This window comes from Platichthys flesus, chromosome 21 (assembly GCF_949316205.1).
Source record: "Platichthys flesus chromosome 21, fPlaFle2.1, whole genome shotgun sequence".
NCBI lineage: Eukaryota > Metazoa > Chordata > Actinopteri > Pleuronectiformes > Pleuronectidae > Platichthys > Platichthys flesus.
This window is the reverse complement of record NC_084965.1, coordinates 13,396,298-13,535,885: the sequence shown is the minus strand read 5'-3', so window position 1 is coordinate 13,535,885 and position 139,588 is coordinate 13,396,298. Positions and strand designations below refer to the sequence as shown.

The following is a 139,588-nucleotide window of genomic DNA, read 5'->3' as shown; positions in this document are numbered from 1 at the left end:
CTCAATATAATGCACTCCAATAAACCATTTTCCACAATTTCCTCAATGATAAACAAAGTATAATAATCACCTTTCTGACAATCTCAACAAAAACTGAAAATGTATGTGTGGCAGAGCTGTTGTATTTGATTGCATTAGATTGCACAGGTGTACCTAATCAAGTGGTTGCTGACTGTACATCCTATTAAAAATAATAATGGAACAGTCTTGCATCCTATTCATCTCAGTATGGACTTAGGTTTTTGCTGAATGACAACAGATGAGTCACCAGTTATTTTTTTTCTTTTCTCATCTCTCTCTTTCAGGTAAGTGCAGAGTTTCAGAGGATCACCACACTGAATCTTGAGCCAAAATTCATGGCAATGTTGGACTTCTATACACCTAAACTGCTGTCCTTGTTTCAAACGAAGAAAGGTGCTGCAGGAGAGATACATCGGGCACAAATGAGTGTTCTACTTAAGGTATTAAACCTGTCTCATTCACGTTTCTCTCCTTTAAGCTTATTACCATCAATAATTACATATTCATTTCCTAATCAGATAACTTATCTTTATCCCCACCAACTCTCCCCCATGCCTCCTCCTATCCTCAAGCCTTCCTTAACAGTTCTTGCTTTTTCTTCCTTAGTTTTCTGTCCCTCAATCTCTCACATCCTCTGCACACCATTTTACATGTTTTGGTTTATTCTTACATCACTTACACTCCAACTCCAGTAAAAATTTTCTAACATAAATTCTATTGAAAGGTTTGACTCAAGTTTCTCCAAGAAATGAAAGCTCTCCTTGAATGTGTAGTTTTGCATTGTATTAGAATTTTGAGACTTTCTGTTCTGCAGAGTGGAATCCCCATTCAACAGACCCGGGAGGTTGTCATCCGATGTCTCATCAATCATTTGGGAGAAGATGCCAGTGCCTTGTTTAAGGACTTTGAGGTTAGTATAATACTGTATTATTTTCATGATTTTTAGCAACGTAATCATGGGTGACCATAGAGTTCCTGCAGTACGTTTGTTTTTTCCTTACCGCACACAAAGAAGAAGCTGCTTTCCACATAGTGTACACCAGCTGTGGACATCAGATACTGTACGAGTCAATTTTATTTGGAGAGAGAAATTAATTATATGGAAGCATTAATTAGTTATTTTGTCTGTCTGTGAGATCAAAAACAAATTTGGGACCACCACAGTAGTATTGTTTAGTTTGTCCACTTTATGTCCTGCTATGCTCTTATGTTGGTAGGTGGTATTTGTCTTGTGACATGCAGGTTGAGAGTGAGTTCTAAACTAAAGTTATCTTTACAATGTCTGCAGAATGCTGCTGATGGATCTGCCAGTGTTCAAGAGGAGTTGGCAGAAGAGGTCTTGAAGATTTACCTGCTGCGGAAACAAGATGGGTCATTGGATGTCGGGATTGTCATTGAGGGCAACACTGTCCTCAGCAGTCTTGGAGATGTTAGCAGGGCCTGCTGCTATCTTTTGGGACTGACGTACGCGTTAGATCTGCAATACCCCAAGAACCTCAAACATAGTTTTGAGGTATTCCAGAAAGTACTGCTGGAGCTGGATTCTGGAAACCTTTCCAACAAGGTTCAGAGACTAAAGAATTACCTCTGTATGTAGTGACTGGCTACTGTTCAGCAAGATGCTCTCTTAGTTAGGGAATTTTTCATTGGCAAGTCTAAAAATTAGCTGATGTACTGTTGTCTTAATGTTTCTAGTACAAGTATATTCATGTTAAAATGCTTTAAAAAGAGATTTGATTGGTTTGGCAATGCACTTTGACTGTTGGAACTTGCAACTCAATTAGCTGAATGTAATTATGCGTTGTAATGCCAGTTGAGATTTCCAGGTTGAGACCCCTTATTAAGAGTTCAACTGTATTTACATGTCATTTGCAAAGATAAGCTGTTGGATTTAAACTTGATTAGATTAGATTCAACTGAGGGGGTCTCAACCTGGAGTTCTCCATCTTCGCTCTGAGATCCCTGTGTCTCTCTGTGTTGATCCTTTCGGCAGAAAGCCCCTATTAAAATACACATAGACTAATTTGGTGTTCCAGCCTCTTGTATTTTCAGATTTCCATCACAAGAGCGACAACAGTGTATCAGGACATTTAAGCCCGATGAAGCAAAACTAGGGCTGAAAGTCACATTCATTTTGGGGTTAATTGCAGAGCTCTGAGATCATTCCTTAAAGATCAAGTGTATCATCTTGTGTGGATAGGATTTTTAAATATAATCGTTGTAATATACAATTACACAAATTAAGTACTCAGTCCCGGTCACAGTCTGCACCCTGTATGTCTTGACTGTGAAAACCTCAAAGCTCCTCTCTGCTTTCTGTTTAACGTGGGACTTCATTACATTACATTACATTACATTACATTTCAATTAGCTGACGCTTTTATCCAAAGCGACTTACAATAAGTGCATTCAACCCAGAGAGTACAAATCCAGAACAACCTGAATCAAGAAAGTACAATTTCTTAAAAAATAAAGCAAAACTACAAAGTGCTATAAGTAAGTGCCATTTAAGTGCTACCAAATTGTTAGTTTTTTTTTTATTCAAGGTATAGACGGAAGAGGTATGTTTTTAGTTTTCGGCGGAAGATGTGTAAACTTTTTTCTCTCTGGATGTCGATTGGGAGCTCATTCCACCATTTAGGAGCCAGGACAGCAAACAGTCATCATTTTGATGAGTGTTTAACTCACAGTGAGGGAGCAACGAGCCGATTGGCCGAAGCAGAGCGGAGTGAACGGACTGGGGTGTGACATTAAACCATGTCCTGGATATATACTGGACCTGATCTGTTCACAGCATGCTACGCAGTACTAATATTTTGAAGCGGATGCGTCAGCAACTGGTAGACAGTGAAGGGAGCGGAGGAGCGGAGTAGTGTGAGTGAATATAGGTTGGTTAAAAACCAGTCGAGCTGCTGCCTTCTGAATGAGCTGCAAAGGACGGATGGCAGTAGCAGGTACATCTGCCTGGAGGGAGTTGCAGTTGTCTAGGCGTGAGATGACCAGAGCCTGGACCAGAACCTGCACCACCTTCTGAGTGAGAAGGGGGCGTATTCTCCTGATGTTGTACAGCATGAATCTACAGGAACGTGTTGTTACCATTTTGTTGGCAGTGAGGCAGAGTTGGCTGTCGAATGTGTCAAATGCAGCAGAGAGGTCTAGAAGAATAAGGACAGAGGAGAGAGAAGCTGCTCTACCAGTGAGAAGCTGCTCAGAGACAGCAAGGAGGGCAGTCTCAGTTGAGTGACCTGCCTTAAAAACCAGACTGGTGAGGGTCAAGAAGGCTATTGTGGTTAAGACAGGAGGAGAGTTGATTAAAGATAACGTGCTCGAGATCATAAAGTTTCAAAAGCATCAAAATGAAAGACAAGCCCTCTGAACTGTGAGGGAATATCTTGTTTTCCACTTACGCTGTCAGAGATCTTCTGGATTTCTCCGTCAGCAGCAGTTTTTGTGGAAAGACGTCCAACAAACATGGTGACACTGCCATGGAGCTCTAAGGAGTCAAGAGATGAACAAGGCATTCTCGTCCCACCACTATATTGTGGGGATGGGGTTGATGAAAAGAACATTCATGAATTTTTAATGGAAGCCCAAAGTCAGTATGTGAGAAACCTCCAAATAATGACTTGTATATCAAATGTAATGATTTCGTTTCTTACTTTGTCATTATTTTCATTTCTAAAGTCTTATTTTAAGTAATGTTTATGAAACTAACTGATTGATGGTTTGGGTTGAATAAATAATAAGTCATTATTTTGAGAATCTACATCCTTATTTGTTATTAGGAAATCACTGCTTATGTGACACCTGAGGTCTTGAGAGGGACCCTGGAACAGAGTCAAAACACAGAGCACGGTGGTGGTGCGTTCAAGGATGTTTATTGATCGTAGGAGAGAACAGAATTACGGGTCCGCTGATGACTCTGTGAGGTCTTCAGCGTGGTGGTAGACAAGACCGCTGAGAGCTCCGTGAGATCTTCAGGGTGGTGGTAGACAAGACCGCTGAGAGCTCCGTGAGATCTTCAGGGTGGTGGTAAACAAGACCGCTGAGAGCTCCGTGAGATCTTCAGGGTGGTGGTAGACGAGACCGCTGAGAGCTCCGTGAGATCTTCAGGGTGGTGGTAGTCAGGACGGCTGAGAGCTCTGTGAGATCTTCAGGGTTAAGGAAGACACGAGGGTCCAAGGGTTAATTCCTGACGCACAGAGGGAAAGACACAGGGGTTAGAATACAGGGTTCTAATCCAGAGATAGTTAACTGAGCTGTGAACAAATAACTACCACTGTAGTAACGAGGACGAACTGGCGATGACTCGCAGCACAGCCAGGGCAGATAAAGCCCGGAGTTGATTGGTGCAGGTGCGCCTGGAGAGCCTGGTCATCACCGGGATGTACAGCACTTGTGGAAAAGGAGAAACGAGATGGGAGGGGCACTGGAGGCACAGAGGAACTGTGACAGCTTATCAGTATCTGCACAGTTCCATGGTGATCAGGATGAGGCAGCACCTCTGACACGCCCACATGGTTTCATTGGAAAAAAATTTCTTCAACAATGAGACAAATCTTCACATGAACATTTTTGCCAACAGACATGCGGGAAGCAGCAGGTCTGAACAGTGAAACTTTTTGGACTGAGAAGAGGAATTCTACACTCCTTGTTCTCGACATTTGGACTTAATGATTGCCTTAGGACTCAATTCGGTATCCTCTCTTGATGGGGTGACGGTTACACAACATTCAACCCTACCATCTTTTCAGATACTGATACTGATACTCAGTTACAGAGTTGCTCTCCATGTCACGGCCTTTAGTCACTTCTTCTTTTTCCAATTTCATGCCCTTAGAGGCATTGCATCGTACTTTACATGTAACATGATTCCCTGGTGTCTAACCTCTTCTGGTCCAGTTCAAAGAGGGCAGCTGCTGTTTCAATCAACCAGCGATGAAATATTCAGAGTGAAATACAATACAAAATACCTCAGGTCTATATTTGGCCATCTGTACTAATTTAACAACACTGTCTGCAGGCTTTTGTGTGGAATTGGTTTCTGTTAACACCAACAGAGACAGAACAATAAATAATTCTCTGGATTCAAAATACATCCAGACATTTGTCAGGGAGCAGAGATATTATTAATATACGGTGGCATTGATTGCAAGTAATAATGGACGACTTGGCAGCTCCCCAAAAATGAAGGGAAGGGAAATTATCTCGATGCCCTCTGGTGGCTGGTAGCAGTATTTGTCTGGCGGAACCTCCTCAATGTAATTGGATGGAGTAGAGACTAGAGAGCAAATAAAAAATAGTTGGTGTAATAAAACAGTATGTTCGTGAAGGGTAGGTGATATTGATGAAAGTCAGAACGTTCATTTGTCGGAACAAGTTTAATTTAATTAGTCATTTGATAAAAATAAAAAATGCAGCGGATCATCATGATTGACAGCTGAGACTGACTTGATTGGCCGAACACGATGCATTGGCAGGGCCTAGATACGATGACTCCATCTCCAAAATCATTAACCGCACTGACTCTGGCTACAGATAACTTCAGAGGCAAAAGATGGAAGCTTCATTTAGCTTTATTTGTGTTCTACAAAGAGATCATGGAAACATGTCGTCCATCTTTATACACAGTCTTTGGTTTTAAATCGCTGGCATATCGAAAACAGTACTGCAGGTAAGTCTGCACAGGCGTGGGGAACATAAATGGTTTTCATGGAACCAGACACCAAAAGAGTTTCAGTAATTCAACAATATGTTGCAGGGATGTGATGCATAAGCAGTGACAGCTTTGAAGATCTTTGATAAGCTTGTAATAATCTTTGTGACATTTAATAAATGTAATGCTTTGAGTAATGCAATTTCAGACAAGTACAAAAAAGTTACAAACCATGTTCTTTATGTCCTGTATGTGTACATGTATTGTGTTCTGTTTTGTGTTTTTTTTTTGTCTCCTCTTCCTGGGTGCCTGGTGATGCCTGCAGGGACCTGAGAGGGGAGCTCTCGGGCAGGACGCATCATTGAAGTGGCACAGAGGAAGAAGCATCATGGCCGATCATCTCACCTGGTTCCAATAACGAAAATCACCACACCTGGTCCCCATCTACAATCAACCCTTCCCCTTTAAATAGTCCTTTGTTTTTGTTTTTTGTTAGTTGGAGAGGAGGGGTTTTTGCAGGGAGCTGTGTCAGAGTGCTGTGGGTTTGTGTTTGTGTTTGGTTTAGCTTAAACATTTACTGGTGCATTGATCAACTTTTTCCTCTATCATTTGAGGTGTCAGCAGCCTACTTTTGTCTTTGTCTTTGTGAATGTTTGTTTGTTGTGCGCACTGGGACAACAAGGACAGGTAAGATACTCCGGGGTCTACATATAACACACATGCAGGTTTACTTCTTGTTATTACCCCAGGTTAGAGTGAGCACCACCCGCTGTACTTTTGGGTGCTACGCACCTGTAAAGGGGGGCTGGGGTTTTTTTGTGTTCTTTTCTTTGGTGCCACTGAGAGTCCTTGTTGATCCCTGTGTTGCTTTGTTTAAATAATTTCTTTGCCTTTTATCTTGTAATGGTTTGTGTGATTGCACCCTCACTTCTGCATACCTGTCGCATTTATGCTATGCCCCACTTCGAGCCAACAGGGGGCGAAACAGTGACATTTAATAAATGTAATGCTTTGAGTATTGCAATTTCAGACTAGTACAAAAAAGTAGCTTCATTCAGCTGATGCGTACTTTGTGAAGAAATGTAAGCGATGTGATGCAAGTAGCTCTCGGCCCGTTTAAAATGTTCAAAGTTGCTCAGAGATGAAGAAAGGTTGGAGACCCCTGTTCTAGAAGAAGTGGATCGATCCTCTGCCTTCTCTTGCTGCATGTCCGTCAGGATAAAGCTGCCTTCTTGACTTGATAAAAGTTAATGTAAAGAACTTCAGGTGTTGGGCAGTAGTGTCTCTGTCTCTCTCTTTCTCTCTCTCTTTCTCTCTCGCTCTCTCACACACATCTCAAAAACTCTTCCCATTTCAGACCACTCATCAACTTATGAATACTGAAAAACACCAAGAGCTCTAAGACCCACTCTGCCAGTGTCTCCAGAGACAGTTCACCTTCTGTTCTGCTGACTGGAAATCAAGCAAGAATGAACCAGATTATCCTGGAGAAATAAACCCTGATTATATTTCATTCATAATTTGTCAATAAATACTTTAATTACATGAACTAATTAATAACAAGTGTTCTCTGGGACCTTGGCATCAATCCTATCCCCCCCCCCACACAGAAACAAGAACAAATCAGATTTGTTCAATTATTTGTAATTAATACACGGCTTACAATTTGTTTTTGACATTCTCCTAACATGAGCTACACTACTAAGACAGTATATAATTAGATGTAGGGTAAAATTGTTTGATAAAGAGCCGGGTTAATATGAGATTAGTTGATTGAACAGCCTGTAAGCACTGATAGGATGCTTTGTTTGGTTTGTGGTCCCTTTAGAAAGGCACAAGGGGGTCATCGAGTCTTTTGTTTTCCTGTATGCCAGTCAGCTGAAGGGTTCCTCCATCACATGGCAGTTTTTGGTAAACGATGAGATGATCATATCCATCTTCTCCCACATGGACCTGCAAGGAAACAAGAGTTAGAGTTTGTGTTCAGCAGATCAATGCGAGTTCATCTTCGTTTTGCCCTCTGACAAAAACACCTGGTTCCACTAAGTGAACTATCAAGTTGTTAAATGTCTCCCTGTAAACAGCAGCCTGCTGCATTTGAAATTGATGCTTCATGAGTCAGACAGTATGTTTACATCCATCTGCTCTCAAAAAATCCTTTGAACTTCAAACCCAATAAAGTAATATCACAGTAGTTTTGGGGCTTAACCAAAGAGGAAGTTTGTGTATCAATAAAAAAAATGAAACAAAGTGAATGGAAACACACTTGGGGAGAATTGATCATGATTTTCATAAAGCCTGTGATTTTCATACACGCATTGAAACCAAATCATCAAATCACCTCAAAATGAGGAAACTAAGATCCTCAAATGAAGACATGAAAAAAGAATAAAGGATACATCCACATTTCCCACGTCATTTATGGAGGTTTGTCGTTTTAAGTATTGTTCTTTTGATATGAAAACGACAACTGTTGCACTTGCTGTTCTCTCTGAGTTTCTCCTCACTGGAGGTTTGATTGGTCCTCTATTATCGAAATATCATTGTGTTATCTTCTTCTATAACAATGGCACCTCAGTGGAGCATTAAACCTTTATCTTGATGATCTCAACACTTAATACACACAAGTATCAGTAAGTAAACAGTGTTGAAGCCAAATCCAATTCCTCTCCCGAACTTGAATGTCTTGCCTTATGGACACTATACATGACACCACAGGAGCAGCATGGAGACTTTTGTGTTTTCTGTAGTTTTCTTTAGCATTGGAAAAAGTAGTCACTGAATAATTCAATTGTATTGGATCATCATAGTTGTAAGTGTACAAAGAGTGAATGTTCATTTTTGGGTGAACTTCCCCTTTAAAGATTATATTTTCTATGATGTGTGTGTCTCATCCTCCAGAGCTTGTTCTTCTTCTACCTTAATCAAGTAGTTGGTCCCGGCCACAACCTGCGTCTTGTACAACTTGGCTGTGAAGACGACGTAGTTCTTCCCTGTCATTACTTCAACCTCGTGCTTCATCTACACCAAGAAGTGACAACAACAACAAAAACACAATGAAACACAAACCCTTTTCATATGTGAATAGATCATAGAGAACAGAGAGGAACAATGGTTTCTCTACTCACAGCGTCAGATCTTCTGGATTTCTGCATCTGCTTTGACAACCTCGGAATATCCACCGCACATCATCTTCACGACTCTTGATCGCAGCTAAAATCACGATAAAGACACAAGAAGCGTCTTTTATTCTTTTTAACAAGGAAGTCACCTTTAGTTTGTGATCACATGATGTTTTGGAGCGTACCATCCACCGGCAGGGGAGAGGGATGGATAGTACGCAACTTATTTTGTCATTATTTTAATCTACAAGGTCATTATTTTGAATAATGCTTTTGAGATTACAATTATCTCTTAAAGAAATAACCAAAAAGTTGTTTGTAACAGGTCATTATCTGGAAATACTACATCATATATTTGTTAAGTAAATCATTGCTTATCATTTCCATGGAAATCAAGATGAGGCAACACCTGATACACCCACATGTGTTCATTGAAAAAAGGGAAGTTCAACCTTAAGAAATCACTAATCATAGTCATTTTGTAATGCTCTCCAGAAACCATCTGGGTGTTGAGCAGCAGGGCTTCCCCTAGATCCTCCGATTTACCTCAGATGACATGTTTGGGAGGACAAAACTCACATTCGTATCTTGTTTTACTTTGAGGAACTAAAGGATCCAAGTACTCCCACTATAGCGTCTGTTCCTGCAGGTCTTTTGTTATCGGAAAACAACTGACACGTGTCACATTGGTGAAAATAAAGGGGTGGAAAAATTTGCAAAACCTGAAGGTGTGTGAACACTTTCTGGAGCAGGTGTGTGTTCCTGCAGCTGTTCCTACTCGTTTATAAATTAAAAATAGTTCAATTTTGACTGTCAGTATGATCTCCAGCACGTATACATGTTGTTTCATGTTGGAATTGGGTAACATTGTTGACATAACGAGCCGCTAGTGTAATGTGATATGAACTGATGAGTTCTGTTTGTGGTTCTAGAACAGGGGTCTCCAACACGTCGCTCACAAGCCTGCTTTCTGTAGCTCGCCAATAGGTTCACTGACTGTGTACATGACACCACAGGAGCAACATGGAGACTTATGTTTTCTGTAGTTTTCTTTAACTTCAACTTTAACCTTATCTTTAACTTTATCTTTAACTTTTGATTGCAGCTAAAATCACGATAAACACATGTAATGCGCATTGTATTCTTTTTAACGAGGAAGTCACCATTAGTAAGTGATCACAAGCACCTGCAGGGGAGAGGGGTGGATGGTACGCAACTTACTTTGTCATTATTTTAATCTACAAGGTCATTATTTTGAGTAATGCTTTTGAACTAACAATTATTTATTAAAGAAGGCGTTACTAAAAGATGGCGCTGCGACTGGCTGCCACGGTGTGTTGGTGCGCACTTCTGTGTTAGTTTTTAGAATTTAATTCTGTTAATTGCGACCCAACTCGGCTTTCACGATGGACGAGCTTCTTAACATCAGGGACACAACACCACCTGATTTATGTCCCAACTTTCTCGCCTCCTCCGTGGATTTAGTGGATTTACTGATTAAAGGTGCGGTGTTCCTCGGACACACAGCGAGACTGAAGCGGAGACGGAGAGGAAAGCGCTCCGGGGGCTCTGGTGCGCTTCAGGGAGAGAGAATTACGCTCACCTCTCCCGAGCATTCTCCTCTCCAATTTTCGCTCGCTGTGTAATAAGATGGTTAACAGCTGAAAGCCGGTCAGCTGTGCAGCAGAGTCCGGTGTGGCTTCGGTCAGCCACGATTCTCTAAAACACAAGACAGAAGAAAGGGAAAAGTCTATTTGTCGCAGTTCGGCCATCTTATTACACAGCGAGCGAAAAGATAAAGAAGAAGATAACACAATGATATTTCGATAATAGAGGACCAATCAAACCTCCAGTGAGGAGAAACTCAGAGAGAACAGCAAGTGCAACAGTTGTCGTTTTCATATCAAAAGAACAATATTTAAAATGACAAACCTCCATAAATGACGTGGGAAATGTGGATGTATGCTTTATTCTTTTTTCATGTCTTCATTTGAGGATCTTAGTTTCCTCATTTTGAGGTGATTTGATGATTTGGTTTCAATGCGTGTATGAAAATCACAGGCTTTATGAAAATCATGATCAATTCTCCCCAAGTGTGTTTCCATTGCACTTTGTTTCATTTTTTTTATTGATACACAAACTTCCTCTTTGGTTAAGCCCCAAAACTACTGTGATATTACTTTATTGGGTTTGAAGTTCAAAGGATTTTTTGAGAGCAGATGGATGTAAACATACTGTCTGACTCATGAAGCATCAATTTCAAATGCAGCAGGCTGCTGTTTACAGGGAGACATTTAACAACTTGATAGTTCACTTAGTGGAACCAGGTGTTTTTGTCAGAGGGCAAAACGAAGATGAACTCGCATTGATCTGCTGAACACAAACTCTAACTCATGTTTCCTTGCATGTCCATGTGGGAGAAGATGGATATGATCATCTCATCGTTTACCAAAAACTGCCATGTGATGGAGGAACCCTTCAGCTGACTGGCATACAGGAAAACAAAAGACTTGATGACCCCCTTGTGCCTTTCTAAAGGGACCACAAACCAAACAAAGCATCCTATCAGTGCTTACAGGCTGTTCAATCAACTAATCTCACATTAACCCGGCTCTTTATCAAACAATTTTACCCTACATCTAATTATATACTGTCTTAGTAGTGTAGCTCATGTTAGGAGAATGTCAAAAACAAATTGTAAGCAGTGTATTAATTAAAAATAATTGAAAATCTGATTTGTTCTTGTTTCTGTGCGGGGGGGGGGGATTAGGATTGATGCCAAGGTCCCAGCACAAACAGGGGCTCTCAGAGAACACTTGTTATTAATTAGTTCATGTAATTAAAGTATTTATTAACAAGTTATGAATGAAATATAATTAGGGTTTATTTCTCCAGGATAATCTGGTTCATTCTTGCTTGATTTCCAGTCAGCAGAACAGAAGGTGAACTGTCTCTGGAGACACTGGCAGAGTGGGTCTTAGAGCTCTTGGTGTTTTTCAGTATTCATAAGTTGATGAGTGGGCTGAAATGGGAAGAGTTTTTGAGATGTGTGTGGGTGCGAGAGTGAAAGAGAGAGACAGAGAGACTACTGCCCAACACCTGAAGTTCTTTACATTAACTTTTATCAAGTCAAGAAGGCAGCTTTATCCTGACGGACATGCAGCAAGAGAAGGCAGAGGATCGATCCGCTTCTTCTAGAACAGGGGTCTCCAACCTTTCTTCATCTCTGAGCAACTTTGAACATTTTAAACGGGCCGAGAGCTACTTGCATCACATCGCTTACATTTCTTCACAAAGTACGCATCAGCTGAATGAAGCTACTTTTTTTGTACTTGTCTTACATTAAATGTCACTGTTTCGCCCCCTGTTGGCTCGAAGTGGGGCATAGCATAAATGCGACAGTTATGCAGAAGTGAGGGTATGCAGAAGTGAGGGTGCAATCACACATAAACCATTACACCATAAAAGGCAAAGAAAGTATTTAAACAAAGCAACATAGGGATCAACAAGGACTCTCAGTGGCACCAAAGAAAAGAACACAAAAAAAACCTAGCCCCCCTTTACAGGTGCGTAGCACCCAAAAGTACAGCGGGTGGTGCTCACTCTAACCTGGGGTAATAACAAGAAGTAAACCTGCATGTGTGTTATATGTAGACCCCGGAGTATCTTACCTGTCCTTGTTGTCCCAGTGCGCACAACAAACAAACATTCACAAAGACAAAAGTAGGCTGCTGACACCTCAAATGATAGAGGAAAAAGTTAATCAATGCACCAGTAAATGTTTAAGCTAAACCAAACACAAACCCACAGCGCTCTGACACAGCTCCCTACAAAAAACCCTCCTCTCCAGCTAACAAAAAACAAAAACAAAGGACTATTTAAAGGGGAAGGGTTGATTGTAGATGGGGACCAGGTGTGGTGATTTTCGTTATTGGAACCAGGTGAGATGATCCGCCATGATGCTTCTTCCTCTGTGCCACTTCAATGATGCGTCCTGCCCGAGAGCTCCCCCTTCAGGTCCCTGCAGGCATCTCCAGGCACCCAGGAGGAGGAGACAAAAAAAAACACTAAACAGAACACAATACATGTACACATACAGGACATAAAGAACATGGTTTGTAACTTTTTTGTACTTGTCTGAAATTGCATTACTCAAAGCATTACATTTATTAAATGTCACAAAGATTATTACAAGCTTATCAAAGATCTTCAAACCTGTCACTGCTGATGCATCACATCCCTGCAACACATTGTTGAATTATTGAAACTCTTTTGGTGTCTGGTTCCATGAAAACCATTTATGTTCCCCACGCCTGTGCAGACTTACCTGACTGTACTGTTTTCGACATGCCAGCGATTTAAAACTAAAGACTGTGTATAAAGATGGAAGTCATGTTTCCATGATCTCTTTGTAGAACACAAATTAAGCTAAATGATGCTTCCATCTTTTGCCTCTGAAGTTATCTGTAGCCAGAGTCAGTGCGGTTAATGATTTGGGAGATGGAGTCATCATATCTAGGCCCTGCCAATGCATCGTGTTCGGCCAGTTGAGTCAGTCTCAGCTGTCAATCATGATGATCCGCTGCATTATTTATTTTTATCAAATGACTAATTAAATTAAACTTGTTCCGACAAATGAACGTTCGGACTTTCATCAATATCACCTACCCTTCACGAACATACTGTTTTATTACACCAACTATTTTTTATTTGCTCTCTAGTCTCTACTCCATCCAATAGCATTGAGGAGGTTCCGCCAGACAAATACTGCTACCAGCCACCAGAGGACATCGAGAAAATTTCCCTTCCCTTCATTTTTGGGGAGCTGCCATGTCGTCCATCATTACTTGCAATCAATGCCAGCGTATATTAATAATATCTCTGCTCCCTGACAAATGTCTGGATGTATTTTGAATCCAGAGAATTATTTATTGTTCTGTCTCTGTTGGTGTTAACAGAAACCAATTCCACACAAAAGCCTGCAGACAGTGTTGTTAAATTAGGACAGATGGCCAAATATAGACCTGAGGTATTTTGTGTTGTATTTCACTCTGAATATTTCATCGCTGGTTGATTCAAGTCAGGATTAAGGATTTCTGTCAAAACTGGGTTTCTCACTGATCCTGGATTTATCGTATGTGTCCACCAGATTCATTCATCTAACAATAACTGGTAAACCTCCTGAGACCAATTTTTGGGCAATTTTGCGCTCCAAATGCCCCTTTTGGTGTATTGGCAGGAGATCGATTCGTTGCTGTAGATAGTAATTTTGATTATTTATCCAATGATTTATATAATTTTCAACCCGTCTATTTTCACCAGTGTTGCACAGCTCAGTTTTCTTTCTATGACCAAAGATCTGCAAGATTGATTTTGACTGGGTCACAGTTTCTGATGAGGCCCACATCGTATTTGTCCTTTGCCCACAGCGTTTCTGGTAAGTCTGTAAGAAGAAGAGAAGTATCTGAGGGATTTGACAACATGATGTGAGAATGGAGATAGTCATCAACCACATATAATGATCGTGTGGCCGAAAAACTTTTAAAACTGAAAGCATTCATGCTAGGTGAATACGTTACATCAGGTGTCGTTGTGGAGTGCCAATCAGCGACAGCCTGAAATGATATGACAAATAGTCCTAGATCCCTCACTGGTCGATTGTGGCTTATGCCTGTCGGTGAGCGAAACAGCAGCTGCCCTCTTGGAACCGGACCAGAAGAGGTTAGACACCAGGGAATCATGTCACATGTAAAGTACGATGCAATGCCTCTAAGGGCATGAAATTGGAAAAAGAAGAAGTGACTAAAGGCCGTGACATGGAGAGCAACTCAGTAACTGAGTATCAGTATCAGTATCTGAAAAGATGGTAGGGTTGAATGTTGTGTAACCGTCACCCCATCAGGAGAGGATACCGAATTGAGTCCTAAGGCAATCATTAAGTCCAAATGTCGAGAACAAGGAGTGTAGAATTCCTCTTCTCAGTCCAAAAAGTTTCACTGTTCAGACCTGCTGCTTCCCGCATGTCTGTTGGCAAAAATGTTCATGTGAAGATTTGTCTCATTGTTGAAGAAATTTTTTTCCAATGAAACCATGTGGGCGTGTCAGAGGTGCTGCCTCATCCTGATCACCATGGAACTGTGCAGATACTGATAAGCTGTCACAGTTCCTCTGTGCCTCCAGTGCCCCTCCCCTCTCGTTTCTCCTTTTCCACAGGTGCTGTACATCCCCGTGATGACCCGGCTCTCCAGGCGCACCTGCACCAATCAACTCAGGGCTTTATCTGCCCTGGCTGTGCTGCCACTTAAAATAAGACTTTCGAAATGAAAATAATGACAAAGTAAGTAACGAAATCATTACATTTGATATACAAGTAATTATTTGGAGGTTTCTCACATACTGACTTTGGGCTTCCATTAAAAATTCATGAATGTTCTTTTCATCAACCCCATCCCCACAATAAAGTGGTGGGACGAGAATGCCTTGTTCATCTCTTGACTCCTTAGAGCTCCATGGCAGTGTTACCATGTTTGTTGGACGTCTTTCCACAAAAACTGCTGCTGACGGAGAAATCCAGAAGATCTCTGACAGCGTAAGTGGAAAACAAGATATTCCCTCACAGTTCAGAGGGCTTGTCTTTCATTTTGATGCTTTTGAAACTTTATGATCTCGAGCACGTTATCTTTAATCAACTCTCCTCCTGTCTTAACCACAATAGCCTTCTTGACCCTCACCAGTCTGGTTTTTAAGGCAGGTCACTCAACTGAGACTGCCCTCCTTGCTGTCTCTGAGCAGCTTCTCACTGGTAGAGCAGCTTCTCTCTCCTCTGTCCTTATTCTTCTAGACCTCTCTGCTGCATTTGACACATTGAACCACCAGATCCTTATTTCCTCCCTTCAGGACCTGGGTGTCTCAGGCTCTGCTCTCTCCCTGTTCTCTCCCGTCCTCAATGACCTCACTTATCTGATAACTTGGAGAGGATCTGTGTCTGACCCTTGTCCTCTCACTACTGGGGTCCCTCAAGGTTCTGTCCTGGGTCCTCTCCTCTTCTCTCTGTACACTAACACTCTCGGCTCTGCCATTCACTCACATGGCTTCTCCTACCATAGCTATGCTGATGACACCCAACTAATCCTCTCCTTTCCCCGATCTGAAAAACGAGTAGCAGCACGAATCTCTGCCTGCCTGAATGACATCTCTCAGTGGATGACCGCACACCATCTGAAAATTAACAACTTTTTCTTCCAGGGAAAGACTCTCCCGACCACAGCCTGACTATTAACTTTGACAACTCCATGTTAACACCCACTCAGTCTTCTAGGAACCTGGGTGTGAAACTCGACAGCCAACTCTCCCTCACATCCAACATGAAGGTAACAACACGTTCCTGTACATTCATGCTGTAAAACATCAGGAGAATACGCCCCCTTCTCACTCAGAAGGTGGTGCAGGTTCTGGTCCAGGCTCTGGTCATCTCACGCCTAGACAACTGCAACTCCCTCCAGGCAGATCTACCTGCTACTGCCATCCGTCCTTTGCAGCTCATTCAGAAGGCAGCAGCTCGACTGGTTTTTAACCAACCTATATTCACTCACACTACTCCGCTCCTCCGCTCCCTTCACTGTCTACCAGTTGCTGACGCATCCGCTTCAAAATATTAGTACTGCGTAGCATGCTGTGAACAGATCAGGTTCAGTCTATATCCAGGACATGGTTTAACGTCACACCCAGTCCGTTCACTCCGCTCTGCTTTGGCCAATCGGCTCGTTGCTCCCTCACTGCGAGTTAAACACTCATCAAAATGATGACTGTTTGCTGTCCTGGCTCCTAAATGGTGGAATGAACTCCCCATCGACATCCAGAGAGAAAAAAGTTAACACATCTTCCGCCAAAAACTAAAAACATACCTCTTCTGTCTATACCTTGAATAAAAAAAAAAACTAACAATTTAGTAGCACTTAAATGGCACTTACTTATAGCACTTTGTAGTTTTGCTTTATTTTTTAAGAAATTGTACTTTCTTGATTCAGGTTGTTCTGGATTTGTACCCTCGGGGTTGAATGCACTTATTGTTAGTCGCTTTGGATAAAAGCGTCAGCTAATTGAAATGTAATGTAATGTAATGTAATGAAGTCCCACGTTAAACAGAAAGCAGAGAGGAGCTTTGAGGTGTTCACAGTCAAGACATACAGGGTGCAGACTGTGACCGGGACTGAGTACTTAATTTGTGTAATTGTATATTACAACAATTATATTTAAAAATCCTGTCCACACAAGATGATACACTTGATCTTTAAGGAATGATCTCAGAGCTCTGCAATTAACCCCAAGATGAATGTGACTTTCAGCCCTAGTTTTGCTTCATCGGGCTTAAATGTCCTGGTACACTGTTGTCGCTCTTGTGATGGAAATCTGAAAATACAAGAGGCTGGAACAACAAATAAGTCTATGTGTATTTTAATAGGGGCTTTCTGCAGAAAGGATCAACACAGAGAGACACAGGGATCTCAGAGCGAAGATGGAAAACAGTCAAATGCAAGGATCTTATATAGGAGAGCAAAGGCTGTTTGTCCTAACCAGGTCAGACTTGTTCTGTATGCGCAGTTTGAGACAGGAATTAAAACACAATAAATGTTTTGCATAATGTAATGTAATGTTTTCATTAGGTTCTTGGACAGTCAAGAAAGGTCATACAGTTCACCAACACTTCAGGTCATAAATGTCTTGGATGCAAAAAGTTACTCCTCAATTACAAAACAAGTTTCAACCACACTTAAGTATTTTCCACTATACACTCTCATGCCAAGTTTCTTCCTACATCTCAAATTTCTTTTTGAGAGTTATGCTCCAATGAGGTGCCAGCCAAGATAACACAATGGCAAGTTATAAAGAGACAACCAAGAATTAAACTCATTGCTTTTTGCTGTATGCTCTGTTCAGCGAAAAAAACAGGTGTTTATCATCAGGAGTTGCACGAGATCAGAAATTTAAAAACAAGCAGACACATGTTCACCAGGTGAATAAAAGCGCTTACTATTGCTTCCTTGGAGGTCCATTAGGCAGGAGAGGAGCATGTTCACATCTGTGTTTTTAAGGCATTATCAAGTCAAGAAGGCAGCTCTGTGCTGACAAACATGCAGCAAGAGTAGAATACAGAGGACCCGATGGACTTCTTTTAAAGGCGCACAAACAAAACTCATCAGTTCAAATCACATTACACCAACATCTCTGTATGTTTAACAGTGTTACCCAATTCCAACATGAAACAACATACTGTATACTTGCTGTAGATCATACTGACAGTCAAAATTTAACTTTTTTGAATAATTAAGCGATAATATAATAAATTTGATTTGTTGTGCGTCTTTCAATGTGTGGCTTTTCTTTCTGTGCTGGTTGATGATTTGTAAAATAGCTGCAGGAACACACACTTGCTCCAGAAAGTCTTCACACACCTTCACATTTTGCACATTTTTTAAACCCCTATGTTTTCACCACTGTGGCACGTCTCAGCTTTCTTCCTATAACACAGGAGCTGCAGGAGCCTAAGCTATAGTGGGAGTGCCACTGCCAGACGGCAGACGTTACCTTTCTGCTTTCTGATATGTTTCCTGTTTAACAAAATGTACAAAAACCCTCCTTTTAAACTATTCGTAGCTGCACTCTGAAGCAAATTTTTCTGACTGTGCAGGGCTTATAATTAAAACTCAAAGACAACTCCGGTCCGAGAAACTCTTTATTTCACAACTCAAGATTAAATTTCCAATACAAAATGTGGGTGTATCAGAGGTGTTGCCTTATCTTAAATCCATGGAGATGATAATAAATAATTTACTAATCAAATATAATGATGTACTATCCCCAATTATAGTCTTTCTTACAAACCAATAATTTATTTATTTTCTAATTTTTATAAATAAATAATTGCCAATTCAAAACCATTACTCAAAATAATGACTTTGTATATCAAAAAAATGATAAATTAAGTTATGAAATTATTACATCTGATACACAATGTGCAATAAGAAGATATCATCACGTAAATGCCATGACAACAAATTCAAATAAGAAGAGTCAATGAAGAGGAGACAACTTTGCACAAGAGCAACAATTTTGTATTAAATCAATATAAGAATAAAAAGATGTCATCAAATGTAAAAATGTGATTTAAAAAAAGTCACTGAATCTGCAAACCATCAGGGACGGACGAAAAGTTACACATGAAAACCTGATTGAGGTTAGTAAACATTTATATGTATTACACTACATTAAATGAAATCAAGAATACATTCCACCTACTTCTACGAATGTTACTTTAAATGGTTTCAAATAGAACCATATTACATTGTATCCTCATGCAGTGTCACTCCCCACCCTTCTCCCCTGCAGGTGGGTGGTACGCTCTATAACATCATGTGATCACTGACTAAAGGTGACTCCCCTGCTAGAAGAATAAAAGACCCTTCTTGTGAGTTCATCGTGATTTAAGCTTCGATCAAGAGACGTGAAGATGTCTGTGGGAGGTGGACTCTCTGAGGTTCTGGAAGCAGATGGAAAAATCCAGTTGATCTGTGACATGGTGAGTAGAGAAACTAGTGTTCCTCTCTCTTCTCTGGGATCAATTCACACATGGACAGGGTTTGTGTTTTATTGTGTTGTTCTTGTCATTGTTGTTTTTGTTGTCACTTATTGGTGTGTAGGTGAGGACCGAGGTTGAAGCAAGGTTACGGAAAAAGTACGACATGTTCAAAGCCGAGACTTACAAGACGCAGGTTGTGGCCGGGACCAAGTACTTCATTAAGGTAGAAAAAGTCCTGGAGGACAAGACACACACATCACAGAAAATATCATCTTTAAAGTGGAAGTTCACCCATAAATCAACATTCACTCTGTATACACACACCACTATGACGATCCAATACAATTGAAGTAAATAGATACTACTTCTTCAAACGTAAAAAAAAAACTACAGAAAACATAAAAGCGTCCATGTTGCTCCTGTGGTGTCATGTATAGTGTCTGTAAGCCAATACATTAAAGTTCGGGAGCGGAATTGGATTTGGCTGCAACGCTGTTTACTTACTGATACTTACTGATATCCAGTGAGGTGCCAGTGTTATAGAAGAAGATGACACAATGCTGCTGTTTACAGGGAGACATTCAACAACTAGATGGTGCACTTAGTGGAACTGTTTTTCTCAGAGGAGCAAAACGAAGATGAACTCGCATTCATCGGGTGAACACAAACTCTAACTCTTGTTTCCTTGCAGGTCCATGTGGGAGGAGATGATCATCTTCATCTCGCAGTTTCCCAAAAACTGCCATGTGATGGAGGGAACTGTCTGCTTACTAACATACGTGAAGGCAAAAGCCACCACGACCGCATCGAGCATTTCTAAAGGAAACACAAACCAGACAAAGCATCCTATCAGTGCCTACAGGCTGTTCAATCAAATAATCTAACATTAACCCGGCTCTGTATCAAACAATTTTACCCTACATCTAATTATATACTGTCTTAGTAGTGTAGCTCATGATGTTAGGAGAATGTCAAAAACAAATTGTAAGCCGTGTATTAATTAAAAATAATTGAAAAAATCTGATTTGTTCTTGTTTTGTTTCTGTGCGGGGGGGGGGGGTATCCAATCACTTGTATAACCTGTAACTGACTGGCGGATTTGTCCGCCAGAAAAAGGCTACGAGGAGCCGCAGTGGCTATGTAAATAAACAATCGACGAAGAAGAAAGAAGGCGTCTCTAAGGTCGTCTCGACAAAAAGCATTACTCCGCCTAGTGTTCTGGCGCGGAATTGCTTTATAAGACGCGCAACGGTTGGGGAAGCATGAATGAAAACGAGTCTTGCACCACAGCGGCGTGAAAAGACGCAGACGCAGTCGCAGAAGCATGCTTCTGCCTGAAACATGCTTCTGCGTTTTCACGGGCCCGTAAGCGCAAGAGCCCTTCCGGGTCCCTTACGTGCTTATGCAATGCTTCTGCGACTACGCTTTTTGTCGAGACGACCTTAGACGCCTTCTTTCTTCTTCGTCGATTGTTTATTTACATAGCCACTGCGGCTCCTCGTAGCCTTTTTCTGGCGGACAAATCCGCCAGTCAGTGACAGGTTATACAAGTGATCAGATATCTTCTGCCAAGTGCTCTTCTATTTGGTCCATATTCGTTCTTCTAAATCTCCCGTGATTTCTGCCGGTATTATGGGGCATGAAACCGGAAATGCAGCTCCAGAAGGGATGTAGAGCAGACCAATCACAGCCTTGCGGGCTGAGTGAGCTTGCGGAGCTTTGCCCTAAATTTTAGAAAAGGGGGTCGACACCCGTCAGCACGTAAGGAGGGATACATAAGCACGTAAGGGACCCGTAAGGGCTCTTGCGCTTACGGGCCCGTGAAAACGCAGAAGCATGTTTCAGGCTTAAGGCACAGTGCGTATCAGCTGTCTCCAGTATTCATGGACATCTTCAACACCTCCCTGGCTGAATGTGTTGAACCCGCCTGCCTTAAAACATCCACCATCATCCCCGTTCCCAAGGAGCAGAGGATCACAGGCCTTAATGACTACACACCAGTCGCCCTGACCTCCGTAGTGATGAAGACCTTTGAGCGCCTCGTGCTGAACCACCTCAAGACCATAACCAACCACCTCCTCAACCCGCTGCAGTTTGCCTACAGAGCCAACAGGTCCGTAGACGATGCAGTCAACATGGGACTCCACTTCATCCTCCAGCACCTCGACTCTGTTTGGATTTCAATATTTTATCTATATTGTGTGTCTGACTCAACTCTAAATGAATAAAGATAGAAGCAGTTTGAGCCAGATATAATGCCTTCTATACAAATGATTAATAAATAACCTTTTCCTTCCTAGCGTGTAATCTTGAAAATTAGAATGTGTCTGCGTTACAGTTCTGTTTCGTTGTTTGGTTAAATTGTTTTGAATATTGTTTTGATATAGCAAGAACACAATAATCTTTTCTCCAATTGTCAACACCATTGGCCCACATGCCATCAGCTGCGTCGAGGCCTTGGGAGTGGCTTCTTGTCACTTCCGTAGTCCAATACCAAGAGGATGGCCTACTCCTGCGCACTTTCGAGGAGGAAGAACCAAGATCTACTGTTATAAAATAGACAGGCGCCGGCTGTTTGATGCGTTCTGATGGGTCTCGTGTTCTGATGCGACTTGTTGGTAGCCCATAGCTTTGCTGATTGTTACCTTTCATTGCTTTCTAAATAAATACTTGATTGAACAAACTGAGTTCGGCTCATCTTCTCATATTAGGATAAACCAACACGCCTGACAACTCCTCTGGCACCTACGCCAGGATCCTGTTTGTGGACTTCAGCTCCGCATTCAACCCCATCTCCCCAGCTCTTCTCCGGGGTAAGCTGACACAGCTGAGCGTGCCTGAGCCCATCTGCAGGTGGATAACTAACTTCCTGACCGACAGGAAGCAGCGTGTGAGGCTGGGGAAGCTTGTCTCTGACACCCGGACCATCAGCACTGGAGCCCCACAGGGTTGTGTGCTCTCTCCTCTCCTCTTCTCCCTCTACACGAACAGCTGCACCTCCAGCCATCCCTCTTTAAAACTTCTGAAGTCTGCTGACGACACAACCCTTATTGGATTAATTTCCAATGGGGACGAGGCCGCATACAGAGAGGGAGTAAACAGCCTGGTTTCCTGGTGCAGCCAGAACCACCTGGAGCTGAACGCTTTAAAAACTGTAGAGATGGTAGCAGATTTCAGGAGGAGCCCAGCTCAAACCATCCCTCTCACCATGTGCAACTCCCCAGTTAAAACCGTTGTGTCTTTCAGATTCCTGGGGACGATCATTGCACAGGACCTGAGATGGGCGGAGAACATCACCTCCATCATCAAGAAGGCCCAGCAAAGGATGTTCTTCCTGCGGCAACTGAGGAAATTCAGCATGTCGTGGAAAGTGATGGTTGACTTCTACACAGCCATCATTGAGTCCATCCTCACATCATCCATCACCGTCTGGTTCGCTGCCTCCACTGCCAAGGACAAGGGCAGACTGCAGCTGATCATCCACTCAGCTGAGAAGGTCATCGGCTGTGACCTGCCGGCTCTCATAGATCTGTTCCACTCCAGGACCAGTAAGAGAGCAGGCAAGATCATTGCTGATCCTTCCCATCCCGCTCACCACCTGTTCCAGAGGCTCCCGTCTGGAAAAGGTTCTGGGCCATCAGGACTAAAACCTCGCGTTTGATTCGTAAATCATTGCTTATCATTTCCATGGAAATCTAGATAAGGCAACACCTCTGATAAACCCAGATATATGCATTAGAAAACAGGTGTTCAACCGAGACTGAACAGGTATTGCAAGTTAACAGACAAAAGACAATTCAAAGCATTTTACAAATGCATGGAGGAGTATTTGGGGCGAAGCTAGACATTTTTGGTCCTACGAAAGAAGATAGTTCTGGCATCATGTTTATAAGTGAGAAAGTATGTTTCCATCCATCTGCTCTCATGTGTTTTCAAGTTGTGTATCAAAAATCCTTTGCAATGGTAATCCAATAAAGTAAAAATATCACAGTAGGTTTTAGACATAGCTTTTTTTTTTGACTTGTGTATCAATAACTAAATGTAAAAAGGTGCACCGGAAACACACTACGATCATGATTTTCATAAAGCCTGTGATTTCCACACATGCATTGAAACCAAAAAATCGAATCAACTAAAAATGAGGAAACAAATGTTCACCTCAAACAGTAGGTTAGGTGAGTAATGGTTTTGAACAAGCAATTATTTATTGTTTCGTAATAAACCAATAAATTCAATTCCTGCAGCTATTTTACAAATCATAAACCAGCACAAGAAGAAAAGCAACACGTTGAAAGACGCAGAACAAATCAAATTAATTCAAAATAGTCTGTATGATCTGCAGCACGTAAACACATGAACATGTGTCTGTTTGTTTTAACATTTTTGGTATCTTGGAACACCTCAGGAAAAACATCAGGTTTTTCGCTGAACAGAGCAGGCAGCCAAAATTAATGCTGAGAGATTAATTCTTGGTTTTCTCTTTATTACTTGCCGTTGTGTAATATTGGCTGGCACCTCATTGAAGCATTCACTCTGAAAGAAACTTGGCATGACTGTGTAGTTGAAAATACCTAAGTGTGGTTGAAACTTGTTTTGTTATTGAAGAGTAACTTTTTGCATACCTGTCCAAGACATTTATGACCTTCCTTGACTGTCCAAGATCTTAATGGAAACGTATGCAAATAATTAAATTTATTTTAATACCTGTCTCAAACTGCGCCTACAGAACCAGTCTGAACTGGTTAGGACAAACAGCCTTAGCTCTCCTATATAAGACCCTTGCATTTGACTGTTCTCCATCTTCACTCTGAGATCCCTGTGTATCTCTGTGTTGATCCTTTCTGCAGAAAGCCCCTATTAAAATACACATAGACTAATTTGGTGTTCCAGCCTCTTGTATTTTCAGATTTCCATCACAAGAGTGACAACAGTGAACCAGGACACTTAAGCCTGATGATGCAAAACAAGGGCTGAAAGTCACAATCATTTCGGGTGAATTGCAGAGCTTTGAGATCCTTCTGCTTATAAAAGCTTCAAATTTCATTTTTGCAAGAGATTAAGAATATTTTCTCCTGGTTTGTAGGACGCCCTAGATGTCCTTAAAGGTCACGTGTATCATCTTGTGTGGACAGGACTTTTAGATAGAGTCTTTGTAATATACAATTACCCTAGTGAAGTACTTGGTCCCGGCCATATTCTGCATCCTGTATGTCTTGGCTGTGAAACCTCAAAGCTCCTCTCTGCTTTCTGTTCAATGTGGGACTTCATATGATCATAAAGTTTCAAAGCATCAAAATGAAAGACAAACCCTGTGAACTGTGAGGGAATATCTTGGTTTCTACTTAAATATTCACATGAACATTTTGGCCAACATACTTGCGGGAAGCAACAGGTCTGAACAGTAAAACTTTTTGGACCGAGATAAGGAATTCTACACTTCTTGTTCCCGACATTTCGACTTGATGATTGCCTTAGGACTCAATTTGGTATACTCTCCTGATGGGGTGACGGTTGCACAACATTCAACCCCACCATCTTTTCAGATGTCCCACATGGCTCCTGAGCCACTGCTTGTGTATCAGGGGCTCCTCCATATGGATGTCATTACTGAGTTGCTCTCCAGGTCACGGCCTGATTTCATGCACTTAGAGGCATTGCATTGTACTTTACATGTGACATGATTCCCTGGTGTCTAACCTTTTCTGGTCCGGTTCCAAGAGGGCAGCTGATGTTTTGCTCACCGACCAGTATAAACCACAATTCTGTGTTCTGAATTTCAGCCGTCAGATCATTTCAGGATGTCGTTGATTGGCAGTCCACCACGACACCTGATGTAATGTATTCACCTAGCATGAATGCTTTCAGTTTCAAAAGTTCTCCCTTAGATACTTCTCCTCTTCTCACAGACTTACCAGAGAGGCTGTCTCCTCCTCTACTTAGTGGGGCTTTCTGAATTGTGCACCTGATAATTTAATTCTGTGCGAGCCGCCGCCTGACTGTTCACACAGGGAGCCATCCAGGAGGATGTTTTAGATGCTGGCTTGCTGTCCACAGAGCCACGGGTGGTGACATCAGCAAATGTCCCTACTATGCTGCCAAAATGAGTAGGTTTTTATACTTCTCTTTGTATGCATCATGCTGCTATGAAGAACTGTTGTGAGGTTGTTGTTATTAAGGTTTGTTCTTCTCTTTTTGTGCATCCAGCGGCGTCGACTGGAAAGGCATATGCCGGTCAACTCGCCATGGCCGTACTCCGACACCCAACGGGACAGGTTCTGTTTGCGACTTGGATGCTGCTCTGGCTGGATTCGCTGCATGGTATCTGATGTGATCCCACCTCCAGCCTGTCATTTTGCTGCTGAGAGAGGGAGAGGGAGAGAGGGAGAGGGAGAAAGAACATTGAGGGAAGGCGAATAAGGAGATTGAGACCATTTCATAGTTTAATACACACATTCTTTAGGGGTCCAAGCTAATTCAACATCTTGTTTGTTTTGAATACACAAGTATCCACCATCGCTACAACTGTGTACCCATCATCCATATTGTGTTGTGTACGACTTTGTAGGAAGTTTTCTCCCGTTAGTACATAACTTTTGTGTCGCTTGTACTGTATGCAGTGTAATTAATTTCAATTTTACAAAACACCCTGACACAGTATGCTTGTTGCACACAGAGTACCAAAGGAGATTTGTTGATAGTAACATTTAAACCAGGATGCTGTGCTTTCAACGCATACTGCATGTGACTATGCAGTATTCTTTCATTAGCAAAGCTCATTCAGGACAACAGCTGGAGTGCAGAGGAAAACAGCAGCCAGCAGGGGGCAGCCTCAGGACATCAGAGCAGACTGAGATTCTTGAAAGGCGTAAGAGGACAAGGTTGACAACTACTGGGTTATCTATAACAATAGGTTTTTAAAGCATGTTAAATCTTCCAGTATCTAAAATCCCAAAAAATAAAGGTAACTTTTAAGTAAGGCTGTCAAATATATGTAGAAAAGTAGAAAATATTTTCTCTGAAGTGTGTATCAAAAGGACATGGACCCACACACATGGGAATTTGTCCATCTTCTGGTTGTGCTTAGTTCCTCACGTGAATCAGCAGGCGGTGTGGCCTAGTCGGATTAAGAGGACAGAAGGTTCCAGGTTCGAATCCCACCCTCTCTCTTCCTCATGGCAGGATGTGCGCAGTTCGGTTCTGCTCAGGATGTGCGTGCGCATTTTTTTTTTTTTTTTTTTTATATTAAATTTCTTTTATTTTATTTTATTTTTTTAAATATATATATATATATATATATTTCTTTTTTGTAAACTGTAAACTGAACTACTTTGTCAGACTGATGTAATTTGAAAATATCCACCGTTATCCTCAGGAAGACAAGACTTTTGAAAAGTGCCTGCAAATTGTTGGGTGATAAATGAATACAAATAAAACAAACTTAAAGACTCGGGAAATGTGTTTGAAGATCGAATAGTGAAAGTAAAGTTACAAAGCTGTTTTTACCGTAATGAGTCAAACAGCGCGGTTCCATTTGAAAAGACGGTCTGAATACAGTCGAGATGGCGAATCTCTCTTTTTAAATGATAAATTAGTCTCTTGTGCCGCCCTCTCGTCATTTTGCACCCTAGGCAACCGCCTATGTCACCTGTACAAGGAGCCGCCCCTGCTCCATCCCCTGCTCATTAACCGCACTGACTCTGGCTACAGATAACTTCAGAGGCAAAAGATGGAAGCTTCATCTTTACTCACAGAATTTGGTTTCAAATTGCTGGCATGTAGAAAACAGTACCGTCTGCACAGTCCCATGGGAACATAAATGGTTTTCATGGAACCAGACACCAAAGATAGATGAGTCTCAGTAATTCAACAATGTGCTGCAGGGATGTGATGCACCAGCAGTGACAGCTTTGAAAGGTGGCTGTATTCAGGCAGTCAGAAATCAAACAGATATCTGTGGGTGAAAACTTTGCAGGTTATCGCTGCAAATCTCGAGGGCTGGCGAAAATATTTTTTAATGAGCACAGAGTAAGACGAGAGTTCAGCAGTGATAATGAGGCTGCAATGAATATATTCGCTCACAATGGCTGAATTATGCCATCAGATGGGGAAGATCTCCCCCTGGGGAGTGATGAGTTAAGCTATATGGAATATTCCTTCATCTGCGGGTGGTGGGGGGCGATGGGAGAGCGGTCTTCACTGACCAATACAGTTCTGGAGACTGGGAGGCTGCCAAAGGGATGAAAGTGTGTAATGATGGTGAAAAAAGGAGGAAACTCACACAGAGACTGTTCACTGATGGGGAAAAACAATTATCTTTTTATTATTTATTCAAAATAGGTCAAAGGAATGGAGTCTAGACGGAGACAAGTAATGAGAAATTAGGAAGCACATGTGTTAGGATTCTTTTTTTTTCCACGAACAAAGTCATGTTAAGAACTTGGGAGATGTTGTGTGAAAGTAGAGTAAAGTTACATAACAAGAGAGCGCTGAATGCTTGAATTGGGGTTCTTCAAAAATCCGGCTAAAATATAATATTACTCATCAAGTGAAAACGGTTTGTGAAGATGAAAAAAATTGCCAAACTTTGGGATTAGAAACTTCGATCAGATCGAATAATATTTGCCTATGCTTCTGTGGGTGGAAAGAGTTAAATCATCGGAGTGACAGTAGTTTTTTTTTCTTTTATAAGAAACTTGGTTGAAAGATTCTACAAGCTCAGGCCTTCAGGGTGATTTGAGAAGTTTGCTGCAGTGCTAGACTCCCAGTTGACGTTTATCTGAAATGCATGAATCAACTGGGGATCTTGATTCTCAAACTGGCTTTAAACTATTAAACAAAACTCCCAGTTTGTCAATATTGTCTTTCAGAAATCCGCAAGCACTCGTCAAATGCAAACATATAGATTTTTTCTCTGTCAGGTGTTTGACAGGTGCCAGCAACTGAATGTGCAATGGACCAGAATAGGGGAAATAATGCGGTTTCAAGTTTGAGGGGCAGCTGTGGCTCAGCATAGATCGGGTTGTCCTCTAACCAGGAGATCAGAGTTTCGATCCCGGTCTCATAGATAAAGACCCAGTCAAAAGGACAATGTCAGAAGATTCAATATAATGTCAAAATCAATTTAAATATTCTAAATAGTGCAAGATGGAGGTGTTTGCTTGACATTCAACAAAGTGACAGGGAGAAAGCGTTCTGATCATAAGGAGAACATTCAGAAAAACGATTGACACTAATACTGAAAAAGACTCTTTCAATAAAGACTGTCGAGGAAAGAATATATCCATTACTACTTTGAGGAATGTGTTTGATATTGTTTACATAAAGAACAAAACTACGAGGAACGTTTTTTTTGTGTATTTTTGCTCTTTCTGATGTCTGTATGTTTGTCGTTTTATTGTATTTAGGAGAGTTGTATGTTGTTTGTGCATTTTATTGTCCCTTCAGGTACAGATATCTTTCGATTCGAAAACAAACTGGGAATAACACACTTATCGTACTATTCACACACCCCCCCCCCCCCCACACACACACACACACACCGAATGAGTAATAGTGACCTTGAGCACACTTCACAAGAACATCACGAATCAGATTATATTCACATTCAAAACAACCTTATCTTTCCCCGCAGGGCGGTTCTAAATTCTATAATCTATATTTTGTCATCAGACCCAGTTCATATACGAACGTTCTGTGTCCGTGATCAAAATGGCGATAATGTGTGAAACGTTTTCTGTTGTTGTGAGGTAATGATGCTTTTGCTAAAGTTTTACTGTTTACCAGCTGAAGACGATGACAAATGCATTATTTGGTCTGAAGCCCTGTGTGCGTGAGCCTGTGAGCCGGTGATCGTCTCCAGTGTCAACACTCCTGAGATATAAAGACTGTCTGTTGTCTGAACTGTGCACCTGTCGTCCTGATGCTGTCTTGAAGTTTCTACCAGGTTGTTGCAGGAGTGAACTGCAGGTCCAGTCCCACCTTTGGTTCAGGTTTACAGACTTTTGCAAGTATGAAATGTGGAGAAGCTTTCAACAAAGGCAAAAAAAAAAAAAAAATGTGCAGGCCGTCAGCTATGTCCAACAGGAACAACTTTAACTATCCAATACTGATCCTGTAGTTCTATGTGTCTGTTTTAAGTTTGTAATATGCTAATATTACTATATATAGATATTGTTTTATATTTGATTTTAAAATGTTCTGTTGCCTAATTAAAGCAACAGGTTGAGCATCTTCTGCCAGTGTCCTCACAGTGAATGGACAGCAGGCGCTTTAGCCAGAGTTTTCCATGTGACTGTCAAAAACGGAGAGTCTGGTAAACTCTGGCATTTTGATTTGTAACGGAGAACAATGGTCTGTCAGGGGCTGAGTTGAGTGAAAGCTTCAGTTTACCCTCACACCTGCTGCAGAAGTGAAATAACCAGGTTTCAACCAATGGACGGTGAGTTGCAGTGGTTCCACGTTTCAGTAAAAAAACGGTTTAAACTTGTAAAAAAGGTGGATTTTGTTGTTGTCTGTCCTGTTTCCAGCTTCAGTGGTGACGCACTTGCAGCTGAAGACCATGTTGTGCGTCCGTGACATTCAGCTGTTCGATGTGAAGAGTCCTGATGAGCACCAGGCTGGACACATCCCAGGCGCCGTCAACATCCCACGTGAGAGATCACACGCGAGCAAAAGTAGGATAACGACGGTTTTCCATGGGTCCTTTTTAACTGCTATGTTCTTTGCGCGTGTGTGTGCATGTCAGTGGGAAACCTGGAAGAATCCCTGAAGCTGTCCCTAGAGGGCTTTAAGGACAAATTTAAAGTGAAGGCTCCTGGGAAAGATGACGACAACATCGTATTTCATTGCAGAAGTGGGAAAAGGAGCGCCAAAGCACTGGACATCAGCCGGCAGCTGGGATTTAGCAGGTAAAACAGCAGAGTCTGTGGAGGAGCCCTGCAGCACAAATTACATTAATTCATTGTAGAATCAAACTAATTAATGAATTAATTAGTAAGTATATTTATCTAGAAATAAAGTACTCTATTTAAAATTGCAAAAAATACATACAGACATTTGTTTTACATTTTATCATTCATGAATGCTTTATTACTAATCTACATGACATGCATACTGTGTATATGCATGGAAATAACATGAAATATGCAGTATCATACAATTCGTTTTTGTTACTAGGATCCTATGAAAGACCAGTTTAAATTAAACTGGATTTGCTGTTTAACTGGGAATTAAATTGCAGACAAACTAATTCAGATTGTGAATGTGTTTCTTCTTCTCAGGGCGAGACATTATGAAGGAGGCTACACTGAGTGGGTCGAGAAAAATGAAGAAAAGTGAACCCAAGCTGAATTCAGCTCTTTGTAATCACACAAACTCCATTATTGAAAAGCTACAATAAAACACAAAAGATGACACATGAGAGTTTCGGTTACTGTTCATATCATATTTACTGTGTGAGTTTCTGTTTGCATTCACATTGACTGTCACTTTATTAGTTATGAATTTCTCTTCATATTGACTGTTAATTAAAGATTAAATAAGAAAAAAGGATTTCACATCATTGACGTGTTACAGTTTATTGACTGATTCAAAGTTTACAGTCGGGTTTGTCAAGTTTGACTTTTAGACTAAATGATGACGAACATCCATAGTGTCCTTGTGTCCTGCCTTTGAACTTTATTACAGATACACACTACACACTTGTTATGGAAGTTACAGTTATATCATCAAGGTGACTGTTGTTGTGTAACAGCCAACATTGAGATGTATTATCTATTTTTAATTTCATTGCATTAGTGTCCAAAAAATACAATTCAGTTGCAAAAATAAAGCCATATCAAGTAAAGGCAAAAAATATAAAGAATAAAAGCCTCAATCTAAAAGTAATCAGGGAAGTCATACATTCATAAAACAAGAAAAAAAACTGGTTTAGCTCAAATATAACAATAATATTGAATGCATTTTAAAAAACACAGCTGCATTATGACATTCCATAAACATTAATTTTTCTGTGTAACTTTGAGTCTTTTGTCTTAATTTCAAACAAGTATTTTTGTGTATACTTTGCTTTCATATACCTCCTTTAGTCGGGAATGTGCCACAGAAGCAGTTTGATCCCTAGTCCAGAAGATGGCGGCAAAATTCCAACCAACACAAAGACAAATGTTCCTCTCCATATTTCCACCACACGTTTCCTTTATCGTTACTGTAGTGATGCGCTCTCAGGCCTGACCTTCACACTGGTATTACTCCAGACAATTACAGGTCCTTTTAAGAAACAGATCTGTGAGCAGCTGTCAAGACCTGGATTGACACAAGGTCTGCACATCACTCAGTCAGAGGGTACTGCCACTGTCCCCTCCACCTTCCCATATATCCACCCCCGAGGAGCTGTTTGCAAAGCATCAATTGTATAGCAGGTGTCTGTGTGTGTGTGCGTGTGTGTGTCCATGTGTGTGTTTGTGCGCGGGGGTGGCTGAAGGGCTAAATGCTCTGTTTATAATCTCGGTCTGGAGGTCATGAGAGGACGGACAAGCAGCTTGGACATGCTTTTAATCCAGAACACATTCCCCTTTCTCTTCTTCTCATACATTATAAATCACCACGCCAGTAAGGCAACAGCAATTTCAGAGCATACAAAAGCATTATACACCTCCAGATGCTTCCATTCATGTAGGAGAGACTGAGATTGATTCTCTGAATGTTGCAGAGTGTGCATAAATGGAGGTGAAGGGAAATCTGTCTTTAGTTGTTGAATGAGTGGAGGAGCAGTTTTTGTGCTGCAACATCATCCCAAGTCAGAATTCAGCAGCACAGCCTCAGTCCTGTCAAGTTACAAATGCACGGATTCCTGCCAGTTTTACAGTGCGATGAATTAGGATTCTCTCCATCTCTGCCCGGCACAGGACACATTTTCCAGAGTGCCGCCATTGAGATGAAGGATGAGTCAAATTTCCAGTGAGCACCAAGGACAGTGTGGCCACTTCCAGATGAGCTGGAACGCAAACTGACTGCGGGTTCATGGTGAAAAACGAACGGTTCAGATTGTCAGGTGTTGTGGTTACAAAGAGCAGTTTATCAATCTCCAGCGTTGTTATCATATCTACAATGTGGCTTTGCTTTTGCTGCCATATCTTAAAGACATTTGGAAACAAGAGACATGTTAATGATAAAACCCTCCATTGTGCATACAATTGGGAGCCAGAGAAAAGTCTTAAACAACATAACAGGAGTACTTGTGCAAGTTGGAAGAAAGAAATAACACCTTCCCTTGGTTCATTGGTTCGGTCTCATTGGCTGGGTCATGTGCTGGAGGAACCCATGCAGGGTTCTTACCTTAAAATGTCATGTGGAGGATGGCAGAACAGAGCAGGTTTGCTGGGAGTGTGGACACCCTATAAGACATTTTTTCATCTGCACTGAGATTTATTTTTCTCACTTCCTTGCAGGAAGGGGGTTTGTAGAGCCATGTAGGACACATCTATACATTTCTTTCAAGCATTGACCCAGAGTGGCCTTATTTACTGGTTTTATTAGGTCAACATTAGACTATTTTTAATGCGAATGACACTTCCAGCCAAGCCCGACCCAGACTGGTTCAGGGTCATACTGAGGAATACAGCCATGGGGCATGATGTCAGCGCAATCCATGCAGCTATAATAACTCCTAACTGAACGAGTGGAAAAAAAAGATCGTATTCATGATGAAGTGATGGATGTGGTTGTAAGGATTGGTGACATTAATTCGCCACTGCATCACTTTTACGCGAAGGAAGGCGCCACCTGACGCCTCCACTCGACCACATACGCGCGCCACCGGTGAGCGCAGGCGGCACAATCAAAGTGTAAAAAGCTCGAGGCGCGTGTGTTAGCGGCTGTCACGTAGCCACTGAGCATTGCGCGTGTTTATCGTTCACCTCTATCGAAGCCGAGATCCATCTGAGAGACGCACACCTCCACATTCACCCGTGTGCAATGGCACCGACCGAGCGCTCCTCCCGCTCCTTCCGCTCGCCTCGCAGCTCCGGACGCGGTGACCGGACAACTTTTAACTCTGCGCGGATGATGCTTTTCCTCTGTGGCATCTGATGAATCCTCCACTGGGAAAAAGAAACAGGTATCTGGTGTTTTTGTTCTGCCTTTACGCACGGTCGAAAGTATGTTTTTATTTGCATTTGGTCCACTGTTTGTTTGTTGAATTGGTCTGTGCTGATTGGTTTCCTATTTGTGCCATCCTGCGTGCGCTCTGGTCGGTCATCACATAGCCAAAGAAAATGCGTTTTATGTGTAATTAGTCCTCAGCGTTTGGCTACTGGACGTTCATTTGAACCCAATCTGTCGATGCATGATTTTGAAGCATGATAACGTGCTCCGATTATCAGTTTTAATTGTATTTTGCGATAAAGGTTTGATTCCCTGGCAGCTGTTAAGCATTTCCAGACTTAAAATTAAAATGGAGGAAAACCAATTACCTCATGTGAGCGTAACCTCAAATTAAATGATACCCAATTATTATTCTTGAGTTCTCTTTAGGTCTCTTTGTGGGTAAATACAGTGAAACACTCTCCTTTCCCTCAATTAAAGGAGCGCACACACTAAGTAAGGGTGTGCACGTGCAAGCAGTTAGTGATGCCCACTTGAAGGTCAGAGAACTTCACATTAGCAGTGACTGCTGGAGGTTAATAGGAGACACAGGTCCAGGCAACAATCGAGTGAAGGGGGAAACAATTTGTATTAGTCCTTCAGCAGACCATTAACTGCAGCTCCATGAAACCTTGTATCACTAAACAAGATACATCAGACTAAAAAGGAGTGTTTGCATATATGTTGTGGGCGTGCATGGATATGGTAACGCTTACATGTTTAATGATTCATCTTCCTCCTGTTCTGTCGCATGTAATGTTGTGCCAAACTCAGGGCTGATCAAGGTGATTGGCGTCTGGTGTATCTTTGCTTCTCCAGATTCTCAATAACATGATACTGCAGCCTTTGCAGGGAAAGAGCGGAATTATAGACTGAGGACATCTTTACAAGGCTCCTGGGTTCGAGCCAAGTCTAAAGATGTCCCTGGTTTCTCCGACTTTTTCTGTCACAGAGAGAGAGGAGCTTGGATAAGATGGATCCGTTTATTTACCATCTATAGACTCAGGGATTGAGCATTGCCTCAGCACTGTTATCTGGACTCGTGCCACATAGGGGGATTGGGAATGAATGAGGGAAGGATGGAGTGCAAGGAGCTGAGGCCGGGACCGGAGCCAAGCGGACTTCTCAGGGCGGCAGCACGGAGTTATTACCCCCTCCCCAATGAGCTAACCTCACTGACAATGCTCAGCGGCACGCAGCCAGCCCCTCATTAAAGTTGCCATCTCTGCGTAGTAGTTTGTGTCTTGGTTAGACGTGTCTGAAACCATTTACGGGAAGGAAAGGGGGCTACATTTTAAAGGCTGACTGGAACCATCATTAATTGATTGCAATGCTGATGAAAGTTTGCCGTTAAGAGCATGGATATCTGCTGAGTCTCATATGAAGTTGATTGACTCCATAAGTATCACAAGGAGGCATCAATATGTGCTTCCGCTTTCCATTCAGAGGGGAAACACTCGTGCCAGGGTGAAGCCGACAGAAGTGATCCACAGGCAAGGAGCATCACTGCCGGGAGGCATCTCAACCATTTTATTTATCAGTTCATCTGCCTGTAGTGCTAGGAGCCAATTTCCCAGAAGGCCTCTGCCACTGTCATCTGATGGCCAATATGCTGCACTTCCATCTGACTAATGAGAAATGATGTCTGTGTCTGCATGTGAATCCCCAAAAAAAGAGGAAGTTATGTGACGTCTGCTCTTTTCCTTTGATAGGTCTGCCAAACATATCACCTCCCATGTCACAGGGGCGTCTCCATGGAGATGTTTAGTAGCGCTGAGCGGCTCTGGAACGAGTCGGAGCGCCTCGGATGGGACGAGCGGAACCAGAGCTCGGAGGGAGCCGAGCAGGACAATGGGGAGCATAACTACTACGCCATGCTGTATTCCCTGCTCATCCTGGCCATCGTGTTCGGGAACGTGCTGGTGTGTATGGCCGTGGTGAGGGAGCGCTCCCTTCAGACCACCACCAACTACCTGGTGGTCAGCCTGGCCGTGGCTGACCTGCTGGTGGCGCTGCTGGTGATGCCCTGGGCCGTGTACCTGGAGGTGAGGAGTGTCTGTGTTCACAACGTCTCAGCAATGATCTGAAGAACTTCTCACACGTTCTTTGCCTAACGTGCCCGCACATCCCGACACCCTCCCACTTGCATGATCCGTCTTGATCCGAATGTGTCTTTTACACATATACAAAGATATTAACATGAAATTATTGTTTTTAAACGGTTCAGATTAGATTGTTCTTGGGCAACTTCCCACACTACCACCCGGCATAAATCCACTAAAACATATATATAATTTATTTGAGCAGCTCCAACCATTTATCCCTTTAGCTAACTACTTGAGCTGTAACACATTACTTTTACCACTAACTATTATAACATAGCCTGGCTGTTTTTTGGGAGCTAAGTACTTTAGCCGTTCATTCTTTTAACTCACCAGATCCACAGTGAATCCATTACAGAGCTTTCAACTGTTACCTACTCACTATTTAATTACGTTATCTTTCAACGCTTGCTCACTATTTCTAACACGTAGCCTCATTATCACTCTCAGTATTTTAGCTCAACGGTTCAGCTGCTCCTTTTAGAACCCTCAAGTGTAATCTGCTCACCAATTACCTTTAACTATTAAGTTCAGCTGTTAATAAATAGCTTATCACAAACTAATTAAAATGATTTCAGATATGTAAATGAGGGGATCCAGTTATTTATTTTTCCTTTTTTATGTGCACTTTAGAAGTGCATTAATTGTGTTCATAATGATACGTTTTTCTGTTGTTTTTGTTAAAACCTTTTTAATTTGAACTATTTATTGATTGATTTGAATTCCGCTCATGAATCCTAATGATTTATCTTTTAATTGAATATGTTTTAATTTATTCATAGATTTCTTAGAAACATTACCATGTTACCTGTGGTCTTCCATAGAGTCGGCTTAACTGGGGGGTTAAAAGAGTTACTCCAGTTTGTAATCCTATTATTCCCCTCAACCAAAAAACATACATTTGGATATCATTTGATCAAATAAGAACTTTGATATTGATTTTCAGTTTTTGAAAGCCCCTGGCACCTGCATACGGTAGTTGGGAGAAACTGATGGAGAATTGCGAAGGAAAACAGCGGTAAGAAAAGCTGAGGGGTTGTATAAGAGTTACAGGGGATGAGGAGGTGATTAAAACCAAGTTACTTGGCAGTAAATGAGGAGCTCACAATAGAGAGGATACGAGAGGAGAAAGGGCCGCGCGCTGCCTGGGAGACAAAGTGGACTTTTGCAATGAAAAAAGAAGCTGGAGTCAGGCAAGAAAAGGACGAAGGTCATTTGGAGCTTATTATGTAGTGACAACTATGTGGGTGATAGGATGACAGTAATGATGATGAAAGGTAGTTTAGCCAGGCCAGGGCTTCACTATTCATGCAGATTATACATAATTACTGAAGGATATATTGAATATGAACAAAATGTGACTTCATCTGCTGGAGATAATTGTTTGAGCTTCAAATTAGAAGGAAGCGACTGGCAACATGTGAGTTTCATTTTGATACCTTTAAGGCAACCAGTACCAACCAGTGCTGCTGACCCTCTTGGATCCACAGAAGAGGTGCCCTGTTTGTAGAAGCACATGCATCCATTTGCTGCTCTCAGACCTGACCTGAGGGACTGTGCATGAGTACAAGACAAACACAAATCAGACTTTTGGGTTTGGTCACGTTGGCTGGGCTATCTATTTAATTTGTATGCTGCACGTGTAATCAGGGAAACAAATTGGGCTTGGGGGGAGTTAAGGCCCGAAAACAGAAAGCCTGTCAGGTTCACTTGGTTAGTTGGTTTTCGTAGATCGTTACGGCAGAAAATTGAAGTCCAAGCAGCACTGTAGTGACAATGCAAATGTCAGAGTCAGTTATCCTGCCAGCCCCATGTGAGATAACAGAAGAAAAACATCCCGGTAATTAATAATAAGCCGGCGAGACGGCTGGTTGATCATGTTTCTAACCCTAACACGTGACGGACGTAAAAAACTGTGATACAAATGTGTCAGGATGAAAATAAGGTGCCATAAACGTAGATGAACCTGACACAGACCTCTCCTCGAAAAGATAATGAGATGGAAGAGCTTTTGTTCAAATAGGTCGACGCTGTTGATGTCCTGCCTCTACCCAGGCACCAGCCCTCACCTGAAAGTTACGGAGATTACCCTATTTTTGTGAATACATCTGACCCGATCAATCCGATGTTGTGTTTTTTATGTGTGAAAGCGGCACTCGAAACATGGAGGAGTCCAAGTGCGTTTCTCACCGGATCTAAAAATCAGCTGCTTGAAGTCGAGTCGTGTTTAAGCAGCCACCCTGCTGCTCCGAGTTTGCACACTATCATCAGAAAGCATCATTTATCACAGCGGGCAGAGGTTCCAACCACAGGTCAACCAGAAAAGAAATGAACACACTCAGAGAGCAGAGTCGGACAAATTAAAGAAGATTATATCCTATTAAAGGTAAATGAAGTAACCCAGGCACCTCGGCGGGATTCAGTCAGGAGTTCAACTTCCCTGCAAGCAGTCATGCTGTTAGACCGTGTGCTCCGTTTCTCATTTCAGGGTGTAACTCTTCACTTGAGTTTCAAAGTCAGATTTACAATCCCATTAGGAAAGGGTCATTGAAAGGTAGTATGACACCAAAGTACAATGCTCATTAATTTAAAAAGAATGCAAAGGTCAGGAAGAAACACACTAGATCAGAGTCAGAGGCAAAGCCATTTAACTCCCAGGACTGGCAGTGCAAGCACCATCACCCTGTGAGCTCTAATCTGAAGGACGGCAGATTAACCTGTTTTGACCGCGGGGTTTCGGGTTTGCCTCTGCCAATGTGTTCTGGCAGGAAAAAATGAGTATCGCTCTTCCCACCCTCAGCAGGTATTGGGTATGCCCTTGAGCAAGCCACCTGATCTCTGCATGGTGCAGGTGATCTATGACTTATATCTGAGGGAAGTAGTTGCATTGGCAGCAGTGACCGAGTCCTGTCCACAATGATGTTGAATGCTGACTGCTCCATTCATGGATTTTTGTCCATGACAAGATTAATCACAGTTTTATTAATGCATTAAATGAAATCCCCCAGAGAGATAATTTTAATACAAATTGTCTCATAAATACACATTAGCCCCCCGACTTGTTATTGTCCTTCAATCACAGAACAGTGCAGTGACATGAAATGCTCCAACTCTCTCCCCCCCACCCCCCCACCCCCCATTTAGCCTTTTTGAAGTTCTAATCCTAGCTCGAGGAATAAATGGGCTCTTTCTCAGGTCATGCTCCACCCCTCCACAAACCTTCATGAAAATATGCTCAGCAAGTTTTGAGTAATGCTGGCGAAAGTCAGACAGACAAACAAACAAGCTAAAAATGTGAGATTTATATTGAACTCGTGTCACCAGGTTTGTAGAAAAGCAAATTGGACTCTTTGTATAAATGATTGGGAGCTGCCAGCCACTGTAAAACTTTTCGAAAATAAATTCTACCTCCCGGCCGTGAAGTTGATGATTGGGGAAGCGATTTATCCAAAAGGTGTAAAACAAATATGAAAATCTGCGGGGGGATGATTGGATTACCGGTTGTAATATTTGTGAAATGATTGTGAAATAAGTTTTCCACTCTCAGACACGACCAAAATATATGAGTGAGACAACATGGAGGCAGGGAACATCTGTCACGAGTGTCAGGCATGTTTGGTTGCAATTTGGCGACCTTAGAATTACCGTTGTTTTGAATTTCATGATTAGACATTTTGCACAAGATTTGATTTCAGATCAATTCCAGGGCCTTATATCATCGTCTATGATTAAGTCACCGTATAGGAAGGAGGTCATATGAAAACTAAACATGCCGCCTTGTAATTTTTGTCGCCAGTAAAAAGTTTGCCGAAGAGGGTTGATCATCTGTAAACAAAGGTGCGTTTGATTTTAAGCGATGCTAAACTTAGAACTTGATGATTACGTATTGAGCTTCCATCATCTGAGAGAGAGAGATCAAGAAGAGAAGAATTCAGATTGATGCACAGGCTGAGATTTCCTGATTATTATCCCTACGCTGCGTCCCAGCTCCACAATTCAAACTGGTGCAGTGCAACATGTATACTGCACTTACTGTCAAAGTGTATTAGTTGCAACTACAATACAAAATAGCATCAATTTGAGCATTTGTAACAACAGGAAAGTCTGCATGTGGTGCACCAGAAGATGTCAATCAACTAGTTCTTTTAAAAAAACATTTCTGACCGGGTTTTATCATCTAAGATCTTTTCAAACCACCTGAAATGTTTTATTTATTTATTTTCCGGCTGTGAGAAGCTTGTTTGTTTTTTCCTTTTTTTGTAGTTTATCATGGATCAATAGTGTGTGTGCACCAAAGAGATAAACACACTCCTTTGAATGTAATGATTCTCGTCTCTTCTCTAGTGAACTCCTGATTAGAAACACCATGTGGTGTGGATTTGGGACACGGTGTGGATTTAGCTCCAATTACTGTACATGCTGGTTCCTGCAGCTCCTATAATGTAACTTGGTTTGGTCATTCCTAGGTCTGTACCCGCTGAACACCCAAATCTCAGGTGAAACAAGAGCTCAGGTTTAGGCCTCATGTCATATGGACACAGTGTCTCCCTGTTTTTGTTCCCAACTGGTCGAATCATTTACTGCAGGTCATCCCCCTCCTCTGTTCCCCACCTTTCCAGGTTCTCTCCACTGACACCACCAAATAAAGGCAAAAAATATATCTTAAGCAATTTTCGGATAACGTCAGCCGGGTCTAACACAGATAGTTTTTTCGAAAAGAAACAGAGGAGAGTTTCACAACAGATGTTTTGGCACCGACCAAGATAAGTTAACACATTTTTTAAGTGTAAAAAGTGCCCAAAAGCCAAATCAGAATGACCACATATGGGTATATAGAATACAGTTATTTTGAGGTGTGTGTTTGTGTGTGTGTGTGTGTGTGTGTGTGTGTGTGCGCGCCTGCAGTCTCTCTCTCTCTCTGTGTGTGTAGGTAGGCGTATATTCCCATTCCACATTTAAGAGACTCAGTTGACAGGCGCTGGAGCTTGGATCCCATTCATCTTAGTCAGACAGTTATTACGAGGCATTACGAAGCCTAAGAGAAAGCCTGTCGATCTGAGCTGGGCTCTTGGGGGGGGGGGGGGGGTTGAGGTGGAGACGTTGGGCGTTTGGCTGTTGTTGGTTTAGCTGGGGGGTTAATGGGATGACTTTCAGTCCCTGTGTTTGACACGGTCTCTATCTCCACTCTCATTACATGCTTACAACATCAAGTATGTCGTCCATCATGGTGCTATCATCACAGTTTACGCTTGACCACTTCAACATATGTGCTTAATCATGCATAAATTATTCTCATTAATACCCCTATTAGCATGAACGCTGAGTTGGGTATATGAAGGAGAACACGGCAGGATATTTATTTTTGATGTAAAATCAGCCAAACCATTTCTCGTGTGCACATTTCTCCTGCTCCCCTGCTTTCCTGCCACATGAGTGCATTGACGTGTGCGCTGGCGAGGTGCTTCACACTTCACGGTTAAGATGGGGAAGAGAAACGTGTGCGTCGTTAATCTGCCCGTGTGTCCTGTGCAGGTGGTCGGCGGTGCCTGGCTTTTCAGCCGGCTCTACTGTAACATCTTTGTCACGCTGGATGTGATGATGTGCACCGCCAGTATCCTCAACCTGTGTGCGATCAGCATTGACAGGTGAGTGTGCCATGTGAGTGTGTGTGTGTGTGTGTGTGTGTGTGTGTGTGTGTGTGGTCCAATGATTGCATATGTTGTGGGGACCTAAAGCTGTTGACACAGTCAAATTATGGGGAGTTGTGTTCCTCATGGGGACAAAAAACAAGTCCTCATAATGTAAATCATTACATTTTAAGGTGAAGACATGTGTAAGGGTTAGGTAAGATTTAGGTTATGTTAGCTTTGGGTTTGTTTAGGTTAAAGTCAAGGGTATAATAAGGTTTATGCTCGGATTAGGCAAGAAGTAACTATATTTAATGTTTGAGTGGGTTATCAATTCAAGTCAATTATAGTCCTCTGACGTCATTGAGACACAAAAGCTTGCTCTGTGTGTGTTGTTTATGTGTGTGTGTGTGTGTGTGTGTGTGTGTGTGTGTGTGTGTGTGTGTGTGTGCGTGTTGTAATCGTGTATCATCCCTGATGCAAATAACATCCTCGTGAGATTTCCATTTCGTACTCTTCTCTTCACCTCGTCTCATAGATATTTCAACACAATATCTTCTCTGCTGAGACAATATTTTCCGATCACTCTCCATAAGGGGCTTCTCCCATCATATCGTCATGATACATGTGTGTCTAAGTGAGGACCTATAAGAAGATTCAATGTCAAGGGTTTACGTAGACTTGAGTGTGTTTACATCTAATTGCCTTGCATCATGTTTGCATTAACGAGGGAGCAACGGCATCAGTTCAAACCTTGACCGTAGATGTGCCTCTTCACCATACATTATTTATTGGCTTAGTTTTTCTTGTTGTGTCACATTTAATATTTAATAGCTCTGCAGGGTCTTTGAACTTACAACCCGCAGTTCAGATCCAGAGAGGGAGAATAAACGATGTGGCGTTGTTTGTATCTGAAGAGCGCGTACGGAGGAGGAGTACTTGTCTGCGCCTGCAGTTAATAAGACTTTCTGTTGTGTGCTTCCAGAAGATGTTATCATGTGTAAAGCTGGATTCCCATCCAGGCAAAGCGTGCAGCTGCCCACAGTCCCAGTTATACTCAGCATCTGTTGGCTTTTGGTGATTTAATTGCACATTTGTAAAGCTATTTGTACCACTGCAGTGGGCCTCTATTAATGCCTAATGTGCACCTGTCAACTAGAGGGCCGACGTCAGTTTTAAAACCTAATTATTCCCGTTTTGTACTGTTCTCACGTGGAACTGTTTCCCAAATAGAACTGTGCTAAATGAAAATGACCCCAAACAAATTAAAGCAAGTTAAAGCTGCAGCCGTAATGAGAGCAGGAGCCCCGGCAGGATTCGGGGTCTTTAAGGACACATATGACGGACTTCTCGTGTGTTAAAGGTGTTTTGTGAATATAAAAGGTTAAAAGTTAAAAAGTCAAAGGTCCACTGTGAAGGGAGCTCCTCTCTCCCGGACAGACAACACTGATCCTGAAGCTGCTGAAACACCTCGTCAGTTGTCCGGTCGTTAATTCAGCCATAGCAGCGTCTGTCCCTAATAAAGCCAGGTCAATCACAACAGAGTAGTTCAGCTGGCCAATCAGAGAAGACTGGAATTTATCGGGAGGGGGACATTAAAGAGACAGGAGCTAAATCCAAGTGTTTCAGACAGAGGCTGAAAAGAGGAGCTGCAGCGATGGACAGTCTGAGGAAAGTGATTAGAGCAGTTCAGGACACGTTCCTTTAATGGGAACTAGGATGTGTCTTCTTAGATACACAATGCTGTTTTTTAACCCCCCCAGGTGAATGCAGCCAAGCCTGAGAATGAACTATAAGCTTTTTACACTCATCACTCACACTCTTATAAAACACTAACAGATGTCAGTGCTCATGCTGGAGGAGGAGACCACACACAGCACAACAGTTTAGAAAAAATTTTCCATCCACTGATTCAGTTTTTTTTTGTTGCTCCTCGCTGGTTTGTAAAAATGAGTACTCCTCTTCTTCAGAACTTTTCAAACTCTTGCAGGGGATGTTTTCGGAAAGACATGACAGTGATATTTCACTCAGCCGCTCAATGTATGACCTCGCAGCAACAATATGTCTGTGTGGGGACTGGTTATCTGCGCTTCATATACACTTTCAGCACATTCTGTTGGACCATTAATTGCCTTTGTTAACACAACTCCTGACTCATATGTTTGTCCTGCAGTGCTTTTGTGCCCAGCCCATAATTTGCTTCTGAGGGATGAAGTTATGCGGAGCCCCTGTGGTTCCCTGAGATTGATTATTAGACGAGTCAACAACGCAGCTGCAGTATCACCGGCTTTGTGTGGTGCTTAATGAGTGCAAAGCCCCGGCGGCATTTTGTGTCTTTGATCGTGTACAACACCGGCATTACCTTTGTCTCTGTGTGGTTTATTTACAAGTTCAGTGCACACGCTGCAGCAAGGATTTGTTGCAGATTTAAATGAAGGGCAGTGTAAGAACATCACAGAGGAAGTTCTGGCGTATAGGACTCGCAGCACAGGTCGTGTTTTGAGTAGCGACCAAGCCGAGGAACCTTGTTTTCATCCCTCAGACGACTCCAAACAATGCTTGATCAATAAACCATGCGCAACACATTCTTTTTCGGCGCTCCGCTTTATTGTCTCAGGGTTTATTTAAGCAGACAGCAGAATGGAAGCAGGGTGAAGACGGAGTATTTTTAGTCGCCGCCTGTGTGTGTTTGGCTCCGGGTTTCGCCCCTGCGTTTTGGCCTGAGAAGAACCAGAGTAATTAGTCCGATGAGGATAAACAGTCATGGCAGTTATTTGGCACTGAACAACATAACATCACATCCATTTTGGGTCGGGGTCCAGTATAATTGCTGCAACTTCTGAGCCAAAGCTGAACCATCCTTTTTTTTTTAACAGGCTCATTATACACTTTTGGTGTGGTGTGCTGATTAACTGTTAAATCAGAGCTCCACTTGTTTTATTGCTGGATAACCATATTATTTCTGAATAGAAATGCCTGGTTTGCTCCTCCATTGTTGGTCTTCGTATTATTCACTGTCTCACAGCGGTGTATTTCTTGGCAATCCCCAAAGCTCAATTCCTTTCAGGGACGCTCTCTTCCTCCCTCTCATTATCCTTCCCTTTTACTGTACTCTACAGTATCATATCAGCACTTTTCTCCTCATTGAAATGTCACCACTGATCTCCTGCGCACATTTTCACAACTGGACTGACACTAATTGGAGTGTGTGTGTGTGTGTGTGTGTGTGTGTGTGTGTGTGTTTTTGTGTGTGTGTGCCTGGCAGGTACACAGCTGTGGTGATGCCCGTCCTGTACAACACTACCCATAACTCCAAGAAAAGGGTCTCTGTGATGATTTCCACTGTGTGGGTCCTGGCCTTCGCTGTGTCCTGTCCCCTGCTGTTTGGCTTCAACACCACAGGTCAGCTCAGACTCTGGCAATCACAACCCGACAAGATCATTATTAATACAAGACAATCAATACACATCAATTCAACTAATTCAGAAAGCTACACACAAGTTGTTTGCATGTCGGTTCACTTGGCATCAAACGGTTGAAAATAAGTTTAATGGCAAAAAGACACTTTCAACCCTGTTCAAATAATGCATTGAACTTCCCAGTTGAAATATTTAACGTCAGCTCTTCGGACAGAAAGGGCCTACACAGCAGATGAAGGCTGAACCGAAATGAAACCGGTCTACGGGGGATTCCCGTGATCCGCGTCAACACCTTCACCCGTCCTTACCGCTGTTGCCTAGCAACGGAGCTGTAGTTGGACAGGGCGATGAAGTTTTAATGTCCCCTTTGGTTTTTTAACATGTGTTAGCTGTCCGGTTGAGCTGTAGATTGATATCTACTTTTTATAAGAGCAAACATCAGATGTTGAACCACTGCGATGAATCCTCGGATATGTTGGCCAGAGAAGGATGCACCCAATGGAGCTATCATTGCTTTTTAGCTGCATTTGGAGGAGCATTCAAAATGGGACGGCCTGGACGTCGCTGTGACACAGTCAGTCTTCAAATGCAGCTGCTGAATCGGGACACAGCTACGATTGAGTTGTAATACAGGATATTTACGCTGCGGATGGATTTCATCGTCGTCTGAGGCGTGTTTTCATTCATGTTCTGCAAAAAAGGAAATTTTGCACAAACTTTTCATTGTGATGCGGGAACAGGGATAATCCACGACTCAACAAAAATAGTGGACATCTACAGTAGCTATTTTCATTTCAATAACCAGTAGCACAGATGCATCACTGCTTGCACACAATTAAGAGCATTAGTCAGAAACAATGTAAAGGGATTCACAGATACTGGCATTTGGTTTAGTCCACTTACGACCAGTGCAAAACAATGGCTGGTGATGAGAGGAATCCCGCTGTTTTGTCAGTATGCAACCACGCATCAGCAGAGGGGGGGGGGAGGGGGGGGGGTCACATTGGGTCGCATAGGGACAGGATGCTTTTACATCCTGTAAATGAAATGAGGAAAAAGAACAACATAAAATACCAAAAAAAAACTAAACATGTGTGAATCTAACAAGGGAACTGGTTCTGTCTGTCCCAGATACCTTCTCAGTGTGTATTGTGGTATGTGAGGTGTGTGGTATTGATCCAGCAGGACATCCAGGCAGAGGTAAATCATTTTTCAGTTTATTCATGCCCCTGACATGCACCATATATTTCCTAGAGCCCATCTCGCTTCCATTTACAGCGCCATCATCTAATAGATATTTAACTCATGAATTGTGATTGAGAAATTGTGCTACAGTCTATAATTATTATGTCAAATAGTCCCTTATCTTGAATTCATGGTGCAATTATGGTCAAATCAATCACACCTCCTTCTCACAGTCATGGCAGTGAGTGTGCAGCACCGTATAGATGTGAACCTACACAGAATTCGAAAAGAGGACAAGTTACCTAGGTCATTTTTAAGATGTAGAACATGCGCCTGGATCGTCGGAGTCTCTTTAATTCAACTGTAATTTGGAGGTTATTCGGTGTAATATTTGTTTGTTTGTTTTCTTTTCCCTCAGATGACCCCATGGTTTGCTCCATCTCCAACCCCGACTTTGTGATCTACTCCTCAGTGGTGTCCTTCTACCTGCCCTTCATCGTCACGCTGCTGGTCTACATCCGCATCTACGTCTTCCTCAGGAGGAGGCGGAAGAGGATCGCCTTCGGCCAAGCCAGCAGAAAGATCCAGCCGGGTTCCACCCTGCCATCTGCCGTGAGAGACACCTTCTATTTCTGATTTATGATAAGACTTTCTAATAACCCATAAATATTTACATGTTCCTTTTAATACCCTTAAACGGTCAATCAATTATTAAGTAATTTCTTTATACGTTATTAGGCATTGATAAGTTGCCTGGTCGTGGCAGGTGTTTATTCCTCTTCATTGTTTCTTCATTTGACAGTTTGACCTCTAAACAATGTTACAAAGAAGTACAAAAATGCTTTAGTAACAGTAGCCCATAGATCCCTAAGGATTGAACATATACAAAACACACTGTAAGCACCCTGGAACACAGAGGGGAGTAATGGGCTCAATTTGGTTTAGGCAGTAATTTTACATATGCTGTTGTTTTATGTATGAAAACTAACTCTTTATTGAAATTTGATATATTTTAAGTTGAAGCAAATTAGAAATGAGAAAACATTTAGAAGCAGATTATTTTTATGCAGTTTTGGGAGAGCGGTGTAGAGAGAAAAGCCATTATCCTCTGTAACAAACCCCATTATAAGAAACTGATGAAAACTCAAGCTTGAAATAACTGCTATGTTGTTTTTTTTTTGGCTCCTAATTGGCTTAGTCTCCTTAAATGCAAGGTTTTCTAGACTCTTATCTTCTTAACTTCTACAGATAGTCTCTCCACCTCATTCACAGATATTATGGAGACTGGTAATTACTGACAAATTACAGCTCACCTTTATATTAGACACTCAAAATGTGCGAGCGCTATCACCTGCCCCGGAGCCGGAGTTAACGTCACAGCACAAAATTTGACACGTAGCTGGGATAAGAGCAGACACTGGGTAAAAAGGGCCTCGCCAAGACGCTGAATTTTAATAAGCGCGATAATAAGTCACTTTTTATCGGAGGAGATGTCAAAGGAACCTCAGGAATATTAGTTTGCTGGAACAGGAGGGAGAAGCAGTGTGATAGTGAATCAGACTCTTCTATAAATGGAGGCTGAGAGCAATAAGCCATTCAGACGAACACAGCCCAAATGTAGAATGTAAATATGCGGCTCGGTTTTAAAGACGACACCACTGTCAGTGTATAAATCTGAAGATGTTGCTAATTAAACCGACATGTCAAGTTAAAAATAGTCCAAATCATCAGGAGGAGTGTGTTCTGTGACGCCTTAGAGATCATTTATACAATATCAGTTTCTGAGGGGGAAAAAGCAGGAGGAAAGAAAGGTGATATCATGCTAATGTCACCCTGCTAAAATCCTTACAATGGCAAAGCTTACAGGCTGTGAGTGTCTGTGTTCACCGGGATGATGAAGTACCCTTCTTAAATAAGCAGGGAAACATTCACTAATTAGCATCTTTATATATAGTAAGTCAGCAGCCTAGCAGAATACAGTTATGTTTTCCATAAATTTCCCTCGGGATCAATAAAGTATCCATTCATCCGACCGATGCTCAGCCCCGATAACGAACGACTGTATATAAAGATGGAGGGAACTTCCTCCCACAGTACAGTGCAGTACACACCCAAGAATAAGCGAGCTAGCAGTTGGTTAACGTGGTGCAATAAAGGCTAACAGCGAGCAAAGATAATACTGTTGGGAAAGTCAGCGAATTAGGTTTCTTGGCTTTTGCGATTTCTGAAAACGTCAGCAATGAAGTTACATTCAATATAATTGGGAAGATCAAGGACTTAAATAGAACATTCAAATGGCCGTTTCTTGTAAACACAGTAAAGACTCTTTTTAAACGTTTGTCTCGTGAATATATAACCGTGTTCGCATTCGGGGTTTGACTAAGCATCGTAGCAAATTAATATTCACCTTAGCACCAAGCAGAAAGTAAAATTTTGGTTTAAGTGATGCTAGCATGGCTAAAGAAAGTGTATTGCTCACAAGTTAAAAAGACAGTGTAAAAAGAAGTCATTGTTTTAATAAGCTTTATAGATTGTCCTTAGAAAAGCAATGTTCTTCCATTTTCTTCTATCAGCAAATTGTGCAAATGTTGGACTTTTCATTAGATGGTTGGTTCTTAGTGAGAATCTGCCCCTTCCTCTCACACGCTGTCATTTCTTTGATCACATCCATCACTCTAATGTTTGTCCCATTAACATCTATCATCCAATGATGGCTCTATCTTAATAAGCACAGGCAAGGATCCATCCAGTCAGCTGTATCTACCTTATTCTTAAAATATGGTGTACGAAAAGACGTAAATAGGTAATGCATTAAAGTAACTCAGGCACCTCATAGTTTTTCTGGCGTAATTTGGTCGAATTCTTTCCACCCCATTTTCCCTCTTTGTCTCACCCTGATGCGCAGTCAAGTGCTCTGTTTTAACAGCAGGTTACAGATAATTGGTTGTGGGATCTCATCCATGAGTTGAGACATCCATCGTAAGATCCAAGTCCTGGAGCTGTTCTGGCTGAGAGAGTTCAGCGTGTTTTGAAATAACATAATGTGACTCGATCTCAGTCGGCTGGAAGAACATTTGAAACAAGGAAGGAGCAGTTCCGTCTTCTCCACGTTTCAAAGGCGACGGGTTTTTATTTTTGCACTGAGGTTTAATTTAGTCGCACAGTGGCTCAACAGCGAGAGCGAATGGCAACATATCAGACATTAATCTTAATTCACTTGATGTATTTTGTCCGTGTCAGGGACACTCTGCCAGATTTGTTTAAAGCGTCCTCTGAGCCAAATGGAGATGAAGCAATGAGGCTCCAAGTAAATGGCACAACGATTGCCTACCTGTAAACTGACTGGGTTGGAGTGTGGGGATGGGGGGGGGGGGGGGGGGGTTGAGGTTTTTTCTGGAATATATTTTCTATCTTTTACTACCATCTGATTCCCCAGGAGACCTGTCTACAAGAAGAGACTCCCAAGGCGAGGCAAGACCTGTCACCTATAAGGATTAAAGTGGTAGGTGTCATTTTAAATTACAGATTCCAAGTCAACTGAGAGATTCATGGATAGATTTGTCAGCGCTCTAGTTTTGATGAACGCACTGTAGCCTAATTCCTGCCGAACTCTCATGCTGACTGTGTTGGCGTATTGTGACACGGTGGGAGGCAAAGCGGTTCTGTTTTTAGCTTTTCATGTGGGTCTGTCTGTGTGTATGCTCATGCACACTTGAGTTGCTTGTTCCGCTGTGTGGTCGCAGCCCAGGGGCCTGAGAGGAGCCAAGAAGCGGGATTCTGAAGCTCGGCTTGTTGCCTTGCGTCACCTGGTCACTCATCAGCTGAGCAAGGTCTGATTTAGAGTTCTGCACCTGCATAATGCCCAGACTGCTGAAAGGCCGAGAGAATAACAATGTAATTTCCCCCTGGAGGAAAGCGCGTGATGAAATGAGTGTGCGGGAAAGAAAAGATTATGAAAATAAAATTCCTGTTTGTGGCCGCACTGGAAATGCATGGAAGTGATTTGTTTCTCCTTCACCAAAGGAAAATGTCTCATTGGAGCTGTAGCTGCTGAATTAAGAAAAGTAAAGAAAGTATGTGCTGCTGCAATAGATCAATGGAAAAAGCAATAGAAAATGAATTATTGCATTAAAGGGTAATGCACAAAGGGTAATGCACGAATACTATACAGTCACATTTTTGGATTTGTGTTGAACATAAACTGTCCAGCTGTGATTTAAAAAAGATGATGGAAGTACCACTCTGCTTCCAAACGTTCCACATAAAGTCAAAGCAGAATAAAACGAAAGCAATCACTGAATAGATTCCACTGTAGAAGACGTACACTTGAAGCTGTAATAATTGATTTGCTGACCAACTTCTAGAAAAAATCGTAATCTCTTTAGCAGCTAATTGATCCAATATGTGTATATAACCTTTTAGCTGGTCACAAAATATTAAAGCTGCAGCACAGACAACCAGAACATTGTGCTGAGAGTCATTTTATTGATTGATAACATACATACATATATAGAGATTAGTGCAGCTAATGACATAACATTTTATTACAATAAAACAAATATCTAACTAATGTAAGTAGACATGTGCATTAATGCATCTCCTGATATTCATGTTCCTTTTGTGTCGACAGCAGACTGTAGAGCCGTTGGCTCCCTCCAAGCCCAACCTGCTCTCACGATGTCTGTGGCGCAACCACCCGAAGACGGGCCCGGTGGAGAACTCAGGGCTGCCCCCGGTGGACACGCAGAACTACTGCAGCATCAGCCACGCCTCCTGCGGCCGCACAGAGCTGGATCTGGAGCAGGAGCGGGGGGAGCGGGAGGCGGAGGAAACCCACCAGGACGAACAGGCCTCGGTCAGGATGAGGTGCGAGGTGAGGGATCTCTCCAACGGGCGAACGCACACGGCACTGCGGCAGCTCCCTCACCTGCACACCAACAATTCACGATTCAGGAGCATGCACGCGCGGGAGAAAAAGGCAACGCAGATGCTGGCCATTGTGCTTGGTGAGTAGAGGCTGTGTGGAGAGAGGAAATGAAATTGTATCTATGACAACTCTCAATTCAGGACATTTTAATGATGTTACATACGGAAAAATTCTTTCTGTTTTTCATACCATATGTTCTCACTCACCCTCCCTGCTCTCGTCTGACTCTGTTGGTATACCAGTCCATTTGCCTACTTCATGTGAATTTGCTGCATTATTTGCAGAAAAAAAATCAAGCGGAAATGTCCAAAAAAGTCCTGGCTGGTTACAGGTTCACAGTGTGTGTCCACACACACTCGGGAGCTCCTGACACAGCTTCCACATGCTCCAATTATCAGCCAGGTTGCTGGAAGCCTAGTCCAGTTAGCCCTGGCACAGCATAGATCCTGCTGACACAAAAACGGAATCAGTGGTGCCTGATGACATCACACTGGTGTCGCTGATAACAAGGCTGCACAGACACACACACAAACATAAACACACACACACATACACACACACACACACACTCACACACACACACACAAACACACACACACACACACACACTCACACTCACACTCACACTCACACTCACACTCACACATACATACGCACGCAAACAAGATGATCTCGACACAGCCTTCTTCCCATCTGATTTTCATCCAGATGATCATTGTTGACCTGTGATGACCCGAATTAAACTCTTTGAATTTAAAAGTTGCAGGATTTATAGTTGATGATACATAACAGCTTCTGTATAAGAAATGTTCTTAATACCACTGAATAGTGCAGGGAATTGAAATAGAGTTTTAACTGAACCTTTGCTAAACCTGTTTTAATTCCTCTTTAGCTTTTTCTAACAAGCGTGACTTCGTTAATAAAAAGGACAGATTTCCCTCTAGAAATAGTTTTCTCTTTGATTACATTACATACAAATTAAATGCCTCATTTCAAGCCCGATTTCCATGGAGACAAATATATTATGCAAGAAAATGGATGTGTTCAGTTTGCGCAGGGATTTTTATGTCAGCTCAAAACCCAACACAATGATTATGTAGTTAGCTAATTATCACTTTAAGATTAGCATATTATCAGCTAATGATGGTTTTCATTTTATTTAATCTCAGTCTCTCTGCAGTATTTGATCAGGATTCAGACATCACCTATCTGCAGGGGTTGCTGTAGTCAGGATGTAGGCGTCAGTAACTAGGTCTTCACTCTGAATTTGAAATTTGAAAGCGTCTGCTAAATGACATGAAAAAATTGTAAAATGTGGCAACACAAGAGACACAAAAGACTGTAGGCTCATGTTTGAGACTCGTGAGCAGACACACTTTTAATCCATTCTTCACATTTTAGGCCTTTTTGTTTGAAACTCTCACAAAGTAATCCGGTAAATATTGTTCCACATACATAGTTTCAACCTCGAAGATAAATACATGTAAAGCTTGACAGACCCGCTGTGCATATAGCGGCTCAGTTATATTAAGCAAAAATGAATTATGATTGTTATTGACATGAATTTTCTCTTTTTTCTCCCTCATTCTCTTCTAATCTCCATCTTCTTCACATTTCTAAACTCTTCCTCTCCTTTTATCTACACTGCAAACATTCTTCCCCACATTTCACATTCACGTTTTCTCTGGCTCCTCACCACCTTGCTCCACTTCATTTATTTCCTACCTTTCCAAACACCTGCAACCCTCAATTCCCTCTCATCCTTTTCTCCACACCAGGCGTGTTCCTCATCTGCTGGCTGCCTTTCTTTGTGACTCACATCCTGAATACCCACTGCAGGACATGCTACGTGCCTCCTGCACTTTACGGTGCTTTCACTTGGCTGGGTTATGTCAACAGCGCCCTCAACCCCATTATCTACACCACCTTTAACATCGAGTTCAGACGGGCCTTCATCAAGATCCTCAGCTGCTGAGGAAGGAGGCAGGAGAGGAAATTAAAATGGAAATGAGGCTGCGGACTCCTGCTAGAACTCTGGCCCGGTGCGTTTTGTAATCCATGACCACAGACTGCTCATGGTCAAGGAAGGCAGACTCACTTTGTGCCCAACAGGAGTTATTCAGAGGCAGCGACGCGATGAATGGAAATGAATTGACACGTGTCACGCAATAATAAATGTTAACAAAAGAGGATTTATGATTTTCTGACTCAAACAGAGACTCAAGCTTATCTTTCTCAACAGGGCCGGGACTTCATTGGAACAGTATTCCTCTTTAAATAAGACTCTGTCCCATGCATAAGGTCTTATGGATAGCACAAGGTGTTTCTCGTGGATATGTCTTGTACAGTGTGTGTCCGGCTCGTTGGCACAGTTCCCTGGTTCAGGACTTTTCGATCAATGACAGTTTTGAAACCACAGAGGCGCTTCAAGGCTGATGGATTGATCTCAAACCCGCAGTCCACTTCGTCCTGAGGCGGGCTGCCAACGCACTGTGTGGATTAACTGATGTTATACCTCCTTCATCCTACTCCATTATCTTCACTATCAGTTATTCACCTGTGCATGCAGAAATCAAAATGCAAGGGCCATCCACTTGAATTGTGCTTGAAGGATCGAAGTGGTCCCTGCCAGGAGTCGCATCATTTTGATTGTCATTTATCTTGACATGGAGGCATTGTTTGCCATGTGGATTTTTAAAAAGTGACATTTTGATGTTATGCACAGTGAAAAAATATGTGTTTTGTTTAATTGGTCAAACTTCCCCATTATTCAGCTGCTTGCCGGCTCCTCTGAAGCTCCGAGGAAGGCAGGAGCTTTGTGATCATAACACAACGAGCAAGATTGTAAACCATGTGGAGAGCAGGTCCAGAGTTACTGCAGTGTGTTGTAAATAAAAAGAAAAAGATGAACCATCTTCCCACCTTGTAATTATCTATGTCTACACAATGATACAAAGCTTGCATATATATGTGTGTGTCTGAATGTTGCCTGCGATGAAAGACGCCATCAGGTACTGGAGGGTGAAAGTGCTCTGGGAAGGATATTGGGCAATTTCGGGGGCAGAAAAAGAGAAGCAACTTTGACACAGACGGAGAATGAATCTGAGTGAAAAGCACCGAACGAGATAAAGGATGATGTGAGGATGGAGTGAAGTCAAACAGGAACGAAGTGGAATGAGTAAAGATCAATGGGAGGTGTGTGGGAGGATAAGAAAGAAGGTGGACCGTGGATAGTTTCAGGACGAGAGGGGGTCGGTGTTTCTCAGCCCACATCTCAAGCTCTCTTATTTCTCACCGAGGCATAAGCACCTGCTCCCCTGACACTTTGTGCCATTGCGTCGACTCAGCTTTGTTCCACTGAGTGTGCCTGTGATGATGAGGCACCAGGTGTGTACATGTGTGTGTGCGTGCCTTGATTTATTGACGCACATTAGGATTTGAGAGGAGTCTCCAGTAGACGGTAATCTTGAGGTATACCTCAATAAACCATATGATTAGCTTGGGTTTTCTGAAACCCTCACAATAACCCAATCAATACTCAAGACAATGTAGAGATATAGAGAAACATATATTTACAGGGGGTATAATCCGGTTAAAAATCTGAATGAAGATGATGTTCTATAATTTGAATATTCATTTATTTAATTAAAGCTTCCTCGTTGGTTATAAATACTACAAAGCTGTGCACATGTGCCTCTCGATTACACCAATTCATTCAGAGACAATAATCAAACCACTCATTCGCCTCTTACTGTAAATGAACTGCCTACAAATCAGACGCCCCAAGGCCTGGAGACACTGTGGACCCCCAGAGGCTGCAGTGCTCAGTGCCTCCAATAAGAAGCAGCTCCCTGCATTGCACATGCTATGGAAATTTTCCATTCATCCTCACAAGCAGGGAGGCCAGAAATATTACGCCTCTCCGTAAAAGCCGCCAGAGGAAAGGTTACGAGTTAATTAGTAAAGACCATGTGCTCATCCAATTTCATGGCACTCTGTTTTAACATCAAAGCACGTCATGTGTGTCTCGGTTGACATTTTGTCATAAAAACAAACAACAACATGTGATTCTCTGTTTGCATATGGTACAGCGTGATAGAAGCAGCTGCCGCAGCATTAACTCTTGCTTAATTAACTCAAGTTAATTCACGATGAGGGTCTGTTGCTTACATGTTAGACTTCGGTCACACGACTCATCCCTGGCAACTATTTGGATTAAATCCACAATTCTGCTGTTTTGCTCCCCCCATTTATTTTTTCATTCTAAATAATATATTGAAGAATTGAAGGTTTTTTTTTGTTCTAATAATTTCAAATTGTGTGATATTGTATTATAGGGATAGCATTTTAAAGGAAAATACAAAAACATGTGTAAAATGACACATTGTCTTTCAATTAATTCAACTAAACTTTTTTAATAACCTAGAGAGTCGAGAGAACCCTAATGTGTAAAAAGTAGCTTAAGCAGTTTAATCAATGTCTCTTCAATCTCAAATGTAGAGACATTGAGTTAGTGTTACAGCACTAGATCCCAGTCAGTGTAATTAGCCTAAAGAGATGAGGATAAAGGCGGTAGTTATCCCGACAAACTTGACAAAACAATTAGATAAAAGTTCAGTCTAGATCTATTAGAAGGAGTCTGAACTTGAACTAGTGGTACAGTTTGTCTGTCACTTTTCCGAGCATGGAACACAAGGGACTTTCCAAAAGAAACCAAATGAAATACACCACAAGCACAAGCAGAGAATTTCAACCGGGCAAGAAATGAATAAAGTCATTATTTCAGTAAAATATCATACAACTTGACTCATTCTGGAACTACGAATGGAGTAAGTGGGTTATGAATGTGTCTCTCTGATGCTTTGGGGAATCATGGGAATCCAGTTAGAGCGCCACCCGTCTATTCAGTAGTCCTGCAGGCGCTCTGAGCCAGAAGGGACGGACAGATAGACACGACTCTCCACAGACTCCTGCCGCTGCAGAGCAGGAGCAGAAGTGTAAGTGGCCCCTGTGCTCCCGAAGCAGTCGACCCCTGAATATTAATGTCAGGATAAAACGCAATTCAAACTGATTAACTGGATTTACCTTTCTCTTCACCCCAAGCATCTTTGTATTTACTGTACTTACTGTCAGAGTAGACACTGTGGAGCGACATTGCATATATGCCTGGAGAAAACATATACAGGCTTCAGGGGATTATATAATTTGCTGCGTGAGATGCATGAGCCTGATGTGTGCATGTCTCCGCAAGCACAAACAGGTGAGTATACCTCCAGTGTGTCTGTGTGCATTCATGTGGCAGGGACGAGGGAACGTGGTGTAAACAGGTCGGAGAGAGCAGGCGGGTCCTAAAAGTGAAGGCAGCTATCCGTGAGTGGAAGTCAGAGGGGAGGTTCAGTTGTGCTGCTCAGTGCATGTGACACATCGGAGGAAGGGAGAGATGGATGTGATGCCGTGTTTGTGTGTTCAACAGCGGGTCTCAGAAGGAAGAGGACGCGGCCTTCCAAAGGGCTGATATTCAAAAGCACACAGCGTCACGGCTTACATTGAGTAATCCCGCCCACTCTGTGTAATGAGCACACACAGGAACCACAACAATGGCGGCTGTATTCCGGTTTCTCTGTGATTGCTTTGTGAGGTCTGATTACAAGTTTGCAGCTAATTTATCATCACTGCAACACATGACCAACATTGCTCAACCCAATATTACCTCCACCACAGCGTTCCTATATCGGACAGATCATCGATGCTCGTTTGAGCATGCCTTGTATTTTGTATAACGAAGGTCATGTGGATGGAAAAATTATTCAAACTGTGGCGAAAATGTCTGTTCGAAAAATTATATGTGCGTCGCATTGTAGACAAGTTCTCATAATGCAGACTGATATTTTCTAAAATATGTGCTGAAGCAAAACACAGATTTAAGTTGACATCTGAAATCCCCCGAGTTCCCGTCTCTGCACCATTAACAAGTCACCTCCTGCTTCTTCCTTTTGTCTTAACAGTTATGAGAGGCTTTGTGCATTACTGTGGGCGGACGAGCAGATGTGACCGGCAGCTTGAGTTGTTTGCCGGTCGGTTAGTGATGATGGATAAAGGATGTTGATTACAGTTAGGGGTGTCTGCACGCCTCGACAATCAGTCTGCCCCTCTCTCCTTCCACCCGTGCCTCACGCTTCATTCCTCCCACCGATGTGTCAAAGCAGCACGATAATCATCCTCCCCTCTCTGTCGCTCACTGCCGCTCGTGCACATGCTACAGTATCCCGGGTTTAGGGTTGAAGGTTAAAAAACAGCGGCATTGTGGGGGATCGGCGAAACAGCTAAAACCAAGCAGTACCAAAGGAAATCATGGGGTGCATTGTAGCCAATAGTTACATTACATGTCATTTGGCTGACACTTTTGACCAAAGCGACTTACAATTAGTACACTCAACATTCATGTGGGGCCATTTAGGGGTTCATCATCTTGCCAAGGACACTTCGGCATGCAGATGGGAGAGAGTGGGGTTTGAACCGGCAACCTTCTTGTTGAAGAACCACCACTCGAACCACTAGGCCACACCGCCCTAGTTCAGGCCAGATCGACAAGGCAGTTTCCTAAGAGCAACATCATCAAAGCCTCCTCCACCGTCATCATGTTTGTTGTTGTTGTTGTTTGGAAACTCTCTGCCCTCCGCTGGCCTCTCTCTGATGTATTTTTTATGGCCGGCCCTATCTCTCTTCCGTATCCCTCTTTCCTTTCTATTTTAACCAAAGCTAATTTATAATAACAGCTGGCTATGCTACACCTTGCAGACGTAAGAGTGGTATCGATCTTCTTAATGTTCTCCCTGCACAAAATCAAATGAGTGTTTTCCGAGAATGCCTAATTCTTCTCATTAGAGAAAAAATCTCCAGGAATTAATGTCAGTCAACGCAATGCCCCTGCTAAGTGACAAACACTATCGTTCTGGATTTACATTAAGATGCAGATGCATTTATTAGTCCCAAACACATGCACACTCATGCAGGTAGGGACATTTAACCTGCTTTTAACCCATCTGGTGCAGGACACACAGAGCAGTGAGCGACCATGTACGGCGGGGGAGTAAGGTGCCTTGCTCAGGGGCACTCGACAGGGTAGGGAGATTTTTGGACAGATTAATCCAGGTTCGTCTTTTGTTGTCTCTCCGTGGAGTCGAACCAGAGACGAACCAGAGACCTTCTCGGCCCATAGTCCAAGTTTCTGCCACTAGACCACCACCTCTCCCTACACACACACACATCCAAGGCTATGGATCACCAGCTGTGTGTGTGTGTGTGTGTGTGTGTGTGTGTGTGTGTGTGTGTGTGTGTGTATGTGTATGTGTGTGTGTGTGTGTGTGTGTGTGTGTGTGTGTGTGTGTTTGTGTGTTTGTGTGTGTGTGTGTGTATAGAGCTTCCCGCGGTGATAACATGTGGCCCAGGGGCTCTTTAAAGCCCTTTAAACATATTTTAAGCTCTGTAAACATGTCAGCCACTCAGCGAGGATCAAAACAAACTGATCAAGTGAGTACCCAACACTCACTCATTTATACTGACATATTAGTAAAGCTCATACAAATTTTCTTTCATTTTCTCCATTTGTACGACAGACAGGTTGAGACTCCAGCAATATGATTAACGACCAACCGTTTCTACAAACTGGAATATAAATATAAAATGTACAACTTTATAGTACTAATGTAGTGTGGCCCTGCCCTGCACCTCCTCACAACTCCTTCAAGTTTCCTCAGTCTTGTTTATCTCAGCCCGTTCAGAAGGAATTAGCGTGAGTGATGGAGGCCTTGAATACTAAGATGTATAAGTAGCACTGAGGGTTTGATGTAATTATTTACCGTGATTATATACAATTAGCTTTATATGGTGATGCAGTGTGTTGGTAAATAAATGGGACATTTTAATGAGCTTTTCAAAGTAAATTACTTCAGTGAGACACTTTTAAAATCATAGATTGAGCTTGTTCTTTTTTTAATAGAAGATGTGGTTATATATAAATCAGTCAGGATGCGACATGAGTACTCCAACTGCAGTTTATTATAAGTGTAGTGTGAACAGTCAATTAAGTGTCCTGCACCAAGGGACCACCTGATAAGCCCCTGACAAACCTTCCCTAAGTTTGCATGATAACAGGCACCCAATCACTTTTGATCCAGTGCACAACCCTTGTGCACACGCTATCACACAAACACACTCAAAGGTTTGCATAGCCGGCCACGATCCGATGTTTCTTTCGATTATTTCCTGAGGAATAGATTAAAGGGCGAACCCTGCTGCCCCGAGAATTACCATCACAATGCTGCCGTGTGATTATTATTGGCAAGCCAGGTCTCGACCAGGGAGCTACTTTTGGAATTAATGAGCAGACGGAGGAGAGAGACAAAGATAGAGGTTGAGCCACCTCACCTATCAGGATTCATCTTAGAATAATCCATTCTCCCCTCTTCACTGGGAGAGAGCGAACCATAGGGAACTTCCCTCGCTGTATTTCCCAGGAGAAAAAGATTTATTCTGGAGAAAATGATGGCAATTATGAATGATTATTTTATAATGGAGACATATTGGATCCTGCAAATTGCACTAATAGTTGCAGATAAGCTGGGGTCCCTGAATAGAGGCACACGTTCAATAAGATATCAGGAGTTGGTATGCATAAGTAATCCTTTCTATGCACGGTCACACCTTCAGCACCTGGGCTCCCCTTACCCTGTCAATCTGTTGAGCCATTAAAGTGAGACCTTCCCGGCAGGAAGGAGGGGGAGCAACATGCTGTGTGAGTGGCTTTTGAGAAAAATGCATATTCACAATGCATATTCACATGTTCATCTGCAGAGAAACTGAAAAGATGATAGTCACGTACTTGGTAATTAATGATTCTTCCTATAGATACCAGAGTGCATGCAGCATTTTTATAATAACGTGACATTTAGACCCAAACTGCTGTAATGGCTCTCTAATTACACACTCTGTCCTCGTGTTCGCCGGCCATTTCAAACAGGCTGCTGATGCACACACACACACACACACACACACACACACAAAATCCATCTCTGTTTCCTGATAGATCCTCGCTGTTATCCACCTTCCTGCCCTCACTTTCAGTTTACCCCATGCTTTTGTTTCCACTCTCTACCGAGTGAGGTACTTTGCGCATGTGACTCCGGCACCAAGCTGCAGAGTCTGAGAGGCCACGCGAAACCGATTTCACCCTCAATCTTTAGTCTTCCCCTCATTTGTCTCCTTCTTTTGTGTCATCACGTTTGACTCGTTCCATTTCCAGGTCATTCTCCCTCCCAGTCCCACATGTGTGCGTGTGTCAGGCTCTTGTGTATTGATTGTTGGGTGAGGACGCACAGGTTGTCGTCACTGACTGGCCGTATTGACTATTTTGAAGCCGTATGCTGCTGCTGCCTGCATGTGGATGGAATCAACCTTTGACTCAAAGGGATCCACACTTAATCCCTCTGTTGCTGCATAAAATCACTCTCACATCTTTAATGTAAAGCTCCAGACACCGTAATTGGGACTGGAAACACGGAGACAACATAGCTGATAATAAAAAAATGTTTCAGCTGTCAATCATGACGTTTAGCATATCAGCATTTGAAACACTCTGGGGGGGGGGGGGGGGGGGTTGTTTAACGATAGTCATGTTCCCTTTTCCAGCTCTGATCCATCAACGTTTCTCCAGACGCAGAATCCTTCACTTTCTGTTCCCTGTGGCGCCGTCTCTGTGTAATTTTCCTTCTTGTCTGTCGCACACCTTTCCTCTCTTGGATAATCCACTCTCCCCGGGTGCAGGCCCCTGCTGCCTGTTACTCCGGTGAAACGTATTAATTAAATCTGCAGATTGAAAGACCCCAGGGAAAATGTTTAATCAATGAGCCCAAATAGATGACTTTCATTCCTCGCAACTCCTCCCAGAACGCCCGCCCAGTCGGCGTGTGTGTGTGTACTTTACAATTACTAAGAGGCCATCCAAACAGTGCAATAGTGAACTCAATCATTACATTACATGTCATTTAGCTGACGCTTTTATCCAAAGCGACTTACATTTTTTTTAGAACACTCATCATTTTATGTGGGGCCATCTAGGGGTTCAGTATCTTGCCAAGGACACTTAGGCATGCAGACGGGATAGAGTGGGATTCGAACCGGCAACCTTCTTGTTGCAGAGCACCCGCTCTATCCCCTAGGCCACGCTCTCCCCTGTCACTAGATGCTGATTCCTGCTGAGAGAAACTATTCCCTGCCCCTGTGTCACAGACAGAGATAGTTTCTCTCTTCCTCTCGTTTTTCTCTCATCTCTGCGCTTAAAATGTTCACATTTTTTTCCGCTTCCCCCGAGCTGTTCTCCCCCCCGACCCTCATCTCCTCCTATGCTGTTGATATGTCAGCTGAAGCAGGAAATTACTGTGCTTCCACAGGATGCTTAATTGGTGGGCTACCTAATGCTTGTGCAGGAGGTTTCCTTGAACCAGTGATTGTCTTATTCCCACAGCCGGATCCCACTTGTGGATCACAGGCGACTCACAGAGCAGAGGTTGCATGCAAATAAAAATCACAACTGTGCCTAGCCATGTACAAATGAAGACAAATATTCATGCATGAAGCGTGGCACGAGCACATTTGCACTCCCTTACATACTAAGTGCACTCAGCAGTCAGACACAGGGGTGCCTGGCCTTTCTTCAGCTGCAGGCGGAGCTCTGACTCGCCCAGCTGTTCTTTTGGCCCTGCAGCCATCTCTGTGTCTGACCTCAACATTTCCAGCAACAACAACCCGACCCAGCTGCCTCAAACATAAACAGCACCCACAACAACGGGGAGATGCAAATTCATAGAGGAAACACGACTGTGATTCACCGCAGACTCAACAGCCGCTCGGAAACGGGGCCGAAATAGATTTCAAGTGCCTGCAAAGATGAAATGTCTTTACATTTTCATACCCCGACGCAGTGGCTGTTTCATCCAAATAGGTTAAAATGTGCACAATAAAACTGGAGTTTTCAAGTTTTTCTAAACCATTTATAAGTTGTGTGTTTGTTAGTTATTTCATGTTTTTTTCATTCACAATTGTTGATCGCAAATTTCGAGAAAGAAAAGCCTTTAAAGCTTTTTGCAAATTATCAATTTATCTTTAAATCCAAAATGTTTTTTTTCCTCTTTTGCTAAGGGATAATGAGATAACTGGGGATTTGAGTCACTTCTTAGAAGGCAGCTTTGTATTTCATTTGAAACCGCCCTTGTGTTTTATTTGTTGTTGAACCACACTAAATCTCATTAAGGGGGACAGCAGTCACTGGGATTCTTCTGGTCAAAAAAAGAACGTCTGAACAAACACTCCAACCGAACAAGCAGCAAACGGTGAAGGTGTGAAAACCATCATCTCCTCGGTAGGAGGTAATAACGATGCAAAGAAATTTCTCTGAAAAAGCAGAGGACTCGAATGCGAAGGATTTTGTGCATTACATCTGAAAACTGCACCTGCTTTGATAAGACTCAGATTGGATCGGTGTCCTGTGGGGTTCCCATCTGTGTTTTTGATTGAAAATATAAGAGTGCATTTACTCATCTGAGTAAAAAAATGTAATGCTAATTCAGGCTTCCCGGTAAGAGATATAAGATGTGGTGAAAACCACACAGGCTGAGGCCGTGCCCCAGTATGTAAGAGGCATGTGGCTGCAGGGACCAGCAGGTAGAAATAATAATGTTCTTTTCCAGCTCCTGTACTTTGAGCCTTTTTCTGTTTGTTTTTTCTCGTTGTGTTGATGAGGAAATTTAGTGCATATTTTAAACACATCTTATTTCTATCTTATGTGTCGTGCTTGAATAACTATACAGCCTTTTCTTCAATTAAATATGCTCTCATATTATAAGTGGATTCATACAGCCAATTCACTTACTAGGCCTAATGTGTGTGTTCTACTTCTCTGCACAACATACACATAAACAAAATCTACAAACAAGAAATTTCTTATTAAAAAACTTGAACACAAGAACCATGAACACAAACAACCTAAGCCGCAGCAGTAGAAATGTTTCTTGAATCACCACGTGCACATGCATGAAGAAAATGATATACTGTCACAGACATCACCTCAGTGGTGTAATGATACGTGAAGCAGGTGGTGTACCGCTGATTGGATATGGATATACTGTGGCCCCATCTTATGCATTTCAAATGACTTTGTATGTGTACATACTAAAAATCTCTGTTTCAATTTGTACACGTTCATCTCCACTGTAAATCCCAAGTGGGCGGGTGGGAAACTGAGCTCAGGACTTGTGGGGTGGAGAGGTGGTCACCAGCAGAGATTTGTGTCTCTACGTGTGACAGACTTTTCATCAACGTCAGCCATACGCTGGAGCGATGCCAGAGTTCGGATGAGTGTGTAGGCTCCATCATTCACAGAAACCCACACTCCCTCAGGCCTGGAGCAAAGAGGATTCTGGTCCCATGCAGAACGTTTACCAGAGTTTGACAACACTGTTTGTTTCAGGGCCAGAAGGCAGGGGCGTCGCAGCAGGACAGGAAAAGCAGGGGCTCCTGAGAAAGGCTGATTACGTCCACAGACACGACAACAATGTGAGAATCCCTTTTAAAGGAAATAATCCACTACATGCAGGAGACTGTAACGACACCACCGTCGGAACCTCCCACTTGATGCCACTCGTTTTATGCCATCAGCTTTGTGATTTTAAAGGTTTGGTTTAAGACTAGAACTGAAACTCTACTACCACACATTTATTCAAGTGAATGCACAGTATCATTTTGATAATAAAATAATTATTTAAAGATTGAATGGCTCCTGGCCATAAGTTTGGTTGGAGTAGGACTTTTAGATAACACTGACTGAATAAGAAACATATAAGCAGCTGTATGTGTGTTGTGTTGTTGATTTCCCCAGTTGTTTAGTTTCTTCCACAGCAACATGTGAGCTGTTGTCCTCCTCCTTCCTCCTACATCTCACTGCTTCAGAAGGTTGGAGCCTGCAAATATTAAAAGACAGAATTAATAGATAGTCAATAACATTGGTTCTTTATGGCCTCTCCACCTCAGAGCGAGCCCGATCACAGCTCTAGAAATACTGTTCAGTGTTGTCTTCTGTGTTGAACATTCAGGATCAGAGCTAAACAGCTAACATCGTCACCATCCTCTCAAAGGAGCGGTCGATATTGACCAGCAGCTATGGCGGCCTTCTTCTCTCCAGGAAGAAGGCAACCACAAACCTTCCTCTGGCCCAGGATCATGTTTTCATTCACTCAGAGTTGAGTGAGGTGAGCAGCATATTTTTTCCTCCTCACATTTTCTAAATTCATCAATTCCCAGTTGGGTTGAGTGGGTTTGGGGTGAAGGGACTGACAGGTGACAGACGTCCTATAGGCTGAATCCATAGTAACCACACCTGAGCATCACCAGGACATCTGTCTCCAATCTAATCAAGTCAAGAGGAAATTGCCCTCAAACCAAATAAATGTCAGAGTTTCCTTCCCAGTGGCAGCACCGATACCCACTGCTGGTTTCTGAGCCAAAAAAACCGGAGCATCCCCGGGAACATCTTAATGAAGCATCCACTCCACAAGGACGGTGCTTCTCTTGGATACTTGACTTCACACAGATTGATGTTTGTGCTTCTTTCCTGGGCTGGGAGGGGGGGGGGGGGGGGGGGGGACAGTCAGCTTGAGGGTTGGGGTTGGTTTGAGATGTGCATGTAGGAGCATCATTTGTCGGTCATGGTCTAGAACGCTCGTGTGAGGGGGGTTAATGGTTTAAAATTAAAAATGACTGAATTCGCCATTTGAGACTGAACGACCTCAGCCCCCATTTTCCTTTCACTTCTTTATCAGAAGAACACGCTGAGCTGGAAAAGATCGGATTTGATCCACTCGTAGATTCATCCTGACGGCGGATTTATTATATCGCCTCTTCTTGCAAAAATATTTCCTGGGACCTTTTGATGTTGTTGCCAGATTTCCTATTTGTGTCACCATTGTCATGCTCTTGCTATTGCACGGCCACTACATTTACTGCAGCTCTGCCACCTATAGATGGTTTAGATTGTTAACTTCTGGTGTGGAATGAATCCTGGGATTGGTTGGTCCGAGAAGGATACACTAGCTGGAACCTTCGTCTCTCGGTTCTTGACGGATGCTATGGTCGGCCGCACTTGAAGGATGACTCCAGCTATGGGAAAGCAATCAAAACCCTGAATGTATGTTCCCAGTATGTGTGTTTTCAGCTGAACTTTGTGTGTCCTTCTCACCCTTGGCTGTATGTTGTATGTGCTGTGTTCTAAAGAAAAAGGGGAAAAAAGGTCAGAGTTCATCAATTCCTGCAGTTTTTAAAAGCTGAATTTATAGACATAAATACATATACACTCATATTCTTTTTGTATACAATTTCGCATAAACAGACTACACATGCACATAGATGGATACATCTATTTCAACATCTCCTGGCATCTCCTCGTGCCACCGCATTTTATTCAAGTACAAAATAATATGATTTTTTTTTTTTTTACTTCTTATTTTTAAATGGCTCTTTTTAATTTTCAATCTGACTTGTCTGCTGCTGTAACAAGTGCATTTCCACACTGTGGCATTAACAGAGTTGTGTCTTCTTTTACAGAGGATGAGCTGTAGCGCCCGGTAAGACTGACTCTCTGGGATCCAGTCATTTCAACGAGTGTAAAAAAACGAAAGCGCAAATGAGAATCACCCCGACTTCTTTGAGACGCTGAGGCCCGTGTGGCTGCTGGTTCTCAGGTTGAGATCAGTGCAGCAGACCAGAGGTGGAGCCGGAGCCGGAGCTGGAAACCCAGAGGCAGCTTTACATTTGCATATTCATGGATGGAGTTCTTGGTGAGGGAGCAGAGGCTTTCAGGAATTTCTCAGTTGTTTGTTGGACTTTTATTTGTTGAAAATCCATTACAGACAAAATATTGCTCAATACAGGCTACTTTTATATTCTCTAAATTGTGCCCGGGGGGGGATCTTTAAGAGGAGAAGCTGGTTAAAAACACATCACCATTCGTGTTGAGTCTGCTCCAAGCTGCGCAACAGATGTGAATTACGGCTCGACAAGCGAATCTGCGTTTGATGTCCCTTTGAAAGATTGAACTTCTAATTCTCTGCCGTTAGCAGAGAAGGCGCGAACAGAGAAAACCAGACGATCAGATTTCTCTCCACGCTCCTCGTTCCTCCTCTGAAAATGTTCACTTTCCCCTCCTCATCCGGCAAATCAGAGAGAACACCGTGTTCCATGTTCTTTCAGGAAACACTGCACTTCAAAATAATAATGGCCACACATAGGCCAATCCTCGCCCTTCGAGCCTCGGAGTCTGACAAACCTCCGCTAATGCTGCACGGTCAATGCGTGGATCAAACCAACCCTTCTGAGAGCGCCATCACTTTTTAATCAAGGCTCTGCCTGCACCCGTGAAGATGTTGAGTCACGTTCTCGAGAACAGAACCCCCCCCCCCCACGCTGTCATTACGATCAAATTCCATTGACTTCCGCCTGATTGTCGCCACGTCGCCGTTCCACCGGTGCACTCGAGAATGTGCGAAGACGACAAAAGGTAACATCTGTTTACACTTTGAGGAGACACAGCAACGCCAGTGTGTGACAAAGGCTTTTAATAGATAAAGTGCTGATAGCTTTCATGTATGATAGATTTGCCATCGTCCTTATACATATTTTTTTCTCTTTCAAACAAACACCCCGGGAGCTGTTTAAAAAGCAGAGTCAATGGAATACAAGTGGGTGGAAGGTGCATTATAAATCACCCTGCAGGATCCTTAAAGAAACCTCATTCATGAGCTAACATTAGACATCATATGGTGGATCTTTAAATCAACGCTCGTTGAGGAGGAGGCTTTTAAAACAGCTTACTTTCAATAAGAACTGCAGGGAGGCATCCTTGGAGGAACCTTTAGCTATAGACACTTCAACCACAGCCAATCATCGAAATGTTACAAGCAGCTTTACCTAACTCGCTCTCTTATCCCCTCCATGCATCTCTCCCTCCTTCCATTTCTCAGACCAGGAAATTGCGCCGAAAGTGGTGTTCCCTCCTCCGTTTGCCCCGTGCTAACACACATCGCTAAAGGTCAAATCCTTTGTGGCCTTTACATCCGTGCCCTGTCCTCCTAAACGGAGCGCGGCCGACCTTTCGTTGAACTTCCAGTGACCTCTGGTGCAGCGGGGCAAGGAAAAAGATAAATAATGGAGAGCCCACTTCAGCTCGTCCGACCTTCAGTAACATTTGGTGTCTCTGAGTAAATCCCTTAATTAACTGAACATTTAGAGCAGATTGTCCAAATCACCGGGAAAGCAGACGAATTAAGTCTTCTCAGGGTTTCACCATCGCTTGGTGGTAGCAGCTGTTGGCACGTTTCACAGTAATCAGGCTTTTGGGGACTGAATCACTGTACAGACCAATCATCACACCCACAATTTAAAGGTGCCAAACATGAAAAATGCTTTTCACCCTCGTGCCCGTGGGCGTATTGTTCGGCTTCCGATCGATAGAAGACAAATATATGGCCGTTTTTTTTTCAATGCTGCAAAAAAATTCAAATTAATTTTTTCTTTTACTGTGGAGAGGGTTTCTGCTGACTCAGAGGCAAATAAAATGAAACGCTTCCTCCAGTGGATTGTGGGTTTAGGTCGACCTAACATAACACTGACACTCAAATCAAAATTGCAGGTCGTTTGCCAGCCTCCTCGATTTGATGGATTTTGCTGTGTCTGTTTGTATGTTTGTCTGTTTGTCTGTTTGTGTGTGTGTGTGTGTGTGTGTGTGTCTGCAAACCTTGTGACAAATACATGCACTGACAAACGAGCCAGAAAACTAATCACCAAACATTTTGATTATTATTCTCACACGTTTCACTTTCTCCTGTTTCCTTCACTGAATAACCTTTTGCTGCACTGAGCCTGAATATGAGATCGCGTTAGAGGTTTAGTTGGGTTGCACATATTTGTGGTTACACTAATCAAACACTCTTCTCAACAAAAATTAGTGCAAAATGCATCTAGTACGAATCCAGAGAAAGACACTTCATGTTACTTTGACAAAAAAAGAGTGTCCAAAAAAGTACACAGGATTTCTGTTCCATATGAATAAACGGCCTGCACACACAACTCCTGCACAAAGACTTGACTCTAAGATAAATTCTTAAATACTTTCCCAAGTAGCAAACTTTTCCTTTTACTGGTTTCGTGTCAAATCCCGTTAAATAGAGAGATACTCCGTGTTAACCAGGAGGTCTGTAGCATTAATGTATTATGACCTTCTCTCTATATTTAAGCGAGGTACTTTAACCTACACTTATACATTATGGCGTGCATATAGTCGCAGCCCTGATAAAATATTTAGTCGGGGCGTCTGACGGTGGCAGAAGGTCCCCGCTGATTTAGAACATTGTCAGCTGATGATTTATGTGTATAAATGAATCCCGAAATACATCTGGGTGCTAATAAGAAATTTGGCCTCCTGGTAAGATCGTTTATAGCCTGGAGGGGGGTCAAGGGTTACCATGGGGACGGAGGAGAAGTGTGCTGATGTGTGAGCGGAGCAAGGAAAACATCCAGGTGAAGCTTCTCCGTCTTTTCTGATTCTACACAGCCGATGTATGAAAATGGCTTTTGTGGGTGTTTAGTTCCTCTCCGCAGCTGATTTGTGTCTCATCCTGCGTCTCTGTGAATTTGCAAGAAGTGAATCACCTCGAGCAGAGAGAGAGATGGTTCCCTGCTCAGTAATCCATCAATGGCCGCGTCTGCAACACCTTGTCGAGTCAATGATTTAAGCTTCCAAACTATCATTGGACACTTGCTTCTCAAAATGTTAAACACCCGACATCTTGTCTGTGGACGCAGTGCGCTGATAACACAATCGCTCAACGATGAGAACCCCTCTCCGGCTTTCATCTCCTGCTCGACACCACCTGCTGCACCTCGCCCTGCTGCTGCCTCCTCCACTTTCTGCCAGGGAGCAGCTGAGCTTATTTAATGTCGAGCTGGCCACGATGGCGGAAAAACAACCCTGCCGCCACGTGACATGCGACTCAAATGCGACTTGTCCTGGGAGGGAAAGACAGAGGAGGAAGTTGTAGCCCTCCGACCTGCATCACACATTCCATCTGGATAATTGGTGGAAATGAGCTCGGAGGGCCACCTGCTGACATTCAGAGCTCATCTCACATGGAAATCGAGTCGAATGTCAGTCACGCTGCAGCAGAGAAAGAGCAAAACCCCTCAGCTCCAGTCTCTCTCACAAATATATAAACTCCCACATGGAAATTGACCCGTAAAGTCATATTTAGTCTTGATCTGTGTTTTGGACACATTTTCGAAAATTAGCACCGCTTAGAGTTAATCAGCAGATTAATCCCTGAAATGAAGGTGTAAACTGAACAGCTTTCAGATTATAAGTGTGTAATGTTCAGCAGCGCTTTAAATAAAATAATTTCATGCAGCAAACAAAAGCCTTGTCTCAGTAATAGTGTGTCATTGCCAGTGTAAAGCAGCACAGTGGCCCCCATATATTCACATTGTGTATTATTACACTACATTACTACATTATTAAACTTATCACTATTGCAATTACAATGGGAAAGTAACACAGAATTAATATTTACAATTTATTGAAGAGGAAAATGAGGGGGAGGAAGGAGAAGAGCAAGAAGAGGAGGAGGGGGAGAGGGGGAAGAAGACGTAGAAGAGGTGGTGGAGGAGGAGGTGGAGGAGGAGGAGGAGGAGGGTGAAGAAGAAGAGGAGCAACAACAACCAAACTTTCATTTATAGTGTGTTAGTTTTTATGACTCATAACTCAAACCTTCCCTCGCTGTGCTGCCTCCAGACAGGCGAGTGTCTGTAAAAAAAAATACAGAGATAAATAAAAGACAATGATAAGCAGACGGTGTTTTAGTTTCTCAGCAGCAGCAGCAGCAGAGACAAACACACAGCCAGATATTGTTCTCAGCAGAGTGTTAAATAAACACTGATTTACATTTGCCAGGTAGACACGACTAGGTGTGAAGGTTGATGTTCAGTCAATGTGTTAAATATTCACCGCACACTAGTTTGAGACAAGTTTTATGAGGCTCCAATAGTCTCCAGCTAATCAATCAAATCCAGGCGTCACTATTTCACACAAGAGCTAAACCTATAAAGCCTGAAACATGCTTCTGCGTTTTCACGGGCCCGTAAGCGCAAGAGCCCTTCCGGGTCCCTTACGTGCTTATGTATCCCTCCTTACGTGCTGACGGGTGTCGACCCCCTTTTCTAAAATTTACGGCAAAGCTCCGCAAGCTCATTCGGCCCGCAAGGCTGTGATTGGTCTGCTCTACATCCCTTCTGGAGCTGCGTTTCCGGTTTCATGCCCCATAATACCGGCAGAAATCACGGAAGATTTAGAAGAACGAATATGGACCAAATAGAAGAGCACTTGGCAGAAGATATCCGATAGTATGATCACTTGTATAACCTGTCACTGACTGGCGGATTTGTCCGCCAGAAAAAGGCTACGAGGAGCCGCAGTGGCTATGTAAATAAACAATCGACGAAGAAGAAAGAAGGCGTCTCTCAGGTCGTCTTCGACAAAAAGCATTACTCCGCCTAGTGTTCTGGCGCGGAATTGCTTTGTAAGACGCGCAACGGTTGGGGAAGCATGAATGAAAACGAGTCTTGCGCCACAGCGGCGTGAAAAGACGCAGACGCAGTCGCAGAAGCATGTTTCAGGCTTGAGGCTATTTCAAAACAGATTAAAGTAGATTCAATTCATTAAAGTCCATAAAAGTACATTAAAACATAGTAAAATACATACAAATACTCTCAGACCTGTGGCCTCAGCTCTTTCATGACTCAGCAAAGTTATATAAATATCAGACTGTCAAAAGTAACAGCTTCTTATAAAATTAAAATGTTAGAATCTTTTAAAAAATTATATTTTGCATTTTCTGAATAAAGTTGAAATGTCTAGAAATAAGAATAACTATAGTCAAACTTTGTAGAATATACTATCTACTATCGTCGCTTCTGAAAATGCCTTGTGTGGCTGAAATTGCAATTATAGAATCAGTTTTATTTTAACAATTAAATCACCTTGTAACTATGTTCTGAAAGGAGCTGTATAAATTACTTGCATCATTATTATTATATAGTCTGTCCCCGATACTCTGCTGTTTAATTACATATTAACATTTCTTTACACCATTATTTCCTACGATCTACAACCTCTCGGGCTCAAACTCCACCACCTTCTCCATCTTCCGAGAGCTTACATTATGTTCTGGTTCTCTGTATCTCATAATTACTGCGATCACTTATGTTCCACTTTATCACACAGTTGAAGGTCAAACGCCTGTTAATAAATAACAGGCTGGAGTCCAGAGCTCTACACTTACTAGCAGTAGTCATTAGCAGCCTTGAAGGGACCTGTGTACCATTAGAACAGGATGGGTTGATTTGTGCCAGATGCTTTTCTATACACGCATGTCGAGATTCACATTATTTGGGAAACTGTTGCGTCTCGACACCTCGACGGAAGTATGTTGTGAATAAAACTTCATCAGCAGTTATCCAGGGAAAGAAAGCAACAGCCTTTCACTGGCTTCTCTATTTTTACCAGCTAATCTGAGGATACACTTCACAACCTTTTCCACACTAGTTTCTGTACCCAGTCATCCCATTAAACCTTAAAATAAATGAACTCCAGAGGTCACTGCTTGTTTTAGCCTCCTCCCATTTCCCCCACAGGCATTAATAAAGTTCCAACTTCTCAACTCTGCTCATTTTATGCCTGTATTTCTTAAACATTTATGCGCAGTGCCCACCTATCGACAGCGGTAAATCCTCCAGCATACTTCTGTATAATGCTGGAAGCGGTTAGGGTAACCCACAGGTGCAACAAAAATCCTCACGGCTGCTCCATAAATCTGTCACACTCTCCTCTCTCCCGCTCTGTCCCCTTGTCCCCCACAGACATCTGCATGGTCTGGCAGTCAATTACGTCCCCTCACCTTCAAAGAGCCTCCCTCCATCACTGCATGGGAGGCAGCAGAGGCCTGTATCTTTATCTGATCTTTATCCTTTCCCAGCAGCAGGAATAGTTGGAGCTGTCAGCTGAAACCTTCACTTAACCTCCCCTTAACCTGCCTGAGACAAACCTCCAATGGGGGGGAGAGAGAGGTGTTGACTGGTTTAATACCAAACGCAGTCTCATCATGCTGGTTAGGACGACATGGCGTGCGAGGAGCTATTTGACGTATCCAACTGATGTAAATATTGAGTGAGAATGACAAAAGCTTGAAGAAAACAGATCGATAACATATGAGAGGACGAAAAGACTTTTTAATGTGGATCAGTAGAAAAGCAGAATTTTTTTTGTCAGTTGTCGGCTCTCCCTCTGGTTTACGCTGCAGTGTCAATGAGTCCAGGGGATGTTAGTCATTTGCTGACCTGAGATCGGGCCACAGGAGGAACAACACAGGGAATCAGTCAGAGTTGATAGTCCGCCACCATTCATCCTCACATTTCTTTATGCAAATTCCTCTTGACCTCTTGTCAAGCTCCTATCCCTCTTCAGGCACCTAACCATATCTGCTCAGATCAATACAGGACTTTAACTGGAGCGCTCGTCCCAAGGCACCGACTGACATCAACACGTGCCTTTATCAGCTTCGCTTAAGTTTAATCCTCCCCCCTTCTCTTTTGAACATTCTTAAGAGAGGCGACTTTGGTAACATAAGGAATGGGCTCGGCAAGGTCTCTGCAGCATCACAGCCCCACATCCTCTAACTGTACTGGAAAGAGCCAGATAGAGTTTTGATTGCCTCTGGCAGCTCAGTCCAGCGATCCTCAGGAGGAGTGAGATCAATCCTTCTCTTATCTTTCAGATTTATCCGTCTTTTCGCTCCGTCTGCTCATCCCTCTCCCTAAGTACCCTTCTCTTCAGAAGGTCCACTTTATCACTGGCCATAGCCTCTCTTAAGGCGCCAAAGAAGCCGTGATAGTGGGCTGTGTTGTGGATCATGAGCAGGACTCCGGCCAGAAGCTCATTGGTCACCAGCAGGTGGTGCAGGTACGCCCTCTGGTGGTTCTTGCAGCAGTAGCAGCCACACCCCTCCACCAGGGGCCTGAAGTCGTCCTGGTACCTGGATAGAAGTTCAAAGTGGGTCTAAATCAATTTAACAGGCGCATTAAAGGAACAAATAAAGATTCTGAAAGCGCCACTGCTCATAAAACCCTTCACAGGCGCACGAAAAACAGCCACAAACCTTTTGTCTTTGAGATTTATCTCAAAGGACGTCATTTGTGTTTGGTCGTCAGGATTAAGATCTCCGTTCAGTTGCGTCTTCTCTGCAGCGTCCCTCTCCTCATCGTCCAGCTGCAGCACTGCAACAACATGCAAACGTGTCATTAATCCATCCACAAACCCTTCAGACCATAACCTCACCCTCATAAACTCCCTTTGTGCAGAACTGTTACTCTCCATCTGCAAAACTCGACCGCCAACACGTACAGTTTATTAAACCCCTATCAACCGCAGCTGTGACCTACATTCTCTCCACTATGATAATATAATGACTGATGTTCTGACGACTGATGCCTGTCTTACACATATGGGTGTACGCTTCTAGTTGACTTCACTTAAACTGATGAGTAGAGAGAAAAGTGACAGAGCTGATGAAGGGCCGTCTTTTATCGAGGGGCAGCTGCAGACACGAGGGACGCCAGGAAGATGAAGAAAGACACAGAGGATGGACACAGAAGAGGAAGACAGTGGTCGGCAGTGATGTGAATTATTAAACACAGAGATTAAATAGAGCAAATTTGATTAGTGGAAGCTGGAGTGGGTGAAGCAGGGAGCAGAAAGGAGTATAAACAAAGCATTAAAAAAATTGATAACAAAGGGGGTGCTGTCTGGAGCCCGAGGCGGGGGCATACAATCATCAGAACAAAACAGACGAAATGAGGCTTGACCGAAGTTAAGAGAATGTCAAGGGGCGAAAAGTTACTTTTGCTGAAGAGCAATGGCAACGAATACAGAAACTGAAGCTGAGAAGAAAAGGGTTTTAAGTTTGAAGAGGTAACGCTATGAAACGAATGATAGCATCTTTTACAATGATTATTAATCAATTTCAATGTTTGGACATGAAGAACTAAAGGAAAACACACAAAGAAAATATTTTCCTAATTGAACTGATAGGTGACAAAACCAAGTGTTAACCAACCCGCTGGTTTGTGAACTGATGTTTGGAAAACTTGAGTTTTGGGGGAAACCAGAAGTAACAATATTTGGAGAAGCTCTGATTGCAGTCATAACAAAGCACTGCACCATGTCGCCGACAAACCTTTTATACAGACACAAACTATAATATATTGCATCACAGCATATTCACAACCAGGTAAAATTCAAAAAGAAGTCGTTGGAAAGTGATGATTCACGAGAATCTGTTAGATGAGGCAACCACACTCCCTCCCTGCAGTTAATTTATTTATGGTTTTACACGTTTTTTAGTTCTTACAAATGCTGCAAATTCTGCATTTCTACATCATTATGTTTCGTCTGTTGTCTAAGTGTCCAGCTCCAGAGTTGTTTGGTTAAACTCACTAAAGAAGAAAGGAGTACATATCAAAAATGAACAATGAAAGAGTCCCATGGAGGAGTACTTGGAGAAGGAAGGAGGAAAGGAAGGAAGGAAAGGAGGAGATTAGCATGAAGGACGTTAACTGGGAAGTGAAGGTGTCCACCCCCTCCCAACACCCATCCTCCTCTACACCCCCACCGGTGCTTCATAATTGGCTGAGAGGGGAATTAGAGTTTCTCTGCCGGTTTGACACCATCGCTGCTCTCACCTCCACTGAACTCCATTACGCTACCTGTTCAGAATCGATTAGTTCTGTCTGAAACTTGATGCTGCCGGATACCAAACTTCACTCTGTCTGTAAGAGCAGTTTAACACAACTTTTTAATGAAGCACAGAAGTCTGCGGCAGCGAGCCGAGGCACTGCGGTTCCCACATCTCTTGTCATAACACTTCTGTAGACGTCCACTTGGGACAGCGATCGCGGTGAAGGGCCTGGACCTAATTGTTGCCTTAAAAAGCAGCTGCAAGGTGATACACCATTGATTTCATTTCATCAGCTGAATATCTCCCCAGCCAATTATTCAGCTGACCCGGGCTACATAATAAACACGACCCACTACACACAAAACAAACAACGGCACAGATTTTCCCTGGTTTCTGGTTCTAGGCCAGATTTTTTTTAACGCAAAATAAATACCCTCATGGGCCGAGCAACACGACCACCATACAGACACACACGCATGTTTCCTATTAATTATTCAGAAACGCCCACTGCAGTCACTTAGCCTTTTTGCACATGCAGCTTTACGCACAGTCTTCAAACTAAACCATTTGAGTCTGATTAAAAGGAGAGAAGACGCTGTTTTGAAGATGAATGTCTCTTTACATTTATATAGGAAGCAGGAACATTTACTTTATAAGTGTTTTCAACTCAACATCAATTGCTCCTCATATAGAAATTAATCCACCAGAGTAATTACTGAGTCTTTAAAAGAGCGCCAATGCTCTGCACCATTAAAATATCAAAGTGGTGCCTCATCCCAGCTTTGTAGTATTCATTCGCTTGTGCTCATGACATTTCAGTGTATATACATTAAAAAAATAACATTCTCTCATCGCTTTGTCCATAACTAATTTCAATCAGAAACATTACAAAGGAAATTATTATGGTAGGCAGGATTTCTGCAGGTTTCAACAAGTAGATTAAGACCTTATTAGAACATAATTAATTCAATTCAAGACATGTCAAGTTATGAAGGAATATCAGTCCCAAATTGAGAGAGACCCCTTACCCAGCCGCCCAAAGGACAAAGTGATGCTCATAATCAAGGTCCTAAAGAGGAATGCCAGATTTTCACCCTTTTCCTTCATCGCACTCTTACCAAAGTCATTCTGTGGCTTTGGGCAAGGTTGCAGTAACTGAAAGGTCGCTTGCTTTGACAGGAGCAAACCTGAAAATAAGCACTGAAGTGCGGTCAAATTTCCAAATGTCTCGTTTGAGCCCCTTTGCCCCATTTAAAATCTGGAATTAAAAAAGCATGTGAAATAATACAATGACATTTACATAGGTTAGTGCCTGAGAGGAAAAGGGAAGCTGTTCTTCCAGAATAAATCTCGACATGCATGAATTGTATTTTAATCTATAATGGGGGAGCGAGGTTAATGCAACTCAAACAGGAACATTAGCAGCAGTTAACGAGACAGAGCTACATCGCCTTATGTTTCTTATATGTCTGAGCATGTTTGAGCATCTAAACGATGTGTTTTTATTAACAATTAATTAATTAATTAATAGTAATTAAAAGTATTATTCACTTTGGTCTGACATATCAATTTACCTCCTAAATAGCTTGAAATTAAAAAAGAGAACTAGGACCTGTTCCTCAGCACAGCTATTCACCACACCTGAAGGGGGCGCTCTACCTGCGCTCTCCGGGTCCGGGGAGATGTCGAAGCTGAAGCAAAGAGCGCAGCCACGCTCTGTCACCTGGAACGGGAAAAAGCTCTCGAACAGGTCCACGCCGGCCTCCACACAGGCCAGCACCTCGTCAGGTCGTCCGACACCCTGCAGCAGTCTGGGTCAAGGACACAAACAACATAAATATAACACGCACACACAAACGTCCACAACAAAGTATTGCTACACAAGTCATCATTTCTCTATTTCTGTTCTTTATAACAGCACTTTAGAATGACCCCACGTCACTTTCCAACAGGAAGCAGCGTTTCTAGAGAGACCAGCAGGGATGGTGCCCCATGGTATTTGAGAGGAGCTTTTTTCACAAAGTGCATCCAGCTCCTTCAAACAAACTGTCGCTTCTCACATCCCTTCTCTCTCAAACTAGTCTGAGCCATGACCAGACGTCCGCCAGCGACAGGACTGCTCATGTGGAGCCGTCTCCAAGGCCGAGGCTCTGAAAAGGGTATTTACTTGGGGGAAGCAGAGACTCCTATGGTGAGTTTGTCCTTGAGACTTTATTTTCTCAGACTGTTTGCAATATCTTCAGAAGAAGCCTTCTACAATTGGGCAAACAGCTTTCACAGGATTCAAAATCATCTCAAAGTTTCTGCGTGGTGATCCTTTCTCTGGTAAATATTATTTATTTTGTTTATCTAAAATTACAGACAAATGACAGAGTTATGAGAGTCTATCACAAGTTCCCAGAGCCCAAGATGAATTATTTTATTTGTCTGTTTTGTCCAATAGTCCAAAGATGTTGATTTTTTTATGTTGATTAATTGTTTCAGCTCTGATTCAATTGATGATATAAAATGGAAGAAAGCAGCAACTCCAGTTTTACCGGACGATTCAGAAGCGACAAGTCCTTTCTAATTTCTGTTTCCAGCGTTTACATTTTAAATAGTAAATAGACCATTTGTAGGGAGTTTTACAAACAGACCACTACAGTCCTTCACTACCACTAAAGCACAATTACATTCACACGTTCATACAGTGCTTCGATGCACAGCACTTTGTCCATCACACACCACTCCTACACTGTTCGGCAGAGTCGTTAGGGGCAATTTGTGGGTTCAGTGTCTTGCCCCCAATTTTAATCATAAGCTATTTTCAGCACACAATCCATAACTGCAGGACAATAAACATGTAAATTGTAGTAAAACGAACGAATGAGGCTGAGCTGACATCACGCCTGCTGACAGACTGAGCCTGGTTGGATTGAGCAGCAGCAACAGCAGCAGAGCTACTCGGTTTTCACTTGTAATCAGTCAAGCAGGATAATTAATTGATTGAGTAGGACCCACCAACTGGGCCCACTCACCCTGTGAATCACGTTGTTTTGCACACAAACAGCTGTGATGCGTGGGTAAGTGCACTTTAAACTACACTTCTTCACTGCTTGGCTCATTCACTATAAATGCAGAAATCAAATTAATGAACAGTTTATTGATCCATGAATCAATATCTATTCTGGATTGAAAGAAAAAAAAAAATCTCGTTAGAGCTTTACAACTGATCAACTGATAGCGTAATTGACCGTTCGTGAAACTTAACTACAGGATTTTTGGACACATTTTCCAGTTGCTGACGACAAAAGCCCCAGATCGAAAGGCAAATGGACATCCTTCAAAAGCGCGACTGGAGGGGCTGGTGGAAATGTCACAGACTGAGTACATTTCGAGCTTCACACAGGATGGGGTGGAGCAGGTGAGGGTACTTGGTGGACTAAGATTCATTTTTTGCACTGCAATTGTCTTTAATCAGGGAAAACACGCAATAGCCATGAGTGTGAAGGACAGGGTAACACAAGCTTTGTGTTGTGAGGTTAACATGGCTTTTCTCACATACTGCTGTGTTTTCTCAATCCTGCCCTGGGTGTAACTTTAGTTCAGGGTCCCTTTTAAATTGTTCATTAATCTGTTGGATTTTTGTGTGTTGTTTTTGTTGAATCAATGTGTGTTACAGAGAGGGAGCTACAAGCTTATAGTAAGCCATCTGAAACTACTAAGCAAACTTTTGCCAAAGTTCTTATTGATGTCAAGATAATGAATAACAGTTCAGAACAGAGGGTACAGTTTGTTTGTTTACTCCCCCTCTATTCTTCTTTTGTTTGGTTCTACTTGATTGCCCGTCCTCACTGAATACTTTTCAATTACACACCAGGGAAGAGTGTATGATTGGTGGGAAAAGAACCCCTTTAATCAATACACATATTTTTCATGCAGTCACTAGAAGTGCTGACCTGGGTTTGTCCTCAGGCAGCTCTTTGGTCACTGCAGTTATGAGCTGGGTCCTCAGGGCCGGATCTATGGAGCCCGCCCGGAGGCTGTCCAGACAGAATCCAGCCACGGGCCTTTTGGCCGTCTCCCTGGCCGAGCGCACCCTCTCTTCCAGGACGTCTCCTCCCTCCACCACGCCGAACACCTCCACTCCCTGCAACTCCTGACAATGACAGACAGGTTGGTGATTAAACATGAGACAGAAAGATCCTGCTAGATAAAAGGAAGAGAAGAAATTAGAAGGACAAAGAAGAAGGAGATAACTGCAGAGAACCAACTGAGATTTTGAACAGATTACAGCCCCATTTTCTAAACACACACACGGTGTATGATGAGGTTTGCAGGGACACATTTTGAAACGGAACAGGTAAAAGCCGCTTTTATCAATAACTGCGGAGAAAAACACAGATTTTCAGAAAAACATCTCCAACTAGAATAACCACCTTTCTGTTGTTTGCTTTAAGTTGCAGCTTACAAGTACTTTGTCATAATAAGTGCATGAATGAGTTATGGCCACAACCTTCTTTTGTGAGGTCACAGTGACCTTGACTTGTGACATTTGAACACAAAACATTGAAACACGTCATCGTTGAGTCCAACTGATAATTTCTGCCAAATTTAAAGTGTGTTTATATCATCGTGTTTTCTGAGAAATCTCCTTCACAAAGCCAGGTCACCCTGACATTGGACCAGAAAGATTTAATCAGCTCATATAGTTGAACCGAATTTGAAGGACTACCCACATAGCTTCGTGTTCATGAAAAGGGGGGCAGACGGACAGATAGACAACCTGAAAATCGAATGCATTTTGTGCCATCGCTTCATTGTAAATTCTCAACGAGGTGCAGTGCTCTTTCCAACTCAACCCCAGCACCTCAGGCAATTGGTTGCATCTAGCACTACATGTGTGTCAGACAGGACAACTGACAGTTTTTTTTTATTGTCATGTCTGATGCAAAACCCTTACACTCCCCACTGATAAAGTATTGCTTCCTTCACTGTTTCCAGCTTTAGCACAGCTGCTCAAAGACCAAAATACATCCTTGTGTAGTGTAACCCCATTCACAGAAAATATTTACAGTAGGGGTGCAAGAAAATATTGATACGCTTTTAGAATTGCAATATTATGTTTTGTCATATTCTCAAATTGTGTTGCGTTTGAAGTCCCGACTGTGAGATATCAGTGTTGCAATCTTTCTCCACCAATTTGACTCCGACATAACGTGAAATATGCATATCATGTTGTGTTCTTTATACCGTGAGTTTTTTTCTAAAATTGAATGGAAAAACTGAATATATAACCTTGCTTACAGTATTGCAATATATTATAGTGTATATGATAGTAAACAAGGTTACAAAGTAATTTAAGATGGAAAAAGAGCAACAGGTTGTGTTTAGTGGCTGTTCAGTTTGAGTGTGTGCGTACCTGTGAGTTTTGGTGCAACAGCAGACACTCGTCCAAGTGAGCGAGAGTACGATCCACGGATTTTCGAACTCGTTTGAGCGACGTGTTGTTCTGCCACGTCTCTCCGTCGGCCATGCTCTGGTACCAGTCTGGCTGCACGACCTTCTGCAGAGCCATGAACTTGGCCACATTCAGCTCTATCCGCCCACCGCTGCCCCACACTGACACCGTCTAGTAACATCAGAGGGTGGAAATCTTCACTTGCAAACACACATTTCAAAGTAAAAGCTTTTGTGATGCTTCAGCTATAGCTGGACGGGAGATTTCGAAGTGCGGCAACAAATGAGTTGAATCCCATTATGTTGATTTGTTCTTGAAGGTAAAAGTTTAATCTCACCCTGTTGGTAATATGGCCTGTCGGAAAGGGGGAGGCCGGGTCGTGGAGCGAGCAGTACAACAAAGTATCATGAAGACCTGCAGAGAACAAAACCCAAAATCAATGTGCATCAGTCACAAAGAACAAAACCAGACAAAGAGTTCCTGTCAACCAAAGCAAAGTGACCGAGCAAGATGTTTTATTACTAATGTGACAACTCCGGAGAGAGGGATGAGGCACGGTGGCCTTATCAGCAAACACAGCTGCAGCAGAGGATCAAAAGGTGAGAAAAGAAAAGGTTAAAAATGCTGTTCTTATTTCTAATTATTCAATCACTACTCTTCCCTTCTGGGACTTTGGAGACAGCACTGTTATAATCCCCTGACCGTCTACAACGACTGACGCAACACTGATTACATTTATAATTTAAACTTGCGTTTGCCTGCAGCAGGGTGAGGCTTAGCAACACTACTACTGATGCACAGCAAAGCCAAATGAGGCCACTCTTCCAGGGCATTTATTTAAATGTTACATTTTCCTCAAGTTCACCGAGCTAATCAGCTTTTTAATGTTGAACTAATAGGCTGTATTTAAGTATGGACGACATGTCTCTACTTCCTCCCACTATCCAGAAATGAAAGCCACATTTTGAGCCAGAGTTTGTGTAGTGCATTAAGGAGATGGAGCCGTTGTAGCGAAGTCCTGGCGATACACTCTCTCAACCAATCACAGCCAATCTCAGCTGTCAATCATTACATTTCAGCCCATGTTTTTGGCCCCAAATAACTACATTAAACCATCCTAACGGAAAATTACCACAGCCTCTCCTGTTATTGATGAAAGTATTATTCCAACAATTATTGATCTACATTTTTTCCCTTTCCTCATCTACAGCATCATAATCTTTGCAGTGGAGACGAACTGCTCCAATCACACTTTAATTTCTTTAATTACAATTAGAGTCCGAAACAAAGCAAATTTAAACTATAATAAGAATGAAGAGAAGGCGTCAAATATATTTACAAACATCAAGAGTTGGCAACGTTTTAATGTTTAGAAGCACGAAAATCTGTAATGTTAGTGTGTAAAGTGTTTGGGTGTAAACACAAACTGCTGTTGGGGATTTTCTGAATAACACCAATATCACACCTTGATTATATCTGCTAATACAGATTCCAATCTGATATAAGGTTTGGCTCTTTTAAACAAACATGTCGACAAAAACACTTGTCAAGAGGTGAAGAATGAAGGAACCTTCAATCCCACTAAAGATTGTCAATCAATGTCAATGTCAATTTTATATAGCACATTTAAAACAACTTGGTAAACAACTTGGTTGACCAAAGTGCTTCACAGGTGTCATGGTTTAACAAAAGGACAGTAAAACGTAATACATCATAGTGCAAGTAATACAAATTAAATTTAAATTAAATATAAGATATACGATAATCAACAATTTCGACCATTTGAGGTCTTACGTTCAGATGACTGAATTTTCGACTTTTCTAGGCTGCAAAGAAACCCTGAATTTTGGATTTAAACCATAATGTCCCCATATCTGAACCAGTGTTGGGTTACATATGAAAGAAAACTGTTAATACGCACATGTAGTTTGATGCATTTAAAGTAAAACTATGCTGCTTAGATATCAATACTAGCTTTCATGATTTGAATGAATGTTGTTGTAATCAGTGCCGTTTAATCGCTCTTCACTCCTATTTTCTTCTAACAAATGTCTAAAGAGAGAAAGAGGAAAGGATGAATTGAACATGCGACTGAGCTAAAGTACCTGCAAACTTTCTGAATCCATCCTTAAACTCCTCCAAAACCTCCTGGTGCTCTGCTCTGCAGGGGGGGGAGATGGAGATGCAGGTTAGGTCTCGGAGAGAGCCCATTGTGTGTGTGTGTGTGTGTGTGTGTTTGTAGACTGGGTTGAACTCACATGTTGGACAGGGAGACCTGGGTGACAGAGGGCAGGTTGCTCAGGGTCTGCAGTGTGTCCTGGGTGAGGTGGGGGACTGTCCCCAAGTGTGTGTACAGGAGACACCCCGGGACCTCCAGGCTGAGCTGCTTCGTCCTGCCGAGCCCCTTCAGGACCCCGAGCCGACCTCCTCCCTGAACCAGCCGGGACAGCTCCAGCTTCATCCCGCTGCTCGGAGCGGTCCAACCCGGTCACTGAATAACTGCAGCACAACGCCCGGAAGTCCTTTGTTACTGTTCTGTCGTTTGAATGGGGCTGATGGCAGTGAGCTAACGTTAGCTACAAGCACGGGCTGTAAAAGAACACGTGAATTAGCCAAGTAGCTAACTAGCCTCAAGCGTACGTGTAACGACTTTGTACAAGCGCTCGCAGTAAAAACGAAAACAATAAGAACTACAGGTTCACGGCTATACTTCAGTTAAACTCTTTTAAAAGTCAGGAGTTCATTTCTTTAGCTCACCATCACAACTCAGTGTGACAGGAACTACAAGTCGCGGAATGATGTCGTCATCACTGGGCTCAGGGATACTTTGAAAAACTTCCACACAAAACAATGCAATTATTTCATCACACTGCTCCCATGTTTCCTTTTGTTATTCTTCTCCAACATGTTTACAGACATCTCTAAACTGTATTGTTATATCATATGATAACCTATTTGTGTTGAGTTGAGAACTTGAGCATGTTAAAGCCCTCAAAAATTAATTTGCATGAAAAAAAATAACAGAGGGCCAATTGATTTTCCGGAATATTAATAATCCTTACAATTTCAATAGGCCTCATTGTCTGTCAGTGCCTGTCAGTGCTCCGGCCCTAAAAAGCAGTCAAAATGTATGTATATAATATGTTTTAGGTGGATATACTTTTTTTTATTTTTATAATTACAAATGTGGATTGATGTTGTATTTATCTGTTTCTTAGTTTTGTCTCATTGATTTATTTGTATGTGCGTTACACCATGTTTACATTGGCCCTTGTGAGCTGATGGTTAGAGCCAATATTTATAGATGCATAGGAAGTTGGTTAAGTATACAGTAATATTTAATTAATGATCTATAAACCAGGGAAGATATCATATAAGTTTGTACTTCTTCTCACTCCTTTTTGAATATGCTGATTAAATAATCACTGTTTGTGGATAATACTATTTTGCTGTTTAGTGTTTTTCACTTGTTTGAACAATTTATCTTTTATATTCACACGTGTTCGACGAATATGTATACGACACCGTAGATGGTTATTCAACACACTTACACATTTAAAACTGTTCCAATTATATCATTTTAATCTTTATTTCGTATTTTCTCTCAGTGTTTGGCACATTTGTGGAGGCAAACATTGTTACTATAGTTACCAAGCAGACGCTGGTGGGAAATGTAGTCCTGCGATGTTCCGTCTGTCCGACAATTATCCAAGGAAGGAGGCTAGTTTACTACATTACCCAGAAGCCAGTGCGATCAAACGTTCCGGCAGTTGTGTTTACATCCCGTGTGTTTTGTCAGGGCTTTTGGTTGTAACTTCTGTGAGAGTTTCGTCGATCTAATCCACATTTTAAGTATTTAAAGTGGTTAGACTTATAAATAGATATGATACATGAGTGATGATTCGATGGAAGACACTACAGTGGGGGTGAATGTCGAAAAAAACGAAACAGATGATGAGTTTCCCAGGTCACAACCCTCACCTGTTCAGGTGGAGGAGCCACAACGGGAGTAAAACGTGCGCAGACAAGGTAAGTTTACTTTCCTTAACCCTCTGATACACAAGCTATGCGAACCCCTTCCAATGCACAACATGGGTCCAAATTGTGTTGTTTCATGCACGAGTGAGTGTTTCTTTGTTATTTACTGTTAGAGCTCGTTCTTCCTCCTCATTTTTGGAGAAGGCTACTTTGATGAGTCTTCTGTGTCATCAGTGGAGCCCTCTTCATTCAGGAGAGCTGGACTCCCGAGACACACCCACAGTTCCAGCTTGATTCTGTAGAACATAGTCGAGGTCTTCATCATCAGAGATTTCAGACTCAGAATCAAGACCAACAACTGCCCCCTCATTTTCCTCATCCTGTTCTTCATGCAGCATCTTTATGACCATTTCAACCGTATGTCTGAAGTGATTGTGGCCAGCCATACTAACACGCTTGATGACGAAAAATCAAAAGCATATTTTCAAATGCATATCAATCAGTCTATTAAGCATATTCTGTTATATTTCGAGTGTATAATACGACGTACATGCATCAGATGTGCAAAAGCAGCTGTGTGAAATAAATGGTAAATGTTTCGTAGTGAATACATACTGTATGAGTTCATTTTTTACCCAAGTGTGTAAAAGTGATGTAGAAATACAAAAGTTATGAAACAATATTTTAAATGAATACTTAGATAGAATACATTAATTAATAATTATATTTAAGAAACACCCAGGAAATTAATAGGGGTAATGCTTTACCCATGAAGTGCATTAGAAGGGTTATGATACAAAAAACATTTTTATTCAAAAAGTAACATTTAAGTTATTAAGTTAAAAGTCGTCACAGATGTTAACATGTGTTTAAGAAATTATCTTAAAGATGCTCACCTCCGCCCTTTCTCTTATCTAAAGGGGAAATGTCAATTGTGTTTTCAGTGTCTTTCATTGTTCTGGATTATCAAATCTCCTGGATCATAATTGAACAGAGTGCCCTGTTGGATTTATGAAAGACGTGCTAGTGTGCTAATACTATGTGGCTTGTTTCAGAGGCCAGTTCAGAAATGTCACACAGCAGGCCGTCTCTCAGATCCTCACATCACTGCCGCCTGAGCCAGAGATTGCTGCTCGTAAAGCAGCGTCTGGGAAATGAATTTTGCAGTAATCTGCTGGCTAAGGCTCAGCTTTCCTGGAGAACTAATCCGCAGGCATCGGAAATTGGCCCAGCCGTCACATTTACACATCCACACCTGCAGTTCAAGGTCTCTGTGAGCTTTTCAAGGCAGAGAGGGGACCACGAGAGCAGCAGATCCACGGACCTCTCGCTCGCAAACAGTGTCAACTCACCTGAATTAGTTTTCTTCTCCCATAACAGGTGCATGTGAAGACTGGGGATATTGATCAGTGGCGGAAGGTGAGGCCAGCTGTGTACACATGTGGCTTAAAGTGTTGGTATCCTGACAACAAAACAGACTTGGTATCCACCACTCACTATAACATATTCAATAGAGCGGACACATAGGACACATTTTTCCACCATTCAAACCATCCCGTTCAATCTTGGGTCTGTTTCCCTCTTGCAGCCACATACAGGGAGGTTGGTGACAGTCTCATGATCCTGGTCAGGTGGAACATTAAACTTATTAGAGATGATCTAGTAGTGTTTATATCTTTTTATTTATACATGCTTGTCCAATATTATCTTCCGTATCTCCTCAGGAAATTTTCTTCTTTTCTTTCCCCTGTCCACATTCAGCACGGTGCACACAAACATACCAAACAGCACAATAACACATTTTCTCCATTAAACAGGCTAAATGAGTGATTATAAGATTGAACACGCTAATTATAAATAACATTATAATCTCCTTTGTATTTCACATCCAAGCATCTCTATGAGTCATCATTTTCATGCCATTGTACAATATCGGTGCTCTTTTTGTATCCTTGTAAACTTTATATATTTAGCTTTTCCGATTACATCTTTATGTCCATTTCCTCGTCCTCAGCGGGTGGAGATGGCCTCTGGGTTTTCTGTATCTAAAGACTTCTCCCACAAGACACCTCAGTCAGGAAGCCGCAGCCAAGCCGTTCCTCTGCGAAGCTCTGACCAGTTAAAAGAACACGATGACGCCTACAGTGAAGGTAAGTTAGCCAGTTGCCAAAAATAAACAGAGCTGTCCACAGAGGAGTTCTTTTCCTGTATAGCTGAGAGTTGACCCGGTGCAGCAGGTTGAACCAGGTCATTCAGGTTGTTGCTTCTTGCAGCTCAGGCTCTTCTTAATGGTTGGCTGGGCAGTAAGATCCGGTCGGAGCTGGAGGAGGTGGAGGAGGCAGATGACCTGTTGTGCTCCACTGGGTGGAGACGCCCCGCTGCACGGGCTTGTACTCAACCTACCGCCCGAGACTACGACAGCTTTGATGGTAAAAATAAAACTGTGTTCCTCACCCAGATAACCTGTGGCTCATTATTGTTCTCAATCACCAGTTCAGAAAATCTGCCCATCGATGATACCGACCAAAAAACGCACTTTGCGTACAGATGATCTCACATTAATGACATCAAATCACACATACATTCATTTAAAAACTCCTCACTTGTGCTTTTTCCCTCACTTGTGCAAAATACTTAGAGCTCTACAACTGCCTGACAGAGGATGAGGAGTACGGCTCTGTTAAAAGCTTCCTGCAAGGCCTGATGGAGCAGGAGGTTCTAGACAGTGGGATGATGGAGGAACTGGTGCTGGATGTCGGACAATCAAGAAAGAAGTTCAGGGACCCGCTCCTCACCATGGACGCACGACACAAGCAGGTACGTGACGCTAAACATTCTTGAAGACGAGATGACGGATGCTGTGGGTTGTGAAAAATGTCCGAATCAGCTGGAGTGAAGGGGACCCACCGTTGTGTTCTCATCTGCACTAATTGCAACTGATTGTCACTGAAGGTGCGAGAGAACAGGGCCCGGCTGGACGCAGAGAGGCAGAGCCAGCAGAGAGAGAGAGATGCTCAGCGGGGAGCCAGAGAGGAGGACAAGAGGAGGGAGCGAGAGGAGGAGGCGAGGAAGAAGCAGGAGGCGCACAAACAGGAGGAGCTGGTGCAGCAGGAGATGGTGCGACTGCGGCGTAGGATGGAGGAGAGGAAAGGCCCGAAACTGATTCCACAGAGGTACGGTCTCCACGGCCACCGCCAGCCCTCTGCTGAAGTGGTCACAACAAACCGATATCTCAAATTACCCCAAGTTTCCTCACTGATTGCGATGGATTTGATTTGGGTGGGTCCACCTGCCTATAATGGGTAGAATTATAGCTTCCTGACAAGTAAGCCTGTGATGAGCCAGCTCCATGAATTGTTGAAGTGTCCCCACAGAAGCCAGTGTTGTGTAATCATCTCTCAACATTTGTGTACTTACAGGCCCAGGTCTGTCTGCCTCACAACTGTAACCCTGTCTTAAGTAACTTTTAAGTTAGCAATCAAAGGTCGTCACACAGTAGATAAATTTGCCTTAACTAGTCCTAATTATTTTTTGAGTAGTCAATATGGTATTGTGATTGATAATTTATTATTTTATACTATAGCCATAAAATGCTGGAGTAAATAAGTTTAACGGGACTTATTGTATTAATATTTAAAACCAAAAAGGTGGTTGCAATAAAATAAATAAATTCCTGCACAGTTGTTGAGGGTTAATATCCACTCAACAACTGTAAATAGTGGTTTTTATGTATACTGACATACACACTAGTTCTCAGCAATCTTTGGAAATATGTGTTGTTCATCTCAGAGCTGTGGTAGAGTCAGTACCAATTGTTTGTTTATTCCACAGGGAGAGAGAGAGAATGGAAGATCAGAAGTCGGCCAGTAACCTCCAGTCTGCACCAACACATTCCACAAAACAGGACACAGAGCAACTGTACAGGGAACAGAAGATTCAAACCATGCTTCACTTGAGCAACCTTAAGGTTGGTACCTGTGTGTGTGTGCGTGTGCGTGTGTGTGTGTGTGTGTGTGTGTGTGTGTGTGTGTGTGTGTGTGTATATACAATACTGATGATCCTGTGTCTGTTCAAGTGTTTGCAGAGGCATTTTTCGGATTGGTATTCAGTCGTGTTGGACCGAAGGCTGCGTCTGGGTAAGGCCGGGGCGCTCTCTGACTGGAAGAGGAAGCTGAGAGCATGGCGAGGCTGGCGGACGGTGGTGTGGGCAGAGCAGAAGCAGCGAGAAGTGGCGAGTACAGAGGAGAGCCTTCGGACTGAAAACAGGCAAGAATCATGAAGTGGTAGAGTGCATATACCTCCACCACGGCTCACAGAGTCCTTTAAAATCAATCAAGCTGCACCAAACTGCACACTCATATATATACGTCCCCTGAATATACAAAAATTGTCTCATCAAGATGCATGTGGCCGTCCTTGGGGAAGGTAATAAATTATGAAACATCCCGTTAACCTGTCAACGCCTTTATCACAAATTACACCCTGTCTATCACCTCCTCTTTCCGAAATTAGAATATAAATTGTGACATTAACTCTTCAGTTCACTCACTGATAAATAAAACATTTAATATCCAGTTACCTCCACCAAACAATAATTGATGTTTGAACATAAAATCCCATGTGTTTCCTCCTCCAGACAATGCCAGCTGGCTGTGGAGAGTGACCGAAGGCGTCTGCTGAAACATTCTGTGAACGAGTGGCGGCTGTGGTGTCTGAAGGAGAGGGAACAACAGGAGCTTTTGGCCCAGCAGCAGGAAACCCGCCGAAAAATGGCCGCTTTAATCAGCGCCGCATCAACAGGCAAACTCAAGCACCCATTGGCCCCCCTTGATCGACCAGTAATGGCCCCACCCGAGGCATCGAATCCACCAAAGACCACGAAGAAGGTGACAGATGCACTCACACATCTGCAGACTCAATTTAATAGTGGCTCAGATATTACACTGAGTGGAACCATGACTAAAACATTAGGACTCAGCAGGAGGTGTGAAAGGCCTCGTCACTGAGGCAGTAAACAAGCCAAAACAAAAGTTATCTTCCAAGTCTTATCCGTTTGCGTGCGATGACATGAAACTTTTTCGGTGCTTCAGCCGGGGAGAAAAAGTTTTCCTGCTGAAATGTTCACAGCTCTGGAGAGAGGGCGAGCAGGAGGAGAGGGGAAACAGAGAAATGAGAGGTGGAGGCCATTGGAACACAGCTCGAGGGACAGAGGAAGCAGAGCGGGAGATGAAGTTGGAACTGCAGGAGTTCATGTTAGAAGGGAGACATACTTTCCTTATATATCAGGATGTTGAGATAGATTGGAGCTTGGTGCTGTTTCTGTGCAACCCCCATAAGCGCTTTATAGACCTCGGCCTCGACCTCTGTCCGTGATTCTGTCATCTATAATTTACCAACTTCTCCTCTGTTCTATTACATTCGCTGTAGAAGGATCACCACAGGTCAGGCTCTTTGGCCCGTAACGCCTCTGCACTACAACAGGATAAGACGCCTGGGAGAACAGCGGCACAGCCCACTCAGCCGTGGCAGGTGACCCGAAGGCATGCTGCGCCAACTGCTGCCGAGCTCCAGCATGCACGGCAGCAAGGTGTCGGTGGCGAAGCAAAGAGCGCCGCGTCACCGAGCGACAGGTTGGAGAACAGACACGCCATCCAGCAGCAAGTCATCGCGCAGCAACGGAGGCTGCTGAAGGTGCAGCAGGACCAAATTGCACGGCTGAAGGAGGAGCAGAGCGTGAAGGGTTTGGAGGAGGAGATGAAGAAAACTGCACAGTTGTCCCAACCATCAAAGGGAAGAGGCTCTGAGCCCGCAGAGCAGAGGTAATGTGAAAGGCACTGAGAATGTCTGTGGGCTTATTCACATTCAGTGGTTTCCGCTCAGAGAGGCCTCACAGTCTCCTTAAATTCAATCAAGTCCCAACAAATTGTTCCCACTTATTACTATCTGTACCCTAAATATGCCAGATACATGAATTATTACCTGGGTTAAATCCATGTCTTGTCACACACAAACATTATTTTGTTCTCTCCTGACACGAATCCCGATCTTCCACCAGGTTTTATGATAATCCGTCCTGTAGCTGTTGTGTAATCTACCAGACTAACAAATAAAACATGACCTCCTTGGCAGAGGTCATTATCTCACTTTGCATCATTGTGCAGTCACCAGTGCTTTGACATGAATTTGCAGAATTAATTTTGTAACTTGGAAACAGCAGTGGAAACCTCAGGCTCCATTAGTTGGCAGTACTGGAGCTCTCAGTCATTTCATACAGTCCTCATCAGCCGAGGACTCTGCACAACAGATGTTACATATCAAATTGTCTTTGCATTTTATAGACTTACTATCCATGTAGGGCGACAGTGTGAAAGATTAAAATAGATGACATGGCACGTCCTGTTTGAGATTTCCAGCGCGGTAGACTAATTTGGAGTTTAATATTTTTAATTATAATGGATTCTCATAGTCAGTTGCATTTGAAAATGTGCCCGAAATAACATTTCAGAAAAGCATTTAAAACAAGGCTTCAGTTTGTTGAACTCGACACTCATTATAAATTGTTCAGCCTCCGGGTAGAATCATTTAAATTATACACCTCATCCAAATCAGCATTCATTTAAAAGTTCTCAGTTATCTCGACGACACTCTCTGTCATTAATTCAGCAGTTTCAATAGAAAGTAATTTACTAGTAATTCACCCTTCCTCTCTTCCTTACTTTTTGGACGAGCTCATGATGTGCGCCTGTTTTTGTGTACTATCGATTTTCTGCACCAACGTCGCAGCAGAGCAACAACACAAACGGTCGAGCAGATCCCTTGAAACATGCTGCATCATCGTGGAGCAGATATTAAACTTCATTTCAAATTTAAACAACATTGTTTATACATTGTTTGTATAATCAGTAACTGAAACCCTGGACTGAATTATTAATTGAACACACACACACACACAGCCGTCCGAGGAATTACTGTATGATTACTGGTCGTCTGTTGCCTTCCTGTGAACACGATACCTCACTAACGCCTTCAGGGATCTTCTTCAAATCTGGTTCATACATTCCCTTGGACACACGCGGAAGAACTGATTCGAATTTTGTGGTCAAAATACCTTGTTATCTTTCAAAGCCCATTTTTTGCCTTGTGAACATGGCCTCTTAAGAACGACTTCAAAGACTCCTTTCAAATACTCCGTACTCATGGATTAACTGATGGCCACACTGAACACAGTTTGCGCCTCTTGGACAGAATACTTCAAGTCTGCCTTTAGGGAATTTGTTCCAATATTGATCAGTTGACACTTGGAACACAAAGATGAATTGATAAGATTCCAGTGGTCAAAGGTCAAAGGTCACAGAGACTTCATAATATTCTGAAGAAAATGTACGTAGACTGAAACTGCCCTGGTTGACGGAGACATCTGGCATTATCGGCATCGGCCGATAATCTTAGAGTTTTTAATTGATCTATCGAATCTTTGCTGCTGTATGGGATTATTTAGTCACTCGGTTAGTGTGTATATACTGTGTGTATGTGTTATCCTGTACAGTAGGATGCCTGGTTTCCCATCATCCTTTCTCCTTAAAGCCCCCCTGACAGTGCATTATAAGTTTGACAGCCTCTCTAACTCCACATACCCTCAAATGTGCTATTAGCTCTGAAACTCTCTCAAGATGATGAATAGTCCTTAGCTTCGCTCCCTTCTCTCTCCAGAGTGGAGACTAATGGCACAACAAATTGGCAGGTTTGTGTGTGTGCGCGGACTCTTGAGTGGCCGAGCATGGGAAGAAAGAAAGTTTGAACCTTTGTCCGTTATTAGCTTTCCTCGTTAAAAGCGAATCACACAGGAGTAGAAGCAAAGACGATGATCAGTGACGGGAGAATTTAAAGAGGACAGAAGAGCAGGAGGTCGTGTAAAGTTAAGGTTTCGAGCTTGTGTAATTATATTTCTGTGACAAAAGATGAAATACGCTCTCCTATAACCCTGTACAGCCCATCGACTGTGTATCAAGATGGACGACACGTCCCTTCTCCCTCACGCTATCCAGTAATGAGGCCAGAATATACGGAAATATGCGATCTTGCACATTTGGAGTCTGCACAGCAGCGATCAGGGGATAGAGCCAGGTCCACGCACTCGACCAATAAAGAGTCAATCACCTGTTTTTAAAAGCATCAAATAACAAATTAAAATGTAACTCACCAGAAACCAACCATGAAGAAACATCTGTGTGATAAGGGCTACCTACAATTTATTTGACGTGATCTTTGACTTTTGTAGATTGGCCCATGTCCCATCTGCTATAATGGAGGAGGCCGAGGTGTGTGCCTGTGGTCCATATCTTGTTTTTGAAATGTTCGTATGAATAAAAATAAAGAAGTCTGAATAACATTTCCCAGGCAGGTATCAGGAAGATGTGAATGCGCAGACAGGTCTGTGATGGCTCTTTGTTTCTCTTACCTCTGGGCTGTGATCGTTACTGTTGCAGGGAGCAGAGAGAGTCCGCCGAGGCCGACAGTCAGTCGACAGCTCAGAGGAAAGCTGTCGCACGGCAGACATGCCCTCCTCCTATCCTCTCCGGTCAGTCCTACACTATTCAAGCTCAACACAGTGACTCACACACAGTATAAACAGGAACTCTTATAGAGGAAATTGCTTGACCTTGAGTCACCTTGCGGAGACGGACTGCAGACACTATAACCTGTAGGCAGATGTATAGAGACGTCCTTCCACAGTAGCGCTGATGCAACCTTAACATCAACATTGAGAATATTATATAAGAGTGAAACTACATATACTACAAAACTACAAAAATACACATTTGTTTATTAGCTCTACCCTAAGACAGAGCTACTTTTAGTGGGGTCCACATTTAAAACATACATACAGATATCAAACATTTAAAACAAACATTACTATACCAATAGCAAACATTTAAAACATACGTTACATTACAAATATCAAAAGTTTAAATACATAAAAATAATAATCATAGAATATTACAGATATCAAAAATTAATTTAGTGGTTATGCAATTTTACCTTTGTCGTGATATGAAACACTGATATATCCAATTCTTTAGAAGCGAAAACTGCAAACCATGTAAGAGAATACTACACCTTTATGTACAGTACATCACCATCCAGTGTCACAAGTAGGCTGTACCCAAGTGTTTCATTATTTGCTTTTTGAACATACATTTATAATTTCTGTTGGTAGTAGGTTCCATGACTTCATGGCTCTGTATCCCACAGTCGATTAAGAAATGTTATGTGAGGCTACATTTTTATTTAGTTGCCTATACTGATCTGCTGGGGTTTTAGACATAAACACAGATATCCTCTGTATGGAGGGATGATTGTCCTCAGTTGACTAAGCTGGTAAGTTTATTACATACAGAGGGAAATTAAGAATGAACGATCGTCGTACTCTATCGTCTGCTTGTGTTAAGACGTTGTAAACTGGCGATGATGAATTCTTTCTGCCACAATGCCTAAAAAAGTCAATAAATATATATATCTTGAAAAGAATGCTACAAATCCTCTCCTGAGAATAACAGCCTCACCCTAATCCCTCAGCCATGGAGGCCCGCGCCCGCCAACGCACAGAGCGAAGGAAGGAAATCGAGGAGCTCAAGAGAAAGAAGGAGGAGGAGAAGCTGGTGAGAGATCGGGAAGTCGTGTTAAGGAGCGCTTTGTAACGTCGCAACAAGTTGTGATTGTCTGACATCATGTTGTGTGGGGGGAAAGGATTTAACCAAAGAACCGGATGTTTCCAGGTCGAGATGAAAGAAGCTGAGGAGCAGAGAAAGAGGGAGGAGGAGGAGGAAAAACACAGAGCAGCAGAAAAGAGGAGGGAGGAGAAGAGGCTGGAAAGAGAAGTGAGATGTGTTACATATTTCATGGATGTTCACATCCAGTTATGAGGCAAAATACGTGAAGCAGTCGAGGAGATGACTGCTTCACGTATTTTGCCTCATAACTGTTCCGACTCATATTTATAAGCTAGTGATTTAACACAACACATTGTGACACGTTGCAGAATATGAAATGAATGTCACCTTCTGTGTGTGTTTTCAGAGGGAAGAGGAAAATAAGAGGCAGGTGAAAAGGCAGCAAGAGCTCCTGCAAGTCGCCCGTCTACACTACCGAGAAACCTTGCTGCTACGGAGAGGCCTGGCCCCGTGGAAACGGCTCATTCAGCTCAAACGAGCCAACACACAGGTAAATCACCTGTCGTACGTGCACGGCATTAGCACACACACACACAATATTTCCCTGAAAACTTAATCTGCTCTCAGGCCTCTCAGAGCACCCAGGAGGCGTTCTTTAGTCTGGCCTCAGCTTTTAAAAATCTTATTTAAATGAGAAATTGTGCTTTGGGCTTTCATTACCTCACACCTTGTCGGAAACGAATTTCAGTAAGCAGAGGAGAGAAAATTTGACATTCTGAGCTAAAGGTGACACGAGCCTTCCAGTCGAGGTAAATGCCAAGAGTGTGAATAATACAAAACAAGCCTCCACGGTTATAGAAATGCTTGAACATTAAATAGAACACATATAATAGTGCATGAAAAGCTGTAACCTGCTGTAGAGGTGATGTGTTCACAGACTCTATTGAAGGCTTTTCATCATTCAGAAGTGGCCACAGCACACACACACATTACCAAAACCTGCTTCTTTTCATGTATTTTCTCTCGCAAATGTTGAAATCACACTGTTGAAAATGTCGTGCATTTCAAAATGATCACAATCATCTCTTTTTGTATAGTTAAAATGTCCTTAAAAGTACTGGTACACAAACTTGAAGTTATTTACCAAATTTGCATTTGTTTGTAAAGAAACTTCCCATTATGCAGATTTAAATGAAAACCACCTCAGATAATGTTGTTTTCTAAAGTCTTGTCGGCCAAAGTAATTTCAGGAGATCATGATACTGCTGGATGCTGCTTGCTTGTTTCCAGCTCCGTGTGAGTCTCTGCTGCATTTCACATCATTCACAGTTTCTCTCCGAGCAGCGGAGTCTGGTTGTTTTGTCGAGTGCAGGCATTGACCCCAAAGTATCAGCGTTTGTTAAACGCACACAATTTGCTGACAGTGGAATGATATCAGCTGCTGATCCTGGAGCGCAAGCAGCTCTCCTGCTGTCACTGCGTAGCCGCTCCTTCTGAATCACAATCAGGGTTTTATTTTCATATAGGTGCACAGGTACAGGGAATGTGCTGCGGTGCGTTGGAGCATTAGCATAAATATACATATATAAAAAGAGGGAACAGTAAGAAAAATACTCTTCACACTAGAAAAAAGATGTTATATGCAATATGAATGTTGGATAGGTATAATCTTATGTGTACGGGCTTGTGCAGTATGAGTGTTATCGGCATCGGAAAGTGATGGATGAGAACGTCCTCCATGTTTCTACGACATATAACAAATCCACATTGTTTGGAGCCTTGTTAACTTTGGTTGATGCTAGAAAGTTTTGACCAAATCAATAGCTGTTAAAAAAAAGTAACACTTTTTTACCATTCTACGATGGTATATATAAATAAATATTTTATTTGTTTTTATTTGTTCAATGACGATTATTCCACCTTAGAATGATCCATCTGTTGGTGCTGTACTTTCCCTGATATTAAGCACTTTGATTTTCAGAGGTGCCATAGACAGTTTATTATTATTATTATGAAGTAACACAAACCACACGCTGTGTATCCACAGGCAACCCACTCCGACACCTTTAATAGTCTGGTGATTGTGAGCAAACTGTTTTCGGTAAAAATACTCACTTGGCAGCAAAATGAAACCCAGCAAGCAAACAGCAAAGACACAAACCACACAGATAGCCTCCACGCAACGACACTTATACTCTTGGAACGTACGATCAAAGCAGAGACACGCACTCAAAGTGAAAACGTCCACACCAGCTCAGAACCCAACTCTCTAACTGAAATCCCTCGACGTCCTTGTCAATTCCTCTTCCAAATGTCCCCGTGCTTTGTCCCAACATCAGAAGGAAATAGAGAAAATCCTCTGCATACATGCTTCACAGCGAGATAAAACCCCCTCTGGGCCCTCCATCACTTCATACCACTCCATTATTTCTACCTGGCATATGTGATTGAGTTTGGATGCTTTCACCATTGCCGCTTTTTCTTTTCAATCACCGCCAGCTGGCCGAGAGTCATCACAATCTCCTCCTCCTGAGGAGCTGCACACTGGGATGGCAGCAATCAGCAAGAGAGGCCGTGTCTGGGAAAGAAGCTTCCGCTGACCGACTGCACCGGCGCTGTGTGCTTCAGAGGAGCTTAGGCTGCTGGATGAGAGTGTGTATCTACACCCACACTCACACAAACACACACACACACAGACAAACTCAACAAGGACTGCATCTGCCCCCCCCCCTCATATCTTCTGACACTGACCTTTCCAAATCTCCTCAAAAAAAAAAGACAGTTCTTGTTTAAGTCGGTGCCATCTCTTTCACCTCACCCTAACTTTGATTGATTAAACTGCCGAGATGAATCAATAAAGGGGTTGAGTGACAATGTGTAGCATTTTCCAGCTTTGGAAGAGTAAGATAAATCATTTGTGTGGCAAATATTGCACCTTTAAACCTCGGCCAAGGCCCAACAATCCAAACGTGATTGTCTCATTCTTAAAGTACAAATATAAAAGAAAAAAGATATGAGCAGTATTCCATGAAAAAAATCAGCAATATCTCATTTAGCCATTCTCAAAAAACACTCCCCCCCCACCTTTTCACCAAGTTTCAATAAAATCAATCCAGTAGTTTAAGCACAGTCCTGCAAACAGTCACACACACAGCAATGACAACACAACGTCCATGGAGGTGAACATCCCTGTCTCTAAGTAAGCGCGGTCTGTTTCAGCTGAGGGACTGGCGGCAGATTCAGCAGGAGCGAGCCGAGCGCTTCCATCGCACGCGCACTCTGAGGAGGTTTCTGCTGGCGCTGCTGAACCACGTGACCCAGGAGAGGCTGGTTGACTGGGACCGTCGGGAGCTGGCTCAGGAGCACAACAACAGGTCTGCTGTCCAGCCCTCGGCCATGTGTTCACTGTATGGATGCTGCAGTGTGGTCCTCGGGAGACACTTACTAACAGGGTGTCTTATAAATACAATATGGAATGTAAGATCAGACCAATCGGACTACAGTACATAGCGATAATTAATATAAAGACTCTCAAAGGCCTTTTCTACGTTAAGTTTAAGTATTTTCCTCTGAAAGTACGACAGATTAAGACAAAGAGTCTACACTTCTTATTCAACATGCATTGAATAAGAAGTTGTTGGACATTTACCACGATGAATTATGAGCTGTGGTGCCGCACCGACACATATTACAGCGACTGCCTGAGCACTAGATTGTAAATTACATCGTCTCCTCGTCTTCAGCTGAGTGACTCGCATCTGCTGTTCCCTGCAAACATCTCTTTGAGTTATAATTAATGGGAGTCGGATTCTGCTCTTGCCAACTGATTTGGTGTAGAGAGAGTGGTTCTGGACTAAATGGTATCTGATCCAGAGTAACAGAACATTTATTTGCAGCATTTATCCTCTCCCCCTCTGTCTCATACTCCATTAATTCTGTAATGTGGCTCTAACGAGACTAAGAATGGGTTGCCATGCTACCAGATTTTTCAGGCTGTCATCGGGCACAGCAGAGATTTGTGGTAAATGCAAACTTTACTATTTTATAACAACTTTAACGAACATCCCTGTTACCTATATGGACCTGTTCCTACTGTGATCAATGATTAATGATCGCTGTAGCAATGTTCCCATTTTCTGATTTAAATGTCACTGCCGCTAAATATGAACTTCAGCTTGCAAGGCGAGGTCAGCTAAATGACCACAGCCTGCCGGTGAATTACCAATGGCCGCCCAGCTGCCACTGTCACCGAGCACCAAGTAACGTCATGTGAAAACTCATTAGGTGTTGTCAACTTGCAGGTCACTGTAATTTAGCTTCTTATTGCCCACTTGCTCTGTTCCCATCTGTCCCTCCATCTGCCTTCGATGTAGACGGGTGCTGCGGCGTTGCTTCCTGGCCTGGAGGCCGCTTCCGTGTTTGCTGCGCAAGGAACGGCAGCGGGAGATGCGGCGGGAGAAGCTGGGACGGAAAGTGACTGAAGTCCTGCCTGATTTCTGCTCGCTTCCACCGCTAAGCCTCTGGGAGAGAGAACTGCCCACTCACACAGAGGACACACAAATTGTGCCGAGGACACTCGTAGAAACACAAAGAAAGTGAATCAAAGCGCTCATTTCTCACAAATCCTTTTTAATAAAAATAAATAGAAATCCATTTCATACAAACACATGTTGACCACTATAATTACTAGGATTGAAAAATGTTTTCAGTCCCTGTGACAACTTAAAATCAGCGAAAGTTAACTTCTCTAGCTGACAATGTGTTTTGATTTATGAGCTTCTTTCATAAGAGGAGTCAGTCTGAACAAGGTCAGAGGACTATGTAATAAATTAATATCTGAACCATCGCTCATTATGTTTAATGCATGACAGGTCATAGAATTATAATTAGACTGATTATCTGACTTGTGTAGGGATGTTTCATTTACCTGTGACATAAATATGCGTGGCACGTTTCGGAAGACCAGGTGAGCTGTTCACCTTCGTGAATGCACTGCAGGTGAACATGAGTGAAGGCTGGAGGAGGAGGTGGAGTGTGCAGAGAGACCATCCTTCTCAATGACGTGTAGCCCATGTGTTACCGGACTGATGCAGGAGCATCATTATTCAGCTGTGCTCAGAGAACACATCCTAATGAGGATCTACCGATCACTCGCTCTCACGTTCCTCTAGTTTGTCGGCTTCGACCAAGGCACTGGAATGTAGAGGGAGCACAAAAGGCAACGTTCGAATCAAAGGAAGACATCCAGTGTTACATTAATGACAGTGAACATATCTTGTTGGACTGTGTCCTCGTTATTTGCTGCGTGAGAAAGGCATCGAAAGTCAAGTGGCATCTGAATAGCCGCATAGAGTCGGTGATAAGTCCTCCCAACAAAAGACGGCCAGCGAATTTAAGTCAGTGTGAGAGGAGCCATGCTGCCACCCGGTGGACAGGAACAGGACAGCAGCCATTATCACCCACCCCCCCCCCACCTCAAAGAGTTTTTTAAATCAGGCCGCGTAACAATCTCTTACACCAGGTCTGCTCGGTCGGTCGGACTCAGTTTGTCCCCCATGGCCATGAACTCAGCCCAGTTGCCACGGAAACCCAGAGAGTAGACGCCCGTGTCGACCACGAGCCCCCAGCATGCACTGCGAGCGGTCCTGTCTCGCCGGGCGCCGCGTGCCTCGCGCTCGGTCACGTTGTGGCTCACGTTTATGACCTGCGCCACGAGCAGGTGGAGCAGCCCGGCGGTGACGATGCTGCTGTACCAGGCGCAGGTGAAGCCAAGAGCAGAGCTGGGAACAGAGGAGGAGAAGAGATGGTGTAACATGCTGCAAGACAACAATGAATCACCACATTCACACACAAAGACACACCAAACTTACAAGGTCATTACTCATTACAAATGACTGGGTGGGCTTGTAACAACAGAAACTGAATTTAGCCTAAAACTGCACAAAATCATAAAGTACTCTGTGTGAGCATTTTAAAAGTGGACGTGTTGTCTGTGGTTGAGAAACATCTTCTGAAGAAGACTCACTTAAAGTGTGCGACGCCGACAGCACGGCCAGAGCACGTTATTTAATCTACCGCTCCTCTACAACTCTCTGTCGTTGCTCCCAGCACCAACAGTCACCTCTCCAGCAGCTCGGCAGGATGCACTCCAAGACACTCTGTGAAACTGATTCAACCCTGTTCTGAACAAGGCCTTGTGTCCAATAAGCAAGAACCTTGCACAAAGTTATCTTTTTTGTATTTTGTGCTTGAGTTCTGGGAAAAATATCAGAAAGCCCCTCGGTTTGAATATCCACTTTCTATTAGCTATTGAAAGAAGAACAGTTTGAGTGCTGCTACGAGGTTATCTGCAGTTTCCTGTTTCCATGGGTCCCATGTGGACTGTGGATAAACCCTGATGCCGAGGTATTCCTTATAGGCATAAAAAGTTAATTATTGAATGATTCAGAGATGTTTCAATTTGTGTTGTGCAGAGTTGTTCTAAAAAATGAAGGTTTTTCCATTACATTTCTCAGCCAATATTCATTATGACAAGTAAACAAACAATGGTGGTGGCACTTCTTTATACAATGGAAGGAAAATGTATGTCAATTTCGATATAAACATGTAGAGAAATAGTTTGACATAATAGGAAATAACCCCTTGTGCGTTCTTGCCACAAGTTAAATCAGTAATAACATCATTTGCGTGTTTGTGCGTGTTTGTTTTAGTGTTTTTAATACCTGTACTGGTCGTAGACTCCCGGGCAGTAGAGCAGGGAGGTGAGCAGGGGTTGGGTCGGACACACGCTCCGCAGCACCAGGCTGATCCCGTACACAGACGTCGACAGGAAGAGGACGAGTAAGAGCAGGAAGCTGCGGTGATTGGCCTGCCCCACACAGCTGTTTATCCTACCCCGGAGAAAATACACAAGTACAGACACACACACACACACAGACAGAACATTGTACTAAGACCCGAGGAATATACAACACATAAGACAAGCAGTAACACACATATACTGTAGGAAAGGACTGGCGAGAAGCAAGGAGATGTTCCCTGGGAGCTGGAGCTAAGAGGCATGTGATATTTGACTCGACGGAAACAAATATGGTCAATGAAGACGAAGCAGAAACTCTGTAATAAACTCACAAAAACTAATGAATGTTTTTTCACTTTCCTTCCAGTTGGCATATTTATTCATGGGACTGATATCTGTGAGTGTGTGTGTAGTCTGGCGCAGCTTCATGAGTATTTGGGTCCTGGCAGAGTCGAGTGCTTTACTCAATGCCATTCATGTTTAGAGAATGTAACTAATGTTGTACTATAGATTATGTGTGAAGAAGAAAAGCAGACAGACCACAGCGGTGTTTGAGATGCAAGACAAACAGCGGCACAGACACAACAGCCGAAGAGACAGGGAGGTTGAGAGGCTTTTTAAATGGAACCCACCAGACGCAGTGGTGGTCGAGACGCAGCACGCACACACCGCAGATCCGACAGTGTCCCGCCCTCGGGGGCTGCACCGCCCTGCACACTGGACACCAGTTCCTTTGGCTGCTCTCCTTCGCCTCCATCCCTGATTGCTCCCGTGACCCCGTCCGGTTGGGTACTGTCATCGTCACATCCTGCTTCCCTCCGTTGGCGGCGGGGTCCCTGTCTGCCAGAGGGCTGTAATATGTCACCGTGCTGTGGATATCATCTGGCTTTGGCAGCACCACGCCAGGTTCTCTCTTAGTGTGGACAAGAGCTACCAGAGTGAGGATTACCCCCAGAGTCACCACCGAAAGCTGGACCGGGCTGATATCCCCGCGGGGATACACCTCTGTGACGAACATGTAGTACGTGTAAGCCAGGGAGAAGAGAGCGAGGCTGAGGAAGAAGAGCGTCCGTCCCTTCTTGCGGTGGGTGACGTAGTAGTACCACAACACCAGAACGGGCAGAGCCGTCAGAACCACAATGCCGATCAGGAAGTGAAGAGCAGCAAGGTGCAGCAGGACAGGAAGGAGAACAAGAGGAGGGATGACAGACAGCTCCACTTTGCGGGCTCCGCCCCACAGCCAGGGCACGCGAATCCGGTCTATGACGACTGCTGAGACCTGCGACAGGGATTCAGGTTTCTGGGATTCCCTCTTCAGAAACCTGACGGGGAAAGCCAGATTATATTTTTACAACATGAGCAAAAATGTCCCCTTCACTCAGCTCTCTTAACTCTGCCTTTACTGTTGAGTCAATCTGGCTAAAAAAAACAATTTGGTCTTTGCAAACTGAAGAGTGTTTATTTATTTACAGCAGGGATCCGATAACAAGTGGTTACTCGAGACAAGCCTGGAGACACACTCGGATGCCCGGTGTCAACTGATGAACTCTGAATCCTCCACATGTAATGGGATCATTTTGAGGTGGATGTTAATACCAGGTCCGAACGTGTGTTTCACATTAATTTGGCCAATTAATCAATTTAATTCCCCAAACAGTGTCAACAAGATAGTCATTTAACTCTTTGGTTTGTAAACTTTTGTGTTGGAAAGTTTTTTGAAACCAGACTTTAATAGAAACCACTTCTTTGTACAACCAGTGTGGTCGCTCCTGGCTGGTCATTCAAGCTAATACAGTTTTCAGGCACTTCTGCTTTAGCTTCACTTTCCAGCCTTGGCGTCTACGTCCATTTTTGTGTTTGCACCCCGAGAGTTGAATGTCTCTCACTTGTCACAAATTTCATCCAGGTCCTCGCAGTCACAGCAGCAGGCTGCAACATGGCTGCGCTCCCCGTGTCTGTTTACGTACTCGCAGCAGCACAAGGACTCATCCTCCTCCCGCATCCTCTTGGCTCGTTTCTTCATGACAAACAGCCTGGCAGCCTGTGAAAAGTAACAAAAAAAAAACATCAATAATCCATAACTGAACTTGTGTAGGCGTTATGAGAAGACAGTTTAAGGCAAATGAGAGACAGAGGTGAGCTAATTGACATTTTCACGGTGCTTTAGATGGTGGATCCAAACTGACTTCCACCATCCTTGCCAACACCGCAAAGCAGACCCTGCTCATTTGATCCGATCCAATCCACCTCCTGTCCTCACATCTGTCACACTGTAATGAAGTGAACAGCCTCAATGCTGCAGCTTTAAAGCCCCACGGGTTCCGAGAGCAGCTGAGTCAGCGACAGCGTCTGTGGCAGGTCTTCAGCATCCTCTCGATCACAGAGAGCAACGGCGGATGAGAGGGATTAATCCTTCAGCTCAATTAAACCTCTCTGGAGGCACGTGGCCCTGTTGAGGAGGCCTGAGTGTGTTATTACTATTGTTCAGCCACTGATCAAACTAACAGCAAAAAAAAGGGACATAAAGGTCAGCGGCACCAGAGAAGACAGATTGCACAACATGTTCTGATTAATGTGGTAGCGTGGACCAGCCCATCTGCTCCCTGACAACAACATAAAAAAAATAAGACAAATACTGCTGCAAGGATTCATGACAGAGGTGCTAAGCAGCTTTATGTCTACACTGTATTTTCTGCGGTACACACTTCTTTTGAAAAGCTCTGCAGAAACAAAGAGAAACAGGCCTGTGTCCCTGTGAAGACAGAACACAGATGTCTGTAGTTCTGACTGAGGCCTCACACCAGAAGACAGAAAATCAATATGCAACTATTTTGATAAATGCTACTAAATAATTGTGGTTTTTATGTGAAGACCTCTGTAACTGTGCTTCTTCTTTTTTTTATCCTGAATATTTCAGGGGGGAAAGCCAGACTTCGGTGCATATATCTGAAAGTAGTTTTTGAAATGTGATTGTGGATTGATATTTTACAGTTTAACCATAAATCATGATTAATATATACTTTAAATAAATATAAAACACTAATACGACCAAATGTATAGAACATGTATCAGGAAAATTAACCTGTTTGTAAACAATAATCTCTTCTGCATTGTTTTTTCTCAATCAAAAGTGTTTATATTTAAAACATAAACACTGACATGTCGGTGAAAGGCTTGTGTGGGACAGTTTTTATCGGCTAAACGATGAATCGGTCTCTACAGTGAACATTGAAGTTGATGTAACTTGATAGCAGGTTTCCTGGGCAGCACTGACACGTTATACTTCATGTTCGTCATGCTTCTCGTGTATTGGCATTTTCATAAAGTTCCCAGTTCCCAGTCTGGAGGCTGCTCGTCACAGACTTCAGTTTAAACATGTCCGGAAGCGACACAGGGCGATAAATGAATCTCACACACAACGATAAGCAGAAGATAAACATTAGATAAACGGAGGAGTTCACAGACCTGGACACTGAGCTGCTACATGCCGACAGGTTCCGGTAAATATCGACTGGGACGGTATCTTCCGCCGGGCTCCTGGGCAAGGAAGTGTTTCCGGTTTACCGCACTGTGCTGTTGTCGTGTGGACGATACTGGAACTACAGCAGCAGCGGGAGACCAGACGTTCAATATGGAGTCTGTGGTTCAAGGCTGGGTTCAAGCTTCCGGGTGGAGTGCTTACCGCTGGCGACGTCACAGGAGGTGGGCTCTTTCTCTTTGCACAAACACACAGTATGAAATGAGCACACTGACGTGAACACTGATACAAAAACACACATTTCCACACATACAAGCACACACAGTCCCTCACACTGTGGTGGACAGGCCCTATAGAGAGTTTGAGGTACTCTAACTCTTTTGTTTCTATTTTCCATCTATTAATCTATCCATTCATCCTTTAAAATAAAATTCAGAGGAGCAATTTTGTTTTTCAAAACTAAATATTTACCAATTTAATCAAACCAGGTAACCTCGTCTATTCATGGGGATTTTTATTTTTAATCTGGAGCAAGACTCATCCTAAAACACGATTGTAAAATATTTTATACACCAAACAATTGATCAAATAAGTAACTAGCAGACTAATCGATAACAAGAATGATATTTCAACCCCGATAGTGTTTGTTAGACAGAAATAGTGGCAGCACAAGTGATTAAGAGATCATATTTATTACAACATTGCAATATATCTAAAACTGTACAACACAGAAACAAGGGGTGGCTCCTTAGACGTGGTTTCAAATGAGAAACGCTGAGTGAGATTCTCCAGAGAGAGTTGGGCGACATTGTAAACATAAAAAACGGCTCAAGAGAATTGTAGTTGTGTGTCACCAACAAGTGATTATAAAGAGAGACAACAACCAGCGTTCATAGATGTGACAACCCAGAACAGACTGTGTGTTATAACCTGAGATAATCCGACTGACCCAACATACACAAGAAGATAACTACAGACAAGTGTGATTATTCATGTACAGAAGACAGAGATAAATCGAACACGTCACCATCGTTTGGACTCTTGATCCAGAGCAGAGCTATAAATTAATAAAATATCTATTAAATAAGTGGCCCTCCATCAGCCAGATCTGGCACAGTAAAATTCAAAGTTTATTTCTCCGCTTGCAATCTTAAGTCAATTTAAAGTTGCAGCTCTCCCTGCAGTTAATATAGAGCAGCAATCTCATGATTACAAAAGAGAAGACAAAGTTTAAAATCCGAGCTGCATTTACCACCTTTTTTTATTAGAAAATATAATAATCTAAAAAGATATCTAAAATATAGCCTATTTGTGCAAATGTTAAAATGTGCAAATAAAAAAAAAAAATTGTGAATCAATGTTATTCAACAGCTCTGCTTCTAAGAGTTTACAGCAGTTCATTGGATGTGGTGTGAGGTCCGTCAGAATACAGTCAGGCACTTGAGGGAAGTTTCCTGAGATCCACTGCCACCGTATCGGAGACCAGTTGCAGCAGTGGCAGCAATGGGAGCAGACGATAATCCCCTGGCTCCACCGGTGGAACCAACCCTGATGTCCTTGCGTCAGTCAGTTAGCGTTTCAAAAACATCCCGACACCTGTGGCCCCGAGGCAGGCGTGTCAGGAGGTCTGGGGACGTCTTCATGGCAACATCAGCGCCAGTTGGGTCCTGCTGTCCCGTCTTTCCTCTACAGGGTGCAAGGGGGGGGGCCGGCGTTCCATGGTCATCGAATGAGGAGCGTCACTGCGGCGCTTCCGTCTGATTGGCCATGGCGAAGGTCTGTTGTAGCACGACGAGAGAGCTGCGGAGCTGTGAGGAAAGGAACAGACTCAGCAGATAAGACAAAAGATATGATGGACTCCTGCTGGCTTTAAAAGAAATCATGAAAAATCTTCACCTCTGTTTTATCAGAAGGAGATTTAGAGCAACGTGTTTTCTTCATTCAGCGATTTCCCTTCACATCATTACCGTCAACATGTTTTATTTTTGTGTCAGTCAACAACAGGATTATCAAAAACTACAGGTTTCCCCGAAACTTGGTGAAACAGCAACACGTTCGTCATTATATAGAATAAATCCTATTGTTCATCCAGGTTATAAACAACACCTATTTTCTATTTCAAGACACAGAGCAGTAATGGCCTCCTGTGCTGAAAATAAGTCACACTCGCTCTGTCTGTGTGGTGATCCGAGCTTCTCTGCTCTGTTTTGGTGGCCAGTTTCATGTCAGTGCATGCAAGCCCCTCCCTGTTTACCCATTGGCCCTCCTCACGTTCATAAAGCAAACCTCCAGCACCTATCGACAGTTATGTAAACATGACACCCGGTTGGTCACGATCGTTTCCGAGCCTTTCTTCCCACACGGTGACGTCTCTCCGAGCAAAACAAACGCTGTGAGCACACCTCCACAGTGCGGTTCCATCAGAAACACAACGGCTGGTGAAGTTTGCATGTGACATCTAGAGGAGATGAATATTGTACATAAAACCTTTGATTAATAGAAAATCATGTGGTTTCGTTTTGGATTCCGCAACTATGTATCCTTGTAATCTGACAAAGTAGGTGTTCAACACACTTTGCTGTATTATTTAAAAAAAAAAAATTGGGTTGCTATAATAACCAAATGAAATCATAGGGATCATATTTGTCCGTCTTAGAAATGGACGATGCCTTCTTACTCCTGACTTGCATTAAAGTCCACACTGGCCGACACCTCAGCCAGTGCAGTCTCAAAAGGTTGCACATCTTCTGCAGGGCAAAAGACTACAAAACTATTTTCTTACTGAAAAGGCTCTGCACATTTAAATATCATCTTTTGCCAGATTAAAGTGCATCATGTTGTTTTGGTGATTTTGTCCAGATTCCAGTCACAAAACTAGAATGGTAGCATTTTGCAGAGGAGCAAGGAAACGCTCCACTCACAGCCTAATTTCAGCTCTGACTCACCTGCTCTAAAAGGTTGATGGAGTCCTGCAGTACATTCTTCAGAAGGTACAGCTCGTCCCCGGTTCTGTGCACAGGGCCCTGGACCAAGCTGTCAAACAAGGTAAAAAACAGAGAGCTCTGAAAAAACTGAAATAAAGTGGAGGAAATGAAGTGGAGAAAATGCGTGTAGAAGGTCAAGAGTAGAGTACAGGAGCGCTGATGGAAGACGGTCACACGCACTCACTCACTGAGGCCGGTTTAAACATTGTGAGTCATTTGTACAAGACCTCACTTGTATGTGGGTCGCTTAAACGCTGCAGATAATGACAACAACAACGAAAAGATGGAGGAACTAACTCCTTTCATCTCTCCACCCACACACCAGGACAACTACTTATCTGACCTGGCCTCGCTCCTCTCCCTCAGGCGATGCTTTGTGCTCAGGTACATGCGGTGGGCTATGTCCTCCATGGCCCACAGCTTGAAGAACAGGCCCAGATTCAGCAGCGTCAGAATCAACAAACTGGGAGAGACAAAAAGAATTGTGATTAAAGTATATACACTGGTGTGCACAGCAGCACCAATACCAGAAATCACCATAGACGAAATTGAGATATAATGACTTATCCACTCAACAATAGTTCTCAGCTAGTTTTTAAAAAGTACGGGTGCAATTTACAATTGTCATAGCCAGGTTGTTTCACATGTTTCCAGGTTGTTTACTCACATCAGACTCATCCCAGCCACTATCGTTGTCATGTTCCATCCGCCCGACCCTTTCATTTCCATGGGGCCTGGAAAACAATCGGACAGATCAATAAATGAGAGATTTTCTTTCCTAAATGCTGCAGTTTGAAAAACAGTTTGAAAAACTGCAGCATATATGAGACATTTTGGTTTGCAACATTTTGCTGGTTTCCTGCCAGCGGTGTTCGAGATTTTGCAACAACTTGAGATATACAAGTTGCAGTTGTCTGGGTGTGGCACCAGAGTGGCACCAGATAAGACGGTGATGTGCAATGGTGAGATAGGGGATTTTCAGCAGTTTCACCTTCGCTTTTCAAGTCTTTGTCAACACTTTGAGCGTTTGTTGTTGAGGTAGAAGCAACTGGGATAATTTAATGGCGTCACATGGAGTGAAGTTGTCCCGAAGTTAAACATTTACACATGTTAAACTGATATTTGCAGAGAGACTTTTTTTTTGCATAAACACTATAAAAAAAGGGAAAACAGGCGGCCTGGATCTAGTGAGTGCATCTAAAGATCACCGACATGTTACACTTTGGGTTTTGTTTTTCGATTGGAAGGAATCAGTGTATCCAGTATTTGGGCTGATAACATTGTGTGTTCATGTGGTGTCGGAATAACCGGAAAAATGTGTTAACGACTGGGAAAATTAAACAAGAACACACCAAGGTCAGAACAACTACTTCATAACTTGGGGAATAGGACCCTCTGGCTGCAGCTTCATTAATAGCAGTGAGACATCCACAATTTGCCGAAGCTGCTCCTTCAAATTGACATTAGTCACGTACCCATGTTGCCATCTCTGTGCTGCTCTGGATCTTGTCCATACTGCTTGTTGGGCTTCATGTGCTCCAGCTGCGTCCGGCTGTACGTTCTCCTCCTCCTCCGCAGCCCACCCATCTTCCCTGGGTCGCCACCTCCCTGATTCAGCTCGGCCTCCTCCTCCAGCAGCTCCGATTCTGTTTGGTGTCATCACACGGCCACAAATATGGAAAAACACAATTATTGGACAGATTCGGGTGCGTTAACTCCAGTGTGTTGCAAAGCCAGAAAGAAATTCACTCTAGACACTGTTTTCTCAACGGGTGACTATAAAAACACACACAAAAAAAACTTTAATCATACGTTATTCATGAAGGTTTCCTGTTAAAGCTTCACTGATAAGAGCAGCTGCAGTGTGCTTCGGGAAGTAATGCTTGTTATCTTCACTTTTATGGCGTCAGCTGACTGTCGTGCTCTTTCCGAGTACTTGACAGCACCGTTGTTATATGTTGCTCAGCAGCAGAGCCGGCGAATGAAAGAGGACGAGGGAAGTGCTCTCGGCTGTGAGCGAGCTGCGCTTTCTACTCACCGAGGTGTCTGAAATTTTCCTCTATGCTGCTCCAGGAGTGTTTAGTGATGAAGGACTTGACCAGGCCCCACGGCTGCTTCTTATACTTCAAATCGGTGTAGACGCTGGAGACACAATATGAGTTTTAAAAGCGGGCATATAGAAAATATGAAAATCAGCAGATCATTTACAGGACACCTCACCTCAGACGGCACTTCCGCTTGGAGCAACTCTTGATGCAGTATCTGTTGACGGTATAGAAGTAATCGTGATAAGGAATGTCGTGAGCGTACACCTCACAGTCCACGAGGTAATGCTGACCATCACTGGATTCTTTGTACAGCGTCTGGAAGACAAATGGAGGACGACAGTGAGACATCAGTCACACAGGAACGCGTCTTTTCATGTGTTCGAGGGCGCGACAACACAAACCCACCTGGTTCTCTGTGGCCGCGGAGAACTTGCCAATCAGAGGGTTGCTGATGGTCACTGTGTAGTTCAGGCTCCTCTTCATGTTTCCCGAGGCGTCTTTCTGCCAGGCGGAGAAGGAGGGATCTGAAAGCACGAAAAGGGCCGGACGTGGCAGCTTCGATTAGGCGGAGCAGGAGAGGGAGTTCCATTTCGGGACGGGAAGAAAATGAATGGGCCTTACTGGTTATCTTCCTGACGCCCATAAACCTGCGGATGAAGCTGGAGTCGGTGAAGATGAGCTCGAACATCTTGCTGGCGCTGATGTGGAAGACCTTGTTCAAGTTGACCCGACCCTGCACCTGGGTCAGACCCACTCGCTCCTCCACTGACAAAATCAAGAGAAAAGCATTGAAATATCACAAAGTACATGCACTCAAATATCCTCCAGTGCCTGGGGTTGGGGCTTTTTTCTAACCTTCTTCAATGCTCTCTGAACAGCTCTGCTCAGAGTCGCCATTCTCATTGGCGTTGAGGTCGAGGGACAGCGAGGAGCGCTTGGAGGCCCGTTCTGGTGCCAGGCGGTCCAGCGAGGGGGCAGGGCTGCGGCGCTGGGTCGGGGTGTTCCGAGAGTCATCCTACAGGAGAGGGATATTTAAAAGTTGAGCCGTTGAAATATTTGGATATGCGCAAGGCAAACAGGAGAGGGTTAGTCTACTTTAAATACCATGTTTGCTGAATTCTGCGAGCTAAAAGGGGAAGGCACATCCTCCCCCTGAGGGGTGGAGGTGTCTAAGGGCCCATGCTCCGGCACAGGCAGGCGCAGGGAAGGGGGCCGCTCCAACCTGCCGGTACCGTCATCCCCACCGGGCCTCGCTGTCAGGCTGCAGGCAAACAGGAGGCGTCAATATACACATTGCCAACCCATTATAATTGTGTGTGATCATGGGGAGGCCCAGTGTGCTCACCTGTTCTGCATGTTTAATTCCGACGCTATCTGCAGGCACTCCATCTCCTCATGGCTCAGGCCCAGGTCGTGCCCATAATGCTGTTTCACCATCTGCCAAAACTCCGGGCAGGTCAGAGGCTGAAAAGGAAAAAAGGTGGAGAGGTCATGGGGGGCACGGAGGTGTCCAGCGGGAGGCTGGGTTGGAAATATGCTCCTGCAGAAACATAAAACCGTAACGTGAAGACAAAAAACACAGGGTTGTGTGTTACCAGGAAACATCCACACAGTAAAATGTAATCTTATCTCTGTACGTGACAACCGACCTCCAAACATTATTGTCCCTCTGAGACGCTTGGATACTCATCTGACATTTTTTGTGTTTGGACAGGACGACAGAAGCTCAATCTCACCACGAAGAAACGAACAAGTTCATCTGAAATATATTTAGGATCGAATAAAACCATCTGGAGCCACACGTGTTCAGAGGGATTGTTCAGTTTTGACACAAAAACAAAGTCTCCACTAACAGGAAATGTAACCAGCCTCTATAATTCCAGTGTTATTAAGACTTCTTAAACCGTATGGAAGCGCAAACAGTTTCTATAACAATTACCACGAGTGGGGTCCATTCCCACGGGCTTCACTTACTTGTCGGTGGGCATGTCCCCGCGTCTGTGAGCTCGAAGCGGCCGTCACGCACTGATCTCTAACCTGAACCCAGTCGCATTCAGGAAGTCCTACTACTGATCCTCCTCCTCCTCCTCCTCCTCCTCCTCCGCTTGTTCGAGCCGCCCCGATTTGTTTTTTCTAACAGCGAGATAAAAGTCAACAAGAGCCCGTTCCACCTGTCGAAAGTCCGGTTCACGATCAGGTAGAAGTGACACTCCGCTGTGAGTGTCACTTCTAAAAAGACGAGGCGTCAAGTGCGCACCGTGCGTCCTTTGGTTCGGAGGCGCGACCCCCCCCCCCCCCCCCCTTCTCCTCCTCTTCCTCCTCCTCCTCTTCCTCCTCCTCCATGCAAACCGATGCCACACCTGCAGGTCATTGAACTTTCCGCGCTGCCGTTGTCACAGGCCCGAAGCTGTTTGTGCTCCGGATCCCAGCAGACACACTTCCCCGCGGGGAGGCTGCCGCTACACAGCCCTTGAGCGACAAGAGCTGGGAGGAGTAATGACTGCCTGGAGTTCATTATCCAACTACCATCAAATAGACCCCAAGCAGCAATGTTTGCTTTTTTTCAAAAGGATTATGATGACGTCTCATATTTCTTATAGTGTAGCCTCTGCAATTACTCAGACAACAGCAATAAAACAGAAAACGGCCCACCATCAAACATGTATAGAACATGGATCCAGGCCCTGTTTAAATTCCACACCAAATTAATCCACATCCACCAAGTTTCATTGTATTCCATCCAGTAGTTCTCATATGGAACCACATTTCAAGATTTTAACCTGCACCAAGTTGCACATGAATAATAAATACTAGTCCCCTAAATACGACTGAATTTTCCATAAAACATGAACCATTCTTTAAGGAATCAAGGAAAATGTCAGAATGTTAAAGAAAGTGAAATTAAAAAAAAATCCTGATTCAGATCTGCCCCAAAGTTTCGTGTTTAACTGTCCAGAGGTTTTCAATCCTGACAACTATACTTTACTGGCTGCAGTAAATACATCCTGCCTGCTCCATGTTAGCAGATGGGACATGGGCAAACAAAGTCTACATATACATATATTTTTATTTTCTGGTTTGGTTGGAGGGAGCTCTCTCTTGTGGCTCCATCCCCTGATCTCCACTGTGCAGACTCTGGCTCAAAATGCAGAAGATGACAGCGTTTGTATATTTTGGCTTTATTTGTGGATCGTGGAGAAGCGTCAGACATCTTTATTTACAGTCTATGGCTTCGATCCGTTTCCAATTTGTTTTAACGATTCAAGCATTTATGCTTTAACTGACAGCTTTTTACTTTCAAACTGATTGATTGAAATAATCCCAATATCACTTTAACCGTTTCAAATGACAGCTAATTTCACTTCTCTAATCTTCAGCTGTTTTCCAACAGTTTGCATCTCTTTCTCTTCACGTTGGCCTCATTTCAGGTGTTTAACTCCTCAGCCAAGTCCTCTGCTTCACAGTCAAGCTGACATTTCAGCCTCCAGTAGGGAACTGTCAAACTACCTCTCCGGGCCAATAACATTTCCTGACCTTTTGACATATTAAAGGTGTTTGCTCCTGTAGTTTTTAGCCTGAGCGTGCACACTTACAGTTTCAAAGTGATCTCACCTGATTTATTGTGTCTTGTCTATGTGCGTTTACAGCACAAAGGCCTTGGTGAGAGATGGCCGAGCTGATCTCCGTTGTACACGAAGGTTAGTTGTTCCAAACACAAAGTTACACCGTACATTGAACAGTAAATACAAGCTTCTGTCTTTCGAACCCATGAGCAAACCCTGCTGCTGCTGCTGTGTGCAGATCTTTACCCTCTGGCCAACAGCAGAGCAGCGCTGATAACCTCTCATTGAGACAGTATGTCAGAGGGATGTGTACTCTGGACACATCAGATAAGTGCAGCAGGGAACTGGGGTAAAGCCACAGACGTGCCGGCTGCTTTACCTTGTTCAGCAGCGTGTTCTGCCACATGCGGAAAACCGTCTGGTAGCTTTTCTCTCTCGCCGAGAAGGAGGTGAGGAAGAACTGAGGGGGAAGACGTGAAAAGAAAACAGTCATAAATCATGTGCTTGTCACGCAATGTCTGCTTTTGACTCTTTTCCAACACTGTCTTATACCTTCTCTGTGCCCATGCAGATCTGGATCGCATTGGGAATCAGCCGCGCCGTTTTCTCTCGGCTCATCGTCGTGATGTCTTTCAGGGTCAGTGTGATCTATGAGAGGTCAAAGGTCACAACGCGGGCTAATCAAAAGGAGAAAATAAAGCAGGGAAACTGCAGATAGCATTTCTAGACTGGATTTATTTAGTGATCACGTCTGGTAACGACTCTTACAAGGAGGTGTGAGGGGCTCTCAGCAGTGAGTTGATCTGACGCTGTATCGTGTGGCTGACTGAGTCTCAAGTGGAGCAATTAGTGAATCCCTCCTGTTATTCTTCCTTTAGCACCCGGGCTCTGTGAGTCCTGCAATCTGTTGCATCCGATTGCAAAATGTTGCATCTTAGAGGTCTGATACAAACAACTGAAATACATGCTTTAGATTCTGTAAAGTTTAATCAGCTCATCATCATCATCTCTAATTCTAGGGCTGTTATTATGATGTAGCATCCAGTCAAAGGGGCTGAAAAACATTATTGACTCTAACTGTTTTAATCTACTGCTTTAGGGTTGATCTTTCATTTAAAAATGACTCCAATATCCTGAACGATTGTCTTGAACTTCGAGGAAGTAAAAAGTAGGTGAAGGTAAGAAAAAGTAGTTAACTACGGTGGCCCTGAAGTGCAAATCACAATGGAAAATAACAAATACGAAAAACCACAAATCACAACCGCAAATATAAAAACACAATGAAAAATGAAAACCATGATAGAATGTAAGAAAAACACAAAAGGTAGAGGATAGTATTGTTGTGTTTTGTGATTTGCAATCCAGCGCCCCTGAAACAAACTATGAAATCATCATTGAAATGTAAATATTACAGTAAAGAGGATGAACGAATAGAATCATTTGAAGTTATACATTTCTGTAATGGTTTGCTTCATCCACATGCGACGTGAACGTGTGACAACCACACACCTCCTCCCTCTGTCTCTCACCCTGTCCTATTATTACCTTGGTGCCCCGAAACACATTGCTGTAGAAACAGAGCCAATTCTCCGACAGGTAGAGGCGTCCCTGGAGGAGGATTTCCCTCTGGAGCGCACATGGGTAGTCTGAGGAGAAAGATATTTGGAGCTGGTGAATCATTAATACAGATGAGTGGGCCTGAGGTGGTGTATGACACACAATTTTTTTTCAAAACAGCTCAGTGTAGTAGGATATTGTTTTGTTATCTTGTTGAGTGTATGTGTGTACAGATGAAATGTGCACTGTTTATTTTGAGCATTGGATTAAACATTTCTTAACAGGGCTTGCGCATTTGAATTTTTCAAGGAACAAGACTATTTCCCAGCAGATATTTTACTTTTTCATGACACGAAAAATTTAACATTTGTGATTAATACTAAGCATTAATTCCAAAGTGCAGTGGCCCTGAAGTGAAAAACACAATTAGTAAATCACAAAACTGATTTTTTATCTAATTTCTGTTCAGAAAAAAAATCTAATCAGCAACGTACCAGGCTGTTTTCTAATTTGCTGGTGTATTGTTTTTCAATTTGATGTTCCTTTTTGTAAATATGTTGTTTTCATGGTTGTCTTTAATTTGTTGTTGTGTTTTATTTTCTTATTTGCTGTATTGTGTTGATTGCCGATGCGTTTTCTTTGTTGTTGTGATTTGCACTGCAGGGCCAACACAAATAATTAAAAGACAAATGAAAGCCCTATGAGATGGAAGATTTCTCTCTGAACACAAAATGCATTAAATGGTCTTAAAAAAAAGAACTTAAAGAAGTTGTATACATATTTTCCTACATATTTTAAAACCGGATTTTTATGGAAATGGATCCTAGATGTCCCATTTCACATTTGTGTAAAATGATTTAAGAGCCTGTTCCACCCAAACTAGTGCAACATTTGGAATAATATATGGACACTGTATTTTCATGGCATTTCAAAGCAGCTGCATGTTACACAATGACATTAGTATCTGGTTTAAGAGGTCACACCATCAGAAGGGACATCCAACAGAACTCACCCACTATGAGTCTCTCTGACTCCGGCAGCTCTTTGAACAGCTTCTTAAACTCATCATATTTCTGCTTGTAGGTCGGCAGAGGAGTCGTAGGTGCGGCGAGACACTGGGCCTGAGGGTCAGAGCTCTGGTGGAAGAGAAGGGGAACATTACTGACACCGAGACGAAGACATTACAAGTTCATAGGATTTGTTCTCTCTTTGTAGAGAGGACAAGATTGACTGATAAGCACGGACACAACTAACCCTAACCCTAACCCTAACCCAACATCTGACCAGAGATCAGAGGGAGGCAGACAGACACAGTGAGACTGTGGAAATTTGTTTGTTTGGATGATCATTAGTCTTCTGGGCTTTGCATGAGAGGCACAGCAGAAATCCCACTTGTATGAGGTGATGGTGTAATGAAGCTGAGCCACAAGAGGGCAGTGGAAGTTTTTCCCATGTCATAGTTTATCATTACTTACTGAGTGAATGGAGTGAATGATATCAAAGATCAAATGGTTTAAATGTCACATACAAGCAACATTCATGACTTAAAGCAGCAGCAGCTTTCAATGTACAGAGGGGGAGATTAGTAGTTTTACTTACATCTTCATCAGAGCTCCATGTGACATCCACCATTGATGTGGTGTCATCTGTGATATCATCACTGCCCAGTCCTGACCGGCTGGATACCTGCTCCATCTGCTCGGCTGCCCTGCTCACATCCAAATAGAGACAAAGATCTGCAACAGATTGTCAAGTTTCGACCGTTATTTTAAGGGTTTAGGTTGAAACACGTTGTCCTCAAACAGGGACATCCAGCAGCAGCAGCACCTAAGGGGTGGTAATTATCACTGCAGCAGAACTGGTTTGACTGGGAGGACTGCTCAGGGAGTTAACTCATACCTATGAACGCAAGCTTGGCACTAATGACTCTCATTGAGCACAGCCATGGGGCGTAATGAGGTGGAGACACCGCGCAAAACAGATTTGTGTTACAGTGGGAAAACAGAAGAATCCAGTAATAACTCAGCATAAAAGGAAAACGACCCACGAGCCAACATCTCTCATCGTAGTGATCTAAACTCGATACTTGATTAAATGACTATCAGCCATGTAACGACGTCCAGCGTGTGAATAAAACGCCTTTACGCACGGTGCCATGAGCGCACGGGTGCGCCATGGCTTCAGCAAGTCTCCACACGCGCATGATCCGAGACAAATCTGCTCTCGTCAGTGACTTACCTGGCACGGAACGGACCCAGGATTTCCTTTAAGTGTGTGTGCGTGTGTGCGCGAGATAAAGTTGCCACAGGGAGACACAGCTCGTCCCTCACAGCTCTGAGAGAAGTGCGCTGCAGGTGCATGTCACCAACATACTTTAAAGGGAGTTGTCACCTCGTTGGTGACGCTCATTGGTCTCGATGCAACTGGCCAATGGTTCAAAAATGATCTCTCCCTTAGGGTTAGGATCATGTTGATTCTAATTATAGATAGGTGCTTTTTATTCCAACTAACGTGAAGGAACGTGGCTTTGTGATGCTTTTCCTTTCATTTCGTTTTATTAACAAATAAAAAACATTTAAAATCTTAAAGTGAACATCTGTACTTTTGATTGCAAACTATTCAATTATCTTAGACCTTTAAAAAAAGGATAGTTATTAAAAGTTTGTTATTTTGAATCAAGAAGCATCTTAGAGGACACAGGGTAGTGTTATGCAGAAAGACCAGTTCCACAGCATGTTGAGAAACCATGAAGTCAAACAGTGAACAAGCACAAACACACACATATAATTCCTTTTGCCCCACGTTTTAATTCTTTGGGAGTAACACGATGAAAGCATTGAACAGCAGAGCGTCAGAGTATGACACATTAACACAGTAAAGTACACAGAACAGCATGAAACACAACCATAAAAACCAAACAAGAAAAAAAAAAAGAACAGCAGAGCCTTCACGTCAAAATGCTGGCAATAAATAGACTGATCTTATTAAATTTATACTCAATACTCTTCTGTACAGATGGTCCATGAATTACATTACATCAACTGAACACGCCTCTTCAGGAAGAGCAACACAGCTACACAGGCAGCAATCATGTAAACAACAGAGGAAGAAGGAAAGAAGGCGAAGAGGATCCCTCATTTGAACACATTAAATCAGAACACACAAGTGACCTTTGACCAGGCAGAGGATCCAGAGTGAGCCTATACGAGGCTACAAAGAAGAATTAATACAGTACAACTTTCTCTTTTCCTTCCACATATAATTGTGAACACAATCACCGGCAGAGGAACACGTGGGGAGCACACACAGGATCTGGGAGTTCGAGGAGGCGGAATGTGATTCTACAGTGGAAGGGGTCAGAGATGGACCGATGGAGAGGTCTCCAAAGGGGGCAGTCTATTCCTCCAATGTACGGAAGCTGTTCTGCATGTCCTCCAACAGCTGAGCGTACTCGGCCTTGATCTTCACCTCACCATCCTTCACTGGGTCCTGCACAGATGTAGGAACACATTCTTAGAGCGTGAGAAGAAAAACAAACCGGCCGAGCAGGATCTTTAGTATCATCTTTGGTGTTTTAACAATGACCTGCGTTATCACCTGTGTTCTCACAAACATAAGGTCCTCTCATTTGAAGTGAGTTAAACAAAAGAAATACACTTTCCCTTCCTTCTGGGATGATGCACAGAAGGACTCGACATTGTCAGAGCTCAGTACTTTGGTTTTCTTAAAGTTATTTGGTTTGGAATCAACAACTTGTGTGGATTGTGTTTTAACAACTTAAAAATAAACCTGAGAACCACTTTGTTCATACATAAGGCAGACATCCACACACCTTGAATTTCATTGAGCTGAGCCTGTAGAGGATTTCTCCCATGTGCTCCTTGATCATGGCCCAGGTGATCTTGTTGTCGCTCTGAGCTGTGGTCTCCACCGCGTGCCGCGCCATGTCGTAGAAAGCGATCGTGTTGGAGAGAATGCCCACCGTCTTATAGAAGGGACAGAACCTGAAGAGAGCATCAGTTAAAGTGATCAGTAATCAAGAGATGAAATCAATAATTCTGCTTTAGGCTTTTAAAAATGCCTATTTAGGACTAATTCGATTTACAGTGACAAAAAAAACTAAACTCCAATGTTTCCCTTTGAGTCCAGGTAGGAGGAAAAGCAACGTTACCTGTCATAAGGTGTGTAACCGTTCTGCTGCAAGAAGTCGTCTTTAATCAGTTTGGCCACTTCCAGCGTGATTTTATCCGTTTCTGCGAGTGAGGCCTGTTAAATCAAAGTCGTGATCAGGTAAGCAGCTGCTTCACAATGAGATATTTCTGCAGAATCAGCTTCTCATTTTGAAGCTAATTATAACACTGAATTACCTTTCCAACGAGCTGCACAATCTCAGCCAGGTCCTCCTCCTCCTGCAGGATTTCCTTGGACTTGGTACGCAGAGGCACAAATTCCGGGAAGTGCTTGTCGTAATACTCGTCGAGAGCTCGGGTGTATTTGCTGTAGCTGATCAGCCAGTTGACAGAAGGGAAGTGCTTCCTCTGTGCCAGCTTCTTATCCAGACCCCAGAACACCTGAGAGAAGGAGAGCACGGCCACTGAAATACTGAAAACAACTGAGCTACTTAGTTCAAGTGACAGTGAGATCAATATTTGATTATTTACCTGTACAATACCGAGTGTGGCTGAAGTGACGGGGTCAGAGAAGTCACCGCCAGGAGGTGAAACACTGAGGAGAGAAACATTTTCATTTAACTGTTTTTGTCCTCCAGTTACGGTCAACATGACATGTGCAAAGTACTGTCTCCCCCTAGTGATGTAAAGCTGTACTCACGCCCCTACGATACTGACGCTGCCCTCTCTCTCAGGGTTGCCCAGACACTTCACCCTGCCCGCACGCTCATAGAAGGAGGCGAGACGAGCACCAAGGTAGGCAGGATAGCCACTGTCTGTGGGCAGATTTAAAAATAACAGATTTGTATACACAACAATACTGACAAATCTGCTTCACGGAGGTAAATCGACTGAACACTGCATCACCCAACTGGCTCTCTTTTCCAAAACAAAGAGGCGTGAGCTCCAATGTGAACACAGAGGACTGTAGAGGTGAATTCAGGTCTTAGCACAGATTCACATACATATCGACTCTGCCAAGGGGATTATGTTTCCATTGCCATTTGTTTGATTGACTGCAGGTTTACATAAAAACTACTGATCTGATTTACATGAAATTCTACTATAATGATTGCTATAACCCAAAGAAGCACTCGTTCAAATATTCATAGACTCCTTGTTCTAAATTTAGTTTTGGGCATTAAATATAATCGGTTCCCTCTGTATTGTTTCTGATTAATTTTGTATTAGCCAAGTTCTTATGGTTTAATCACCAGCTACAGTTAGATTATACAACTTTGCGCTATTTGATGTTCTGACTAAAGGTTCAAAATTTGGGAATTAAGCAACAAACAAAAAAAGTAAAGTCTTCCTATCATTTACTTAATAAAAGGTTGTTCCTTCTCACACTGATATGAGAAGTCAAAGGAGGAAATGAGAGCTTATAGGATCAGCAAAAAAGAATTGTGCACGGTCACGGCTACTTCCTTTTATAAAGCAGAAGCCAGTCACTAAAAAACATGTGATTTACGCCAAAAGGATTTTCTAGTATTCTGTAATCCAGTTTGAAGTTTGAGGCCGATACCGTAACTGAATTTACCACCTGATGCCGTGTGAAGGTTTTTCTTTATTCCCCATTGCCAAGAATTTATTACTGAAGCGTGAAACAGCTTTTTTATAAACTCCAGCAGCCTCCAAACTTACCAGCAGGCATCTCAGCCAGACGGCCAGAAATCTCCCTGAGAGCCTCGGCCCAACGAGAGGTGGAGTCGGCCATCATGCTCACGTTGTATCCCATGTCTCTGAAGTACTCAGACAGCGTGATTCCTGCCGAAACAAAGTCAATCAGTGCACAAGGCTCATGGGAGCTAATATACAAGCGAATTACAGAATAAGAATGAATGAGTCATCCATTAAGTAACGCTGCTGGTTGTTTTCATTGTGATTTGCCGTTACCTGTGTAGATGGAGGCTTCTCTGGCAGCTACAGGCATGTTGGAGGTGTTGGCCACCAGTGCTGTTCTCTTCATGATGCTCTCAGTCTTCCCACCCACCTCCATGGTCAGCTGTCGGTCAGACCACACTAGCAATGTCAGTTACCCTGTCAAGTCACTCTAACCAGTATGAAGAGTGATAGGTGTCCCTACTCACCTCAGGGAAGTCTCGCAGTACTTCTGACATCTCGTTACCACGCTCCCCACAGCCGACGTAAACGATGACATCACTGTTGGAGTACTTGGAAAGGGACTGGGAGATGACAGTCTTACCACAACCAAAGGCTCCTGGGATGGCTGTGGTACCTCCTTGCACACATCTTCACAAAGGAAACAGACAAAAAAAAGTCAAAATGGCTTTAAAGACAAGTAAACTGTCTTTCTCTAAATGTTTTGAATGAAAAGATGGATGTAGGACTCACGGGAAAAGGGCGTCCAGAACTCTCTGTCCAGTCAGCAGCGGGTGATTGGCAGGCAGCTTCTCTGTGACAGGCCGCACTTGTCTGACAGGCCACACCTGCACCATGGTGAATTTCTCCTTCACGCCCTCAAACTCCAGCTCCATCACCACATCCTAGCAAACAAAAACACACACGTTAAAAAAACAATGCAACTAAACTAAATGTCACTTCGAATTTAGCAGAGCTCAAGATGGAGGCTTGTTGAACTCACGGTAACGTCATAGTTCCCAGGAGGAGCCACGTAAGTCACGGTGCCTCTGTTCTTGGGGGGCAGCATGATCTTGTGCGTGATGAGGGAGTTCTCAAACACATTGCCATATATGTCTCCCCCTGTGATGTGACTGCCAACCTAACAGTAAGAAAGGAGAGGAGATTTACTACTGTGAATTTAATTCAGCTATTTATTCCGTGAAAAGAAACAGTTTGCAAAGACACAAACCCGCAAGCTCTTGCAGGGAGTAAACTCCCACTTGAGGTCTCGGTTAAGGGCTCCGATGTTAACGCCTCTGGGGATGTAGATACTCTGTGTCATGTCATTGATGTCCTTTAGGGGTCGTTGGATACCATCAAAGATGGACCCCATGATTCCTGGACCCAGCTCGACAGACAGAGGCTTCCCTGTCCGCAGAACAGGATCTCCAACCGACACACCAGCTGTGCTCAAGCTCAGGAAAACCTAATGTTTGTGTAAGATCTCAGAACAGTTTCTCAAAGAAGATGATTACACACTACTAAGTTCAGTCTAAAACAAAAGCTCCACACTTAATCTTAGAATCATGACTGATACTAAACAGAAACTATTAAACACAAAAAGTTAGCTTGCCCTAACTAATTCATTAGCTTTTGCATTACATGAACCAAACCTATGTCATATATCAACAACAGTAATCATAATACCAGGACTCAGGTCTGTTTAGACAAACAGGGTGGGAACATTGTTTAACAGTCAGGATACATGTCTCCTCGTAGACCTGGATGGTCGCCATATCTCCCTCCAACCTGATGATCTCTCCCACCAGCTCACTGTGGCCGACACGCACCAGCTCATACATGGCTGCTCCCGCCATGGCTGTGGCTGTCACCACTAGAAATACAAGCGTGGTATAAATCATGAGAACAAATGCATTTAGCCTGGTGTCGTTAGAGGGATGTGGACGTGTTTGTTGTGGCAGCTTTATTAAAAAAAAACGACTGTGAGTTTCTGTGTGTCTGTGTGTGTGGTCGCTAACCTGGTCCAGAGACTCCATGAACATATCCAAACTCGCTCTCTCTTTCCTCATCCCTGATCATGGGCAGCTTGGACGTGTCCATCTTCACGGGTTTAGTCGTCTAACTGTGAGGAGAGAGGAGAAGAATAATATGAGAGAAACATTCAACAAAGGAGAACTGAGGGAAAGAGAAAATCAAACAGATGAGTGTTACAGTAGCTGTCAACAGCCTCAACAAGATCTACGTCTACATTTTGATGATTAAGGATTTTATTAGCCCTAGTCACCTGTGTTGAAGTGAAACTGAGGCTTTGTTTACAGCGATGACAGCTCACTTCATCTGAGGTAAAACGGCACCAATCTATGACAACTGTGAAATCAACCTTTGCTTTTCCACTGTGTTTATGGTGCTGTTCACAGGGATAAGGGATTAAGTTCCCAGGAATCCCAGGAAAAAATCACTGACTGAAATGAGCAGAATGACGCAAACTCATTAAGAAAATAACAGATTTAGTGCTAAACAGTACCACCGAGCCAAACTTAAATTTACTGAAAAATATGAGCCTGCCTTAGCACTGCCTCTTGCAACAATGCTAACCTCAAGCAAAACACAGCAACATCACTGCTCACCAACCCATATCTCTCAGTGTAACAGAGCCTGATCAAGGCTGAAACCCCCCGTCCCCCCCTCCTCTCTTCCCTCTTGGCTGCACACACATCCCAGGTCCTCAGTACTACAGTCAGAGTGACGTGTCAGGCTAACAAAAGAGGGGAATCCCACGCAGTGCAGCATCTTCCTCTATTTCCCCTTCACATGTGTACAGACAGTAACACAAAGCTTGCTCCATTTCATATTATGTTTAGTGTCTCTAATTCAAATTTTCTATCCTTTTATTCACATTGTTCCTCACTTATTTAGGTCATATCTGTAGAATCTACCCTCAGCTACATGCAGGAGCAGCACAAACACAAGCTGTCACCAGTCGTGACTGCAGAGGCCGTTAACACACTGAGGTGCGGTATGAGCTGCAGTGTACTGGGTGTTTCAGCGAGGAGAGATCAAACACACCGCACTGTTAATGAATCCCTTATTTCTCTTTCTCTATCCGACAATCCCATCACACATTACATCTGTGTCCTTTTCTTGTCCTTCCCAGTTCCCACTGATGCACAGATCTTCCTGTTTACGCTCAGGTGCTTACACCATCTGTGCAGGAGAACAGCAGCTCCACCGACAGGTCAATGCAGGAATTACAACTACACCAAAAAGGGCAATTCTTTCTCTCCCTGGTAAATATTTTTTTAAGAGACCAAAATCAGACCACATCTTCTTTGAGGGCTGGCGATATGGCCAAAAATAATAAATATATCGATAACAATCTAAATGAATGTGATTGACTTATCTGTGTTAAGTTTAAAGACAGATTTTTGCTCTAACGTGAAAGTTGTGTTTTAAAAAAATTCGTTGAGGTGAACCTGAGGTTGATTATTTAATTGTTATGCCTACTCACTGTACTCCACCAAGGCAAAAGCAATATATCAACATATATATTGAACTTCATATTACAATAATTATAACATTGTTATTGTTTTATTGCCAAGCCCTGTAAACATGTAATTATTTGTGTTTTAATTCAATTGCAAACTGGGAACATCTTGAATATCCACACATATGCTTGAACTATCGTGGTATCAATGTCTTTATCATGTTTTTTTAAATAGCCCTCCAACTCCAGCATACAGAGGGAAGATAAGGCCTATTGTTTTCATGATTGATTCATCACAGACCATCCCCTACCTGCTTGTTTATGTAAACCACGCAGATCAAACTACAATAACGTCTTAAACATTTTATAAAGACTTTCGTGGTGTATATATATCAGATGACTTGTGACATAAATTCTCATCTAAATAATCAAACATTGTCTCATAACTCCCGGATTATAGAGTCACGGACAAAGAGAGGCAGCAGTTGGTCATATGATCCATGCACATGACTGACTGGCATCTGAGTGAGTCTCTTTAAGGAAGTGGAAAAACAGGCATGGTGCAAAACTGGGAAGTCCACATTTGACCGGTCTGTGGAAACACTAGAGCAACACGGTCCCTCTGCAGAATAATGAGCATGTGGCTTACTAAAGATAACTTCATCCTTCATGCATCCCACCACTGACCTTAGCTGTAGCTTTGCTAGCTGTGATGAATTGGTAGAGGGGGAATAGAGGAAGGCGCGATCTGATGTTAAATGCCAGATATAAAAGTAGACAGAAGGGAAGCTGGGTTGTTAGCCAGACACAGGAGGAGAGGGCTGGTTGGGTTTCATCCCTACAACTCAGGATTTGTCTCTTGATGCTCATCATTGAACATTGCAGCAAAGCGACAGTGAGATGACACTGAGATGTGTACATGCACATACTTGAGGTCTGTGCAGGCTGAGAAATGTGACATGTATGTGAGAGGGCCACACACAACCTCCTCACACACTCCTGTTAACTGCACAGGCTTTGGATGCAGGTGGATGATCACATGACTGAATGTGACTGTATTTGTTTATAAAAACAGACAAGTCATAGGTGAGGTAACATGTATATAAAGGAAAACATGGTGAACAGGGCTCTTTGCTGTGAAAAGGGGGAATTCTGCTTTAGCTGGCTACATCCTGCAGCGTTCAAATTCATCCCACACATCGTAAACAATGTCTGTCATCCCCCCCTTAGTCCCGTTCCTTATTCCCAGTAAATAACCCCAGTTAGCTGCGTGTGTTATTCGCTTTAATGGAAACGATACTGGTCTCTTGGCCTGGTTCGCGTTTGCTGGCACAAGCAGTTTTTTTTCGCGGCAGCGCGATAAACGAACGGCTTCATCATCGAGTCACGACAAAAGTCAAATGTCGGTTTGTAACGTGGCCGTGAACGTGAGCAGGACACTCACCTTCTGATGGGGAAGCGGCGGTTCAGCGTCTCGACTCGGCTGAGAGACGACGGGAGCTCCGGGGAGATGCGTGACAGCGGACTGAGGTCAGCTGACTTCATTCACTTGCCTTTCGCTCGGTGGTTTTTACTGCCGGGGGGGCCACTGCAACCTCCGCCATTTTGGATCCGCCTCCCAGGATCTGCCGCAGAGATTTTAAAGGGCCGAGCACCAGAGAGCCAGCGAAACGTTATACTCATGTTTTATTTCAGTTTGTAGGTTAATTTACTGCACTGATCTGGTTTTGTTATAACTATAACTATTCAGTCTACCAAACCACTAATGTCCTATGACAAAATAAACAAAACTGCATCCAGGATCATGTCAAACTGAAATATACCTAAATATGACTACACTGTTTGTTGCCATACTTTGTTATTAAATTCCCTGATTCACAGCCGATATAAAAAATCCTTTGGTTTGGCACTGCACATTTATTAACTGTCATAAATGCACTGTTGGCTGCCCTCAACCCTCAAATATTTTTTTTTATTAAATTAAAAACAGAAAATAAATGAAAATTTTGGTTAGATTTTGAGCATATTAAAGCCCTCAAAAAGCTAATTCATTTTCCTTAAAAATAATAATAAGAACCCTTACAATTTCAATAGGACCACTCTCTGTCGGTGTTCGGCCACTAATAATACTTACAAATTCAATAGGGCCTCACTGTCTGTCAGTGCCTGTCAGTGTTCAGGCCCTAAAAACATAGTAAATTGAGGACACTTTCATGTAAATTACATATTATAGGTTTGGTGATAAATAGTTTATTAATCATTAGAAAGTCCACCAGTGTTTCCTACAGTTTATAGTTTTAAATGCTAAAACGTGTTTGCTTCAATAAGACTTAAAGAGTTGATTCGTATTTATGAATTAAACAACTTATAGTTTCCTCCCTGGAGCCCTGGATCGTTTTTAGGTATAAATATGGAAATACTGTCCGTGCAATGTGTAGGCGCGGTGCAGCCTGACAGACCAAACCCAGGTGAAATAAGTCCCCGGCGAATCTGCAGCAGCGGTTGTGCGCATGCGGGGGTCAGAGTTGAGGGGCTCCACAGTCGTGGAGGAGTGCGGCGGCTAAGCTAACAGCAACCAGCTCAACTAGCTACATGTGGAGGGTAACACGGGATCCATCCCCGACCCCAACTCTGTCAAATTTCCTCCTTCTCACCCCAAACTACGGCAAAGTTCGGCCCCATCGAAAATAAGGGATAATATCTGTTTACAATGAAAGGGTGAGTGTGAGCTTTTGAGTCGAGAATAAGTAGCTTAGCACGAGTAAAGTTTGTCATGTCTTTTTTTCCTCCTCCCTACAAGAGGAGGCGGGGAGCAGACGGCGAGGCTAGCTAGCTAGCTAACTAACTCGCTAGCTTGCCAAGCTAACTGCTCTCAGGTGCCGGACAGAAAATGCAAACGATAGCACCGATGCTAAGCTGCTTCTGTCACGACTCTTCTCGTTACGTTAACCCGCTTCTCGGTCGGTTTAAGTCGCTAACGGGCAGAGCTAACTAGCTAGCTGCTGCCGGGAAGCTGAGTCAGTAAACCTGGTGGAGCTAAGCTAAATGTCAGCCGCTGCCTCTCAGATCATTTGTCTGTTCACATCGAAGTCGACAACAGCTCAGTTGAACTTGAGTTCACTCAACGTCGTCTGTCAACTATTCGACCCGACTGGATGCTGAACGATCCGTGGAGTTGCTCAACTCGGTGTCAGCTGAGTTAACATTACACCCGACACCAACTTCAGTGAGTGGCAGCTTGCTCTGTGCAACTTGATCTGTCAAAGTGACGCTCCAACAGAGAGGCTTCGCGTTTTCACGAACGCTTCTGTGGCTAAAGTCCCGATCCTCTGATGACACGAGGGCGATTAACACACTTCTGTCTCAATTCTTCATCGGGATTCCACAAACATCCCCGAGTAAAGTGTGTGTGCGCGTGCAGATGCTGGCTCTTCACATCCCAACGAACAACACACGTGACCGACAGCTGTTTTTGGATGTGTGTTCATACTAAAAATACCACTCTGACCCACTCAACCAGGCTAAATGGACTGTTGTGTTTGGGTCACTCACTGAGACATAAATCCGAGTTTTTACTCTGGACTTTAACAGGTGCACCATAATAGATTTACATTTAAGACTCAATCATTAGCTCCAGATATGGTTGTTTACTATATTAAACGGCCTGTCACTCCTCTGTGCTGTAGGACGAGGTCTGTGGAGCAGTGACTGACCTTCCACTTACTCTGGTTTGCCTGTTGCATGACCAGACTCAGGGGATTAATCACTCCTGCCACTAATGATCATTTTGATTATCAAGTAACCTGCCAATCATTTGTTTGACTAATTAACAATAGTTAAATAGACCCGTCACAGCCACAAGCTGCTGTTAAGTAATATTTAACGTTTATCATCAAAAAATGACCCAGAAATGAATCAATTACAGTAGATACTTTATTTGGCACTGACTCTATAAACAATGTCACGCTTTTAAAAAGATTTATCCATTCGGTTGGGAAAAAACAAGATTTCAACCAATCAGCGGACCTAGAGCTTTAAGTTATCAAGACACGATGACCAGCTGTTGTTGTTTCACTCTTGAATGCATTTTTAGGTCAAAAATCCTCAATCTGATTGTGTACCTGTTGTCAGCCATTTGACCGTTTCGCTCTTGTTCCAGTAGCCGGATCGAGTTGGGGGACGTGACTCCCCACAACATCAAGCAGCTTAAACGCCTGAACCAGGTCATCTTCCCTGTCAGCTACAACGACAAGTTTTACAAAGATGTGCTGGAAGTGGGGGAGCTTGCAAAGCTAGGTAAGAGATGCATTATGTAGCACACATCCAAGAAAATGACAAATAAATCATGTTTAACACTAACCGAAAAAGAGTTGAGAAGATCAAACAACCCTGACAGTATTCAGTCATTGGTACAAGCAGCGAGACAAACCACAAGTATTTTTAAATAACTTCTTCAGTACCACATTTCATTTTTCACTGACAATAAACCCTCACATTTCTCTACTATGCAATGCAATTTATAAGTCGTAACTTTCTACGCTATACAACGTTAGGGATTCCCTAGGTTTTGGTGGTGAATCCCTGTGTCTGCTCCTTTGTCTTGCAGCATACTTCAATGACATTGCAGTGGGTGCTGTGTGCTGCAGAGTGGACCACTCTCAGAACCAGAAGAGACTGTACATCATGACACTCGGCTGTCTAGCACCCTACCGTAGACTCGGAATTGGTAAGGAGCTTTGAATCTCCTCCAGACGCTGTAATGCACTTTGTGATCATGTGTTTTTGTTTTCCAACTTTGCCAATGTGTCTCTTCTCAGGTACGAAGATGCTGAATCATGTGCTAAACATCTGTGAGAAGGACGGAACTTTTGACAACATTTACCTGTGAGTGTCTAATTGTAGAGAGGGTATGATGGGGTCTAGATTTTTTTAGATTAGCAAACGGGAGTGTATTTTTTTCATTAATGTGTATTTTCAGGGTAAACTACTACTATTCTTTTTACAGATAATGTTCCAACTGACCCGTTCTTTCAGCCCTCATCTGTCCTACCTCTAAATAAACTTATTTTTTCCGTCCTTGCAGTCATGTGCAGATCAGCAACGAGTCCGCCATCGACTTTTACCAGAAGTTTGGATTTGAGATCATCGAAACAAAAAAGAATTACTACAAGAGGATAGAGCCGGCAGATGCCCATGTGTTGCAGAAGAGCCTGCGCAGCCCATGTGCACCGCCCACCGGAGAGCTTCAGAAGGGAGAGTAGGGGCACAACATGGAAAGAGCACCGATGTGCTCGCCTCCACAGAAACAGAACTGTGACAAATGCCCCAGGGTCGACACATTCAACACTTTCTTCAAAGGACGCTAAAAAGAGAAAAACAAATTTAAAGTACAAAAATTGCTGCATTTATTTTGCAAAGGGGTCCCCTTTGATTTTGCATATTTTATTGCTCCCCTTTCCTCATACAGAAAATAGAAAGTGACAAAAAGCTCAGTATCCAAACGTGTTCGTATTGACAACGTTGCCAACTTCAGACAGTTTTAGACTTGGTGGAGGGGGAGGGTGTGGTGTTTGCAAATCACACTGTTTGTGTTTGAGTTGTTTTTATGCGGTTGTTCAAGCTAATGGGGGCATCTCTATACCGTGGCGCAAGGGAAAACAGTTGGTTAGAAGCAGTAAAAGTGTTTGAAAGACCATCACTGACACACAAATCCCAGTTGATCAGCTCGAAGTGACACTTTGAATGGTTACATGGAAGAGTCTCAACTCTATTCCCTCACCACCTGAGCCCTGGGATGCATGGGAAATGAATCAGTTTGTTGATATGTCATGTCTGTAGGGGCAAAAGCAGAAATGCATCGCCTCGTTACAGGCAAAAGGAAGGCTGAACGGTTTTGCGGTGGTGGGAAGATGTTGTCGCCACTCATAATTTCTGAATAACTATTTACCAGCCTGTTAATTTAATTCCCCTTTCAACTGTTTCTGTTATTTTTTTATTTTTTACATTGAGGAGGCAAAAGGTTCAGAGGTTCTCCTGGGTTTTATGACCAAGAGTAAAAACATTGAGGAGTAAAAGAAACAAAATATTGTATTGAATGTGTACAATGTCCTGTGTTGAATGTCCGAAATAACAACAGATTGGCTCTTTTAGGATTGGATTTGGGCATTATTTTCAGTGGTATGATAAAGGTGTGTTTGGATTTGTGTCTCTAAACACTCGGAAGTGATTAGAGACATCTTGCCTTAGACACCTTTGGCACCTTATGTTGCCACAGTGCACAAATGGTCTTCTCAAACTTCCTGCCTCAGCCTCTGTTGCTTTGTGAGGTTCTGAGGCTCAGTTTTGAAGTTTGGGTATGGTCTTCTAAAACAGTGTATAACCCAGAGGAAGCTCTGATCCCTCTGCATGCAAGGAGAGTGTTGTCCTCTCTACTGTAGTATAAGCATGTTTTTTCTTTCTTTGAAGAATTTTATCTTTTCTGGAGCTCTATATTGTAAGACTTTTTAACATCTAAATAAAGGAATTACTATTTGCAGTATATGTGTTGTAAATGTTTTTCTTTTTCTACATGTTTATAGTGAATCATTTCCTGCATACACTGCAAAAAGGTTGGGGGGCAAAAAGGTGTACAGAAATATGTACAGTAGAAATATCTGGGTGCATTCGCTGTAAACCCGCCCCTGCATCCCCTTTACCACTTCCCGATTGGCTGAAACCTCCCACATCTGCACTCCTATTGGTGGTCAGCTCCTCCTGTGTGAGCGCAAGTTTGGTTTACCCAGATTGTTTTGAGAGATGAGTTGAGTAGAAAGCTTTGCTAGCATCCAAACTCAAAGTTCTCCCAGAGACCGACAGGCTCCAACATGCCGAGACTACAGGTTAGTAAACACTGGCCTCCGTCAGCTGCTGGTTATCAGTGGCGACGCGGAGAAATCCGCCATTAATTGGCGGTGTAATCATGTCGGTAACGGGGAGCCAAGCTAGCTGCTAGCCACCTAGCTAACATAAAGCTAGCTGAATAGCTATTGACTCCGAATGCTAGTTTCTTGTTATTTAAGTGAGGGGGTAATTATCTGGACATCGTTTACTGTCGCCGCCGTGAACCGGAGGCCACTCGCCGTCACAGCTGCTAATGGTTGAACAGTTGTAAGGGTGTAATATGCAGGTAGATGAGTTTGAAGTGAGCTGTGGAGCTAGGCTGGTTTACACAAGCTTGTTAGCATCTAGTTGTTGTGGTACAAGCTCAATACAGCTTAACAGCATCTTCTGAGAACTATATCATCTATTCTGTATGAAAGCATGACAACATTACTGCAGGTGAATTAAACCTACATAATTGTTATCCCTCGTGTTCCAGTGTCATTATGCTTCAGTATAATTCATCCTCTGCCCCGGTGCTTTATTCGTTCCAGGTTGGACACGGGATGGATTTAAGGTCCAGTTATTAAATGTGTTGACCGGCACTTTAACCCAAAGGCAACTGTTAGGACAGGATGCCAGAGATGACGGAAACTCAGACTCCTGGTCGTAAACCCAAGTAAGGATCTCATCTGCTAGTTGTTGTGTTTTGAAACCAAATTTTAAATACAGGTAGATTTTAAGCCAAATTTAATTCAATTTGTGATCTCAATCATTTTTTGTACAGAAAGAAGAAAAACAAAGAATCTCACAATGCAGGTAAAATATCTCCAGTCCTATGTTTCACTTGAGTATGTTTGTCTGTAAATGGAGATCATTCAAGTTTATTCCCTTCTTTTTTTAGTTGAGAGACACAGAAAAGAGAAGATTAACACTGGGATTAACCGCATTGGTAATCTTCTGCCCTGTTCCCAGGCACTTAAACAGGTAATGGACAAACTTACATTATTATTTCTCTTACTCAGTAACATGTTATGCTCATAATATTGTCTGTATATATGGTATAAATTAATATCAGCTCTTCATCCTCTTATCTGTAGAGCAAAAATATGATATTGGACCAGGCTTTTCGCTACATCACTGAGTTGAAGAAACAAAATGACGCAATGCTTCTGGAGGGAGGAGATAAAGTCCAAGGTAAAGTTTTTACAAATGTACACCTCACACATAAATTTTGATTTGCTCATAGTTAGATTCTAACTGAAGTCATTAAAGTGCATAAGTGATTGATTGTGCGCCCGTGTACTCTGTGCAGCGGACGAGATCCGTCGGCTGCGACGTCAGATGGAGGAGCTCAGGAAGGAGAGTGCTCACTACATCGAGCTCCTCAAAGCCCATGACGTCAACATTCTTGAGGACCCCACTATCCACTGGAAGGGAAAACAACGCTGTGCCAATGTGGAAAAGGTGCCGCCCACTCACCAGCTACCAAAAGGGATCATTGTCTATTCCAATGGGAATGTAATGTGCCCAGCAGGGATGGAGAATAGCCCTGGGAAACAGCCATCGGAAGCCTTAATTCTTCAGCCACCATCTGAGGTTAGTGGCAGGTTGAGGGTAAACGGAGCCCTGCTGCAAGTAAATACTTCTTCTTCCACCCCTGCACTTCTTCCTGGGTCGACTGTCACACCCACCCAGTCAATGCCAGGCTTGAGAGTTGTAGAGCAGTGTGTGGTCGAGACACCAGTTGCAGCCCCCAACTTGCCACCCTCTGTGTCTTACATCACTCTCCAGATCCCGACAGCCCTGTCCCAGCAAACGCAACCTGCCACCCCAGCCCAAGCCATCACGTTAACAGCCACCTCGGCCGCGCAGCTCCCCACTGAAAGCTCTGCTTTGCCTGTGTCCACTTTCCCCACATTTACCCAGACTGTAACCAGAGCGACAGCCGCAGAGGTTGCCTCTTGGGTCACACAGGACACTGCCATCAGGACAGTAAGTTACAGTGCAGTCCCCAACAGTCAAGCCCTTCTTAGGGCAGGCGCAGCAGGCAGCACACAGACTACCTGGACAACACTGCAGATCGCGGGGAACACAGTACAGCCAGTTTGCCAGAGTCTACCCATCCCAGAGGTCAGTAACACCACCCAGACTGTTCAGCAGGTGACTCTGTGTCCAGTGGGCAACAAACCATCTGTTCAGCCAATTCAAATACAGATGCAATCAAATGTCCCTGTACAGCAGGCACCCATTACTGCCCACATTCAAACGCAGCCCTTTCAGAGACCTCCCCAGCTACAGCCTGCTGTCTTGAACCAGTCACATCCTCAGCCTGTCCAAGCCCCCCAGCCACAGTCTGCTGTTCTCCCTCAGTCAGCCATAGTACCCCACCCTGCTGTTGTGTCGCAGCCCCAGCCCGCTGTCCTTCAACAGGGGTCGTTGCTTCCCAGTCCTGCAACGGCCCTCATTCCTCAGCCTCAGCCAGCCCTGCTGCCACTTCTCCAGACCATGCAGGTGCTGCAGGTAAACCCGAGCGGAGCAACAGCCTCAGGTGTAACAGCACCACAGAACTCTAACAACCCAAGTGTGGTCTTCCTGCAGCAGGCCAGCACTTGCCCAACCCAGTCAGGTGTAAGGGAGGAAATAACCAATCAGACACCTTGTCAGCATATTGTGATCATCCAGGCACCCAATCAGGCTGCACCTGCCCCTCAGGTTGGCATGTTGCCTGCCGCTGTTCCATCTGCAGTACCTGCAGCAGTGTCCACTCAAATATCCACAACCAGCAGTTCTACGTCTATCACTTCATTACAGAGTGTTGGAGGGAAGCAGCTGGTGCACATCCTACCACGTCCTGTTCCGCCTCCAATGAGCCAACCCCTACACGTCACCCAGGCATCGTCTTCTCCCCCGGTTCCTTCAACCCCACAAACTATCACTGTGAATGGCCAAGTTTTCGCCTTGCAGCCCATTAAGACATCTGACAAAGCAATTTCCGGGGGTGGCCACAGTACACTCCAGCTAGTCCAGCCCACAACCACAGAGGAACCAACTACTAATGTGGCCCTCAACAGTTTAGGGGCCCTCAGCAGTCTCAACCAGAGCATCTCTCAGGGCCTCCCAATTACCATTTCTAGTCAGAACAATGGTCAGCCTGCAGCTGCTCAGTTAGCAGTCGTCCAACCGAAGCAGCCACAGCAGCAGCAGCCTCCTGCTCCAGTGCCTGTCTCTGGAACCACACTTGCTCTACCTGTCCAGCAGCTGCAGGTCCCTTGTTTGACCCCAGTCACATCAGGGCTGGTGGTTAATGCCTCTAAGCCTTCTGGAAAGAGGGTTCGCACACCTTTGAAAACAAAGAGAGCAACAGCTAAAAGGACGAAACCCGTCACGAAAAAGGAGCTCATTCACGTGCAGCCTGCTGTTGTTTCAGCGAAGCCCCCGACTGCTGCAGGAGAGAGTCAGACAGTCCAAACTACAGTATCTCAAGTTTGTCAATCCTCCACTGTAAAAATCACAGACACTGCCCCCACGTGTACTACAGCTGTCACAAGTACAAAGAGCAGTGAAGCTACAGGAAATGTAACCTCTACACAAAACACAACGAAAATCATTGTCTCTAGTTCATCTAGTGAGACAAATATAGTCAGTCAATCAAATTCACAGAGCAAAAGTCTAGTCAGTGCATCTCAGAGTGATGCTATATTCAGTCAAACTTGTACTGGCTCTACGGCAACTCCAGTAACAACGGTCAGTGCCACACCAGTGAAGCCATCGGTTAGTGCAGCTGTGGTCATAGAGAGTAAACCAGCGGTAGTTTCTGGCAACAACTCAGCTGTAACCAAAGTCTCAGTACCAGAGGTTAAACAAACTACCACCAGTACGGCAGCCAGTACAACACAAAGCAAGTCAGCTGCCACCACTGCTGCTTTGAGACAGAGCAGGTCTGTGGTCAGCTCAGCAGGTGCCACTGTGAGTGGGTACACCTCCACCACTGTTTGCACTGCATGTCCGACTCCGGTCTGCGACGGCAACGTCACAACCACAGCACCTGTATCTTCAAATCAGCAAGCCAGCCCACCAACATCTGTGTGTCCTCCTCAGAGATCCAACACCCAACCCCCCTTGCCCTGTCATAAACCTCAGCCTCAGCCCACCGCTTCATCCTCTGGGTCCATAACTGTGGCGCTCTCATCACCTGCACCAATGTTATCTTCAGCGCATAGCTCTGTTTCCGTCGCCTCAACGAGTTCAGAATTTGGCAAACGAGTCACTGCCAGCAAAGCACCGTCACAGCTGAGTGATATAAACATATCCCATCCCTCCATCTGCCCTCCCACTGAGGTTAAACCACCTCCGGCCCCCAGAAGAGACAGAGAGACCCAGGAAGAGAAACACTCCACAGCAGCAGGGAAGGAGAGTTTGTTGGCAGCGACCTCTGACGCTCCCTCCAGAAAGGACTTTGCCCTGTCACAGCAGGTGTACACTAACCTTGATGATCAAACTTTGGAGCACCCTATGACATCTAGCCGACAGACAGATTCTCCCATGTCTACAGGAGCTGGAGGAGGCAGAGGTTTCTCCGTGGCGTCAATGCTTCCTCAGGGCCACAGTATTGGTGCATCATCAGGCCCCTTTGGAACATTTACATTCACGTCAGAGCAGGCAGAGATGCTGGCCCTGGCCATGCTAGAACAGGACAGCCCTGGCAGGAGGAGTGGAGGCTGCACTGGGGACAACACAGCTTCGTCTAACCCTATTACAAACCAATGGGAGCCTCCCAAACCCTCACCGGTTTCTAACAGTAAAGAAAGAGGCTCAAATGGACAGCAAGCAAAAGTGACTAAGCCCATGGATACAGTTAAACCCGCTGTCCATGTGTCAGTCAGAAGACAAGTGGGGGAGGGGTCTGTCAGTGCACCGAATGGAAGCAGACATCAACAAAACATTTCTTACTCCCAGTCTCAGTCGCTCCCCCAGGTCCAGACTCAGAGCTCAGCACAGAGTGGTACTGGTGTTAGCCTCAGTGTCAACAACCTAATAAGACCCAGCTCCAGTCAGCAGCCCTACCCCGGTTCCCCCAGTCTGGCTGGCCAACAGGGCTCAGTTCCCTCGCCTGTGGGGACCTCAGCCCACATATCCCAAGTCTCAAACAACGCCCTCTCGCCCTGCTCGGGTCCAGCTCAGCCGAACGAATACAACCCCTTGAAAACTGCGCTGATGAGGGCTCAGACTGGAGTTGGCGTTGGCGAGCGACAAGTGAAGATTATCTCTAAGCGTCAGTCCCAGGAAGCGGTGATGCTTAACACTGGAAAACGTCCCAAGCTTTGTCCTCCATCGGCAGCCAGTGTCACCCACATGGAAATTAAAGCTCCTGATCACAGCCAGATGATGGGACAGCTGCTGCCCACCTCCTCAGGTGTCATGACAAGGATTAACTCAGAAAGTGGAGGGCCCCTCTTCTCCACGAATTCTTTCATGAGCCCAGTAGTGCGACCCCCAGATGGGCACTGTGCTCCTCAAGGGCCCCCTGAGCAGATCCAGCCAGGGGTGCTTCACCTGCCCCAGGGTCACCCGCAGCATCCTGCAGCCCAGCCCGGCCAACACCTAGGGGGGAACCTTTACATGAAACAGCAGCAGCAAGAGCAGCAGAGACACCATCTGTATCATCTGCAACACCACCTGACACAGCCTGACCTTGGACAGCGCCATTCACTACACCAGAGGGCGCTTCAGCAGCAGCAACAAGAGCAGCAGCAACAGCAGCAGCAGCAGCAGCAGCAGCAGCAGCAGCAGCAGCAACAGCAACAGCACGTGCAGAAGAAACGGGGACCGGTCAGAGGAAATCAGACGGGTTCACCGGCTGTGCTGCAACAGAAGCCACATCACCTGGAGAAGTCCGGAGTTCCGCAGCAGCAGCAGCACTCGCATCAACAACAAACGCAACATCAGCAGCACACGCAGCAGTCGCAGCAGTCGCAGCAGCACCCGCAACAGTCACACCAACAATCGCAGCAGCATCAACAGCCACCGCAACACCAACAGTCTCACCCCCAGCAGCACCAACAGCAGACACTTCAACAGCAGCCCCAGACGCAGCATCAGCAACACCAACAGCAGCTACAGCAACAACAGAGCTCGCACTCCCGACACCAGCAGCATCTACAGCAGCAGATCCAGCAGCAGCAACACTTCAGACACCAGGAGAAGAGCTGTGAAGCCCAGTCAGCAGGATCCAGGGCCCACCACAGTAACCACCTGGCTCAGCAGGAACACCTCAAGGTGGGTAGTGTCACCGACTTTGTCTCCTGCAGTGTTTAAGTTAAGCTTCGTTGCTTATAATGTAACTGGTATTAAAAATGTTTAGTTGATACATTTGGCCCCATTTGACCCCAAGAAATAAAAATTGAACCAACTATTTAACAGAAAGCAAAACAATACATATTTATTTACCATTTAAATCATATCAGATATCAGCTGTTCAGTACCTACTTGCACTGATTTGATTATTTTCATGTCTGTGGTTACATACAAAATAGCAAATACTTAATATCAATATGGGAACCTTCAGGAAAGATTATAGAATAATATGTTTCACAGTAACCTAGCTGAAAGCACAGATTAATGATGCTTTTGTCCCCCCCCCACTCAGTCTGGTCAGGACCATAATGCTATGCAGAGGATGATGAGCTCCAGGACCCTGGAGCAGCAGCTCATCTCTCCTCCCAGCAATCCCGTGTCCCGGTCGTCCGAGCTCGCCTGCGCTCCATCACGCCAGGAACGCCATCGTGTTTCCAGTTACTCTGCGGAGGCGCTCATCGGTAAAAGCCCCACAAATAGTGACCAGCAGCAGCGCATGGGTCTTCACCTACAATCTGGACACGGCACCACCCAGGAGCAGCCAGAGCTCTGCGGTTACCTAGACACGTCACGAGGGAAGGCCAATATCTCACACAACCCTCAGAGCCGCCCGCCTTCAGATCATCCAGGGTCCGCGGATGTTCAGCGGGTCTCAGAGTGTCCGCCCTTCAAGGCTATGAGTGGAGGAGCACATCAACTCAGTGGTTTCGAGTTGCAGGTGTCTCGTGGAAGTGACATGACATCTAAGTCAGTGCCTCCTTCTCAGAGGGGCCCTCAGGGGCAGCAGCAGGGAGGGTTCAGGATGAATGTTGGCCCTCCCGCAGACAGCAGGAACCGCGGCGGCTACAGTGTAGCTCATCCTGGTTCACAAGGAGTACATGTTGGACCGCCGCTGCCCCGAGAGCAGGAAGCTTGTCACCAGAGTTTTATGCAAAGCCTCCTCTCCCCCCACCTTCCTGAGCAGAGTAACCACCAGCGAGCGGTGCAGTGCTGCCCCCCAGTCAGCATGGACTACAGCTGTGTGTCTGGAAGCTCCTCAGGAGACATTCAGGCCAAGGCCTCCAACCCCAGTGGGCCGCAGACGCAGAAGGCTGCAGCTATGAGGCTCGGAGAAGGGAACAAGGGCCATATTTCTCAGGTTAGCAGCAACATGCACGGAGGCCCAGGTGTGCGAGCAGGTCTTCCCCATCCTCCAACTCCCCACAGCAGCTCTGAGCCAGGCCGCTCCTCGGGGCCCTCCAGACCGCCCACTGCTGTCAGCCAGCATTCCCGGCACATCACCCGGGATACTCAGCCCACCAAGCTGAGACCCGGGGACCGACCTCGGTCCGGTGCTCTGAGATCGAGCAACCCCTTCGAGCCAGAGGGCCACCTACCTCTGCCCTCTGGAGGAGGGGTGCTGCTGGGCCGACCACAGTCTGGAGGAGACGCGCGGCGCAGCACTATCGTACGCTTCATGGCTGATGGTGGTCAGGTCCCCAGTGAAAACAACCTGGTTCCTGAGCAGCACATAACACAGAACTTTGGTTTTCCTTTTATTCCCGAGGGAGGAATGAATCCTCCTTCCATCAACCCCAACTCCACATTCATCCCTCCGGTCAGTCAGTCAAACGCCTCCCGTACTCCCGCCCTTCTCCCCGTGGAGCCCCAGAATACTTTACCCTCCTTCTATCCCTCCTATTCCCCAGCAACACACCCCAGCCTTCCCAGTGACGTCACCCTTCAATACTTTCCCAACCAAATGTTTACCAGCCCAAGTGCCGACAAAGGCAGCGCTCCTCAACTCAACAACCGCTTCGGCTCGATCCTTTCCCCGCCTCGCCCTGTGGGTTTTGGTCAGACCAGCTTCTCGCTGCTCCCAGATATGCCCCCGATGCCTATCACCAACTCGTCGGGAATCACCCCTCACATATCCAACTTCAGCCTCACCTCTCTGTTCCCCGAGATCGCCACTGGCATGCCCACTGACGGCTCGTCCATGCCCATGTCTCCCCTGCTGTCGCTCTCCAACACCTCGTCTGCCGACTCAAGCAAGCAGCCAAATCGCCCTGCCCACAACATCAGCCACATTCTGGGCCACGACGGCAGCTCGGCCGTGTGAGGACAGCTCCTGCTGCATATTTATGCTGCTCTCAATTGAAAGTCGAAGTTTCTGTTCGAGACACGCTCTTTTAAATGGATGTGAAGCACCAGATGAACAGTTGCTCGATCGATATTTCTCACACATCTGGTGGAGATTTCCTTTGTTTACATATTCACACGATTTCAATCTCAAACATGTTCCTGCGTCGTACATTTGATGTTATGATTTGTAATATTTCAAGAATCAATTTGACTTTGGGGACATAAAAGCTCTTTGTTTGAAGTGTTGGTGAAACCGACTGTTTGGTAGTAACATAAAATCAAAGTTTAGTTTGAGGACTTGAATTCAATGTATTCTCGGTCATAAAGAAACCTGCACAGTCACCTACCAATGTAATTTACTAACTTATCAGGTTGTACTGTACAGAATCTGTTTTGTTTTTTTCCCCAAGAGCTATTTTGTAAATACCAATGTTTCATATCAGAATTGTTAGACTATGTATGTATTTGTAAATACAAAATTGATTAATAAAGTTTATAAGAAGACCTTTGTACTTGCTGCAAACTTGAGAATTGTGTGTTTACTCTTAGAGTCATGATCCACTAGGAGGCGCTTGAATTCAGTAAATTGTTGTACCATCTCTGAGGGTGGTGCAAACTGTAGCAGGAAAAAACTACATAACATTTTTTTTAAAGAAATCGCACAGTTTATTCTCTATTTTCTCTTCTATTCATTACTACATTGTACTACATGAGAAGACACTGATCAGGGGTCAGAATACACCTTAATTTTTTTCTCAACTACACACCTACAAAGTTTTGTGTCTGCATCTTACATCATTGTATTATTATC

General features: G+C 43.5%; 11 protein-coding genes and 1 long non-coding RNA gene across 17 annotated transcripts; 7 read left to right on the top strand and 5 right to left on the bottom strand.

The window, feature by feature from the left end:
* Positions 1 to 7,224: 7,224 nt before the first annotated feature.
* LOC133932866 (cystatin-B-like) lies at positions 7,225 to 16,378 on the bottom strand. The gene is made up of 4 exons (XM_062379743.1): positions 12,471 to 16,378; positions 8,806 to 8,890; positions 8,597 to 8,698; positions 7,225 to 7,630 (listed from the first exon to the last, which is right to left on the bottom strand). The coding sequence occupies exons 2-4, from the start codon at positions 8,830 to 8,832 to the stop codon at positions 7,502 to 7,504; spliced, it is 258 nt and encodes an 85-aa protein (XP_062235727.1). The 5' UTR covers positions 8,833 to 8,890; positions 12,471 to 16,378; the 3' UTR covers positions 7,225 to 7,501.
* Positions 10,109 to 11,531, top strand: LOC133932898 (uncharacterized). The gene is made up of 2 exons (XR_009911997.1): positions 10,109 to 10,302; positions 11,223 to 11,531. It is a non-coding gene; the product is annotated as an uncharacterized LOC133932898 (long non-coding RNA).
* Positions 16,379 to 19,268: 2,890 nt separating the features above from the next.
* LOC133932830 (cystatin-B-like) lies at positions 19,269 to 20,377 on the top strand. The gene is made up of 3 exons (XM_062379694.1): positions 19,269 to 19,375; positions 19,497 to 19,598; positions 20,067 to 20,377. The coding sequence occupies exons 1-3, from the start codon at positions 19,307 to 19,309 to the stop codon at positions 20,193 to 20,195; spliced, it is 300 nt and encodes a 99-aa protein (XP_062235678.1). The 5' UTR covers positions 19,269 to 19,306; the 3' UTR covers positions 20,196 to 20,377.
* Positions 20,378 to 29,280: 8,903 nt separating this feature from the next.
* Positions 29,281 to 30,789, top strand: si:ch211-161h7.8 (thiosulfate:glutathione sulfurtransferase). Of its 2 annotated transcripts, XM_062379827.1 has the most exons (5): positions 29,281 to 29,382; positions 29,735 to 29,813; positions 29,902 to 30,024; positions 30,120 to 30,282; positions 30,655 to 30,789. In XM_062379827.1, the coding sequence occupies exons 2-5, from the start codon at positions 29,807 to 29,809 to the stop codon at positions 30,710 to 30,712; spliced, it is 351 nt and encodes a 116-aa protein (XP_062235811.1). In that variant the 5' UTR covers positions 29,281 to 29,382; positions 29,735 to 29,806; the 3' UTR covers positions 30,713 to 30,789. The 2 variants fall into 2 exon arrangements, with proteins under 2 accessions (XP_062235811.1, XP_062235813.1); XM_062379829.1 differs by lacking the exon at positions 29,735 to 29,813 and having other exon boundaries at positions 29,292 to 29,382.
* Positions 30,790 to 33,370: 2,581 nt separating this feature from the next.
* drd3 (dopamine receptor D3) lies at positions 33,371 to 53,670 on the top strand. The gene is made up of 8 exons (XM_062379606.1): positions 33,371 to 33,491; positions 35,230 to 35,562; positions 41,152 to 41,264; positions 44,512 to 44,648; positions 46,269 to 46,462; positions 49,287 to 49,352; positions 50,481 to 50,856; positions 52,556 to 53,670. Exons 2-8 carry the CDS (start codon positions 35,272 to 35,274, stop codon positions 52,750 to 52,752), a joined length of 1,374 nt encoding a protein of 457 aa, XP_062235590.1. The 5' UTR covers positions 33,371 to 33,491; positions 35,230 to 35,271; the 3' UTR covers positions 52,753 to 53,670.
* Positions 53,671 to 72,138: 18,468 nt separating this feature from the next.
* qtrt2 (queuine tRNA-ribosyltransferase accessory subunit 2) lies at positions 72,139 to 82,982 on the bottom strand. 2 transcript variants are annotated; one of them, XM_062379924.1, is made up of 8 exons: positions 82,361 to 82,982; positions 82,208 to 82,263; positions 80,440 to 80,516; positions 80,064 to 80,273; positions 78,601 to 78,800; positions 76,304 to 76,473; positions 73,085 to 73,202; positions 72,139 to 72,961 (listed from the first exon to the last, which is right to left on the bottom strand). In XM_062379924.1, the coding sequence occupies exons 1-8, from the start codon at positions 82,561 to 82,563 to the stop codon at positions 72,706 to 72,708; spliced, it is 1,290 nt and encodes a 429-aa protein (XP_062235908.1). In that variant the 5' UTR covers positions 82,564 to 82,982; the 3' UTR covers positions 72,139 to 72,705. The 2 variants fall into 2 exon arrangements, with proteins under 2 accessions (XP_062235908.1, XP_062235909.1); XM_062379925.1 differs by having other exon boundaries at positions 76,322 to 76,473; positions 82,361 to 82,970.
* Positions 82,983 to 83,742: 760 nt separating this feature from the next.
* ccdc191 (coiled-coil domain containing 191) lies at positions 83,743 to 98,415 on the top strand. The gene is made up of 17 exons (XM_062379641.1): positions 83,743 to 84,131; positions 85,461 to 85,499; positions 86,095 to 86,230; positions 86,354 to 86,509; positions 86,719 to 86,897; positions 87,033 to 87,253; positions 87,912 to 88,047; positions 88,156 to 88,346; positions 88,717 to 88,966; positions 89,508 to 89,899; positions 92,567 to 92,658; positions 93,657 to 93,739; positions 93,857 to 93,958; positions 94,158 to 94,301; positions 96,251 to 96,403; positions 96,971 to 97,125; positions 98,125 to 98,415. Exons 1-17 carry the CDS (start codon positions 84,033 to 84,035, stop codon positions 98,348 to 98,350), a joined length of 2,754 nt encoding a protein of 917 aa, XP_062235625.1. The 5' UTR covers positions 83,743 to 84,032; the 3' UTR covers positions 98,351 to 98,415.
* zdhhc23b (zinc finger DHHC-type palmitoyltransferase 23b) lies at positions 98,361 to 104,128 on the bottom strand. Of its 2 annotated transcripts, none has more exons than XM_062379639.1 (6): positions 104,016 to 104,128; positions 102,437 to 102,591; positions 101,183 to 101,872; positions 100,474 to 100,641; positions 99,268 to 99,531; positions 98,361 to 98,944 (listed from the first exon to the last, which is right to left on the bottom strand). In XM_062379639.1, exons 2-6 carry the CDS (start codon positions 102,571 to 102,573, stop codon positions 98,899 to 98,901), a joined length of 1,305 nt encoding a protein of 434 aa, XP_062235623.1. In that variant the 5' UTR covers positions 102,574 to 102,591; positions 104,016 to 104,128; the 3' UTR covers positions 98,361 to 98,898. The 2 variants fall into 2 exon arrangements, with proteins under 2 accessions (XP_062235623.1, XP_062235624.1); XM_062379640.1 differs by lacking the exon at positions 104,016 to 104,128 and adding an exon at positions 102,811 to 103,260.
* A 573-nt stretch (positions 104,129 to 104,701) lies between these two features.
* gramd1c (GRAM domain containing 1c) lies at positions 104,702 to 115,925 on the bottom strand. Of its 2 annotated transcripts, XM_062379544.1 has the most exons (17): positions 115,780 to 115,925; positions 115,193 to 115,316; positions 114,169 to 114,269; positions 113,176 to 113,271; positions 113,003 to 113,083; positions 110,406 to 110,524; positions 110,165 to 110,321; positions 109,916 to 110,075; positions 109,682 to 109,825; positions 109,466 to 109,584; positions 109,233 to 109,375; positions 109,051 to 109,154; positions 108,488 to 108,658; positions 107,680 to 107,746; positions 107,356 to 107,475; positions 106,974 to 107,061; positions 104,702 to 105,836 (listed from the first exon to the last, which is right to left on the bottom strand). In XM_062379544.1, exons 1-17 carry the CDS (start codon positions 115,873 to 115,875, stop codon positions 105,768 to 105,770), a joined length of 1,959 nt encoding a protein of 652 aa, XP_062235528.1. In that variant the 5' UTR covers positions 115,876 to 115,925; the 3' UTR covers positions 104,702 to 105,767. The 2 variants fall into 2 exon arrangements, with proteins under 2 accessions (XP_062235528.1, XP_062235529.1); XM_062379545.1 differs by lacking the exons at positions 113,003 to 113,083; positions 113,176 to 113,271; positions 114,169 to 114,269; positions 115,193 to 115,316; positions 115,780 to 115,925 and adding an exon at positions 111,035 to 111,334 and having other exon boundaries at positions 110,406 to 110,819.
* Positions 115,926 to 116,967: 1,042 nt separating this feature from the next.
* On the bottom strand, positions 116,968 to 125,038 carry atp6v1ab (ATPase H+ transporting V1 subunit Ab). The gene is made up of 15 exons (XM_062379769.1): positions 124,883 to 125,038; positions 121,973 to 122,076; positions 121,699 to 121,827; positions 121,183 to 121,397; positions 120,955 to 121,092; positions 120,705 to 120,856; positions 120,440 to 120,602; positions 120,246 to 120,354; positions 119,994 to 120,116; positions 119,011 to 119,125; positions 118,842 to 118,905; positions 118,548 to 118,751; positions 118,352 to 118,446; positions 118,013 to 118,184; positions 116,968 to 117,669 (listed from the first exon to the last, which is right to left on the bottom strand). The coding sequence occupies exons 2-15, from the start codon at positions 122,052 to 122,054 to the stop codon at positions 117,577 to 117,579; spliced, it is 1,854 nt and encodes a 617-aa protein (XP_062235753.1). The 5' UTR covers positions 122,055 to 122,076; positions 124,883 to 125,038; the 3' UTR covers positions 116,968 to 117,576.
* A 906-nt stretch (positions 125,039 to 125,944) lies between these two features.
* naa50 (N-alpha-acetyltransferase 50, NatE catalytic subunit) lies at positions 125,945 to 129,976 on the top strand. 2 transcript variants are annotated; one of them, XM_062379610.1, is made up of 5 exons: positions 125,945 to 126,156; positions 127,601 to 127,734; positions 128,045 to 128,164; positions 128,256 to 128,322; positions 128,522 to 129,976. In XM_062379610.1, the coding sequence occupies exons 1-5, from the start codon at positions 126,149 to 126,151 to the stop codon at positions 128,697 to 128,699; spliced, it is 507 nt and encodes a 168-aa protein (XP_062235594.1). In that variant the 5' UTR covers positions 125,945 to 126,148; the 3' UTR covers positions 128,700 to 129,976. The 2 variants fall into 2 exon arrangements, with proteins under 2 accessions (XP_062235594.1, XP_062235593.1); XM_062379609.1 differs by having other exon boundaries at positions 127,598 to 127,734.
* Positions 129,977 to 130,238: 262 nt separating this feature from the next.
* LOC133932679 (basic helix-loop-helix domain-containing protein USF3) lies at positions 130,239 to 139,300 on the top strand. Its single transcript, XM_062379470.1, has 7 exons — positions 130,239 to 130,316; positions 130,851 to 130,975; positions 131,084 to 131,115; positions 131,201 to 131,283; positions 131,397 to 131,493; positions 131,612 to 136,575; positions 136,946 to 139,300. The coding sequence occupies exons 2-7, from the start codon at positions 130,932 to 130,934 to the stop codon at positions 138,752 to 138,754; spliced, it is 7,029 nt and encodes a 2,342-aa protein (XP_062235454.1). The 5' UTR covers positions 130,239 to 130,316; positions 130,851 to 130,931; the 3' UTR covers positions 138,755 to 139,300.
* Positions 139,301 to 139,588: the final 288 nt, after the last annotated feature.

Excerpts from the sequence above, each read along its gene's own strand:
- LOC133932830 (XM_062379694.1), top strand. The coding sequence starts at position 19,307 with ATGTCTGTGGGAGGTGGACTCTCTGAGGTTCTGGAAGCAGATGGAAAA. Across the intron at positions 19,376-19,496 it reads TCCAGTTGATCTGTGACATG|GTGAGGACCGAGGTTGAAGC; the intron begins GTGAGTAGAGAA and ends ATTGGTGTGTAG. Across the intron at positions 19,599-20,066 it reads GGACCAAGTACTTCATTAAG|GTCCATGTGGGAGGAGATGA; the intron begins GTAGAAAAAGTC and ends GTTTCCTTGCAG.
- LOC133932679 (XM_062379470.1), top strand. The coding sequence starts at position 130,932 with ATGCCAGAGATGACGGAAACTCAGACTCCTGGTCGTAAACCCAA. Across the intron at positions 131,116-131,200 it reads CAAAGAATCTCACAATGCAG|TTGAGAGACACAGAAAAGAG; the intron begins GTAAAATATCTC and ends TTCTTTTTTTAG. Across the intron at positions 131,284-131,396 it reads GTTCCCAGGCACTTAAACAG|AGCAAAAATATGATATTGGA; the intron begins GTAATGGACAAA and ends TCTTATCTGTAG.
- si:ch211-161h7.8 (XM_062379827.1), top strand. Across the intron at positions 30,025-30,119 it reads AGGCGCCGTCAACATCCCAC|TGGGAAACCTGGAAGAATCC; the intron begins GTGAGAGATCAC and ends TGTGCATGTCAG. Across the intron at positions 30,283-30,654 it reads CGGCAGCTGGGATTTAGCAG|GGCGAGACATTATGAAGGAG; the intron begins GTAAAACAGCAG and ends TCTTCTTCTCAG.
- LOC133932866 (XM_062379743.1), bottom strand. The coding sequence starts at position 8,832 with ATGCAGAAATCCAGAAGATCTGACGCT. Across the intron at positions 8,699-8,805 it reads AATCCAGAAGATCTGACGCT|ATGAAGCACGAGGTTGAAGT; the intron begins GTGAGTAGAGAA and ends TTCTTGGTGTAG. Across the intron at positions 7,631-8,596 it reads GGACCAACTACTTGATTAAG|GTCCATGTGGGAGAAGATGG; the intron begins GTAGAAGAAGAA and ends GTTTCCTTGCAG.
- drd3 (XM_062379606.1), top strand. The coding sequence starts at position 35,272 with ATGGAGATGTTTAGTAGCGCTGAGCGGCTCTGGAACGAGTCGGAGCGC. Across the intron at positions 46,463-49,286 it reads GTTCCACCCTGCCATCTGCC|GAGACCTGTCTACAAGAAGA; the intron begins GTGAGAGACACC and ends CTGATTCCCCAG. Across the intron at positions 50,857-52,555 it reads GATGCTGGCCATTGTGCTTG|GCGTGTTCCTCATCTGCTGG; the intron begins GTGAGTAGAGGC and ends TCTCCACACCAG.
- zdhhc23b (XM_062379639.1), bottom strand. The coding sequence starts at position 102,573 with ATGAAGAAACGAGCCAAGAGGATGCGGGAGGAGGATGAGTCCTTGTGC. Across the intron at positions 101,873-102,436 it reads CTGGATGAAATTTGTGACAA|GTTTCTGAAGAGGGAATCCC; the intron begins GTGAGAGACATT and ends TTTCCCCGTCAG. Across the intron at positions 100,642-101,182 it reads CTCGACCACCACTGCGTCTG|GATAAACAGCTGTGTGGGGC; the intron begins GTGGGTTCCATT and ends TCTCCGGGGTAG.
- qtrt2 (XM_062379924.1), bottom strand. The coding sequence starts at position 82,563 with ATGAAGCTGGAGCTGTCCCGGCTGGTTCAGGGAGGAGGTCGGCTCGGG. Across the intron at positions 80,517-82,207 it reads TGGATTCAGAAAGTTTGCAG|GTCTTCATGATACTTTGTTG; the intron begins GTACTTTAGCTC and ends TGTTCTCTGCAG. Across the intron at positions 76,474-78,600 it reads CTGCCTGAGGACAAACCCAG|ACTGCTGCAGGGTGTCGGAC; the intron begins GTCAGCACTTCT and ends TCCTTGACCCAG.
- naa50 (XM_062379609.1), top strand. Across the intron at positions 127,735-128,044 it reads GGGGGAGCTTGCAAAGCTAG|CATACTTCAATGACATTGCA; the intron begins GTAAGAGATGCA and ends TTTGTCTTGCAG. Across the intron at positions 128,323-128,521 it reads ACTTTTGACAACATTTACCT|TCATGTGCAGATCAGCAACG; the intron begins GTGAGTGTCTAA and ends CCGTCCTTGCAG.
- atp6v1ab (XM_062379769.1), bottom strand. The coding sequence starts at position 122,054 with ATGGACACGTCCAAGCTGCCCATGATCAGGGATGAGGAAAGAGAGAGC. Across the intron at positions 121,828-121,972 it reads TCATGGAGTCTCTGGACCAG|TGGTGACAGCCACAGCCATG; the intron begins GTTAGCGACCAC and ends TTGTATTTCTAG. Across the intron at positions 121,398-121,698 it reads CCAGGTCTACGAGGAGACAT|CTGGTGTGTCGGTTGGAGAT; the intron begins GTATCCTGACTG and ends GCTTGAGCACAG.
- ccdc191 (XM_062379641.1), top strand. The coding sequence starts at position 84,033 with ATGTCGAAAAAAACGAAACAGATGATGAGTTTCCCAGGTCACAACCCT. Across the intron at positions 85,500-86,094 it reads ATATTGATCAGTGGCGGAAG|CGGGTGGAGATGGCCTCTGG; the intron begins GTGAGGCCAGCT and ends CCTCGTCCTCAG. Across the intron at positions 93,959-94,157 it reads AGAAGAGGCTGGAAAGAGAA|AGGGAAGAGGAAAATAAGAG; the intron begins GTGAGATGTGTT and ends GTGTGTTTTCAG.
- gramd1c (XM_062379544.1), bottom strand. The coding sequence starts at position 115,875 with ATGGAGCAGGTATCCAGCCGGTCAGGACTGGGCAGTGATGATATCACA. Across the intron at positions 113,084-113,175 it reads TCTGCATGGGCACAGAGAAG|TTCTTCCTCACCTCCTTCTC; the intron begins GTATAAGACAGT and ends CTTCCCCCTCAG. Across the intron at positions 110,525-113,002 it reads AGAACACGCTGCTGAACAAG|CCTCTGACCTGCCCGGAGTT; the intron begins GTAAAGCAGCCG and ends TTTCCTTTTCAG.